The 144,179-nt window shown below is 46.2% G+C and overlaps 2 protein-coding genes across 4 annotated transcripts; both read right to left on the bottom strand.

Moving 5' to 3' along the window:
* Positions 1-26,617: 26,617 nt before the first annotated feature.
* Positions 26,618-134,775, bottom strand: WDR76 (WD repeat domain 76). Of its 3 annotated transcripts, none has more exons than XM_077263173.1 (15): positions 134,602-134,775; positions 129,044-129,330; positions 127,835-128,095; positions 123,790-124,119; positions 123,474-123,563; positions 101,264-101,313; positions 81,432-81,540; positions 46,596-46,700; positions 46,462-46,502; positions 45,034-45,187; positions 42,419-42,562; positions 41,726-41,940; positions 37,266-37,418; positions 29,867-29,917; positions 26,618-28,045 (listed from the first exon to the last, which is right to left on the bottom strand). In XM_077263173.1, the coding sequence occupies exons 2-15, from the start codon at positions 129,257-129,259 to the stop codon at positions 27,799-27,801; spliced, it is 2,166 nt and encodes a 721-aa protein (XP_077119288.1). In that variant the 5' UTR covers positions 129,260-129,330; positions 134,602-134,775; the 3' UTR covers positions 26,618-27,798. The 3 variants fall into 3 exon arrangements, with proteins under 3 accessions (XP_077119288.1, XP_077119289.1, XP_077119291.1); XM_077263174.1 differs by having other exon boundaries at positions 134,509-134,724; XM_077263176.1 differs by lacking the exons at positions 127,835-128,095; positions 129,044-129,330 and having other exon boundaries at positions 134,602-134,723.
* On the bottom strand, positions 84,958-86,650 carry LOC143773390 (uncharacterized). Its single transcript, XM_077260852.1, has 2 exons — positions 86,387-86,650; positions 84,958-86,307 (listed from the first exon to the last, which is right to left on the bottom strand). The coding sequence occupies exons 1-2, from the start codon at positions 86,552-86,554 to the stop codon at positions 84,958-84,960; spliced, it is 1,518 nt and encodes a 505-aa protein (XP_077116967.1). The 5' UTR covers positions 86,555-86,650.
* Positions 134,776-144,179: the final 9,404 nt, after the last annotated feature.

Below are 144,179 nucleotides of genomic sequence, written 5' to 3'. Positions count from 1 at the left end.
CATTTAGGTGGTAAAAATACACATTTTCATTTCTGTCATGCCACTTTGCATTAATTCCTGAAAAGCACCTGAAGGGTTAATAAACTACCTGACAGCAGTTTTCAATATGTCAGGGGGCGCTGTTTTTAAAATGGTATAACTTTGGGGGGTTTGCCAATATATAGGACCCCTAAAGTCACTTCAAACATGGATAGGTCCCTAAAAAAAATATACTTTGTAAATTTCATTGAAAAAATGAAAAATTACTGCTGCATTATTAAACCTCCTAAAATGCAAACAAAATAAAATAACATTTTACAAATGGTGCTGATGTAAAGCAGACATGAGGGAAATGTTATTTATCAATGTTTTGCTGTGCTATGACTATCTGGATTAAAGGGATAATCATTCAAAGTTTGAAAATTGCTAATTTTTAAAAATTTTTCTCAAATTTCTGATATTTTTTATAAATAAACACAAAACATATCCACCTAAATTTACAATTATCATAAAGTATAATGTGTCACGAAAAAACAATCTCAAAATCACTGGGATTTGTTGAAGCATTCCAGAGTTATTACCACATAAAGTGACACTGGTCAGATTTCAAAAATTTGGCTCCGTCACTAAGGGGTTTAAATAATAGATCGGGCGATTCTGAACGCGGTGATACCAAATATGTGTATATTTGATTTTTTAATTTTATTTTGATTGGGGTGAAAGGGGGTGATTTAAACTTTTGTATTTTTTTTTCATATTTTTTAAAACATTGTTTTGTTTTTTTTTACTTTTGCCATGCTTCAATAGCCTCTATGGGAGGCTAGAATCTGGCACAACTTTATCGACCCTGCTACATAGGAGTGAAGCATAGATCGCTCCTATGTAGCTGAATTGCTGCATTGCTATGAGCGCCGACCACAGGGTGGCGTTCACAACAATCCGACATCAACAACCATAGAGGTCTCAAGGAGACCTCTGGTTGTCATGCCGACGCATCGCTGACCCCCGATCATGTGACAGGGGTCAGCGATGCGCGCATTTCCGGCCCGATGGGTGGAAGCGCTAGTTAAATGCCGCTGTCAGCATTTGACAGCCGCATCTAACTAGTTAATAGATGCGGGTGGATCGCAATTCCACTTGTGTCTATTGCGGACACATATCATCTGTTCAAAACAGCTGACATGTCCCGGCATTGATGCGGGCTCACTGCCGGAGCCAACATCAAAGCGGGGGTTCTGACCTCGGACGTACTATCCCGTCCGAGGTCAGAAAGGGGTTAAATGGCGTAACAAGAAAAAAATTAAAGCCGCCAGAATTATGTTTTTTTTTTGCTCACCACTACATTGCAATAAAATGCAGTAATGGGCAATCAAAATATTTTATCTACACTAAAATGATATCAATAAAAACATCTGCTCGGCATGCAAAAAATAAGCCCCAGATCACAAAAAATGGGAGATGCTACATGTCTAGACATGTTTGGTGTCTGTGAACTTGTAATGATCTAAAGAATCATAATGGCAGGTCAGATTTAGCATTTCGTGAACGAGGCTAACCCCCCCCCCCCCCCCAAAAAAAAAAAGAAAAGAAAAAAAAAAGTAATTTTTGTGTACTCACCGTAAAATCTTTTTCTCCGAGCCACTCATTGGGGGACACAGAACCATGGGTGTTATGCTGCTGTCACTAGGAGGCTGACACTAAGCTGAGACAAAAAAAGCTAGCTCCTCCCCTGTAGTATACACCCTCATGCTAGCTTCCAGAGGCCCAGTTCAGTGTAAAATCAGTAGATTATTAACAAGATATAACATAATATTAGAGTACAACATGACAGAGTAAGCAAAGAGCCAAAAAGAAACCAAGCCATAAGGCTAACAGGGTGGGAGCTGTGTCCCCCAAGGAGTGGCTCGGAGAAAAGGATTTTACGGTGAGTACACAAAAATCCCTATTTCTCCTTTGCCACATTGGGGGACACAGAACCATGGGACGTCCTAAAGCAGTCCCTGGGTGGGGAACAATATAACTCAATAACTCCGTGTACCAACTGACTATAAATGCACAACAGCCGCTTGCAGAACACGTCTGCCAAGGGCCGCATCCGCAGAAGATTGGGTGTGGACATTGTAGTGCTTCGTGAAGGTATGCAGGCTGGACCATGTTGCGGCCTTGTAAACCTCTGCCGACGCCTGGTGCCGACTGGTCCAGGTAAGACCCACCGACCGAGTTGAGTAAGCCCTAATCCCCGCCAGGATAGGTCTGCCCCTGACCCGATAAGATTCTTGAATAGCTGATCGGATCCATCTGGCTATCGTGGCTTTAGAAGCGGCTAAACCCTTTCTGTGACCCTCTGGGAGCACAAAGAGGGAGTCTGACTTGCGGAAGGGGGCAGTCCAAGAAACGTACCTCCTGACGGCCCGTACCACGTTCAAGGTGTGAAGGGCTTTTTCAACCCTATGTCTTGGCTGTGGGCAAAAGGAGGGAAGAAAGATATCTTCATTAAGGTGGAAGAATGAAACCACCTTAGGAAGAAAAGATGGAGATGGACGTAGGACTACTTTATCTTGGTGGAAGGAAAGGAAAGGCGCCCGGCAAGAAAGGGCGGCCAACTCTGAGACTCTCCTGATAGAGGTTACTGCCACGAGGAAGGCGACCTTCCAGGAGAGGACAATCAGCGAGACATCCTGCAGAGGTTCAAAAGGGGACTCCTGAAGAACACTCAGAACCAAATTGAGATCCCAAGTCTCTAACGGCATTCTATAGGGGGGTACCATGTGAGAGACCCACTGAACGAAAGTCCTGACCTGCAGTTAGCAGCAATCCTACGTTGGAACAACACGGATAATGCAGAAATCTGACCCTTGAGAGAAATGAGCGCCAGACCGGAATCCAAGCCGGACTGGAGAAATTCCGTAATGGAATAGAAAAGGCGAGAGGAGGACGTTCACGGAGCCTGCACCATGAGAAGAAGGCTTTCCAGGTGCGATGATAAATGCGAGTGGAAGACGTCTTGCGAGAGCTAATCATGGTGGCAATGACTGGCTGGGAGAAACCAGCTTGAGTTAGGATCCAGGTTTCAACAGCCACGCCGTTAAACATAGGGCACCTGAGTTCTGGTGGTAGATCGGCCCTTGGTGAAGCAGATCTGGGCGAACTGGTAGCCGCCAAGGAACGTCGGATACGAGTTGAACGAGCTCTGCATACCACGCGTGACGTGGCCAATCCGGGGCGACTAGTATCAAAGGAACCCCCTCTATCTTGATTTTCCTGATTACCTGCGGTAGTAAAGGAAGCGGAGGAAACACGTACGGGAGATGAAACTGATGCCATGGGAATATCAGTGCGTCTACCCCAATGGCTTGAGGATCCCGAGAACGCGCTATGAAGTTAGGAACCTTTGCGTTCAGTGTGGACGCCATCAGATCCACGTCCGGAGTCGCCGAGCGAAGACAAATCTGCTGGAACACCTCCGGATGGAGTTCCCACTCCCCCGAGGCGAGACCCTGATGGCTGAGAAAGTCCGCCGCCCAGTTCTCGACGCCTGGAATGTGCACTGCAGAAATGGTGGAGCGGTTGGGCTCGGCCCAGTGGAGAATGTGAGAGACTTCCCGCATCACCGCCCTGCTGCGGGTACCCCCCTAATGGTTTATGTACGCCACAGCTGTGACGCTGTCTGATTGCATTCGAATTGGGTGACCCGCAAGGAGGAAGTGGAAATGTCTCAGGGCAAATCTGATCGCTTGAATCTCCAAGATGTTTATCGGAAATCTCGACTCTCGAATCGTCCAACGTCCCTGGGCAGTGTGGTGGCGAAATACCGCTCCCCAACCGAGGAGACTGGCGTCGGTAGTTACCATCAACCAGTGAATAGGGAGAAAAGACCTTTCCTGGCTGAGAGATGACTCCAAAGTCCACCATTTAAGCGCTTGCCTGATCCGCGGGGGCAGAGGACATGGCTGATCGAGGGATAAGGGACTCCTGTCCCAACTGTCCAGTAGAGCCTGTTGTAAGGGACGGGGATGCAGTTAGTTGGGCGAAGGGAACCGCTTCCATTGCGGCCACAATTTTCCCCAGGATCCTCATGGCAAAACGAATGGAATGAGGAAAGGTACGACAAAGCATCCGGGTTCCCTGCTGAAGTGCTTGGGCCTTGGACCGAGGAAGCAGAACCAGCCCCTTGCACGTGTCCAGGATCATGCCTAGGAAGGAGATTCGTTGGTCTGGAACGGGGGAGGACTTGTCCAAGTTGATCAGCCAGCCCAGGCGTGAAAGGGTATCCAAGGTAATGCGGACACTTGCTTCACAGGCGTGATAGACGACCTCCTGATCAAAGGTCCGTCCTAAGTATGGCAATACGACCACTCCTCGGGAGTGAAGAATGGCTATGACCTTTGTGAATACTCTGGCCGCGGTGGCACGGATGAAGGGTAAGGCTGTTAATTGAAAATGGTCCTCTTGGATGGCAAAACGCAGGAACCTTTGATGTGGCAAGAAGACTGGGATATGGAGATAAGCATCTTTGATGTCTATTGATGCTAAAAATTCTCTCTCCATTGAGGAGATGACTGACCGGAGGGATTCCATCCTGAAATGCCAGACTTTTACATATTTGTTTAGGGGCTTTAGATCCAAAATAGGGCGCACCGTCCCATCCATTTTTGGAACGACAAAGAGGTTTGAGTAAAAACCTCTGAACTTCTCGTGTTCTGGAACCAGAACAATGACCCCGTTTTGGAGGAGAGATTCGATGACGCGGTGAAGCGCGCGAGACTGAGCTCCTGAACTTGGACAACGAGAGGGAAAAAACCGAGCTGCAGGGGAGGCGATGAATTCTATTTTGTAACCGGAAGACATCAGGTCTCTCACCCATTCGTCGTGAATGACGGAAAGCCAGACATGTTGAAAGAGAAGCAGGCATCTGCCTACTTTGGTGGTGTCGACCAGAAGACTCCCCGAGTCATTGTGAGGGAAATCTGGAGGGCCTGGATCCCCTAGTTCTGGGTTGCCTAGGCTTACCTCGCCAGGACTGATTTGGCCTGTATGAGGGCCGAGAGTCTCTGTCTGTACGTGGAGAACGTTCTGATCTGGACGAGGCTGTGGAGGACCAGAAAGGGCCGAAAGCGAAAATGTTGCTGACGATGAAAACAGTTTTAGGCCTGTGCTGTGGGAGGAATTTGCTTTTCCCTCCTGTAGCATCGGAAATAAGCTGGTCTTTTTCTCCAAACAGACGTCCGCTCTGAAAAGGCAGAGAAATCAGAGACTTTTTAGAAGATGAATCCACGCGTCACTCTCTAAGCCATAGTGCTCTTCTAATGGTGACGGCGTTTGAGGCAGCAATTGCCGCACAGTCTGCTGCGTCTAAAGACGCGTACATCACATAGTCTCTAGCCATAGCGATTTGTTTCGGCGAGATCCGCTGCCTCAGACGTAAGAGCCTGGTCTTGAATGGATTTTGCAAGGGCATCTGCCCAGAAAACCATTGCTTTTGCGACCCATGCCGCAGCGAAGGAAGGGAATAGCGAGGAACCTGAGGCCTCACACACTGAGCGAGCCATGGAATCTATTTGGCGTTCTGTGGGATTTTTAATTGAAGCACTATCAGGTACAGACAAAAGCGTTTTGGTAGCCAAACGTGATACCGGAGGATCTACTAGTGGAGGTGCCGTCGAATCTTTGAAAAGATCTGTGGAAAAGGGATACTTCGTTCCCAGGGTCTTTTTACCCGTAAAGCACTTATCCGGTCGCTCCCTGTGTTGCCTGACTATCTCCAAAAAGTCCGGATGAGAGGCGAACACCCTATGGGATCGCTTGGTTCTTGTAAAAGAAACCGCATGATCCGGAGCAGAATTAGGGTCATCATCAATCTTTAGCGCATGATTGACAGCTTCAATGAGGGAAGCCACAGTCGCTTGAAACTCCGGAGAATCCGGGTCCAAGGACACCTCAGACTCATACGAGTCATGATCGCTGAGAACCCCTGGAGAGGGAGAGCGAGAAGTGGAGCTACCAGAGGCTGAATGGCGTGGTGAATGCTCAGGAGAGGTAGTGCGGATCCGTTTTTTGGATGTCCGTACCTCCTTCAGGTGAGAACGGCCCCTGCTGGCCGTTGATTCCCCTGTATTGGAGGGGTCTCAACCCAGGTAGATGAGTGCCCCGCTCCCCGGAGGGGTCATGGAGGGATTCAATCGCTTTGGCCAGCGAAGCCATGGATTGCGACAGTGACGCGGCCCACTAAGGGGGGCTAGATACACTGGGGTCGGTAGCGGCGGAGGGCTCCTGGGCACATTGGGCATCACAGGCTGGGCAGAGAGGAGAGCTTTGTGGCCGAGGGAGAGGAGCCTGGCAGGTGGTACACGCAGTGAAAAAGGTAGGTATGTACCTTTTATTCTTTTTAGCCTTTGACTGCAACATGATGAACCACAAAATAAGTGAAAAACACTGCTAATGGAAGCAATGTGGGGTAAAGCTGCAGGGAAGCACCTAGTGCTGTCTCCTTACCCAGGTCCTGTGTCCCGCGATCTGAAGGTGATGGCGCTGAGTAAACCGGCATTCAGGGCGACACGTGCAGAGGGCGACAGAGCAGCTTGCAATGGGAAAAAGATGGTTGCTGAGAGGTAGTCTCGCAAGGAGCGAGAAGCGCCAGGAATGGGGGCGGAGCCGCCGGAAGATGCAAGCGGTGGGCAGAGCTTACTGGGATGCGGCCTACACAATGCCGAAGCCGGGGACTAAATTTATGGCTTCGGCCGGCGCACACCCGCGGACCGTCGGGAAATGTGCCGCGGAGCTCTGTGGGGACCCTGCCGCTATGGAGCCCTCGTATGCCGCTGAAAAAATGACCCCTCCCGGTGCACTTACCCCGATATGAGGGGGATGGTTCAGCAGGTCAGAGCTGTGCCCGGGGTAGTTAGAATGGTGCAGGGGTTGGGGAGGCTCCATCCACCATCCCCTGAAAGAGGAGCGGAGAGGAACCATCTGCCTCCTTCCATCATCAGCTTTACAGTGGTGATGCAGTGGGGGCTGCACGGATGCCACAATGGAAAGTGCCTCTGAACAGCCGAGGGTAAAACCTGGTGGGCAGGGCAAAATGTCCGGCAATATGGCCTGGCTGCAGAAGAGGATACTGGAGGTACCACTCCAGTGCTCATCTGATAGAGAGGGGGGGGGGGGAGATCGGTGCCCTTGAAGGGGCCCGTCGCCCCTAGAATCAGCTCAGGCAGTGGCATCCCACGTCGCAGGAAAGGATACGGAGAGGTAATACTCCCGTCCTCGCCTGTTGTTGGTTCGGGGAGATCGGAGCCTTGAAAGGTTCCGTCGTCCCTTCGATCCAAAAGGGATAAATAGTAGAAAATCTGAAAAGTTCTGGTCTGAATAGCAGACCCAGTGTGCCTCCTACGGACACTAAGCTTGAACTGGGTCTGTGGAAGCCAGCATGAGGGTGTATACTGCAGGGGAGGAGCTAACTTTTTTTTCTCTCAACTTGGTGTCAGCCTCCTAGTGACAGCAGCATAACACCCATGGTTCTGTGTCCCCCAATGTGGCGAAGGAGAAAAACAAACAGTGGAATTGCACTTTTTTTTGCAATTTTACCATACTTGGAATTTTTTTTCCAGTTTTCCACTGCACAATATGTTAAAACCAATGGTATTAGGCTGCTTTCACACTAGCGTCAGTACGGGGCCGTCGCGCTGCGTCGGCCCGACGCATACTGTGCAAAAAATGCCCGACGTGGGCAGCGGAAGCAGTCTTACGACGGTCTCGATGCACAAAAAAAGTTACATGTAAGTTTTTTTGTGGTGGTGGTGCGCCAAAACACGGCGCAACCGTCGCACAACGGTTGCGACGTGTGGCACTGCGTCGCTAATAAAAGTCTATGGAGAAAAACGCATCCTGTTGGCAACTTTGCAGTATGCGTTTTTTATCCATAACGACGCATTGCGACGTGCAGTGCACGACGCTAGTGTGAAAGTAGCCTTATTCAAAAATACAACTTGTCCTGCCAGAAACAAGCCCTCACATGGCTATATTGACAGAATAAAAAATTTATGGCTGGGGAGCAAAATAGGGATCTTTGTGTACTCACCGTAAAATCCTTTTCTCCGAGCCATTCATTGGGGGACACAGACCGTGGGTGTATGCTGCCGCCACTAGGAGGCTGACACTAAGTGATACAAAAAAAGTTAGCTCCTCCCCTGCTGTATACACCCTTCTGCTGGCTCTCAGCTAACCAGTTCAGTGCAAAAGCAGTAGGAGATCAATAACATATGAAAGTATAGTATGTCAAATTATATATGAGAGTGGAGTATATCAAAATATATAAGAGTATAGCATGTCAATTATAAAACAAGCACAAGCTAATAAAAAGGGTGGGAGCTGTGTCCCCCAATGAATGGCTCGGAGAAAAGGATTTTACGGTGAGTACACAAAAATCCCTATTTCTCCTCCGCCTCATTGGCGGACACAGACCGTGGGACGTCCCAAAGCAGTCCCTGGGTTGGTACAACATCAAATCAGGCCCTGTGTAACCACTACTTACAAGTGCGCTACCACAGCCTGCAGAGTCCGCCTGCCCAGACTCACATCTGTGGAAGTCTGGGAATTATAGTGCTTTAAGGATGCATGCAGACTGGCTGAACCCGCAAAGCAGACAGATGTACTTTGCTGACGTCTGGTGTGTAGAACCCAAGAAAACTCGATTGATTGAGTGGAGGGAAATAGCCGGATTACTTACGGTAATGCTCTTTTAATGAGTCCATGACAGCACCCACTGGAGAGAGATAGGGATCCGCCCCAAGGAACAGGAAACCTACAGAGACATAAAAGGGGGCGGTCCCCCTCTCCTCCTCAGTTTAATTTCAGAGTACCCGGAGGACCGCCAGTGTTAGTCAATCATCACAATGTATCATCAGAATATAAACTTCATAGAAGTAATTACATTGGCTTTTATTAGGGAGGGATGTGACTGGGTGCTGTCATGGACTCATTAAAAGAGCATTACCGTAAGTAATCCGGCTATTTACCCTTCGCCATGACAGCACCCACTGGAGAGATTTCCAGAGACCAACACCTAGGGGGGGACCACCGTGCTGAGGATAGTCCTGCCAAAGTGTAGGTCAGAGTCGGAAGACAGGTCGAGCCTGTAGTGATTATAGAAAGTGGAAGGAGCCAACCAAGTTGCAGCCTTACATATATCTTCGATTGGCACGTTCCCTTTTTCGGCCCAGGAAGAAGCCATGGCTCTGGTGGAGTGTGCTTTGATGCCCTCCGGAGGTTCTTCATTTTTCATGGAATAGGCCAACCGGATAGCGTCTCTTATCCACCTGGATAATGTTGCTCTTGTGACTCCATATCCTTTCTTTTTGCCCTGGAAGGATATGAACAGAGCCCTACTCTGCCTCCAACTACTAGTTTTCTCAATATATTGCAAAACTACTCTCCTGACGTCTAGAGTATGGAATTTTTGTTCTTCAGGAGTAGAGGGGTCTTTAAAGAAAGTAGGAAGATGTATCTCCTGTGACCTGTGGAACTTCCCTGCTACCTTAGGAAGGTATAGGGGGTCCGGTTTTAAGATTAGTCTGTCATGAAATGTGAGAAGGTAAGGTTGATCTATCGACAAGGCCTGAATGTCGCTGACTCTTCTAGCCGATGTTAAGGCTACTAAGAAGGCTGTTTTTAACGACAAGTGTTTTAAAGATGCTGTGTCTATAGGCTCAAACGGAGATTCTGTTAGAGAGTCTAAGACTAGGTTTAGATCCCACGGAGCTATTCTAGGTATGTGGATAGGAGTAACTCGTTCACAGGCCGTGATGAAGCGGGATACCCATTTATTACCAGCAATATTATGGCCATAGAGGGCACCCAGAGCGGACACCTGGACCTTTAGTGTGTTAACTGACAGACCTAACTCTTTCCCTTTCTGCAGAAATTCTAGTACAGATTTTATTGGGACTTCAGAGGGGTTTGAACTAGTATGGAACTGAAGAAACTTCTTCCATACTTTGGTGTAAATTTTTGTTGTAGATGGTTTCCTGCTAAGCAGGAGTGTATCAATTAGGCCCTTTGAAAACCCCCTGGAATTTAATATCTGCCTTTCAAATTCCAGGCCGTCAGGTGGAGGCTGTCCACCTGAGGGTGGAAGAAAGGTCCCTGGGAGAGAAGGTTTGGGATTGAGGGAAGGACCCAAGGATCCGTCACCGACATCGACCGCAGGCACGAGAACCATGGTCTCTTGGGCCAGAATGGCGCTATTAGTATTATCCTGGCCTGCTCTTCCCTGATTTTCCGTATTACTTGTGGAAGCAGAATTATCGGAGGGAAAGCATACGCCAGCTTGAATTGCCATGGTGTTTGAAGAGCATCTAGAATGTCCGGGTGATCTGCACGGGACCGAGATGCGAATTTGTGGACTTGTTTGTTTTGTTTTGTAGCGAACAGGTCTATTTGGGGTTGCCCCATAACAATGTTATCTTGTGGAAAATGTAAGGATTGAGACACCATTCTCCTTGATGAAGAGTGTGTCGACTTAGGAAGTCCGCTTGTTGATTGTCCTCTCCTTTGATGTGGACTGCCGAGAGGGACAACAGATGCTTTTCGGCCAGGATTAAGGTACTGTTTGCGGAAGACATTAGAGCGTCTGATCTTGTGCCGCCTTGTTTGTTTAAATACGCCACTGTCGTAGTGTTGTCTGAACAGATTCGGACGTGGCTTCCTCGTAGCTGTGGGAGAAATTGACGCAGTGCATAGTTTACCGCATTTAATTCTTTTAGGTTTGATGAATATAAATCTTCATTCTTATCCCAGGTTCCCTGGCAGAATCTATCTCCCATGTGTGCGCCCCACCCGTGGGGACTAGCGTCCGTAGTTATCGTGTGGGATGGTGATATTACCCAAGGGACACCCCCCGCTAGGTTGTCTTTATTTAGCCACCATTCTAAGGAGGATAAGACTTTCTCGGATAAAGTTATTTTCGATTCAAGGTGCCCCAGAAATTTTCTCTGTTCCCGAAGTATCTGATGTTGTAATGTTCGGGTATGAAGTTGTGCCCACTGAACGGCTGGAGTACAGGAGGAGAGGGATCCTAGCAAGGACATTCCTGCTCTCAGGGACATTTGAGGTTTGTGAATGGCCGCCTCAACTTTACCCTCTATAAGAGATATTTTTTCTTGGGGAAGTAGACATTTTTGCTTTATGGAATCTAGACTAAATCCCAAAAATGTCTGAAGGGAAAGTGGGGTGAGTCTGGATTTTTTATAGTTGACGATCCAGCCCAGGCTTTCTAAGGACGAGACAGTGTCAGCTAATCGTTCCGCACACTGAAGGGATGAATTTCCTACAACTAAAAAATCATCTAAGTAGGGAATGATTAATGTGTCTCTCTGGCGAAGGTAGGCCATTACTTCTAACATTACCTTCGTGAAGATCCTGGGTGCCGTGGAGAGACCGAAGGGCATGGCTGTATACTGGAAATGATGAATCTCCCCCTCAAGAGTTACTGCCACTCTTAAGTATTTTTGATACCTACTATGGATAGGGAGATGGTAGTAGGCATCTTTTAAATCAATGCCGCCCATTCTACAATTTGGAAAAAGGAGCTTAATGGCCGATCTAATAGACTCCATTTTAAACGTATAATTTTTAATAAACGTATTGAGTTTTTTAAGATTTATAATTGTTCGAAATGAACCATCGGGTTTAGGGATTAAAAATAACGGAGAGTAGAACCCTTTACCCTCTTGTCCCTTTGGCACCCTAACTAAAACATTTTTAACTATAAGACTTCTAATTTCTAGCTCAAGGGCCTTCTGTTGCACTGGTGAGGAAAGGGCTGTTAAAATAAAGGAATCATGGGGAATTTGGAGGAATTCTATTTTCATTCCTTCCTTAATAATATTTAGCACCCAAGAACTTGACGTGATTTTTCGCCATTGGGGAAAGAAAAATTTTAACCTGCCCCCTACTGGGGTGTCTGGTGTTTCAGAATTTGTTGTCTCTACGGAAGGGGGGGCCTTTGAACATAGTGCCACCCTGTTTTCCCTCTCTTGTGGCCCATCGTGACGATCTTTCATTTTGTGTTCTTTTCCCGAACGGCCTCTTCCTAAAGGTCTTCCTATAGAAAGGAATTGAGGGGTCAGGGAAGGCTTTTTTCCTCTCTTTTGCTTTTTTGAGGATCTCGTCTAATGCTTTCCCAAACAAAAACTCACCCTCACACGGAATAGCGCAGATCTTAGCCTTTGACTGCGTATCCCCCTTCCAGCTCTTCATCCATAACGCACGTCTGGCATTATTAATTAGACCGGCTGACCTTGCTGCAAGGCGAAGAGAGTCAGCTGAAGCATCGGCCATGAATGCTGCTGCACCTCTACATGAATGCTGCTGCACCTCTAATTAGTGGTATCGCATCCCGCAATTTTTGTCTGGAGACCCCCTGTTCGATTTGTTGATCCAGCTGATCAATCCACACAAGCATGGATCTAGCTGTGCACGTGCTGGCAATTGATGGCTTAAATATGCCCGTGGAAGCCTCCCATGATAGTTTCAGTGACGATTCTGCCTTCCGATCTAGAGGATCAGAAAGTAGGCCCGCATCCTCGACTGGTAGGGCTGACTGTTTTGAGGTGGAGGCGACTGCAGCGTCCACCTTAGGGATTTTAGTCCATGAAATTAACTCCTCATCATTAAAGGGGTACTTCCTTTTGGAGGCTGACGGGAGAAAACCTCTCTGGTCCTGTTTCTCCCACTCCCTCTTTATCAGAGCCTTAACCGCCGGAATTACTGGGAATGCTCTTCTCTTCCTCTCCGCCAACCCTGCAAACATGATGTCTTGTGCAGTTTGGTCGTCTTTTGTATCCTCACAACCTATAGTATTCCTGATGGACTTTACTAGGTTGTCCACCCCATCAAGAGGAAAACAAGCTCGACCCTCAATGTCGGAATGTGTTGAGGAAGAGGATGACGCCTGCGAGGAGTCTGAGTGGATAACGCCTTCCTCCTCGGACTCAGAGCTGGATATAGCCTTTTCTTTCCCGGATTTTTTAGGGGGGGTACTGGCTTGTGAGATGGCCTGTAACTCCTCTCTAATTATGGCCCGTATATCTGTGACCGACATAGATGGATTCTGCATTGTTTCCGCCATACACTGATTGCAGAGTTTTTTGGGGTGGGAATCTGGGAGAGGCTCGTCACATAACGCACATTGCTTGTGCTTAGATTTCTGTCTCTTTTTGGCCTGGGAGAAGAAGACATTTGTGGAAAAGGGTGTCAGCTTTATAGGCAGAGGGGAAATCACACTCACCCAGTGAAGCTGTACGGTACCGAAATAGGAGGCTGCGACTTTCTGGATCTTGAATCCTTGGTCTCACTCCTGTGGCTGGCATCTGAGGACCTTCTGCTGGCTGGCTCACCTGCTGGGTCCACAGTCTTGCCTGGGGACGACATGTTGCATCGCCTGTGCGTTTGCAACTTCCCCCTTTTTATAGGCCAAGATCCGGTCTCAATCAAATTTTTTTTTTTCTTCTTCTTCCCCACAGCGGTGTACTGCGCATGCGCGAAACCGCGCTTTCCCTCACCGCTGTGTGGGTGACCCGGAAGTGCTCACCGGCCCCGGGGCAGTATGGGGATGTTTTCCCCACCACCACGCACGCGCGGCCGCCATCTTTGTCCGGCCTGCGCTATGGAGCGGTGTGCCGGCTGCCGCTGCAGCTGTGCCTCAGAACTCGGACCTCATACCTGGCGGTCCGCGTTTGGAGCTCCTTTTAGGGCCGCACATCTGCCGCAATGCCTGTGGAATCGAGCAGCCTCCCGGACCATGCGTTCCATATGCCGGCCAGACGAGGGGGGAGCCGTCTAGCGGAATCTCCCCCGACGCTGCTTCTGGACTGCATCCCCTGCCGTTCTCGCGGACACCGCACAGGCGGATGCGTGTAGCCCAGGTATGCCTGTAGTTCGAAGAATCCAGAGATCCTGTCCCCTGGGAACAGGAAACCTAAACTGAGGAGGAGAGGGGGACCGCCTCCTTTTATGTCTCTGTAGGTTTCCTGTTCCTTGGGGCGGATCCCTATCTCTCTCCAGTGGGTGCTGTCATGGCGAAGGGTAAAATATAGGCTGACGTCTAACACGGAAGAATTTCTGGATGCGGAAAGAATCCACCAAGCTAACATGGCTGAAGACACCGCTAAGCCCTTCCTGAAACAAAAAACCATCAGGAAGCCCAAATGAGGTGTCCATCCTCTCGAAGGACGCCGTCCTTGACACGTACCTACTCAGGACACTCACATTGTCCAGGGAATAGGGTACCCATTCCATTTTGTGTACTGGAGCCGAAAGAGGAGAGGGAAGAACGATGCCCTCGTAACAGGGGAAGTACAATACCACCTTGGTAACAAGGGATGGGAAAGGCCGAGGACAACCTTGCCTTGATGGTAATAAGGAAAAAAGGTTTGAAGGACCAGAGTGGCCAGCTTCGAATGCTCATCTGAATTGACTAGGACAACGCGAATGTCCCAGGATCACTGGGGTCTTCCTGCTTCCTAAAGACCCTCAGAACCAGTGGAAGAGACGCGATGGAGTATACACTGCGATGGCTTTTGGATGCCGAGGCCGAACCATGAACTAGAGTAGATTGGCATTCAGGCTGGACGCCATTCGATCTACATCTGGAGTGCTCCAGTGAAGGTAGATATGTTGGAAGACTTCCGGATGAAAACTCCCACTCACTTGAGACCCTAGCGGCTAAGGAAAAAACTGTTGCTCAGAGTTGTACTCCTGGGATGAGTACTGCCGATCACCGAATGATAGATCTCGGCCCATCAGAGAGTGTGAGGTACGTAGGTCAAGATGCCTGACCGTGGGTACCTACTAGACGATAGACGTATAGGACAGCCGTGATAATATCCAACTGAATTTGGATGGGGAGACCTGCCAGAGGGCATTGGTCCTGCTGTAGGAGCAGAGGTACCGTTGGGATCCGCAGAAAAAAACCGGTCGGGAGACTGGATTCCCGAGATAACCAGAGGCCTTGAGCAGTGTGGTGATGCTCCGTAGTCACTAGCAACCATTGAACCGGGAGAAAGGATCTCCCCCGGATGAGAAAGGTGCTCAGAGATCACTCTCTGGAAACTTGTTTGACCTGTAGGAAAAAAACAAGCGGAGCGAAGGGAAATGCTTCCATTGCCATTATTCTACACAAGGATACTCATAGCCAATCGGATGGAATGAGGGCAGGTACGGACCGGGGCTGAAAATTCAGCCCTGTTTTGAGAACCCGCTACTTTTAATGACATAGCAGAAGAGATAGCCCAAGACCAGACAGGCCTTTCTGGCATTTGCCAGAACTGCCGGATGGCCATTCCGGCCCGGAATGAGTGACCAAGTGCGAGGGCTCCCTGTTGAAGGACCACGGCCTTGTTTCAAGGAAGGATTCCAACCATCTGGAGGTGTCCAGGATTATTCTTAAAAAGGATATCTGCTGGGCTGGAAATGAGGAAGACCTGTCTAAGTCTATCCGCCAGCCCAGGAGAGGAAGGGTATCGTAAGGTATATACAGACGGGCTCAGCGTAATCCTGGGAGGGCGGCTGGAAGTCGACCAGACAGGAGAGGACGGCCACGCCCCCTTAGTGCCAGAGGGATATGACCACCGTCATGATAATGGCGAACACTCTGGGAGCGTTAGCAAAGCCGAAGGGCAAGGTCGTGACTTGTGAAGGTAAGCATCCCGAAAGTCGATGGATGCCAGAAAAACCCTCCACCTTTCCCCATTGAAGTGATGGCCAAGTGGAGGAACTCCATCCAACGGAGGAGGACGTCTTTGAAGCTTGTTAGAGGTTAGAGTTCCAGGATCGGTCTTACTTTTCGGTTCTCTTTTTGGAACCAAGATCCCTTAGATCTAGACTGTCCTGGACAACGCTTCCACTGTTGGTTGGATCTATAGGACATCAGCGATCCTTTGTTCCTACGTGGGGAACACCTCAACTACTCCCGAATAAGCGACCACTCTGTAAGGGAGTGAAATCAGAGGGGATTTTTTTTTTTTTTTAAATTTGAATGCAGAGTATGTTTCCGTTCTCTGATCCGTAAAGCCCTTCTGAATGGAATGGCATGCGCTGTGCAGACAGCGCCGCGCAACTAGCTGCATTCCAAGAGGCGTGCACCACAAAGCCTCCCGCTCAAGAGATTTGATTGCCAGTTGCACTGTCTCCAGAAGGAGAGATAATAGATCTGAAAATAAACAAATATATACCAACACCGGAACCATCAGTAACGAAAAACTACGTAGACCAAACACCCAGTGGTGAGGTGTATAGCATATTTACATAGGACATTCGTATGTGTTGCGGACACCACTTCAATTGTTTTTTTCTGTTATTGTGAATCAAAAAAGCTAAGGTTTCCGGCCAGTAGACCATTGGTCTGGTAACCTATGCGGGCTAAGGAAGGGTAAAGCGCTGAACTCGATGCCGCAAGATGGAACGAGTCATTGTCTGACAGTCCATGGTATTTTCTTTTTTTAAAAGATGATCCATCGGGCAGGGATACTGATAGGTGCCAGGCAGCCGAGTGCGCGGTTGCATCCGCCAGGTGAGGAAAAAAAAAACATCTCTTGAGTTGCTGCCGTCATTGAACGTGCAAAGATAAAAGGATGAACTTTCAATCAACCATCCTCTTAACAGGGAGGAGGAGAGGAATCGTCCACCTCCTCGCATCATCCGTTACATAGAGGCGATGCAGAGGGGAACTGCTCGGACGTCAAAAGGAAGGCATCTGTACATCTACGGAGATCAAGTCCCATGGAGGGCCGGGATGACATCAGGCCCGGCTGTAGCAGAGTATAAATGGAGGTGACACTCCATGTGCTCATTTGATGATGGTGTGAGATCGGTGTCCTTTGAAGGACCGTCGCCCAGAGTACACATGGAGGCGACACTCCATGTGCTCTTTTGATAATGGTGTGAGGGGATAGGTGTCCTCTGAAGGACCCGCCGCCCAAAGTATACGTGGAAGCGACACTGCATGTGCCCATTTGGTGGTGTGAGGAGATCGGTGTCCCTTGAAGGACCAGTCGTCCAGAGTATACGTGGAGGGGACACTCCATGTGCTCATTGATGATGGTGTGAGGAGATCGGTGTCCTTCGAAGGACCCGTCGCCCAGAGAATACAAGGAGACACTCCATGTGCTCATTTGATGCTGGTGTGGGGAGATCGGTGTCCTTTGAAGGACCCGTCGCCCAGAGTATACGTGGAGGGGACACTCCATGTGCTCATTTGATGCTGGTGTGAGGAGATCGGTGACCTTTGAAGGACCCGTCGCCCTTAAAAAGGCAGTTATACCAGGCATGGCATCTGGTGTCGCTTGAAGAGGCGTCTGTTTCTAGAGCAAGTCCATTTGCGATTGTTCATAGAGTTTTACCACTGCGCTACCATGGTGCTCGCCAGTGAATCGCTTATCCGGATGCTCGCTGTGCAGGAAAATTGCAAATGCACTACTAAGGGCTTGTTCACACTTTGCTTTTTTTGCTGCGGATTTTTCACCTGCGGATTTGGAAAAACCGCAGTGCAAAACCGCTGCGGTTTTTCACTGCGGATTTTCCTGCGGTTTCTACTGCGGATTCCTCTGCGTTTTTTCAACAGCACTTTCCTATTGGTGCATGTTGAAAACCGCAGCGGAATCCGCAGAAAGAAGTGACATGCTCCTTTTTTTCCGCAGCAATTCCGCGCGTTTTTTTCCGGGATTTTCCGCAATGTGGGTACAGCGGTTTTTGTTTTCCATAGGGTAACATTGTACTGTATGGGAAACCCTGCATGGAAAACTGCTGCGGATGCGCAGCGTCAAAAATGCTGCGGATCCGCAGCAAAAACCGCAAAGTGTGAACATAGCCTAAGGGTTTCCGTTTTGAGGGACCCTGTGTGTCCTTGCCAATTTACAGAGATTGGTTGATGGCCTAACTAGGTGAATCGGTCTTGTTCTGAGGCTGTGGCGAATCCAGATCCGAGGCAACGTCTCTACATATGCGGAGTCTTGTTCCGTTTCTAGAATACGTGTGGCCCCTGCTAGTCTAAGGATCCCATGTAGGGGGAGATCCATATATATATTGGCCTTGCGAGCACTTCAAAACAGAGGGTTCAATCTCGTGCTCAGAGAAGCCATGGATTTCGCCAGTGGCGAAGCCCCTTTAAGGGAAACTAGGTTCTCTGGGAAGAGCTGCGATCGGCGGCGGAGGACTCCTGAGCTCATTTGAACTAGGTACTCTGGGAAAAAAAGTGACTGGCTTAGGCTGGTCATGAGTGTAAGACCAGTGAATGCTGGTCATGTGCCCTTTTAAAACTAGGGAACCTTTAAGACCAGGGAATGCTGGTCATGTGTCTTTAAAGGCCAGGGAATGCTGGACAAGTACCTATAAGCCCAGTGACTACTGGACATGTGCCTTTAAGACCAGGGAATGCGGTCATGTACCTTTAAGACTAGAGAGCTGGTCCCTTTTATGCTACCAGGGTGCGTGCAGGGAGGGGTGCGGGGGGAGGGATTATCTCCTTACCCGGATCCTGAGTCCCCCATCAGCAATGGAATAGCGCTGTCTTCAGCGCTGAATACCGCTGGTGCGATGCAGCAGCCGCTTCCGGGTATTTACAGCTCGTGTCCGGAAACGGCAGGAGGAAGAAGATGGCCGCCGAGAATAGCAGAGCTCTCGTCTTGAATGAGAAGCGCCTGAATAGGGGGCGGAGCCGCTGGAATGATGCGAGCAGTGGGCGGGGCTTCCCGGGATGCGGCCTACACAAGGCCGTAGCCGGGGACTAAATTTATGGCTTCGGCCGGCGCGCACCTGCAGACTGTCGGGAAATGTGCCGCGGAGCTCTCCTATGACCGCCGAAAAAACGACCCCTCACGGTGCACTTACCCCAATATGAAGGGGATGGCAGATGCTGCAGGTCAGAGCTGTGCCCAGGGTAGGACGGTGCAGGGTTGGGGAGCCTCCATCCCCGTAAAAGGAGGGTGGAGAGGAACCATCCGCCTCCTTCCATCATCCGCTTTTTCAGTGGTGATGCAGTGGGGGCTGCTCGGACGCCACGCTGGAGAGTGCCTCTGAACAGCCGAGGGTAAAACCTGGTGGGCAGAGCAGATGTCCGGCAATAGGCCTGGCTCAAGAAGAGGATACTGGAGGTGACACTCCAGTGCTCGTCTGATAAGGGAGGGGGGAGATCAGTGCCCTTGAAGGGGCCCGTCGCCCCTAAAATCAGCTCAGGCAGTGGCTTCCCACGTCACAGGAGAGGATACGGAGAGGTAAAACTCCTGTGCTCGCCTGTTGTTGGTTCGGGGAGATCGGAGCCGTGAAAGGTTTCGTCGCCCCATTCGTCTAGATAAAAGGGTTAAATCGTAGAAAATCCAAAAAGTTCTGGTCTGAATAGCAGACCTGTCCGTGTGCCTCCTACGGACACTAAGCAAGAACTGGTTAGCTGAGAGCCAGCAGGAGGGTGTATACTGCAGGGGAGGAGCTAACTTTTTTTGTATCACTTAGTGTCAGCAGCATTTTACCCACGGTCTGTGTCCCCCAGAGAGGCGGAGAAAAAACAAATTCAAAAACTGAAATACCTCTGGTCATTAAAGGGAACCTGTCACTCCCAAAATCGAAGGTGAGCTAAGCCCACCAGCATCAGGGGCTTAGCTACAGCATTCTGTAATGCTGTAGATAAGCCCCCGATGTAACTTGAAAGATGAGAAAAAGAAGTTAGATTATACTCACCCAGGGGCAGTCCCGGTCCAATGGGCGTCGCGGTCCGGGGCCTCCCATCTTCTTACGATGATGTCCTCTTCTTGTATTCACGCTGCGGCTCCAGCGCAGGCATACTTTGTCTGCCCTGTTAAGGGCAGAGCAAAGTACTGCAGTGCGCAGGCACCGGGAAAGGTCAGAGGCCCGGTGCCTGCGCACTGTAGTACTTTGTTCTGCCCTCAACAGGGCAGACAAAGTAGGCCTGCGCCGGAGCGTGAAGACAAGAAGAGGACGTCATCGTAAGAAGATGGGAGGCCCCGGACCACGACACCCATCGGACCGGACCGCAGCGGGACCCCCCCTGGGTGAGTATAAGCTAGCCTCTTGTTCTTATCTTTCAGGGTACATCGGGGGGGGGGGCTTATCTACAGCATTACAGAATGCTGTAGATAAGCCCCTGATGCCGGTGGGCTTAGCTCACCTTCGATTTTGGGGATGACAGGTTCCCATTGAGGTGTTAAGCCCATGCTGATTACATACCGTAACTGTCTTGATTATGTTTTGGTAAACAGCTAAAATGCCAGAACTTGTGTCACTATGTAAATATGTCTGGACCCAACTGTATAATCATACATTACCTGGCAATTCAGGATCTGCTCAGAGCTTGCTGTACTAATTTGTATTCTGGGTCATCTTCTTAACGAGCACTGCACAGTATTGCTATGCTGGAAAAACAATCTCTTTCAAAACACAGCATGTCGGAGTGCATGTATTTAAGTTGTTAATTTTTGAAGAAAAAAAGATAGGTGATACAATTAAAGGGCCAGAATAAGAAGTCAATATGAAAAAAAAAAAAATAGAAAGGTATAATTTGAAGTCATAATGTGCATGCATGTATTCTGCTTATCCATAAATTTTATCAAAAAAGAAAAAAAATGCACAAAAAACAGCAAAAATATGCATTAAAAATCTCTGCTCCAATAATTTCCAAGTACAAATTCATCAATACTTTCATAATTGGTAACTTGTCATTCAAGCGAATTACCATAAATGTTATCTGTATCCCAGGAAACAATTTTTTCTTTAAGCAGACGTGCCTCCAATCCTCTTCAGATTCCAAAACGCACCGCGTAATTGTACTTGGAAATTATCAAAGTAAACATTTTAATGGATATTTTTGTGCATTTTTTATTAAATAAGTCGCCATCAAAAGATCAGCAAGGAAGAGATCGTCCAGCAATGATCGGTAATAAATTTTTATTGCAATATATTAAAAGCAGAGAAATGCAGGCAATCCTGCATAATAACCTACACGTTTCAGCATGATGGCTTATTCATGGTACCATGAGGCATCACGCCGAAACATATGGGTTATACTTAAAGGGGTTGTCCAGTTCTTTCAATTAACCCCCCAATGTATCCCCCCGGGGCCCCCGATTAATTGTGTAATTACCTTGCGTTGCCGTTTTCGCCTGTGAGCGGCGCTATTCCGGCGGCTGAGTCCGGGTCACGTGACCCCCAGGCTGCAGCTGCCGCTTATTTCCGCCGACGTCACGTCAATTTCCAGACTCTGGAAATTGACGTGACGTCAGCAGCAGGCGTGAGCCAGCCTCACAGCCAGCAGTCAGTCATCAAGAGTGACTGGGCTGTGGGCGTGGCTGCCTGCGGGGCTGTGCTGGGGGCGGGGCTAGGCAGGGAATCCACGATGTGATGTGCGGGGCTCTGCGTGCCAGTATGTGCGGGCAGCGCAGGCCAGCACATGCAGGCACGCAGAGCCACGGCCCGCACATACCGGCGCCGCCCGCATATGCCGGCATGCAGAGCCCCGGCCCGCACGTACCGGCGCCGCCCGCACATACCGGGGCTCTGCATGCCAGCGCCGGTATGTGCTGGGGTCTGCTGCAGGGGTGGTCTTTGGGGTGTGTGCGCGTGTATGTGTGTCTCTGTGCAGGCATCATCCGATGGGAGTACAAGTCCCATCGGGCTGTACCTGCTACAGTGACAGTGAGTGACACATTAGCCAATGATGGGACAGTAGTAGTCCCATCATCCGGCTAATGTGTTGAATGTAAAAAACCCCCACATATACAGTACATACACACATACAGAACATGCGCCATGCGACGACATGCAGCATGCGACGACATGCAGCATGCGACGACATGGAGCATGCGACGACATGCAGCAAGAGACATGTGATGACATGCAGCATGCGACAACATGCGCCATGCGACGCCATGCGACAACATGCAGCAAGCGACAGCATGTGCCATGTGACGACATGCAGCATGCGACGACATGCAGCATGCGACGACATGCAGCAAGCGACGACATGCAGCAAGCGATGGCATGTGCCATGCGACGACATGCACCATGCGACGACATGCAGCATTCGACAACATGCGCCATGCGACGACATGCAGCATGCGACGTCATGCAACGACATGCGCCATCATGCAGCATATGATGGCATGCAACGACATGCAGCATGCGACGACATGCAGCATGCGACGACATGCAGCATGCGACGACATGCAGCATGCGACGACATGCAGCATGCGACGACATGCGCCATGCAGCATGCGACGACATGCGCCATCATGCAGCAAGCGATGGCATGTGCCATGTTACGACATGCAGCATGCGACGACATGCGCCATGCGGCAACATGCGCCATGCGACGGCATGCAGCAAGCGACGGCATGTGCCATGCGACGACATGCAACATGTGATGACATGCGACGACATGCAGCATGCAACAACATGCAGCATGCGCCATGCGACGACATGCGCCGACATGCAGCAAGCGACGACATGCGCCATTCGACGACATGCAGCATGTGATGACATGCGACGACAGGCAGCATGCAACAACATGCGCCAACATGCGATGACATGCAGCATGCGATGTCATGCAGCATGCGACGACATGCGTCATCATGTAGCATGTGATGACATGCAACGACATGCGGCATGCGACGACATGCATGTGATGCCATGCGCCATCATGCGGCATGCAGCATGCGACGACATGCGCCATCATGCGATGACATGCAGCATGCGACGACATGCAGCATGCGACAACATACAGCATGTGACAAAATGCGCCATGCGACGACATGCAGCATGCCACATACAGTACATACATACAACATACATACAGTACATATAACAGAGTACATACTCACCATCATTTGTCACTTTGATCCCCGAAGCCAGTGTCATCTGTAAAAAATATTAAAATAATAAACAAACAATATACTCCCTGATCCACAGAAATCCAATTAAAACGAGTGTCCCACACGATCTCCCGTGGAGAGCAGGAGCATCAGCTGATGCAACAACTCTCCAGGGGCTCCAGGAACACAATGAGGGGAGGAAGGTATCCTTCCACAATGTATAGTCCCAATGTATAGAAAATAGTCCCTAGTCTCACTTTATGGCATTGCTGTGTGAGGAAGTTCCCACGCAGCTTTTTGCCATAAAGTGAGACCAGTGAACTATAGTAACCTCAGTGATGCACTGCAGGAGCCATTGTCTCCTGTCAGTGTGTCACTGAGGGTCCTATAGAGCAGTGACATCACCCGATGTCACTGATCTATAAGGGAGATCGTCGTGGGACACTCGTTATTAATTGGAATACGGCGGACAGGTAGTATACGGTTTATTATTTTACGTTTTTTACAGGCGCTGAAGTATGGTGAAATGAAGAATATTAAAATACTTTTTCCTAATGTGTTCGTGTTTTATTAACCCTTTATTAGTATTGGATTAATAACGGATAGGCGTCTTCTTGACGCCTCTCCGTTATTAACCCGGCTTAATGTCACCTTACAATAGCAAGGTGACATTAACCCCTTATTAGCCCATATCCCACCGCTACACGGGAGTGGGAAGAGAGGGGCTAAGTGCCGGAATTGGCGCATCTTACAGATGCGCCATTTTTGGGGCGGCTGCGGACTGGTATTTGCAGCCGGGGGGTGGGGGGGACCAATATCCATGGCCCCTCTCTAGGCTATGAATATCAGCCCGCAGCTGTCTGCGTAGCCTTTCTGGCTATAAAATATAGGGGGACCCCCACATCATTTTTTTTGGGGGGGTCTCCCTATTTTAATAGCTAGGAAAGGCTACGCAGACAGCTGCGGGCTGATATTCATAGCAGGCTACAAATATTGGCCCCCGGCCGTCGGCTTTCCCCCTCTGGCGCAGAAAATTGCGCGGGAGCCCATGCCGGTTTTTTCCGTTTTTTTATTAGGCTTAATAAAGCCTTAGGCTGCTTTCACACTAGCATCGGTAAGGGGCCGTCGCGCTGCATCACTAATAAAAGTCTATGGAGAAAAAACGCATCCTGCAGACAACTTTGCAGGACGCGTTTTTTCTCCACAACGACGCATTGCGACGTGCAGTGCACGGCACTAGTGTGAAAGAGGCCTTAGAAACATCGGCCTTTCTATTATATATCTATGGATATATCTATCCATAGATACATTTATAGATACATAGATGTTTCTATCCATATATTTGGCTGCTTTCACACATCAGGTTTTTGCTGTGAGGCACAATCCAGCGAGTTTTGAAAAAAACGGATCCATTTTTTTCCGCCGGATCCGTTTTTTTCTCATAGAGTTGTATTAGCGCCGGATTGCGCACGTTTCATCCGTTTTTTACCGGATCCGTCAAAAAAGCTGTTTCCGCCGGATGGAAAACATATACAGAGGAACGTTTTTTCTGTCCGGCGAAAAAACGCACAGCGATGGATCCGGCAAAAAAACGTATGAAACTGAGCTGTGAAATGATGAATCCGGCCTTGGAATCAGTTTTTTCATGCATGTTTCCATTCAAATCATGCACATTTTCCATTTATTTACTTATTTCCAAAAACGGCATTAAAACCGCGCATAAACCGCACCAAAAAAGCATCAAAACTGCACCAAAAACTGCATCAAAACCTGGTGCAGTTTTGGTGCAGTTTGCAGTTTTGGTGCGGTTTTGATGCAGTTTTTGGTGCGGTTTTGATGCAGTTCTTGGTGCGGTTTTGATGCAGTTTTTGCGCAGTTTTGATGCGGTTTTTGCGCAGTTTTGATGCGGTTTTTGGTGCAGTGTTGATGTAATTATGGTGCGCTTTTGATGCGTTTTTTTCAGTTTTGATGCGTTTTTTATGCAGTTTTTCGCACGGTTTTGATGCATTTTTTAAATCGATTTTGTTGCGGTTTTTAGGCGTTTTGGTGCGTTTTTGAAAGGTAAATAAAGATGTATTATTGAACAAAAAAAAAAATTTGTGATGTCATTATTGTCCAACCTCCTCTTTTACATTTGTCCAACCCACACTCCATTAAACACACAGATAGACAGATAGATGAAATGGATAGACAGATCTACATATAGATGAAATGGATAGACAGATCTACATATAGATAGATCTATAGATGCATACATCTATCTATTCATATATCTATCTGTAGATGTGTCTGGATAGATATATCTCTTGATAGATGTATGGATAGTGTAGGGTGTGTGTCCACTGTCCGGATTACATCCGAATGAGCTGCAGATGGGACTACAAGTACGCAGCATCCAATCGGATGATGCCTGCACACACACCCCAAAAGACCCCCGCACACATCCGAACAGCCCACAGACCCCGCACACACCTGAACAGTCCCGCACAGCGCCGCACACATCCGAACAGCCCACAGACCCCGCCCGCCCACACATAGACGCACACCGTCACTGCCCACACACTTCCCTCCTCCCGAGCTGCAGCGTTTCTCGGACCCACATCTGCAGCAAAACTGCAGATCTTTTTTACATCTGCGGTTTTGCTGCGGATGTGCCCAAGTCAATGAAAGTCTAAAGGTGCAGAAACGCTGCAGTTCCGCACAAAAGAAGTGACATGCTGCGAGAAAAAAAAGCTGCATTTCGGTGCGGCTTTTTCCGCAGCATGTGCACAACAAGTCTGCGGCTCCCATAGACTTACATTGGTTGTGCACTACACTGCGGATTTGATGCAATTCAGTGCGGCAAAAAACGCTGCGGATCTGCAATCATATCCACAACGTGTGCACGTGGCCTTAGCATTTAGTGAACCTAGCCAAAAAGCCAAGCAAAAAACAAGTGTGGGATTGCACTTTTTTTGCCATTTCATTGCACTTTGAATTTTTTTCACATTTTCTGTTACACGACATGGTAAAACCAATGATGTCGTTCAAAAGTAGAACTTGTCCCGCAAAAGATATGCCCTCACATGGCCACATTGACGGAAAAATTATGGCTCAGGATAGAAGGGGAGCGATAAACGAAAACAAAAAAGCTCCAGGGGTGAAGGGGTTTAGAAACATGGATAGGGACATATCTATAGAAATAGACAGATATATCTGTATGTATCCCCTATCTATCTATCTGTGTGTAATGGATTGTGGGTTGAACAAATGTAAAAGAGGAGGTTGGACAGAAATGACATCACAAATCTTTTTGAGGATAGGGGGGAAAGGAGGGAGGGGTTGGGGTGTGTTTTCAGTGGGTGTGGTAAGTTCGGGCTTAGAGGACAGTGCAATGCATCATAGAACTTGTAGTATTAGAGCACAATAACTCAGAAGAAAGGAAGTTGTCGATTAACCCCATGAGAGCTGAATCCAGCACTAAAGATGTGCTGCTACAGCATGATAAAAGGTAATATAGCTAAAATAAACACAGTAGATGTTTTCAGTGGCACATAATATCAGGATTTATGGGAGAAAAAAAAAAAAGGTTATAGTAGTGGACAACTTCTTTAACTATCATCGCTGGAGGATCTCTTCCTTGTGTTCGGTTGATCAGCCCTGACCGTGGCGTCTCCGCGCGATGTCTCCCAGCCACAGTCGTGAACATTGCTATGATGAGGCAACTCATTCCCGGTTTGGCCATCAAAAGATGGGTGGAATATGTAAAAAGAACTTAATGCAAGTTGTCATAAGGATTCACAGTTTTAATACACAAAACAAATTACATTTACCATGGAATAAAACAGATAAAAGAATGACAAATAATTTAACCTCTTGCCTCCATGGCTATTTTCTTTCTTTGTGCTTTTGCTTTTCCCTCCCCTTGTTCCAAGAGTCATAACTTATTTGTCTATCGACATAGCTGAATAAGGGCTTGTATTTAACCGGATGAGTAGCACTCTTGAATAAAACTATATCTTACCCATTTAAAACAATTTTAGGATCTAATGTAATGTGGTGGGAGAAAAAATTTATTTGTTTAGACTGCCTCTTATTGTGTCTTTTTTTAAAGTGTTGCCGAGGCCAACCAACCGCCCCCCCCCCCCGCAATTATGGTGCTCTTATAAGATTTACTGATCCGGTTAATTCATTTTATATTTTTATAGATTGTCGACTTTTTACGAAAGTAACAATACCACATGTGAATTCTTTTTACATTTCTTAATTTTAAATGAGAGTAAAGAGGGGTGATTTTAACTATTATATTTTTTACTTCAGATTTTTTAAAACTTTCTTTCTATTGTATCGTTAGCTCTCTTATGGGACTGGAACCTGCAACTGTCTGATCCCGTGTGTTTTATATTATTGTGTTTAATGCCAAAATAATGCTGTATAGTTACAAAAACGACATATGGTGCACTAGTAGTACGTCATAGGTCGGTAAGGGGTTAAAAGTAGTGATGAGTGAGTGTGCTCGGATAAAGTGTTATTAGAGCATACTCGATAGTTAATAGTGTGTCTTCCGCGTGTTTGAATACTATGTTCAACAGCAGCAACACATGCAGCCATGGCGACTCGAACAGATTATTTGAGCATGTCGATTATTAGCACACAAGCACGCTTGCTCATCACTACTTAGAAGGAATGTTCACCTTTGACTTTAGAATTTATTTTATTGCTGCACCACATAAAATCAAACAGCGCTGTGTAAACAGTTTTGATCTAGACCAAGCCATACAAAGAGTGATCCTCTTACTTTCTTCTGTCCCCTCCTCCGTAAACTGGCTGAAAGTTAGTCTAGCCTTCACAACAATAAACAAAGTGCAAAAACGTAATACAACACCTCTGTCCTTATTTTAATAGGTTACCTTTAGTCCCCAATAAAGTTACTCAAAAAATGTGCTTTCTTTACTGGCATCCGGTTTGTGTTTCATTTTTTCTCCCACACACATACTTGTCCAACCCCTGTCCCTGCAACCATCAGGTCTCTAGTGGGATGGAAGGCACAAGCTGTAGGCCGAGACGAAAGATGAGTACAGGAAAATGTGTGTAAAAGTTGTCCTGTCACGTGAAAAATATTTATTTTACGACTGATGTTGATGCCGTGTCCAAAGCAGTTTTCTTGTTTCGGGTCCCAGGCAGCAGAAAAGCGTATATTTGAAGCAACGGCCTTAAATCTGAGAAAGAGAAGTGTACATCAGGTCAGGTAACCTCCCAATTCTTAACTTTTTAATATTTGAGACAAGGAAGCAAAGAATCTATTATTATCCAACTATAATTAATGACACCAGTGGTGGCGTGGCCTGCAGGCGGCATTGCATGGACACAGAGAGCGCCACAACAAACTCAGTTTACTATCTATAATCCTGGTGTAATTGGGCTGTAACTGCACCCAAGGGTCCCTTTTGCCATAGAGAGTCTTATGAGCGAAACGATGAACAGGAAACAACAATCCATGGCAAAGCTGAGAATTTGCACAGTCTACCTCTTGTTGTTTTGAGACCCTGGAGCCATTTTGTAAGGCAGACGAGAGAGCGAAGGAAGCCAGAGTGGGGGAGAGACAACTGGAGGAACCCAAACTCATATTATAGCTCAAATACTATCAGCTATTCAAGCCTCCACGTTCTCGCTTACCGGCAAGATAGATAAGGTGAAAATAGATGATGGTTTGTGAAGGCCAGATCTACAAAATCTCCGGGAGTGGGCAAAGGAGTCAATTCAGGATATACACAGGGGAAGACACCTCTGCTCTGGTGACAGGTGAGCTATCAATTCTGGAAAAAGCTTTCTAATATGTGGACCCATAGAGTGGAGGACTTGGAAAATCGCATCTACCCCAATAACTTGCAGATCCTGAGATTCTCAGAACGCGCTGAGGGAAAAGATCTCTGTAAATTCAAGGAAAACTGGATTAAATCCACATTCCTAGATGCTAATCTGTCCACAGCATTTGCCATAGAATGGGCACACCAGGTTCTAGCCCACCTTGATCTGCCAGGAGCTCCCCAGACCTCTACTAGCACGCTTGTTGAGCAGTATAGACAGACGCTATATTCTAGGGGCCACACATCGTAAGGGCCCGATCACATACAACAATTAGTTCACTGCGATTTTCCCGGATTTTTCTGCGGCGCTATAGAAGACAAGTGCCACATTTATAAATGTAAAAAAAAAATGTTTGAAAGAGCTACAAATCCCTTACTCTATGGCTTTAGAAGTGCGATTACAGGTGATACATGAAGAAACTACATTATTTTTCTCATCCCCATCAGAAGCAGACAAGTGATTTAACTTGATTAAATGTCCAAGATGCCGTTAACACCTCGGAGCAGGATTGTTATCAAGTTCCTTCAATGGTTCCTATACCCATGCTGCATAGGAGAAGATTGTAGAGCAATTATTACTGCGCTATTGCATTTCTTCACCTTATATCTTGACTCTCCTTTCTCCCCCCATTTTTCCAAGGTAAAATCAAAGATGCTATTCAAAACTAAAACTTGTCCACAAAAAACAAGACCTCAAGAAGTCGACTGAAAAACAAAAGTAAAAAATGACAGCGCTTACAAAAAAGGAAAAATATGAAAGCTCAAATACAAAGATTAAAGTCACTTGGATCCTTACACTCGCCCATTTTTCCTGTCAACGAAAATGTACTATTTGTGCCCAATACATCCCACCCTTTTACATGTGATTCTCTTCACCTCTCAGTACGTTATTTGTAATAATGGACAATCAGCAGGTTAGGAAGGAGTAGAGGAAAGATGGGAAGGTATAACTGCAAAGCTGTCCACTTTTTCATTTCACACGCTCAAAAGCATTACAATGAAAAAAAAAAAATTTACCGGTAGTTTTCTTTTTTTTTTTTTTTTTACAGCCCTAATCCAAGGTCCAAAGTTGAAGCACTTTCTGCCCTCTTTAAAACACTCTTGCATATTAGTAGCCCCAAAATTCCGATGGCATCCAACAATCTTTGCGCATAATAAGGACTCATACATTACCCAATGGACTTGACAGGATAGGTGTTCTCCATGTCTTTAAGTCTAAAAATCCTAAAAGACACAATAAAAATCAAATTTTTGCATCGAAATTCATTATTACAATGAAGTACATTAAAGGGGTTGTCCACTACTGAACAACTCTTTCTCGCATACTAAAGTGCCACATACAAATTAAAAACCAAACATCCTCACCACCCATTGAAACAATGATGGCGCTGTGTCTCAAAAAGTTAGATGCCATTATGTTATGTAAGCGCTGCAGCTGATCAGTGGCAGATGATGGATTGCAGCCTTCGGAGTTTCATTAAATTAAAGTGTTAAGGCTGCAGCTGATTAGAGGGTGCTGATTATCTCCCAGCAGTCAGGTGGTATTGTTACATAAGCGCTGCAGCTGATCAGCAGCTACTGATCGGCTGCAGCCTTAACACTTCCGTCTAATGAAACTGAAGGCTGCAACCCATAGTCTGCCACTGATCATCTGCAGCGCTCATGTGACAATGCCACCTGACCGCTCTGATATAAAGCACGGACGATACCACTGGACCTGTGTAGATCCAGGCTGTGTTTTGTGTGTACGTGTTTGCTTTTTTGTCTGTGGCACTTAGTATTTAGGGTGTTGTCCGGTAGTGGACCACTATTGTTGGAAAAAAGCAACGTTAAGTGGAAATGCATGAAAAATGCACAGAGAGAAGACGTGACACAAACAAGAAAAAGAGGACTATGGTCAGAATCTGTCCACTAGAAAACTAATAGTCGTATACTCCAGAAATCTGGCCTTTTGTGCAAGAGTGGCAAGGAAAAAGCCATTTTTTAAAGCAAATCATTAGAAGTCCAGCTTGCAAAAAGCCATGTGGAAGAAGGTGGTCTGGTCAGAGGAGACTAATGTAGTGTTTTCCATTTAGCCCAAAAATTGTATGTGTGGCGGAAAACTAACATTGCACATAATCCTGAAAACCCCATCCCCACTGTCAAACATGGTGGTAGCATCATGCTGTGGGGATGTTTTTCTTTAGCAGGGACAGGGAGGTTGGTCATAGTTGATGGAGCTACATACATGGCAATTCTAGAGGAAATCCTGTTAAAGGCTGCAAAAGACTGGAGACTGGGGCGTCGATTCACCTTACAGCTGGACAATCCTAAACATAATGCCAGAGCTACAAAAGAATAGTTTAGATCAGACCTGGGTAAAGTGTGGCTCACAGGCTACTTCTGGCCCTCCGCCTGTTTCAGTCTAGACAGACAAAGCGCTGAAAACAGCGCCCAAAGGCTGCACACAAAGCGATCTGCTGCCCACATCCTAATATCACCACTATCTGCACCCACAGGATGCAGATAGCTGTGAATACATTAGTGGGGGTTGGAGCTGCAGGCTCCTGCTTTCACCAGTCAGTGTGCGACTGATACAGTGGATGCAATGACGTCACTATATCTTTTCTGCTGTGCAGAAAGTCAGTGCACCGGAGGCTGGAGCAGTGCGACCATGAGCAAGGTATGTGTTTGTTATCACTTTTTGTGCATCTGGTAAAATATATAAGTCACCCACAGGCTCTAATACGATTGGGAAATCGAAATATCCTGAGAAACTCAGGGCTGTTCAAACTTTTTATTCTGAAGCCTCACCAGATGGGCCAAAATAAAACTCTGGCGTAGATTCGCACGACAACCACCCTAAACATACTGCCAGAGCTACAATGGAAAGGTTTAGAGCAAAGCATATTCATGGGAAAGCCATTGAGAATCTGAGGCAAAACTTGAAAATTTCTGTTCATAGACTCACTGAGCGAGAGCTACTTTGTAGAGAAGTATGGGGAAAAAAATTCAGTCTAGATGTGAAAAGCTAGTAGAGACATACCTTAAAAGGCTTGCAGTAATTGCAGAGAAAGATGGTCCCACAAAGTATCAGACTACCGGAGGCTGAACACAAATGCATGTGACAAATTTCAGATTTGTATTTTTAAAATATTTAGAAAACCATGCATCATTTCCTTTATATTTCACAAATACTTGCTACTTTGTGTTGGTATATAACATAAAATCCACACAGAAAATTTTAGTATTTTAATTCTTTCCTTTCCTTTTTCAAATAGCCACGCTTTTTTATTTTACACAGACATATTAGATCTGGCTGTTTGCAGGACGAGTTCATTTTACCATACAAAAAGAAAATGGCAAAAAATTTGCAAGTGCAGTGAAATATAAGCATAATACAATTTTACAGTGTAAATTGTGCATTGAAAATGCCCTGACAACATCAAGTCAGTACAATTTCGAGGATACCACATGAAAAACAACACCCCACCCCCTGCAATTCTGCAGTTTAAATTTTGGTCCTTTTTACAGCGTTCAATCGGGTTTGCTAATTTTATACATTAGACTTTTATGCGCTAGCAGGGGACAATGGTGAGAGTTCTATTCAACTGTTAATAGAGAAGGCGGCGGTCCATCTTAGTATCCAGCTGCCGCCAGCACTGTAAATACATTTTTTTTTTAAATGACGTGGGGCTCCCCTGTATTTCTGATAACCAGCCAGGTAAAACTGACAGCTGTGGGCTGCAATCCTCAGCTATCAGCTTTGCAAGTCTGATTATAAACAATAGGGGTCCCCACGCCGCGACAGAAGCAAGGAAGAGGACATCATCGCATGAAGATGGGAGGCGCCGGATCCAGACTGCACCAGACCGCCAATGGGTGAGCAAAATCTAACTTCTTTTTCTCATCTTTCAGGTTACATCGGGGGCTTATCTACAGCATTATAGAATGCTGTCAATAAAGCCCCTAATGGCGGTGACAGCAGCTTATATGCGAAAAATGAGGTGACAGATTCCCTTTAATTATTTAAATAATAAAAAAAATGTTGTGAGGCCCGCCATTTTTGAGAACCAATCAAGCTAAAGTAGACAGCTGGGGGTGGTATTCTAAGGCTGGTAAGGGGCCATGGATATTGACCCCCATCCTAAAAATAGCAGCCCGCAGCCGCCCAGAAATGGCGCATCTATTAGATGCGCCAATTTTGGTGCTTTGCCCGACTGTTTCCACTTGCCCTGTGGCAGTGGCAAGTGGGGTTCATATCTGTGGGGTTGATGTCACCTTTATATTGTCTGGTGACATGAAGCCCACTGGTTAGTAGGAATGAAGAGGTGTCTATAAGACACCTATCCATTACTAATCCGATAGTTATATTGTAAATAAACACACAGTCAGAATAAAGTCCTTTATTTGAAATTTAAAAAAAAAAAAAACACTTAATTTTTTATTTAAAAACAGACAGTTATACTCACCTAAAGCCCATTCAACTGAAGTCCTCATCTCCTGTAATATAACAGAAATAAAAAAGAACCATAGCCCTCATCTGTCTGTCATTCTGTCCCACATCGTAATCCATGTCTAGGATAAACAGTTTTCCACCTGGACGGTGCCAAGATTCGATTGTCCTGGCTGAAAACCACTGGGGAACGAGCTGCTGCAAGCGCAGCATCAGTGACTAGCGGCGACATCAAGGTTACTCACTGAGCTTGAACTGAGGTAAACTCGCTGTCTTTTTCTCACAGTGCTGAGATCACCGCAGTTCAGGGGTCCAGCTGTGAACGCAGCCTCAGTGACCCACGGTGGATTGATTATTGCATGAGATTGAACGACAAACAGGTGAGGGATATATTTGATTTATTACAGGAGACGAGGACTTCAATGGAATGGTCCTCAGCTGAGTATAACTTATTTTTAAATGAAAAAGGAAAAGTGTGTTTTGCTTTTATTTCAAATAAAGGACTCAGGAAAAAATAAGCATGAAAAGCACTTGAGTGGATAAAGAACCTGATCTCCAATCCAACCTGAACCAGGTGAGGGAACTGGGCGGATAGCAGGCAACTCTGGATGCAAAATAAAAGTTACGCCCTAGCCACAATTAAAGCCAGGGTCTCGATTAATTAGGCTTCCAGTGAGGAAGTCATTGGTGGTGACTGGAAGGCTCCACCCTTAATTAAGTGAATGAGGAGGGGACTAGACAGACAACGGGGACCGCACAAAAACATCGTTTTCTACCTAGTGTCAGGGTGTATACCTACTGTTTTGTGTTTCCCAGTGCTAATAACGAGAAAGATCAATCATTTTGTGATGACACATTCCCTTTACATTTTGGGTCAAGTCTGGTGCTAATGTTCACATAAGAAGACACATTTATTAAAACTGATGCAAAGGAGAAAGAAGAGTGCCATTATTTCCCATGGCAACCGATCAGATAAGTTCTCTCAATTTCATAAACCTAAGCATGCTGAAATCTGCTTGGTTGTAATAGACGTCTGCTCCAATTTTCTTTTGTACCAGTTATTTTTTGGGATCAGTTATTTTACGACTTGGGAAAACAGACGTGTATGAAACGCAACACTTATAATCATGTACATGGGAAGTCTGACTTTTGGTCTATTTTCTATTGAAGTCTGATTGTTCTCAATGCCAGGTTTTTAAAGAGGTTGTCCACTTCATTCTATAAGGCCACCACTGATTTAAGCCATGCAAAGAAGTATATTTGTAAATATCTGTTGTTGCCATCTGCGCCTGTGGCAGCGCTATTGTTGACCACTCAATCAGCATCACGTGACCCCGGCTGTGGCTGCAGCTGATGTCACGTTGAGTACCATGATGCCTTGCATTACCTGGGCGTGACCCTGTTGCACACCCCCTCTTGATTGACTGGGCTGTGGGCGGAGTTTCACCGCTCGTCACAACCCAGTATCCAGTGCGTGTTTTCCCTCTCTCTCCTGCCTTCATTAGCCACAAGCATGCACAGGATACTGGGCCGTGACGTGCGGTGAAACTCCGCCCACAGCCCAATCAATCAGGTGGGGTGCTCACGACTGGGTCATGTCCAGATGATGCAAGGCATTCTGGTACTTGACGTTACATCAGCGCAAGTCAGAGGTGGCTGCACTCGGGGGTCACATGATGCCAAGTGAGCGGTCAGCAATAGCGCCGCTCACAGGCACAGATGGCAACAAGAGGTATTTACAAAAATACTTCTTTACAAGGTTTAAATCGGTGGTGGCATTATAGAATGTGGTGCACAACCTCTTTAAAGAAGCACTCCTCCTAATATCAAATATTTTAGGCACTTACTGTATTACAGTTATATGATATGGCACTGTGTACTCACAAATTATCATTTTGCCCACCTACCAAATGAATTCTTCTTTTTTCCATTAAGTCCATGACATCACATGATTAAAGACGAAACTAGGAGCAAAAAGTGCAAATAGGGTCTTCGAGTAAAAAGAAATACAGTAATAAAAAGGTTATGCTAGCCTGATGAGGTTGTGAATACACAACCATGTAAAAGCAGAGGCAGCCAGCTGCTGCAGATCAACGGGTCTTCTGACTAGTAAAGCAGGAAAAAGAGGCAATAGTTAAATCCAGATCGTGGGAGAATAGTGCTTGATCAGTGTGGACAAAATCCACAACCTTGTCCCATTTTCCTGTGATTAAAAACAGACTAGGTAAATCCTTCTAAGTTCTATATAGAAACAGTATCTTTTCCTTGCATGAGTCATCATTAGAACTACAATTGTACAACACTGCAAAATCCCTGCAGCCCAGCTCCACCTCCCGACCCAGCTGCTTCGTTCCTTACTCCTCCTGCAAGGGACTTTGCTGTGAGTACAATTGTAGTTCTAATGATGACTCATGCATGGAAAATAGATTTCTACATAGAGAATAGAAGGATTCAGCTAATATGTTGTCACGATATGGTATGAAATATCATAAGTTTAGTTCTCTTGCTAGCATGCTGTGGGCTAAGCCCCCTCCTTGGAGTGATTCAGCAACAGCTCGTGGCTGCAAATTCCTGACTTTCCTTCTCAGAGAGTGTGGGGGTTTTATGAGAGCCAAGGTATTTACGACCGGCATTTCCTGCCGTGTAAGCTCTTGTCCAGCTATAACTGTACTAGAAACTTCTAGAATCATGAAAGTCCTTTGTTCTGTTTTTGTAAGATATTAGGCAAACGATTTAAAATACGAACACAAAAAATATATCGTCATAATCACACTCGGAGGATCTACGCATCACTCTAAACACGGGCGTCTAATTCCATCTGGTGAAGAAGTAGGGATTGCTCTGTAAATAATAGGACATATTTGATCTCCCTAGAATGCTAGCGATAATACGAGATGAATGCTGGGTGTGGTATGATTATTACATGCTCTGTAGCGAAGTTACGGGCATCAGATATATTTAATGCACACAGTCAGATGGAAAAGGTAGGAGGGTCTGGGATAGCCAGCCCTTTTTGGTGATGTCACCAAGCTAAGCTATAACTGTTTTGGCCAGACCCCAGGAGTGAGTCTGTCTGCTGGAGCCCATGTGAGCCTGATCTGAGGAGCTGTACCTCATGCATTGGGATTTTTGGGAGCTCCGCCCACCAGCATGGTGTTTGCCTGAACTGATATGAACTAAGACCATGTGAGTTATCTTTTCTTCTTTAATCCTCTTTATGTTATAATTACCTTGTACATATTTGCAATTGTCTCATTTGTAACATCTTTATAAAATATTTTTGATAAAGCACTGCCTAATTTTTACGGGGTATAATATTACCACCAGTTCATTCTCCATGCTCTAAAAACGTACCCTAAGTCTTCTGGAGGGAATTTACGCTACTGTTTTGGGTTAGCTTCGGACCCGTTTGATGGGAGCTGGTGGCAGCGATAGTGTGCAGACTTTTGGGTGTTTCAGCGACTGCGGCTTGATAATTATTGTTCCTGCCTGAGCGGGAGAAGTTCCTCGCGTCGCTGCAGCGGGCCCAATAGCCAGTACATAGCAGGCAGCCTTTCTGGCGACTAATTACTCTAGGTGCAGTACCTAATCTGACCTGACAGAAAGGGGGGCGCCAGAGAGCTGCAAGTGTTAAGTGGAACTGTAAGCAGGATATACACAAATCCCTGCAGTTCATGGTATATTGAAGAGCAGTGGGATACCTAAAATAAGTCCCTGCTGTAAACTAAGAGGTCCATAGCCTTGTGTGTATTTTTTCATCACATTGTGGCAGTGGAGGGATAACCAAGATAAGCCCCTCTGCACATGTGATAGCCGTCTGTTGGTCTAAAGTCACCCCAATCCGTGACCTAATGGTGGCAGTGGTCAGGAATCCCTGTGGATTTCGTGACAAACTGCTGGCCGCGGCTAAGGGATCGTGACATATGTATTTAATCATGTGATGTCATAGACCTAATGGAAAAGAGAAGAATTAACTGGGAAGAAAGGCAAAAATGAGCAATTGTAAGTACACAGTGCTGTATAATATGATGACTGCAAAATATTAAGAAGCTAAAAACTATGATGGGAAGAGGAGGAGTGCTTCTTTAAGGAATCACCAATTATGAAAGTGTGTTCAGGATTTCATACCCTCCTTACCGTATGACTTGTTCCGTATCATAGGTAATAACATGATTGCCTGTGCTTGGAGAGAAGGAAGCACTATAGACATCTTTTGTGTGCCCAAATAAGCGCATCACTGGCTGGGTGCTGCTGGCACTGAGCTTCCGCACATCATAGATAAGGGCACTTCTGTAAGAAATTCATATATAAAAAAAAATATAAAAATCTAAACCCAGGTAGCAGAGTACTCAGGAAACTGACAAACATTATGGACTCATTAAAGGGAACCTGTCAGCAGGATTGTGCACAGTAATCTACAGTGTCAGGTCAGCGCCATTATACTGAATACAATGATACCTTGGGTGATGAAATCCATTTTGTAGTGATTATATAATTTTTTTTTCAGTTTTGTGTTAATGAGATTCTCATGCCCTAAGGCGGGGTCGGTGTATGTGGCGCTCTGATTAGATATTCATAATGCGGACTGCTGACATATCACTGATCCCTCACTGACCGGCCCCCTAGTTTCATAATGAATGTATGTACAATGTGGAAGAAAATAAAAAGCTTCTTCAGGCAGGTGCCAGCCGTGACTCCTGTGATGCAGCGTTATCGCATGTGTACTTTGCACTAGCAGCTATCGGCGATCTCCGAGAGCCGCTACTGCGCAGGCGTGGGCAGCGCCATCTTGGAGGAGGACATTTTTTTTTCTTCTTCGAAGCACCACATACATGAACCCTGCCTTAGGGCACGAGCATATCATTAAATCAAAAATTAAAAAGATTAAAGAACCACAAGACGGATTTCATCACCCAGATATCATTGTAATCAGTATAACGGCGCCGACCTGACACTGTCTGTAGGTTACTGAGCACAATCCTGCTGACAGGTTCACTTTACACAAACTATAGAAAGAGAATATCAAATGTTATTCTTTTACCTTTTGTAACACAAGCTTGGCTAAAACTAAGTGTACGAAGCTGTGGGCACAGATGACGAGGCCCCTCGCCAGCCCCTGTATGAAGCAGCAACAGTGGCGGAACTCAAGGCATGTCAATCAATCCTGCAGAGCTCCAAAAACTCCATTCAGGGGACTCAAATGTCATTTTAAGGAGGTCTGATATTTTAGGTTTGGTGCTGGGTCATTCTTTTTTCCAGTAGAAACAAGAAGCAAAATGGGCTGTGGATTTCCTTTTGTGAAGCAATTGTAATAACCAAAATAAAGGTAATAGTCAGGAAAGATTCTCAATTGACACAATAGGAGGAGAGATTTTTGGCACAATTTGCAACCCAAATCTGACAAGTGGGCGCGACTTTGTTTAAAAGGGTCTGGTTTACAGAAAATGAGAGTGGGCTAATATGCAGCACTGTGCCAAAATAGTGGTGCACACCTAGGCAAGACAGTCTAAAAACACAGCAGATTTATCAAGCAACATTAGCCACGGAGACAAATCTGGCACATTTACGTAACAATTAGACTGTATTGATAATTGTGTCCCACTTTCTTCTTTAACCAGGCTGCATACTAACATTACATACCTTACATGTCTCTATTTTCATTGTTGACTACACAAGGATGAAGCAGTGAATAATGTATGGTTGAATACAGAAAACTCATTTAGGGTACGTTCACACAGGACTTTTTTGCTGCTTTTTTTTGCTGCTTTTTTTTATGCTAATTTTCAGCTGCTTTTTACAGTACCAGTAAAGCCTATGAGATTTCAGAAATCTCATGCACACACGTTGGTTTTTTGTTTGATCAGTTTTTTCTGCTTTGCTGCTTTTTTTGGACATAGGGCATGTCACTTCTTTCAGCGTTTTTGCAGCGTTTTTGCAGCGTTTTTTCACCCATTGACTTGAATGGGTGATGAAAAAAACGCTGCAAAAACGCTGAAAAAACGCATGTAGCATTATTTGCTGCTTTTTTTGTGCAGAAAATCATGGCCAGCAGGAAGGGATCTCACAGCCAAGAGCTTAGGGGTGTGGTTAGTGAGGTGTGAAGAGCCATTGTGAGCCATTGTGAGGTGTGAAGAGCCATTGTGAGGTGTCCTGATTGTGATCTATTGTGAGGGAGTTCCTGGTAGTGAGGTGTGAAGAGCCATTGTGAGCCATTGTCAGGTGTGAAGAGCCATTGTGAGGTGTCCTGATTGTGATCTATTGTGAGGGAGTTCCTGGTAGTGAGGTGTGAAGAGCCATTGTGAGCCATTGTGAGGTGTGAAGAGCCATTGTGAGGTGTCCTGATTGTGATCTATTGTGAGGGAGTTCCTGGTAGTAAGGTGTAAAGAGCCATTATGAGGTGTCCTAGCAGCTGAAAATTGGCATAAAAAAAAGCAGCAAAAATCTGCAGCAAAAATCTGCAGCAAAAAAGTCCTGTGTGAACATACCCAAAAAACGCACCAAAAACGCACCAAAAAAACGCACCTAAATTAGCATAAAAAAAAGCAGCAAAAAAAAGCAGCAAAAAAGTCCTGTGTGAACGTACCCTTAGGCTGAATGTACATAATAATAATCTTTATTTTTATATAGCGCTAACATATTCCGCAGCGCTTTACAGGTTGCACACATTATCATCGCTGTCCCCGATGGGGCTCACAATCTCAATTCCCCATCAGTATGTCTTTGGGTTTTTTTGTGGGGCAAGTTGAACTTTTAAAAGACATCCACACTTTTTTTTTTTTAAATTTTGAAAAAAATTATATTTTTTGGCTTGTGTCACCATATTCCAAGACCTTTGTGTGAGCTTATTTTTTCTGACGTGTATGAGTGGAAGGGAGAGTCAGTTCGCCATTCAAAGTCTCGTCTCTGAAGTAAGATCCACGCACGGAGACCAGAAGTCACTTTTACAATATAAGTCTATGGAGCAATGCTCTGCCTACAGCTGTTAACCTGTTAAATCCCGCTATCAATCTGACGGTGGCATTTAACAGGCGCCGGCAGGGAGAACACGTCACGACAGTCGGGGGTCTGCTGAATACCCACATGCCTGTCATTACAATCCTCCTATGAAAGCCAGCGCTTAACTGGCGTTCATAAGAGATCGAGATTTTAGCAATACCTAGCAGTAGAGCACAAACAATCGGATGGTCGCAGCTTCAAGAGCCCCAAAGAGAATATTGAATACAGTAAAAAAAAATAAATAAATAAAATTAAAAAAAATAATAATAATAAAAAATATATATATATATATATATATATATATATATATATATATATATATATATATATATATATATAAAAAATATGTTTTTGTTTTTTTAAAATATGAAAACCTCCCCCCAACAAAACCAGCCCTTTTTTGCCCCATACAAAAAAAACCCAAACATTTGGTATCGCTTTGTCTGATGTATCAAAATGTATTAATCCGATCGGTAACAGCGTAACGAGAAAAACAATTGAAATGCCAGAAATAGCTTGACCGCCGCAACGTTGCAGTAAAAGACAATAAGATGCGATCAAAACATCATATCTACCCCAAAATAGTATCATTACAAATGTTTTCTCAGTGCACAAAAAAATAAGCCCTCGCAAAGCACTTTATCCCAAAAAATGAAAACGTTACAGGCCTTGGAAAAAGACGACTAGATTTTTTTTTTTTTTTTAAAGAATTTCCAATTTTTTTCACCACTTAAATAAAGAAAAAATAAATGCATGTTTGCATATTCATACTAACCTGGAAAATCATTGGCAGGTCACATTTACCATAAAGTGAACATGGTAAATAAAAAAAATTCTCAAAATGAGTGTGAAAATGCACTTTTTTTTGCACTTTTAACACACTTGCATTTTTTTCCCCTGCTTTCCAGTACAACACATGATGAAATGAATGGTGTCATTCAAAAATACAACTTTTCCCGTAAAAAAACAAGCCATCACACGGCTATATTGATGGACAAATTAAAAAAGTTATGGTTCTTGGAAAAAGGGGAGGAAAAATAAAAACCAGAAATGCCCATGGAGTGAAGGTGTTAACACAACTACACTACACACATATATAGAAAGGTTTAGAGATAAGGGGTTTAGTTGGGACTTTAAAGTGCTGTTCTCAAGTTTGATGTTATCACTTAACCAAAGGATAGGGGATAATGTTCTGATCACTGGGGATCTGACCATTGTGGCCCTCATCAACCTCAAGAACTGAGGCTCTGAAGAGCCCTGGCTGAATGGAGCAGTGGTGGATTATGCGCACTGCCTCTCCATTCATTCCAATAGGAATGCTGATGATCAGACAAGCACTGTGCTCAGCAATCTCCAGCCCTCCCATTAAGCATGAAGTGGTAGTGTGCATGATCGACCTTCACTCCATTCAAAGCCCTAGTACTTGAGATTGGTGGAGGCCACAGCGATCGGACTCCCAGAGATTGGAAAGTTGTACCCTATCCCGCAGATAGTCAACTTTTAAACTTGAGAACACCTCTTTTACATACAAAATAGCCCAAATACCTGAATTATCTACCAAAGATTATGAGTAAAAAGAAATCACAATGAGACAAGCTTACCCATCTCCTGCAACCAGACAGAAATCTCTTGCGAGAGGGTGCACATTAACAGTGCGGACGTAGTCCAAGTGCAGAAAACCACGAACATCGTGTGTATTTGGTGGAGTCCTGCAGTCCACCACTGATAGTTTTGAATCAAAGTGACTAACTATGAGGACAGAACCGTCCGCCGATAGGAAGTCAAACGAGGAAAGCCTTTCTTCCCCACGATAAATCTATATTGGAACATAAAACAAGTACGTTAAGCAGTATGGACATGAGGACATTCACCTCTGGTGAGAAGATGGACCTTCACTACTACACTTTATTCTGCTGTTTTTTAGACATCTTTGATAACACTGTTTAATGGGAAGTTCTGGGTCTGCATGTGCAGTCTTGAAAGGCAGCATAAAGCGAGGAAGAACAGACAGACAACAATCTACTTTTAGCGAATGCGGAATTAACCCTTTACGAGCATCTCACAGACCGGTATTAATGGTTTGTTGCGTCAGTTGGATCTTGGTATCATGAGCCAAAAATGATCAGACTGATCGGTAGATGTGCAAGGCTTGTAAGACTAGGATCTAAGAGGTAAGGTTTCTCCTTGTGGAGAGTGACAAGCCAGTCCTGAGAAATTGCTGTGTGGATTCAAAGTGGTTTTCTTTGCCCTGCTTTCACTTATGGTATTTTATGTATATGAGTGAGCGAACTCACCTCATCAAAAACAGAGCGGGATACGTCTCCGCAGCGTATTGTCCCTTCCCGACCGGCCGACAGCAGGCGCTCAGCATTTGATGGTGAGAAAGCAATAGAACAGACTCTGGAATGGAGTGGAAATTGATATATGCCACCAGATTGCTGTTTCCATATATGAAAAAAAACAAACCATGAGGCAATATAAGGAGAGGGAGAGCATTGAAATATTCATTATATGCACACATATGGAATTCATTATATACATACATATGGATTGCAGGGCACTATGCATGTAAAAAGCCATGCTGTGGGACAAGCCACATGACAACTAGAGCACGGCTAGATCACATTACCTGCTGGGTACTACATGCAATATGTCATTACTTATATACAATGCAGGTAAGGGTCAAATTCGAGCTATATGAACTCCTGTGCATGCAGAGACTTTGAGGGTCTTCGCAAAATAGCAAAGACACATCCGATTATGAATGGATTGTCTATGGTTGAGTGAAACAAAAAATTAATTGGGCAGCACTAGGATAAGAAACTTTTTTTTCCCCTCACGTACGAGAAAAACTGATCACACTGATTAAACTGATAAAATTCTGACCAAAATCACTGATGAAACTGTCAGCTTTGCATGTATGTGAACAAAAAAAATGGACGTCTGAATGAGGCCTTAGAAAGACAAAACATCGCTTTTACTTTTACTATAGGGGTTATCGGATCGAAATCGATAAGTCTGCAGTCACTATGTAACTGCAGACTTATGAATTTCCCCAGTGCACGCACTGTGCGCAGCGAGGATTCGCAGATTTCAGGGCCGGGACCCGAGGGTATGTATAGGTTATAGATACTCTTGGCCAGAGCCCGTCCAGTGGGCGCAGCCTCGCTCCATACACTTGTTTGGGGGGGGGGGGGAGATTCATGAGTCTGCAGTCACACAAAAAGACTACAAACTTATTGATTTCAACCGGACAACCCCTTGAAATATTCAGGTCTATTACGCCTTTTGGACTGACTGATAGCTCAGCAGTTGTTCAATAATGAAATCACTTCTTGTTGGAAAAGAATGGACATTCGTACATTTTCTGAAGTGATAGAGAAGCTTTATCTCCATAATTCATTACAATTAGAATAAAAAATGGGACTACTGGAACTCCATTTCCTAGACTCTGATATATCAACATTATATCTACCTAATTACTGTAATTATATCATCAGACCAGGATATATTCTTTCCTATTCTTCTATTCTCTCTTTAGGGTATGTGCACACGTCCGGATTTCTTGCAGAAATTTCCTGAAGAAAACCGGAAATTTTCTGCAAGAAATCCGCATTTTTTTTTTCGTTTTTTATGGCGTTTTTTTTAGCATTCTGCAAGCGTAATTAGCTTGCAGAATGCTAAGTTTTCCAAGCGATCTGTAGCATCGCTTGGAAAACTGACTGACAGGTTGGTCACACTTGTCAAACACAGCGTTTGACAAGTGTGACCAACTTTTTACTATAGATGCTGCTTTTGCAGCATCTATAGTAAAAGATAGAATGTTTAAAAATAATAAAAAAAATGCTTATACTCACCCGCAGACAGCTGATCTCCTCACCGGCGTCCGTTCCGTATAGATGGTGTGTGCGCGCAGGACCCTCCATGACGTCGCGGTCACATGACTGGTCTCGACCAATCACAGGACAGTGACGTCATCGGCAGGTCCTTCACCGCACACCAGCTACAGGAACCGAAGCGACAGCATGCACCCGAGAGGCGGGAAGACATCGAGGGTGAGTATAGGACTATTTTTTATTTTAATTCTTATTTTTTGACCAATTATATGGTGCCCAGTGCGTGGAGGAGAGTCTCCTCTCCTCCACCCTGGGTACCAACCGCACATAATCTGCTTACTTCCCGCATGGTGGGCACAGCCCCGTGCGGGAAGTAAGCAGATCAATGGACTCCTAGGTGTGCGGAATCCCCTGCAATTCCGCATTTTAATGAACATGTTGCTTTTTTTTCCGCGAGGCTACATTTGCACAAAAAATGCGGAATACACTGAAAATAATGGGAGGCATATGTTAGCGTTTTTTTCGCGTTTTTATCACGTTTTTATAGCGAAAAAACGCGAAAAAAACGCAAAAAATACTGAACGTGTGCACATGGCCTAACTCTTCCCCATCCTTCTCTTTTGTACTTTTTATCTCAAAGTTAAAACATTTAATCTCATTATTTAAAACAGGATATGCATGCTCTAAATGCAATTGAATAAGGCTTGGCTTATATGCAATGATTGTTCGAGTTCTCTAACTTTATTCCTTGTATTTCCCACATAATTTATACCTTTCCTTCCCCTTTTATTTTATTGTATTTCCTCACTTCTACCCCTAAAAATTTATTTCAATAAACATATTTGAAAACAATAAAATCAATCAAAAACACGTTGTCTAATTATTGTGCACACAGTATATATACCGTACGTCCTAGCTGAAAAATGTAGTAAGATTAAGATTATAGAGATTTTAAATAAAAAATGGGAAAATTCTTAACAAAAAAAAAAAATAGATATTGCTTGGTACGCCATTTTCCGAATGGTTACTATATTCTCACACACAGAAAACAATATAATGCGACTGATATATACCATATCCCACAAGCCAATGACACCTTGGATGTCTCCGCCTGCCACAAGTGTACATGTATTTGATGGATGAAGTGCTAAACAGAAAACATAGCCGGGGAAAACTCGAGCGATAGTCTGCTTCTCCGTCGTCAGTGACTTCAAGTCGTTTACGTAGCTGAAACAAAAGTTAGGAGACATAAAATTCCTCCAAGCTGAAGTACAGGACTAATTAATAACCAGGACCATTTAGAAGCAGTTATTGCTACACAAGGAGGTCACACCAGACACCGTGTGCAAAGTTCATATACTTTTACCACTCCAACACGATATTGGATTATTTTCCTTGTTTACATTTTTTTTTTTAATTACAAAGTCTAATATTTTTTGACTCAGTTACTTGAGTTGATTTTCTTTATTTTTAAAGGGAACCTGTCACCACGTTTTTGGAAGATGGGATAAAAATAGCGTTAAATAGGGGCAGAGGTGGGCGTTACATTAGTGTGTGTGTTATGCGTTTATTACCCACCTAAGTTGCAGAAATAACTTTGCAAAGTCTCCGTTTTCGCCTGTCAATCAGGCTGGTCAGGTCGCATGGGCGTTGTCTTCCCCCAGATTTGGCGTAGTTTTCCGTTGGTGGCGTAGTGGTGTGCGCATGCCCAAAGTCCGGAATCCTCTTCCAGGGGATTTAAAATAGCGCGGTGTTCGTTATTGCATTGGTGATCGGTGGGCGCGGCCATCTTCCTTTGGCCGCGCGTGCGCAGAAGCGGCGCTCTGCTGGCCGCGGCTTCAGGAAAATGGCCGCCGCGATATCCATCTGCGCACGCGCGGCATCCCGCGGCCATTTTCCTGAAGCCGCGGCCAGCAGAGCGCCGCTTCTGCGCACGCGCGGCCAAAGGAAGATGGCCGCGCCCACCGATCACCAATGCAATAACGAACACCGCGCTATTTTAAATCCCCTGGAAGAGGATTCCGGACTTTGGGCATGCGCACACCACTACGCCACCAACGGAAAACTACGCCAAATCTGGGTGAAGACACCACGCCCATGTGACCTGACCAGCCTGATTGACAGGCGAAAACGGAGACTTTGCAAAGTTATTTCGGCAACTTAGGTGGGTAATAAACGCATAACACACACACTAATGTAATGCCCACCTCTGCCCCTATTTAACGCTATTTTTATCCCATCTTCCAAAAACGTGGTGACAGGTTCCCTTTAAGACTTTTGTGAATGTCTTACGCAGTTTTAGGTCATATTTAAGCTGAAATATGAAAAACTAAAAAGGTTCACAAACTTTCAAGCATCACTATATGGGGCTTGTTAGAGAATGCTGGCTGGCGTAGACAGTCACTGGAGAACCAATGCACACTTTCCTCTGCACTAAAAAGATCATTGATTCAGCGAGACATCGAAGAATTACATGCATTATGTAAACTATTTGCTCCTACCTTGACAAGTTTCTGCATTCATAACTTGAGGGTTTGACAAACTGAATGAAGGAGGAGCGAAGAAAGGAATCCAGTTACATTTGTGATATGTACTTAAGATGTGCGAGATAAGGATAATTATATATTCTACATACCGCACCCTTGCTAATGGATTTCCACGTATCCTGGAAGGTGATCCAAGCGCCATGATCCACATCGGTTTTCATAAACATGTTGACTGAACTGGGGGGAATGCTGAACTACAGAAAACCATTAATCAAATTATCCAGATACTACTGCTGTCAGCTTGGGTTGTAACTTTAACCTATTTCTACACATCTGGATATTTTGGTGGCAATTTGTGATTTAATTGACGCATTAATCAAATTAAAGGTTTTCTCCAAAAGATGTGGTAACATAAAATCCTTTTAATTAAACCTTCTTCGTAATATTTAGCAACAAGGTATGCTATATATACTGCACCCAGTCAGGATTTTAAAGATGGGCAACTGCCACGAAGAAGTGTGCAACCATCATAGGATTCAGAGGACACGCAGTAGAATGGGCTGAGTGAAGAGATTCTGCGAGACAGACGTACTACTTGCACTGCACTGAAACGGTCAGGATGTCCATAATCAGTCAGCTAAACAAAGGTGTTCATCTTCTCCTTGAGTCCGGCTAAGTGTCAGGTTGACTGAACAGAGGAATGAGAGTTCATGATGCCCGACAGGACAACGCTCTGACCTGATGTTCTTCAAGCAGTCCGTCCGACTTCGTGTCCTCGGAAATCTAGGACAGGCTGCACACTTGATTTTTGGCAATTGCCATATTTGAAATCCTGACAGTCAGAAGATAAAGCATACCTTTTTGCTATGTGAAGGCATTTAAACATGTATATTTTATAACCATTATTGAAGAACTCCTTTATAATGTTTTGCACGATTATCAGGATGTGGATGCAAAAGGGAAAAGGTGTTAAAGCCCTTGGAGTTTAAGTCATTTTTACTCCACAGTCCACGATCCATTAACATTTGTCACTATATTCTGAGATCCACTATTTCTTCCTGTTGAGAAAGCCGTGTGAGAACATGTTTTTCTGTGGTGCCAGATGAAAGTTTTACTGTAAACAGTTTGGGGTACATATGACTTTTCGATCACATTGTATTCCATTTTCTTTCGGTGGGAAAGTAACGATTCCAGCAATTCTTAGCAAATGTATATATATATATATTTTTTTTTAGTTTCATGACTTTCACTTTTCCATATAATTACATCATCTTTTAATAGTTCCTAACATACAGCAGTATCAAATATGTGCATCGTTTTATGTATTCAATTCCAAAAAGTTGGAAAAAGGAGAGATTAAAATACTTTTTTTTACCGGGTACAATGCACCAAAATAACAGGAGTACTATGATGAATGGCCTTGGAAGACTTCATTAAGGCTCGCTCTGTAATGAAAAACCATCTCCAGCCAGCGATCACACCTGGGCCCGGACTATACACTCCATCTTGAAATCAATCTCTTAAAGGGTCTTCGTCAGCACAGAATAAGTACTCAAACCAAGCACAGGGGCTCGGTGTATCACAGCATGGCCAAAGCTGAAATGCACCTTCACACCCGCTTGTTTTCCCACTACCTCCATTCTCCCCTCTTCTTTGATTGACATCCCTGGCTGTGTGTGTTTGTACATACACTATCAGGGTAAAAAAAAAAAAAAAAAAAAAAGGTTAAACTAAAATATCCTGTGAAACATTTAGGAATTGCAACCATTTTTATACAAATCCTCCTCATTTCAAGTTCTCAAAAGTAACTGGACAAATTAACTTTAAATCAGATTTTTATTTAATTTTTTTTTCAGTTTAGAAACAGCACAAAACAAGAGCATACCCTCACAAATCCCCAATCCCTCCCACCCCTACAAAGTACAGAAAGATATAAAGTGCAAAAAGAACAGTAAAATCACAGTTCGGTGAACAAAATGATGGATTATTTGGTTAATAGTATTCAGCCTGTCACAAAGTATAACGAGTTTTAACCAATTAGTGATGAGCGAGTGTACTTATTGCTCGGGTTGTCTCTAAGTATTTGTAAGCGCTCGGAAAATTAGTTTTTGTCCAGACAGCTGCATGATTTACATCTGTTACCAGCTTGAATACATGTGGGGATTCCCTAGCAACCAGGCAACCCCCACACATGTACTCAGGCTGGCTAGCAGCCGTAAATCATGCAGCTGCGTCAACAAAAACAAAATCTCTGAGCACTTACAAATACTCATAGACCACCCGAGCAACGAGTATATTCGCGCATCACTATTGCCGATATAATATGAAGGATATTGTCATTACATACTGTATGTGACCACAAGGATTCTTATATTCCAGAATTCAGGAGTTTAAAATAGACCCTGGAGGTATCTTTGCAGATCCCGCAATGCCAAACTGGATCAGTCAAACCAAGAGGTACAAAGTTTTTCAAACTTTGTAACTTTTTTCCAAATTCAAAGGCCAGTTAATCTTCTTTATGAATTTTGGGTTGTGGGGGAGTCTGTTGATTTATCCCATTATTGAGCTAATAATTTCCTAGTCATATAGAACATTTGAGATACAGCAGTTTCACCATATTCATCAGTAGCCAAGTCTTCAATGTACCCCAATATGTATACAAATGGTGGGTTAGTCTATTTCTACTAAGTAAGATGTATGTATAATGTCTATAGGTAAGGTGATTTTGTATTCTCTAGGGCCTTTCCAGGATATCAATAAGACAACCTCACTGGTTTTCGCTATTTTGGACTTAGTCAATTGCATTTTTCATCCATAAATTTCTTCTCTTTTGTCCACTGTTAGCACACATAGGGGTTGTTTTGCTATATACAGTTATTGACATAGTTCAATTGCACCATTATATGTGGGGATTTGTGGACAGCCATTATTATGAGTGAAGGGCCTCTGTGCGCCACAGATTAGAGGGTAATTGAAGGGTTAAACCTGAACGATATTGAGCACTGATGAGCTCCAGGTTGGAGCGCATATAGTACAGACGGGAAGCAGTTGCTTGTGCGCTCCAAGGTAAGATGCACATGACGGTGCATGACCTGATATGACCGCGCCTCCGATCTCACCTACCTACCAGAGTAATGTGACGCAGCCACATTGCGCTGATGCGTTCCAAGGAGGGAGATTTTAGCACAGATTGGGGCGCACAGGCAGTAACATCACACGCCTAATGTGCACTCCTGGTTTAGCATCGGCAAACATTCATCTAGGACTTGGCAAAGGTGATATGACAAGTTTGAACAACTGTCCACTCTTTAGGAGGTAAGATAGTAATAATTTAATTTCTATAGCGCAAACATATTCCACAGCATTTTACACTTTAGAGGGGACTTGTACAGACAATAAAAGACATTACAGAACAACAATAAACACATAGATCAACAGATACCAGGAGGAATGAGGGCCCTGCTCGCAAGCTTACAATCTATGAAGAAATAGGGGAGACACAAAAGGTGGATGGTAACAATTGCTTTCATTGTTTGGAACAGCCATAGTGTAAGAAATCGGGTGTTCATGTAATGCTACCTGATCTGTTTATTAGCCTAAGTATGTACCAGTACAGACACAGAGCTATTAAATGCATAAAGCGTATGAGAACATGATACGAGAAACCTGATTTTGAACGGTCAACACAGGGATAGCTAGATTGTGTTGAGGTGGTAGGCCAGTCTGAAGAAATACGTTTTTAGGGCACACTTAAAACTGTGGATATTTGAGATCAATCGAATTAATCTGGGTAGTACATCCCCAAAAATTGGGGCAGCACGTGAAAAGTCTTCGAAACGGGAGTGGGAGGTTCTGATTATTGAGGATGTTAACCTCAGGTCATTAGCAGAACGAAGGGCACGGGTAGGTTGGTAGACTGAGACGAGGTAGTAGATGTAGGGTGGTGCTGAGCCATGGAGTGCTTTGTGGGTGAGGGTAATAAGTTTATACTGAATTCTGGAGTGGATGGGTAAACATTATAATGACTGGCATAAGGTAGAGGCATCAGTGCAACGGTTGGTGAGGAATATGATCCAAGCTGCAGAATTCAAGAAAGATTGGAAAGGGGAGAGCTTGGTAAGAGGGAGACCAATTAGTAGAGCCTTACAATAGTTCAGACAAGGATGAATAAGAGAAACAGTAAAAGTTTTTGCAGAGTCAAAAGAAAGAAAAGGTCAACTTCTAGAAATGTTTTTGAGGTGCAGATAAGAACGAGCCAGTGATAAGAGCGAGGAAGATGACGTTTGCACCTTAATTATTATCCCTGTGGGCGAAGACACACCTATTGGTATTTAAGGAATAATAGTTACTATGGTCTCATTTGGAGGACATCACTCTAGATCAGGGGTGGGGAACCTCAGGTCCCAGGGTCATTTATGGCCCTTGATGACCTTTTAGCAGGCCCCCGAGCAGATTCTTAGGGACCACATTCTTGGGCAGGGAGGTGAATTTTGATTATAACCAGCTCATTAATTCCTTCTTCCTCTGTTAACACACATATGCAGTGTTGACTACTGAACACTGAAGGGCAAGCAATGAAAGATTACGTCCTGAAACCAGTGCCAGAGTCAGGATGCACTTTGTTGGCAGAGTTTGTACGGCCCCCAAAGGATGGTATAAATATCCAAATGGCCCTTAGCAGAAAACAAAATTCCCTACCCCTGCTCTAGATGGTTATACTGAGCAGCCTGTGTCATGGCATGGGTTCAATTACCCTACAGACTTTGAGTCTAATAGCAGTTCCCAGAGGAAATAGACAGGTCCAAAAGTGATACAGAGTCAGCTGTTGACTGCCCTTGTAAGGGCGGGAGTCTTTGGGGACGTAGAGCTTTTTAGGCGACAGTACTTAGGGTCATCTTTTTTTATTCTCCCTACATAATGATGACATCCCTAGCTAACCCTCCTGTCTTGACACCAACCATAGAGGTAAGATAGCTCCACTTTCATCTTTCACCACTGTGTTTTTGAAGAGTTGGGAACATTTATATTTATTAATAAACATTGCTGCTTCATTTTATAGAGCACCACTGTGATTTAATTGTATGGGAACATCGTTTAATTAGTCAGTTTATGAACAAGTCTCATAGGGGTTACGACTGATCATTCAAAACTTACCGTATATACTCGAGTATAAGCTGACCCGAGTATAAGCCAACCCGAGTATAAGCAATTTTGCCACAAAAAAACTGGGAAAACTTATTGACTCGAGTATAAGCCTAGGGTGGGAAATGCAGCAGCTACTAGTAAGTTTCAAAAATAAAAATAGATACCAATAAAAGTAAAATTGATTGAGACATCAGTAGGTTAAGTGTTTTTGAATATCCATATTGAATTATAATGCTCCGTGCAGTTCATGATGGGCCCCATAAGATGCTCCATATTAAAATATGCCCCATATAAAGCAGCACAAAGGTTAATGGTGGCCCCTTAAGATGCTCTATAGAATATTATGCTACATATAATGCTGCACAATGGTTGATGGCCCCATAAGATGCTCCATAGATTATGCCCCATATAATGATGCACAAAGGTTGATGGCCCCATAAGATGCTCCATAGATTATGCCGCATATGCTGTTGCGATGAAGAAAAAAAAAAAAAAAAAAAAAAGACATACTCACTTCTCGTCTTTCAGGCCCTGGCACTTGCGATATTCACCTGTCCCCGTTCCACCGCCGAGCGCCGCTCCGTCTTCCGGCTCTCTGACTGTTCAGGCAGAGGGCGGCGCGCACACTAACTACGTTATCGCACCCTCTGACCTGAACAGTCACAGCCAGAGGACGCGGAAGACGGAGCCTGGTGGTGGAACGGGTACAGGTGAATATTGCAATGCTCACCCTCTCACCCTTCCCCATTATACTCACCCTCTCGGCACGGTCCCTGCTTCTGTCGACCCGGGCCAGCAGCTTGTTCTGGCGTTCAGCGGTCACTGGTACCGCTCATTAAAGTAATGAATATGCGGCTCCACCCCATGGGAGTGGAGTCGCATCCATTATTCATTACTGAACACAGGAAGAGCTGCAGGCGCAGGAGAAGCAGGGACATGCAGAGGCGCGCCGGGAGGAGGTGAGTATGATTTGACAGCTGCCGCTCCCCCCTCCCCCACCGACCCCCTGGGACAATGACTCGAGTATAACCCGAGAGGGGGGAGGGGGGGCACTTTCAGCCTAAAAAAATGGGCTGAAAATCTCGGCTTATACTCGAGTATATACAGTATATCCAACCACTGGAGGTCTTTTTGTGACCTTAGTTTTAATTATATGAGAACATCTGTTGTTTGTTTTTGAACACATTTTATAGGGATAGTGAATGTAATTAAGTATTTGTGCACAACCAATATTGGCCTATTTAACCCTATGTTCAATTCGGTTTCCTGAAATTGTGGTTTAATTCCAATTGTGGATTATATATTTCCTGAGGTCTGATACTCAGGATTTTGTACTTAGGATAGATACACTGGTTCACCCATAATTGGAATCAACACGTCACAATTCTTTTGAGAATGTCAATAGGACTGTTTTTATGTCTACTTATTGATATTAGCAAACTTGTTAGGACTACTTTATTGTCCAACATTTTATAACAATCTAGGATAGGGCTTATCATAACGTAAAACACATACCAGCCAAGGTCTATCTTACTATGATGACCTTTTTTTTTTTTTTTTTTATTATTGATTGGTTTCAATTTTAGATGTATCTAATAAATTATTTTTTAATGCAATTCTCACATATTTGGAGGGAAAAAGTAACTACCATAAATAAAATGTTCATTTTTAGCACTTTGTAGAGAATCTCTTGCAGGCAATGACTGGCTGAAGTCTGGAAACCATGGACATCACCAAACGCTGGGTTTCCTCCTTTATGATGCTTTTTCAGGCCTTCACTGTGGCTGACTTCAGTTGTTGCTTGTTTGTGGCTCTTTCTGCCTTAAGCTTCGTCTTAAACGTTTGTGCACCTTTGGCATGGAATAAAAAGGTTTTCACGTTTTTTGCCATGTTTGCAGTGTGACTTTTTCTCCTATACAATATTATTAATTTGCCAGTGGATTTGGAGGACTGTACCCACTTTCTTGTTCTATATGATACACACACTGCACATGCTGCACATCTTGTATCTTCACAGCATAGACAAGTGCCTTCAGATGACCCCAAAGCATCTGAAACAACGGATACTGAAAGCCAGTGTTAGCAACACCGCAGAAGAAATGCTATCAGTGTGTCAAGAGTGGGAGAAGAGGGTTGCATTGACAATCCAACACAATGGGCAGCACTTTGAATACATTTTATAAGTGGTCAAACTTGTATATAACTCATGAAAGAATAAAGTTACGTTAAAACCAAGCACACCATTGTTTTTCTTGCAAAATTCTCAATAAGTTTGATGTGTCACATGTCCCTCTTCCAATTGAAAAAAAAATGGAAGGTTGGATCCAAAATGACCGCCAAGGTCACCCACCCATCTTGAAAAGTTTCCCCCTCCTATATACTAATGTGTCACAAACAGGAAGTTGATATCACCAACCATTCCCATTTTATTTAGGTGTATCCATATAAATGGCCCACCCAGTCTACATAGATAGTTACTGTGTGTTGGAAAACAACACAAGATAAATGCAATAAAAATTAATCAAAAAACGCCTTATGCACCTTAAAATGGTATCAATAAAAACATCAGTTTGCCACATTAAAACAAGTCCTCACACAGCTCAAAATCGACAAAGAAAAAGTTAGAGGTCTCAGAAACATTGATTTTTTTTTACCACCCACAAAAAAACAAAACCTATGCAACTTTGGTATTGTAATGTGAAAAATGAGCAATAGTAAGAGCACAGTGATAATATAATGATAACTTCTATATATTAAGAGGATAAAAACTTTGATGGGAGGAGGAGTGCTTCGTTAAATGGATACCCTACGCTGGCATCCATCACTCACAGATTAACAATGATTTTAAAATAAATCAAACATTTTTCATAGTTTTAGGGCGACGTATCAATTAAATGGATAGAATGAAAGCCATACACAATGGATGTCACTTTTTATGCCTCTGCTTAATAAAGAAGTCACCCACCGGCTCTAATGATGTCTGGGTAACCAAAATATCCTGAGAAACTCAGAAAGCAACCAGGGCTTCTCTTACTTTTCCTTCTGGGGCCTCACCAAATGTCAAAATGTTGCCTAGACCTCAAAAAGACGACAAACCTCACCATTAGTGGAGTAGGTCCATGACAAAATGAAAAATACTACTTAATTTAGATTTTATTTATTTCTGGGGATCTCAATAACATTAAAATATGTATGAATAATCGTTAGTAAATTATTTTGCTAAACACAAAATTGCAGCAGCCATAAAAAAGGACTGTGACGCTTAAATAGACTTCTGTAAATTTCACCTAATCAGTTGCAGCTTGCCAACAAGCGGGAGCCGCACTGGTGAGGCCAGCCTCAAAATCTGAGAAGCACTGCAGAGGCATTAATCACCAATGGGTTCCTAATAAAGCATATAGTGCCCTGAAAAAGTATTTATACTCCGAGAATTTTTACACGTTTTCAAGTGACACTCACAGTCTTCCATGTAATTTATGTGATATTCCAAGACACAGTAGCAAGTATTTGTGAAGTGGAAAGGAAATAATACCGTATGTGTTTCTAAATATTTAATAAATATAAATCTGAAAATTGTGATGTGCATTTGTTATCAGCCCCCCACCTCTTGTCAATACTTTGTAGGATCATCATTCGAGGCAAATACAGTCAATCTTTAGTTAGTAGCATGTCTCTTCCAGCTTTTCAAATATATATATATATATATATATATATATATATATATATATATATATATATATATATATATATATATATATATATATATATATATATATATATAGACTTGAGACTGGAGAGCAGGTTCACCTTCCAGAGGAGAATGACCCTAAACATAGTGCCAGAGCTAGAATGGAATGGTTTAGATAAAAGCAGAGTTGTGTGTGTGAATGGTCTAGTGTCACGCTGTGACTGTACGTGATTAGGAAAAGGGGCCCTGAACCATCTCGGACCCCAACTATCCCTGCTCTAAAAGGTACCTCTAAGGCTATGTGCACACGTTGCGGATTTCGATGTGGATCCGCAGCGTTTTTGGAAGGGCAATATTGCATCAAATCCGCAAGTGTAGTGCACTACCAATGTTATTCTAAATGAAGAATTGCTTTGCACTTGCTGCAGAAAAATCCATGCAGATTTGCAGCAGGTTTTTTTCCGCAGCATGTCAATTCTTTTTGCAGCTCTGCAGTGTTTCCGCACCCATTGACTTCCATTGAGTCAGACACATCCGCAGCAAAACCGCAGGTGTAAAAAAGATCTGCGGATGTGGGTGCGAGAAACGCTGCAGATCGGGAGGAGGGAAGTGTGTGGGTGGAGACTATGTGTGTGTCTGTGTGCAGGGATCTGCGTGTATGTGTGGGTCTGTGTGTGTCAGCAGCCATTGTCTGATGGGACTACTGCTCCCATCTGGCTATGAATGCTCACAGTGACAGCTAGCCGATGATGGAAAAGTAGTCCCATCAGACAATGCATGTGTTCAGTGATATAAAAAAAACAAAAAAAACATAGAACATACAGGACATACATTACAGACAGTACATACAACATATAACATATAACATACTCACCGATCACCTAGTCCCCAAAGCCCCCGATCACCAGTAATAAAAACAAGATAATAAACCAACCTATACTTACCTTTCAGCAATAGTCCAGTTAATAACGAGTGTCCAACAACGATCTCCCGTGTAGAACAGTGACATTGGGCCATGTCAGTGGTCTGCAGGGCCTCTGCGATGAACTGACAGGCGGAGGTAATCCTCCGTGATGTATCCCTCTGCCGCTGCCGGGAGGGAGGTCACCCGAGTTCATTCTCACTGGCAGCGCTGTGTGAGAAAATTCCCATGCAGCCTTGCCGTAAAGCGAGCCTGAACTCAGGTAACCTCTTCAGTGATGCACTGCAGGAGCCATTATCTCCTGTCAGTGCATCGTGGGAGGCCCTGTAGAGCAGTGACATCACCTGATGTCACTGTTCTATAGGGGAGATCGTCGTGGGACACTCATTAATTGGACTGCGTCGGAACAGGGAGTACTGTTGGTTTATTTATTTATTTATTTTTTTAGTTTTTGCAGGTGATCGATGGCTTTGGGGAATTAGGCGTGGTTGTAAGTATAGTGAAATTAAGAATATTAAAATACTTTTTTTTCTGACTGTCTTTATTTAACTCTTTTACTACCATAGGATTAGTAATGGATAGGTGTCTTATTGACGCCTCTCCATTACTAACCGGGCTTAATATCACCTTACAATCAAAGGTGACATAGACCCCTTATTACCCCATATGCCACCACTACAGGGCAGTGGAAAGAGAGAGGCTAAGTGCCGGAATTGGTGCCATTTCTGGGGCGGCTGGAGCTGGTATTTGTATATCCATGGCCTGGGTATTAACCCTTTCCCAGGCTACAACCCCCCCTCCCGTTGCTGGCTTTCCCTCTCTGGCGCAGAAAATTGCGTGGGAGCCCAAGGCAATTTTTTCTCTTTTTTTTTTTCTTTAAATTAAAGATATTGAGTGCAGATTTTGCATGTATGTCTTTAACTATTTGTGTACCATTTTACTAGGTTCATTACTAAACATTGACCTTGGTATTAACTACCTATTATCTATCTATTATCTATCTGTCTATGTAAACATTCTTCAATGGAGTATTTAACCCCTTCATGACCCAGCCTATTTTGACCTTAATGACCTTGCCGCTTTTTGCAATTCTGCCCAGTGTCCCTTTATGAGGTAATAACTCAGGAACGCTTCAACGGATCCTAGCGGTTCTGAGGTTGTTTTTTCGTAACATATTGGGCTTCATGTTATTGGTATATTTAGGTTGAGAATTTTTGCGTCTGTTTGTGAAAAAAATGGAAATTTGGCTAAAATTTTGAAAATTTCGCAATTTTCAAATTTTGAATTTTTATTCTGTTAAACAAGAGAGTTATGTGACACAAAATAGTTAATAAATAACATTACCCACATGTCTACTTTACATAAGCACAATTTTGGAAACAAAATTTTTTTTTGCTAGGAAGTTATAAAGGGGTCATTCCACATCAAGTGGACCAGTTTTAAAAATCATCCCCACTCGACCTTCTCCGATTTTGCTGAAAATTTATAAGGATGTACATGTATGTTTGAAAAGAGGTTCTGTAAATTTTTAGGGCCAGATCTCAAATACATTGGGCACTGTTGACCTTTCACTGGAGGTTCCACCAAGCCTCCGGCTTCAGCTAAGAGGATTTTGCAAACTTTGGCACATAGCCATTAGAGTTCTATACTGGCTATGATGCTGAAATTTGGCATACTAGCTCAACTTTTGCTGCTGAACACGATAAAATTATTATCGGCTATGACAAAACAATATTTCGGCCGCAATTTTGTGTCAAAGTAGCTTGAAAAACGCGTCACAAAATTTATGCCAAACTTTGCCCATATATAACTCAAGACCAAAAACCAATAGTAACTGGTGCTTTGCCCTGTACACCAAACATCTACATGACTTTGCATTGCTGCAATATCACGGTCAAAGCATATGTATTTGTGGAAATATTCACACCCACATATGATGAAAAACTTAAAAAAAAACAAATTTTACCTATTTTTAGGTCAAATTTCTCAAAAAGGGTACCCCTAAAATATATTAATTCTGATATCATTAGAAAGAGCACATTTTTCTCTACAAGGATCATTGGTTTTTTTTTGGAGTCTCTCCGCTTAAGAAATAAAAAATGCCACTGAACATGGTGTTATTTATTAATACGCAATGAATGGTAACTGCACTATTCAAACCCTTGCGTTGGTCCATGGTGGTTTTACCACAACCAATTCCCTAAGAATTGGTATTATAATCCTATTAAGAATTGTAATAACGCTGTCTTTCGAGAATTGGCAGCCCCATCGCCTAGGAGCCATGGCCGATAGCCGTGCAAGGCGAGCCTCAGGCGGTCTCTTTATCGCAGGTTCCGAAGCCTGAGGGTGGGTGTCTTTGCCTAGGATCCCAAGCCATAATGTTCAGTCTAAGTGGTCTGGAATTGTTGCTGAATTTGCAACATAATCGGTTCAGAGAAGGTGTATTGTCGGCCCATTGCTGTTGCAGCTGGTGCTGGAATTATTGCAATGATTGACTGCTCGGGAATCCAGCATGTATCATTTCTCACAGGCCAGTGAAAGAAGCTAGCTGGTCCATGAGGATGCATAAAATTTATTAATGCATCATGCTCGTCGACTGAAATTTCAGAAATATTTCCAATCCACTAGTTCCTATTGTAAATGCAGGCAATGTATTGCCCTGGCTGGAGGTTTGCAATTGGCACAAAAGGCATTTCTGATCTGACAGATCTATCTACATGGGCAATGAAAGATGATGGGTCATTTGACACCCTTGAAATGCGAATCTTTTGGTCATCAATTGGCACAAACTGGTGATTTTCTCTTGTTCCAGCAATTGTATGTCCATCTTTGAACCTTTCCTCTTGAACTACCCGTATTTCATCAATTTTTTCTTTTGGAACAAAAAACTTGATTCCATGCAGTTGCTCGTTGCAAAAGTTGAATAAATCCTCCGGGGTCAGTATTTGGTTTTCAGTTGGGCGTTGAAGACTGGCACGAGCTGCCAACCTCTTTGCTGTCCCTCCAATCCCATCACAGGGCGACTTTCCATGACTGGTACCAAAAAAATTCCATTCAGCGCTGATATTGAAATCAGCATTGTGGTGGCACAAGTTGAGAAAAATTTTGAAATTTTTGTACTGGGCTGCAGATCCATCGCTGAAGTAGTGGATATGACGAATCCCATAGATGAGAGTCTTGAGATACTCCACAATTACTGTCAAGAAAGTGTGGACTGCAACTGTGTCATGTGGTGAGCAATCACTGATTATGCACAAGCTGATGTTCTGCTCAGCTTCACCATTTAACTCCTTGAAGTAAATTACAAATGGGTGTACTGTAGCTTGACTATTTTCCCAGTGGAAACATTGAATGACATCTTGAACAATAAATGAGTAATTTTCAGCAAAGTCCATAAGGATCACAAGCTCTCCAGGTCTCAGATTTTCGTTCAACGATTTCAGATAGAAACTTTGATGCTTGGCGATGTAGTGATGGCTACAAAGTTTAGAAACTTTCAAAACCAATTATTCAATGAAATCTTCTATAGTCAGTTGTTTGGTATCAAGCGTGTCTCGATCAGTGCGAATCCATTGTTTGAACTCAATAATATCTTCAGGGTCACTGTTGACAGACACATTGACTAGAAATTCTTTTAAAACTTCAAGACCCGGGCATTTATCACAACGGCCAAGCATACAGTCCTTGGAGTCAATTCCACAGACCATTTTGCATATGAGCTCTTTGTAGTCATCATTGATTGGGCATGCTGCAAGCATTAGTTTGACATTTTGGTGAATGGTACACACACAAACGGAATGTGTTCCAGCAGTTCCATCGGTTACGCACCACTTTGGCCGAAGCTCACAAAACTTGGAAAATCCAATTTCAGGGCCATTCCGATCCCGATAGGCAACAAACATTTTCCTCATATTGCTCAGTAATAGTCACTTTTGCATCTGCTTTTTTCCCCCTGCTATTCGCACTGATAGTCTTTTTTACCAGGGCACATTCGACTGAATTCATCATCCTCAAAAAATGCCTGCACCTTTTTCTTCACTTCCTCAGAAAGTTTCTTGCCACACTTGATTCTAGGTAAGGATAAGATCCCATGTTCACTTTTAAGCTTTCGAGCTTGTTTGACCATTCGTTCAGAGACACCGAAAGTCGTCTGATATAGCCTTAGCGACTATTAGTCGCTATTATTAAAAGCGACTATTACTGAGCAATATGAGGGAAATGTTTGTTGCCTATCGGGATCGGAATGGCCCTGAAATTGGATTTTCCAAGTTTTGTGAGCTTCGGCCAAAGTGGTGCGTAACCGTTGGATCTGCTGGAAAACATTCTGTTTGTGTGTGTGTACCATTCACCAAAATGTCAAACTAATGCTTGCAGCATGCCCAATCAATGATGACTACAAAGAGCTCATATGCAAAATGGTCTGTGGAATTGAATCCAAGGACTGTATGCTTGGCCGTTGTGATAAATGCCCGGGTCCTGAAGTTTTAAAAGAATTTCTAGTCAATGTGTCTGTCAACAGTGACCCTGAAGATATTATTGAGTTGAAACAATGGATTCGCACTGATCGAGACACGCTTTCATACCAAACAACTGACTATAGAAGATTTCATTGAAGAATTGGTTTTGAAAATTTCTAAACTTTGTAGCCATCACTACATCGCCAAGCATCAAAGTTGCTATCTGAAATCGTTGAAGGAAAATCTGAGACCTGGAGAGCTTGTGATCCTTATGGACTTTGCTGAAAATTACTCATTTATTGTTCAAGATGTCATGCAAGGTTTCCACTGGGAAAATAGTCAAGCTACAGTACACCCATTTGTAATTTACTTCAAGGAGTTAAATGGTGAAGCTGAGCAGAACATCAGCTTGTGCATAATCAGTGATTGCTCACAACATGACAGTTGCAGTCCACACTTTATTAACAGTAATTGTGGAGTATCTCAAGACTCTCATCTATGGGATTCGTCATATCCACTACTTCAGCGATGGATCTGCAGCCCAGTACAAATATTTCAAAATTTTTCTCAACTTGTGCCACCACAATGCTGATTTCAATATCAGCGCTGAATGGAATTTTTTTTGGTACCAGTCATGGAAAGTCGCCCTGTGGTGGGATTGGAGGGACAGCAAAGAGGTTGGCAGCTCGTGCCAGTCTTCAACGCCCAACTAAAAACCAAATACTGACCCCGGTGGATTTATTCAACTTTTGCAACGAGCAACTGCATGGAATCAAGTTTTTTTTTTTTGTTCCAAAATAAAAAATTGACGAAATACGGGTAGTTCAAGAGGAAAGGTTCAAAGATGGACATACAATTGCTGGAACAAGAGAAAATCACCAGTTTGTGCCAATTGATGACCAAAAGATTCGCATTTCAAGGGTGTCAAATGACCCATCATCTTTCATTGCCCATGTAGATAGATCTGTCAGATCAGAAATGCCTTTTGTGCCAATTGCAAACCTCCAGCCAGGGCAATACATTGCCTGCATTTACAATAGGAACTGGTGGATTAGAAATATTTCTGAAATTTCAGTCGACGAGCATGATGCATTAATAAATTTTATGCATCCTCATGGACCAGCTAGCTTCTTTCACTGGCCTGTGAGAAATGATACATGCTGGATTCCAGAGCAGTCAATCATTGCAATAATTCCAGCACCAGCTGCAACAGCAATGGGCCGACAATACACCTTCTCTGAACCGATTATGTTGCAAATTCAGCAACAATTCCAGACCACTTAGACTAAACATTATGGCTTGGGAACCAACAAAAGATACCCAATATTAGGCTCGGGATCCTAGGCAAAGACACCCACCCTCAGGCTTCGAAACCTGCGATAGAGACCGCCCGAAGCTCGCCTTGCACGGCTATCGGCCATGGCTCCTAGGCGATGGGGCTGCCAATTCTCGAAAGACAGCATTATTGCAATTCTTAGTAGGATTATAATACTAATTCTTAGGGAATTGGTTGTGGTATAACCACCATGGACCAACGCAAGGGTTTGAATAGTGCAGTTACCATTCATTGCGTATTAATAAATAACACCATGTTCAGTGGCATTTTTCATTTCTTAAACGGAGAGACTCCAAAAAACAAACCAATGATCCTTGTAGAGAAAAATGTGCTCTTTCTAATGATATCAGAATTAATATATTTTAGGGGTACCCTTTTTGAGAAATTTGACCTAAAAATAGGTAAATACTCAAGCTACTTACCAGGTAGCGGTGTTTTCCCAGGAGTCCATGACAGCACTAACGAGAGAGGGGATCCGCCCTTCAGGGACAGGAAACCTACAGAGATAAAAGGGCGGCACCTCTCTCCCGCATCAGTTGGATTACAGAGCATGAGAGGACCTCCATTGATTAGTAACACATAAATATCTTAACACATTTCACCTTGTGACTAAAATTTGTAGAAAATTAACCTACATGAGAATATACTTATCGTGATGAAACCCATACCAGTAGAAAGGGAGGGAATATAGGAGTGCTGTCATGGACTCCTGAAAAACACCGCTACCTGGTAAGTAGCTTGAGTATTTATTCAGTCGTCATGACAGCACTAACGAGAGAATTACAGAGAAAAGAGTATTAGGGTGGGATTACTGCTTCCAGCACCCTTCTACCAAATGTGAGATCGTTGGAGCTACCAAGATCTAATCTATAATGATTCAAGAAAGTAGACGGAGATGACCATGTGGCCGCCTTACATATGTCCTCAATTGACACCTCCGATCTCTCTGCCCAGGAAGATGCCATGGCACGAGTGGAATGAGCCTTTACGCCTTCCGGGACTTCTAGGCCACCTGCTGAATAAGCCAGAGAAATTGCCTCCCTAATCCATCTACTTAAGGTGTTTTTGGATACTCTAAACCCTTTCTTGACTCCCTGATAGGATATAAACAGGGAATTATCTTTTTTCCAGGGATCTGTTAAAGGGAACCTGTCACCTGAATTTGGCGGGACCAGTTTTGGGTCATATGGGCGGGGTTTTCGGGTGTTTGATTCACCCTTTCCTTACCCGCTGGCTGCATGCTGGCCGCAATATTGGATTGAAGTTCATTCTCTGTCCTCCGGAGTACACGCCAGCGCAAGGCAATATTGCCTTGTTCAGGCGTGTACTCCGGAGGGCAGAGAATGAACTTCAATCCAATATTGCGGCCAGCATGCAGCCAGCGGGTAAGGAAAGGGTGAATCAAACACCCGAAAACCCCGCCCATATGACCCAAAACTGGTCCAGCCAAATTCAGGTGACAGGTTCCCTTTAAAGAAATATATTTAAGAAGGCATCTTTTGACATCTAATGTATGGAGTTTGCGTTCCTTTGGGTTTTTAGGATTAGGACAAAAGGTGGGGAGATTTATCTCCTGGAGTCTGTGGAACTTAGAGGCTACTTTTGGGAGATAGAGGGGATCAGTTCTTAATACTACTCTATCTTCTCTAATCTGCATATATGGAGTCAGTCTAGAGAGGGCCTGTAAATCACTAAAGGTACCGTCACACTAAACGATATCGCTAGCGATCCGTGACGTTGCAGCGTCCTCGCTAGCGATATCGTTTAGTTTGACACGCAGCAGCGATCAGGATCCTGCTGTGATGTCGCTGGTCGCTGAATAAAGTCCAGAACTTTAATTTGGTCGTCCGATCGCCGTGTATCGTTGTGTTTGACACCAAAAGCAACGATACCAGCGATGTTTTACACTGGTAACCAGGGTAAACATCGGGTTACTAAGCGCAGGGCCGCGCTTAGTAACCCGATGTTTACCCTAGTTACCAGCGTAAAAGTAAAAAAAACAAACAGTACATACTCACCTGCGCGTCTCCCAGCGTCTGCTTCCTGCTCTGACTGAGATCCGGCCCTAAAGTGAAAGTGAAAGCACAGCGGTGACGTCACCGCTGTGCTGTTAGGGCCGGAGCTCAGTCAGTGTCAGGAAGCAGACGCTGGGAGACGCGCAGGTGAGTATGTACTGTTTTTTTTTTTACTTTTACGCTGGTAACCAGGGTAAACATCGGGTTACTAAGCGCGGCCCTGCGCTTAGCAACCCGATGTTTACCCTGGTTACCCGGGGACCTCGGCATCGTTGGTCGCTGGAGAGCGGTCTGTGTGACAGCTCTCCAGCGATCAAACAGCGACGCTGCAGCGATCGGCATCGTTGTCGCTATCGCTGCAGCGTCGCTTAATGTGACGGTACCTTAACTCTCCTAGCCGACGTAAGAGCAATCAAAAGAGCTGTTTTTAAGGACAGGATCTTTATAGATGCAGATTCTAAAGGTTCAAAGGGGGGTTCCGTTAACGCTGAGAGGACTAAGTTTAAGTCCCACGGGGCTAGTCTTTTCTTAACGATGGGTCTTGATCTAGCGGCCGCTTTAATAAAACGAGCAATCCAATAATTTTTAGCTAACCCGCAATTATACAGCGCCCCTAAGGCTGAAACCTGGACTCTAAGGGTGCTTGTAGCTAGCCCCATCTCGAGACCTTTCTGCAGGAACTCCAAGATCTTTGGAATATTAGCTTTCTGACTGATAACCGATCCTGAGACCGAAAGGAATTTTCTCCAGATTCTTACATAAATATTTGTTGTGGAATTTTTTCTGCTTTTTAATAGGGTATTAATAAGACCCTCTGAAAAACCCTTTTTTCTTAGTAATGACCCTTCAAATCCCACGCCGTCAGATGTAAACTGGCCACTCGTGGATGGAAGACCGGACCCTGTGAGAGGAGGTCTGGGAGTTCTGGGAGAATCCACGGTTGAGAAATGGACATTTTCCTCAGCCAAGGAAACCACGGCCTCTTGGGCCAGAACGGCGCTATCAAAATTACATGAGCTTTGTCCTCCCGAATCTTCCTGAGGACTATCGGGATCAAGTTCAACGGGGGAAAGGCGTAGGCTATTTCGAAGTGCCAAGGAATCAGGAGAGCATCCACCGCCACCGGATTGTCTCTGGGGTTTAGGGAACAAAATCGACGACATTTTTTGTTTTCTTTGTTGGCGAAGAGGTCTATCTGTGGGTACCCCCAACGATGGGTGATCTGATCGAAGATGACCTGATTGAGCACCCAATCTCCTTGCCCGAGCTTTCTGCGACTTAGAAAGTCGGCTACAACGTTGTGTTTCCCTTTTATGTGCAGTGATGTGAGTGACCGTAGATGATTCTCGGCTATCTGTAAGATACGACCCGATACCTCCATTAAGGACCTGGATCGGGTTCCCCCTTGGTGGTTAATGTAAGCTACCGTTACCTGATTGTCTGAGAATAGTCTGACGTGATGGTCCTGTAAGGATATAAGGAAATGTCTCAGAGCTCGTTCTACGGCTAACAACTCTTTGAGGTTAGATGACAAGTTCTGTTCGGAGGGTGACCAAACCCCCTGGACCCACATCTCGCCCATATGCGCCCCCCATCCCGTGGGACTAGCATCTGTGGTTAATACTCGCGATATTTGGTTTATCCAGGGAACCCCCTTACGCAGGTTTGGAGCGTGTAACCACCAACGTAAGGACTGAATAGTGGAATCCGACAAGGAAAGAAAACTATCCAAGTGACCCTCTAACAGACGAGTGTTGTACAGAACCTCCCACTGTAGGACCCTGGTGTGGTACTGGGCCCAACGTACTGCCGGGATACACGACGTGAGTGAGCCTAACAGTGACATTGCTCCCCTCAATGTTATTACCGGATTAGCAATCACTCTAAGAATCTGTCGTTGGATTTTTTCCAACTTAACGTCCGGTAGACGGCATTCTTGTAACCTCGAGTCCAATATGAGACCCAGGAATTCTTGAACCTCTAGAGGCTGCAACCGCGATTTTTTAAAATTGATTATCCACCCCAACCTTTGCAAGGCTGCAATTACTTTGTGTAGTTGGGACGTGCAGTGTGATTCAGAGTTTCCTATTATTAATAGGTCATCGAGATATGGAACTATGAGAATATCCTGCTCATGGAGATGCGCCATAACCTCCACCATTATTTTAGTGAACACCCGAGGGGCCACCGCGACACCAAAGGGGAGTGCCTTGTATTGGAAGTGTCTTATCGTTTCCCCTAAGAGGACTGCAACTCTTAAATAACACTGGTGGTCTACGTGTATGGGGACGTGATAATATGCGTCTTTCAGATCTAAGACGACCATAAAACACCCGCCAAACAATAACTTTATTGCAGACTTGACCGACTCCATTTTAAATGACGGGATCCACAAAAACCTATTTAGGCCCTTAAGGTTTATAATTGTGCGAAAGGTATTATCTGTCTTCTTAATCAAGAAGAGGGGGGAATAGAATCCTTTACCCCTTTGTACTTCAGGAACCTCCACCAAAACGCCTTTCTGTTGGAGTTCCTGGACCTCAGTCTCCAATGCCAGCTGTTCTGTGGAGGAAGAACGCATTGGTGTTACTAGAAACCTGTCGTCCGGAGTGAATTGAAAGTCAAACTTTAGTCCAGACTCAACAATGTTCAGGACCCACGGGCTATTGGAAATAATACGCCATGCCGGATAGAAGGCTAGAAGCCTGCCTCCTACCCGGTCCGCCAGTCATTGTGGCTTCCTGTTGTCTCTAAAGGAATTAAACATGTAGCCTCTACCTTTCTTTTTATTGGCGTCATATCTGGATCTTTCTCTATTTGGTCTTGTTCGATCAAACCACCTCCTATTAGTGTCTCTTCTGTAAGTGGGCCTACCCAGGTAGGGAAAACGCTTCTTACTGTCTCCCGCTTTTTCTAATAATTCGTCCAGGACCGGACCGAATAAGTGCTCTCCCACGCACGGAATGTTGCATAATTTGGATCTGGCCTGCATGTCTCCTTGCCAACATTTCAGCCAGATTGCTCTACGGGCTGAATTAGAGAGTGCGGCCGACCTAGCCGCCAATTTAACTGAGTCCGCTGAAGCATCAGCAAGGTAAGCCGCAGCCCCCTGAATCATAGAGAGGGAGGATAATATTTCATCTCTCGGGGTTTTGTCCTTCAGCTGACCCTCCAGGCTATCCAACCACACCATCATAGAGCGTGCCGTGCAGGTGGCAGCAATTGATGGTCTGAGAGCCCCTGCTGAAGTTTCCCAGGCTCCCTTGAGAAACACATCTGCTCTCCTGTCCAGTGGGTCCTTTAAAGTCCCCAGATCCTCAAACGGTAGAGAGGATTTTTTAGAAGCCTTGGCTACAGCAGCATCAAGCTTCGGGGCTTTATCCCACGTGGCCGATGCAGACTCCTCGAACGGATACTTCCGTTTAAAGGATGGAGGAAGAGAACCTTTCCTTTCCGTTTTTTTCCATTCTCTGGAAATTAGGGCGCTAACTTTCTCCACCACCGGAAAGCAACGGCGGGATTTACGGTCCAGACCTCTGAACATGACATCCTGCATGGATTTCTCTGGCGGCGTCTGCTCAATTCCAATTGTATTATTTACCGCTTTAACGAGGCGGTCTATGCGGTCAAAAGAAAAACAAGAATGTTCGTATTCAGAGCCCGAGGAGGATACTGATGAGGGAGAGGCTTCCGACTTCAGATCTCCTAAGTCACTCTCGTGTGAACTTGGGGATCCAGGGTCTATTATTTTAGACCCCCTATTATGAGATTGAGATCTTGTAGAGCTTCTAATCTCTTGTCTAACAATCTGTCTTAGACTAGAAGCGAAATCTGGTGTCTCTTCCGCTATTAGACGCTGGATACACGGACCACATAGTCTTTTAACGTATTCGTCAGGGAGAGGAATACCACATTCTGCACATTCCTTGTGCTTGGATTTAGAGGACCGCTTTTTTCCCTGATGTAAAAAAAGGGAATAAGGAGGGACACCAATCACTAAGTGAACTTTCACGATGATCACTTACCCCTACAGTGTCCAAGTGGTACCGAAGATTGCGGGGGGACCCTCTCCACCGAAGCAATATCCATCCGGCTTGAGGACTTTCCGGCTTTAGCAGATTGATCAGCTCTACCTCCAGGACGACTACTGCCACTAGAACGTCGCTGGGTGTTTGCTGCATGGGGCTTCTCCAGGGGTTGACACTGCTGCTCAGAAGGCAACTGCTCCTGCTCCTGAGACTCCATTGTAACAATGGATATGAAGCATGAGGCAGCCATCATTGAATCCTTAAGTAGCCGGCCCCCTAAAGGTACCTCCCCCTGATGGGGGACAGCAGGCCAATCCTGGTGAACTGCCTGGTACAAGCCGGCGTGTGGGAGGCCCCTCCCTTTCCCAAGACCCCCGCCAATGGTACTCACGACATCCGTCCGGAAGTACCGCCGCAAGTTGCAACCGAAAACATCCCCACGCCGACTATTCAGGGAAGATCGCCGGGCGCCGCCATGTTTTCCCTCAGTGAAACGCACTGCGCATGCGCCGGGCGTCATTGCCTCTTGCCGAACTAAGCACCGCCCCCCTATGCGCGTCACCTCCGGTGTGACGCTTCCGGGACGCTGAGCGCAGCGCTCGTGCTGCTTAGGACGCCGGTGCAGAGGGGAAGCTCCAGCCCCAGCGCCGGCAGCCAGGGAACCGCCGCTGCGATGTGCACTACCAGCGGAAAAATGTGCCCGTGCCCCTTAGTACGCCGTTGCAGAGGGGACGCTCCAGCGCACAGTGCCGGCCGCAAAGGTACCGCCGCTGCGATATGTGCCACCAGCCGGGAATACTAGATACATCCTTAGATTCGGAGGGCCTCCCACACAATACTCACCCGCACCTGGCGATGGGACACCACTCGAGACAGCACTCCCCCTGAAGGCTGCTCCTGCCGTGCTGTTGCCTACCCCCACAGCCCTCTGTGGTGCGGCACTTCCAGCGTCGCGATCAACACCGGGGAAAGGGCCATCCCGCCTCCAGGATCGGTGAGTCGGACCTGGGTCTCAATTTCTTCGCCTTTCTTCAAAAGGCCTCTGCAGGGTCCCCTGTCAGGGACAGGAAACCAACTGATGCGGGAGAGAGGTGCCGCCCTTTTATCTCTGTAGGTTTCTTGTCCCTGAAGGGCGGATCCCCTCTCTCGTTAGTGCTGTCATGACGACTGAATAAAATTTGTTTTTTTTAAGTTTTTCATCATATGTGGGTGTGAATATTTCCACAAATACATGCGCTTTGACCGTGATATTGCAGCAATGCAAAGTCATGTAGATGTTTGGTGTACAGGGCAAAGCACCAGTTACTATTGGTTTTTAGTCTTGAGTTATATATGGGCAAAGTTTGGCATAAATTTTATGTGACGCGTATTTCAAGCTACTTTGACACAAAATTGCGGCCGAAATATTGTTTTGTCATAGCCGGTAATAATTTTATCGTGTTCAGCAGCAAAAGTTGAGCTAGTATGCCAAATTTCAGCATCATAGCCAGTATAGAACTCTAATGTCTATGTGCCAAAGTTTGCAAAATCCTCTTAGCTGAAGCCGCAGGCTTGGTGGAACCTCCAGTGAAAGGTCAACAGTGCCCAATGTATTTGAGATCTGGCCCTAAAAATTTACAGAACCTCTTTTCAAACATACGTGTACATCCTTATAAATTTTCAGCAAAATCGGAGACGGTCGAGTGGGGACCACTGGTCCACTTGACATGGAATGACCCAAAGGTTAAAATTTGACCAGCAATTTCTCATTTTTACAATGAAATTTACAAAACCATTTTTTTTTAGGGACCACCTCACATTTGAAGTGAGTTTGAGGGGTCTATATGGCTGAAAATAACCAAAAATGACACCATTCTAAAAACTGCACCCCTCAAGGTGCTCAAAACCACATTCAAGAAGCTTATTAACCCTTCAGGTGCTTCACAGCAGCAGAAGCAACATGGAAGGAAAAAATGAACATTTAACTTTTTAGTCACAAAAATGCAACAATTTTTTTTTCCCAAGGGTAAAAAGAGAAACTGGACCCCAAAAGTTACTGTACAATTTGTCCTGAGTACACCGATACCTCATATGTGATAACAAACCACGGTTTGTGCACACGCCAAGGCTCGGAAGGGAAGGAGCGCCATTTGACTTTTGAATGAAAAATTAGCTCCAATCGTTCGCGGACACCATGTCGCGTTTGGAGAGCCCCTGTGTGCCTAAACATTGGAGCTCCCCAACCTGTGACCCCATTTAGGAAACTAGACCCCCCCTAAGGAACTTATCTAGATGCATAGTGAGCACTTTGAACTCCCAGGTGCTTCACAAATTGATCCGTAAAAATGAAAAACTACTTTTTTTTTTTTTCACAAAATTTTTTTAGCCTCATTTCCACATGGGCAACAGGATAAAATGGATCCTAAAATGTATTGGGCAATTTCTCCTGAGTACACTGATACCTCACATGTGGGGGTAAACCACTGTTTGGGCACACGGCGGGGCTCGGAATGGAAGGAGCGCCATTTGACTTTTTGAATGATAAATTAGCTCCAATCATTAGCGGACACCATGTCGCGTTTGGAGAACCCCTGTGTGCCTAAACATTGGAGCTCCCCCACATGTGACCCCATTTTGAAAATTAGACCTCCCATGGAACTAATCTAGATGTGCGGTGACCACTTTAAACCCCCAAGTGCTTCACAGAAGTTTATAACGCAGAGCTGTGAAAATAAAAAATCATTTTTCTTTCCTGATGTTTTAGCAAGCAATTTTTTATTTTCACAAGGGTAACAGGAGAAATTGGACCCCAAAAGTTGTTGCCCAGTTTGTCCTGAGTACACTGATACCCCATATGTGGGGGTAAACCACTATTTGGGCACACGTCGGGGCTCGGAAGGGAAGTAGTGACTTTTGAAATGCAGACTTTGATGGAATGGTCTGCGGGCGTCATGTTGCATTTGCAGAGCCCCTGATGTGCCTAAACAGTAGAAACCCCCCACAAGTGACCCCATTTTGGAACCTAGACCCCCCAAGGAACTTATCTAGATGTGTGGTGAGAACTTTGAACCCCCAAGTGCTTCACAGACGTTTATAATGCAGAGCCGTGAATATAAAAAATAATTTTTCATTCCTCAAAAATTATGTTTTAGCAAGCAATTTTTTATTTTCGCAAGGTTAACAGGAGAAATTGGACCCCAATAATTGTTGCCCAGTTTATCCCGAGTATGCTGGTACCCCATATGTGGGGGTAAACCACTGTTTAGGCGCACGTCGGAGATCGGAAGGGAGGTAGCACCATTTGACTTTAACGCAAGATTGGCTGGAATCAATGGTGGCGCCATGTTGCGTTTGGAGACCCCTGATGTGCCTAAACAGTGGAAACCCCTCAATTCTAACTCCAAATCTAACCCCAACACACCCCTAACCCTGACCACAAGCCTAATCTTAACCCGATTTCCAACCCTAGCCCTAATTCCAACCCTAACTCTAATTCCAACCGTAACCCTAAGGCTATGTGCCCACGTTGCGGATTCGTGTGAGATTTTTCCGCTCCATTTTTGAATAATCTGCAGGTAAAAGGCACTGCGTTTTACCTGCGGATTTCCAGTGTTTTTTGTGCGGATTTCACATGCGGATTCCTATTGAAGAACAGGTGTAAAACGCTGCGGAATCCGCACAAAGAATTGACATGCTGCGGAAAATACAACACAGCGTCTCCGTGCGGTATTTTCCGCACCATGGGCACAGCGGATTTGGTTGTTCATAGGTTTACGTGGTACTGTAAACCTGATGGAAAACTGCTACGAATCCGCAGCGGCCAATCCGCTGCGGATCCGCAGCCAAATCCGCACCGTGTGCACATAGCCTAATTCTAACCCTAACCCTAGCCCTAACCCTAAAACCCTAACCCTAGTGAAGAAAAAAAAAAATTTCTTTATTTTATTATTGTCCCTACCTATGGGGGTGATAAAGGGGGGGGGGGGGGGTCATTTACTATTTTTTTGATCACTGTGATAGGTTTTAATCACAGTGATCAAAGTGTACCTGGAACGAATCTGCCGGCCGGCAGATTCGACGGGCGCACTGCACATGCGCCCGCCATTTTGGAAGATGGCGGCACCCATGGAGAAGAAGGACCGACACCGGGAGGCTCGGTAAGTATGAGGGGGTGGGATCGGAGCACGGGGGTGGATCGGAGCACGGGGGGTGGATCGGAGCACGGGGGGTGGATCGGAGCACGGGGGGTTGGATCGGAGCACGGGGGGTTGGATCGGAGCACGGGGGGTTGGATCGGAGCACGGGGGGTTGGATCGGAGCACGGGGGGTTGGATCGGAGCACGGGGGTAGCGGACAGGAGGATGGGGGAGCGGACAGGAGGACAGAGGGGAGTACGAGACAGAACGAGGACCGGGGAGGAGATCGGTGGCGGGGGGCACATCAGGGTTTCCAGCCATGGCCGATGATATTGCAGCATCGACCATGGCTGGACTGTAATATTTCACCACTTTTCATAGGTGAAATATTACGAATTGCTCTGATTGGCTGTTGAAAGTGAAACAGCCAATCAGAGCGATTGTAGCCACGGGGGGTGAAGCCACCCCCCCTGGGCTGAAGTACCACTCCCCCTGTCCCTGTAGGTCGGGTGAAATTGGAGTTAACCCTTTCACCCGACCTGCAGGGACGCGATCATTCTGTGACACAGCATATGCGTCACAGGTCGGATTGGCACCGACTTTCATGACGCATACGCTGTGTCACAGGTCGGGAAGGGGTTAAAATAAGAGGATGGACAAAAATAACATCAATTTTTTTTGTTAAATAATAGATCTTTATGTAGGTTACAAAAACGCATCAAAACCCGCATGAAAAAAAATGCATGAAAATCCGCACAAAAAAGGAGTTTTTTGTGTATTCACCGTAAAATCTCTTTCTCTTAGTCTCTAATTGGGGGACACAGGACCATGGGTGTTATGCTGCTGTCCACTAGGAGGCGACACTATGTATAATCTGAAAAAGATTAACCGTGGCTTCTCCTCTGCAGTATTCACCCCTGGATGGCGTCAGCCTTCTCCAGTTTTGTGCAAAAGCAGTAGGAGGAATGTAACATGAATAACATAACCATGCCTATAAGAAGGCAACTATGTACGAGCTCAAGAAAAACAATAGGAGAACTCAACAGTAACAATGGCCCGGGAAGGGCAACAGGGTGGGAGCTGTGTCCCCCAATTAGAGGCTAAGAGAAAGATTTTACGGTGAGTACACAAAAATCTCCTTTACTCTGTTCGCCTCATTGGGGGACACAGGACCATGGGACGTCCTCAAGCAGTCCCTGGGTGGGAAGGAATGGAAGAATATTGTGCAGACAGGCCCCTATGCTTGGGGCACCGCCGCCTGCAGAACACATCTAGCCAGGCTCACATCCGCTGAGGACTGGGTATGAATCCTGTAGTGTTTAGTAAAGGTGTGCAGGCTAGTCCAAGTGGCCGCCTTCACACTTCTTGTGCCGAAGCCTGGTGCCGAATAGCCCAGGAGGCCCCTACCGCCTGTGTAGTGTGTGCCATAATACCGGCTGGAAGAGAAGAATTCTTAAGGCGGTAGGCCTCTTGTATGGTGGATGTGATCTACCTGGCAAGGGTAGCTTTGGAAGCTGGCAGACCCTTGCGGCCGCCTTCCGGAAGAAGGAAAAGAGAATCAGACCTCCAGAAGGACGCAGTCCGAGACACATATATACGCAATGCCCTGACAAGGTCAAGCATATGCAGAGCCTTCTCCACTCTATGAACCGGGACCGGACAAAGGGAAGGCAGAGAAATTTCCTCATTGAGATGGAAATTGGACACAAACTTCGGAAGGAAGGATGGGACCGTACGGAGAACTACCTTGTCCTGGTGAAAAGTCAGGAAGGGCCTTCTGCAGGAGAGTGCTGTCAGTTCAGACATCCTGCATAACGAGGAGATTGCCACCAGGAAAACCACCTTCTGGGATAGAAGGCGGAGCGGGACCTCCTTAAGGGGTTCGAAGGGTGGTTCCTGCAATTCTGTCAGGACCAGGTTGAGGTCCCACGTTTCTAGTGGTCGTCTGTAGGGGAGGACCAATCTGGAAACCCCCTGAAGGAATGTCCTTACTTGCGGCTTGGTAGCAATGCGCCTTTGAAAGAGCACAGAGGCCTGAAACCTGGCTCTTAAGCGAGCCCAGGGACAGCCTGGCCTCCAGACCCGATTGGAGAAAACCAAGTAGTTTGGGAATAAGGGAATGGGGTCTGGCCACGAGATTTGCACCAGGTAAAGAAAGCTTTCCAGGTACGGTAATAGATCTTGGCAGAAGCTGGCTTCCGTGCCCCGATCATGGTCCCAATAACGTCCGGCGAGAGCCCTGGGTGGGTTAGAACCCAGGTTTCAAGGGCCACGCCATCAAATTGAGGGCCCCTGAGTTCTGGTGGTAGAATGGGTCTTGTGATAGAAGATCCCGGCGGTCGGGGAGGCACCAGGGGGCGTCTGCTGTAAGTTGTAGGATGTTGATGGGCATGGTCGCTTCCACTGGGGACCACGTGCCCTGTGGTGTAGGTGTGTGAAGGTGAAAATATATTTTCTTATATACCTTTTTGTACTGCTATACACTCATACTGTGAAACAATAAGTTTTTCCTATGCTTGCAGATATAACTGTATTTAAAATGGCTGCCAGTATTCACCTTTATCTTTGTCATGTATGTAATACTAAAACTTGTTTTTTGGTGTATTTGTGTGTATTAGGAAATTCTGCACTAGGATAACTAATGATGAAACCAAAAGCGTTGCCACCCCTGCTCTTCTCTACACCGATTTTACAAAGTTACCTGATGAAGATGTTGAAGCCAAGCGTATGGCTATCTTCAAAGGATCCCCACTACTGTTAATAATTGTTATTCGTAAATTCTAGTATACAGGGGGGACGGGTGCGCCGCAACAGCTATGGCTGGTAACATGGCACCAGTCATGTGAAGACCAGTATCCCTCGAGCTTATAGCTTGGGATAGTACCTCTGATGCTGGACATTAATTAACAAAATTTATCTAGGGGGGAATGTGAAGGAAGAAATTAAGAAAGATTCTCCATTTTGTGCTTTTCGACTCCATTTTGTTGTTTTGATATAAATTTTGTTAGTAGGCTAAAATTTACAGCTGTTATGAGACCTTGATGAGACCTTGATTGTTGCAATCTAAACAGAATATGAGACTGAGAGTGTATTGTTCTATGAAGCTTTGACGCACAGATTGTTCATGCATTCTTATAGGCTAAGAACCGTGAGCGTGTTCTTGTGCTGATTGGTTGAAGTATGATTTCTATGACTATGAAAACTCATACTCATTAAACGGGGGCCAGAGATCTGCTCGATCCCCCATACAGAGACACACGTCTCCGTCTGGTCATTTTCAGTTGCCGGCAACACCTTATATATTAATTTGGAAATCACTGGGTTAACCGTGAAGGATCACTTTAAATCCTCCCTCAACAGGTGCACCGCACCCCAACCGGTCAGGCTCGCATCGGTGGTCAGAACCTTCCATTGACCTGCGAGAAAGGATTTCCCCTTTGCTAGCGAAGTTGGCTTGAGCCACTATTGCAGGGACCTCCTGGTTGACGTTAGCTGGAACTCCCTGTCGAGAGAAAAGGGATTCCTGTCCCAGGACTTGAGAATGGCTAGTTGGAGAGGTCTGAGGTGAAACTGGGCCAATGGGACCGCTTCTATTGCTGCCCCCATCCTGCCGAGGACTCATGGCAAACCGGAGAGATCGAGGGGGTTTGTGGAGGAGGGTGTGAACTCCTAGGCGGAGAGCCAGTGCCTTGTCCTTGGGAAGGAGCACTAGACCCTTGGAGGTATTGAATAGCATTCCCAGGAATGTCAGAGACTGACTCAGGATTGGTGATGACTTTGGTAGGTTGACTAACCAGCCCATGCGACTCAGTGTCAGTTGTGATTGAGACGCTGAACTCGCACTCCTTGAAGGTTGGAGCCTTGATGAGTAGATCATCCAAGTATGGAACGACCACTATGCCTCTGGAGTGCAGGACGTCCATGGTGGCTGCCATGACTTTGGTAAACACTCTGGGAGCCGTGGCGAGTCCGAACGGGAGAGCCACGAACTGGTAGTGGTCCTGGTCGATTACGAACCTGAGAAATCTCTGATGGGCAGGAGCAATCGGTATATGCAGGTATGCGTCTTGTATGTCTATAGAGGCAAGATATTCTCCCTTCTTCATGGACGCAATGATGGACCGGAGGAACTCCTTGCGGAAGTGACGGACCCGTACATATTTGTTGAGTTGTTTTAGGTCCAGTATGGGCCGTACGCTGCCTCCTACCTTGGGGACTACGAATAGATTGGAGTAGAACCCTTGGAAGCACTCGGCCGTGGGGACCGGTACCATGACTCCTGCTTGAAAAAGCGATGAGACCGCTTGTTGAAAGGCATGAGCCTTGGCTGGTGGTTTTGGGGGAACAGAGAGGAAGAATCGGTCCGGTGGGTTGGAGGTGAACTCTATCTTGTATCCGGAAGACACTAGTTCCCTGACCCACCTGTCTTCTGTAATAGGCAGCCAGACTTGATGAAAGAGCAAAAGTCGGCCGCCTACGGGTGTGGTGTCTTCCGGAGTCCGTTAGTCATGATGAGGATAAAGTCTGAGATTTTCCTTCTCTGGGCTTAGACTGGCCTGCTTTTGTCTGCCAGGTCCTGTCCGACCTTTGCGTCGATCGTGAGTTGTCCCTGTGTGGGGAACGGTTACGATTTTGTGCTGGACGCGATACGGACCAGCCCGAGGAGTTCCGGAAGGATCGAAATCGAGTTTGGTTACGCTTCTTTTAAGTGCATTTAGGTTTCAGTTGTGGAAGAGAGGTACTCTTACCCCCGGTGGCGTTGGATATCATCGTGTCCAACTGTTCACAGAAAAGTAGCCCACTGAGGTAGGGGAGGTGCGTGAGGGACTTCTTTGAGGCTGCGTCTGCTTTCCATTCCCGCAGCCAGAGGATACGCCGAATTGTGATGGCGTTTGATGCTATCTCCGCTACGCCCCTTGCTGAATCCAGAGCTGCATGAAGCATGTAATCTGCTACAACTGCTATTTGAACCGCTTGGTCTGACAGCTCAGGAGCGGATGCTTGGAGGCCAGCTTGTAAATTTTTGGCCCAGGCGAAAAAACCTGAACGTGTGCACATACCCTTAAGGATCGCCTTAAACTCTGGGTGGTTAGAGAAAACCTTAGGCGGCTTCAGAGGTCCTTCAAAGGAAATCTTGTGTTCTGGGGCCTCTGGTGGCGGATCAGAAATGTCCAGCACCCGATGAATGTTAGAGATTATGTCCTCAACTAGCGCTGTATTGCTAGGGGGATTGGGATCAGGGACCCCTCCGTTTCCCTGTCTGAGTCACAGATGCCTTCCGAATCGTGTGTGTCACTGAGGCGTCCACTGCTGGGTGAGCTGGGGAGGAGGCCTTCTCTGGTCGGGGATTGCGGAGATCTGGATTGTCTGCCCCTGGAAGGAGACGGTCTAGATCAGAGGTGTCAAACTGCATTCCTCGAGGGCCGCCAACAGGTCATGTTTTCAGGATTTCCTTGTATTGCACAGGTGATAATTTAATCACCTGCACAGAATGATTCCAGCACCTTGTGGAACGCTAAGGAAATCCTGAAAACATGACCTGTTGGCGGCCCTCGAGGAATGCAGTTTGACACCTCTGGTCTAGATGACCTGGAACTACGGTGTCTTTCTCTAGAAGGGGAAGACCGTGTGCTATGGGATGACATAGATGGATTTGACCTATGGGTCCGCTTGCGTCCTGACCTAGACGTGGATGTGCCAGGGTCGTGCTGTTCCTGAGTCAAGCTCTCCATTTGCTGGGTAACGGTCATAGCCGAGGCATGACTCTGCAGAGCCTGAAGCAATGTGGAGGTAAGGTTATCTATAGACTGCGTCAGATTGCGACATCTGAGTGACCCATTCCGGCGTGGCATTAGACACCGAAGCATTGGCAGGGGCTTCTTGGGGCTCTGACACAATAGTCTGGATGCAGTCCTGGCAGTGCGGGTACGTGCTTCCACTGCGGAGAGCGGTCCTGCAGGCTGTGCAGAACGCATAATAGCAGTCCAGCCTGGTTCTCTTGGACCTTGAGCCCGGCATAGTGCACAGAGTGCAGAAGGGCTGGCTATGCAGAGGACCCTTCAGGGGTAGCTATGCAGAGGAACCTATAGGGGAGCCTTATAGGGAATATGGATTCACAGTAGAGTAAAAAAATCCAGCTGTGATCTTACCCCACCAGTTTGCCCCTAGGTCCAGCGCCGAAGATCCACAGTCCTGTGCCCCCAGGAGACTGGCTGGCCTGGTCCGGCTGACTGGGAGATGCAGGGTTAATCTGCAGCAGAAATGGCCACCGAGAAGAAGAGGAAGGGGGAGAAAGAGGGCGGAGAGCTGAAAAAGGCGTCAGAGCTGTGTAAAAACGCGCCCAGCTCTGCCGCCCAGAGGAGGCGGCGGCTTCAGCTAGGTCGAAGCCGGGGCCTAAATTAGATGCCTGATGCCCAGAAAGGCTCCAGGCCGGCGCTAAAGTCCGGGAGGGGGTCGGATCTTAAGCGGACCCCCCTGGATTTAACGGCAGGATAGCGGTGGGGCTATAAGAGGAAGTGGGGGCCCGGTGAGGGGTCCCCCTGAGGCAGTATAGAGCTGGTGCTGCCGCAGAGACAGGGGCGCAGGGAGCCCTGTGTCTCTATTGTGCCATGCCTGCACGCACTCCCCCCCGGCCCCGACAGGAGCCCACAGCTGGGCTGGGGTCCTTGGATGCAGGCACAGTGTGCTGGCCCATTGCTGGGAGCTGCAGAGTGCTGCCAGTACAGGCCCTACCTGAGGCGTCTCAACCTAATGCCCCCAAAGGGGGATTAGGGAGGGTGCTGCTGTAACCTTCAGGGGGCTTTATCCCCGCCTCGACCCAGAAACCAAAAGGAATTGGGGAAGAAGGGGGGGGGGGGTCTCGACTTTGAACCAGCACCCGAGGGACTGGGGAAGGAGCGACATGGGGAAATAGCCATCTCAACTTCAACCGGGCACCCCATAAAAAGGGGTCCGAGGAAGGAGCCATGCCGGGAGTCTCACAGGAGACCCACTTTTCTTCATCTGTAATCCATCGGAAAAAAACGGAGTAGAAAAAAATTTGGGGTGCTTCCTATGCGACACTAAGCAAAAACTGGAGAAGGCCGACGCCGTCCAGGGGTGAATACTGCAGAGGAGGAGCCACGGTTAATCTTTTTCAGATTATGCATAGTGTCGCCTCCTAGTGGACAGCAGCATAACACCCGTGGTCCTGTGTCCCCCAATGAGGCGACAGAGTAATACATAAAAGCATCAGAAAATGTGCTGATTTTTACCTGCGTTTTCCGCCAAGAGATGCAGATTCTGTGCAGAAAATTCTGCAGACAAATCTGCAACATGTGCACATATCCTAAAGGTGAGGAGGTTTGGGCCACCAGCCTTTCTGTTCTCCTGTTATTCCCTAAGCTGTCCCCTCCTCTGAGAGATCTACGACAGAAATGCTAGTGTATCAACATGTAAAACAGACAGGAATAACAGAAAGCAACAAACATACAAAACACTCACCAAAAAGAGAGGTACAGTACATAGGGAAGGATAGGAACGTACCAACCAAATGGGAATAGGATAATAAGGAAAGCAAACACCCAGAAAGAGCACCAACAGTCTCCAGTAGCAACAACAAACTTCAATTCAGCACTTCGTCTCCCAGGAGCTAGGAAGCAAAGCTTTCACTGGCAAGGAAGAGACGGTCTGACCAGATTTTATGGGGGGAGGAAAGGACCAGGTCAGGCACAGCTGTGAGATGGAGATGCAAGGAACCACCTCTTCAGCACCAAAGGAAAAGTAAGCCATTTAATATGAAACACAAACTAAATGAAAGAGCTGTGATTCACAATAAATAGTGATCTTCTAACCCCAGATCTCCCAGGAGGATGTGACCACCTTGTGACACCAAGTCACAGTCCAGACCTAAATCCCATTGACAATCTGTGATAACACTTGAAAATTGCTGTTCACAGACGCCTCCATAAAATCTCACTGAGCTAGATGTGCAAAGCTGGGAGAGATATACCCCAAAGGACTTGCAGCAGTAATTGCAGCAAAATGTGGTCCTACAAAGTATTGACTCTGGTCACATTTCAGATTTATATTTTTAAAATATTGAGAAAACCATGTATCAATTCCTTTACACTTTACAAATGCTTGCTACTTTGTTATCATATCACATAAAATCTCAATAATACACTTAAATGTGTGTGTGTGTGTGTGTGTGTGTGTGTGTGTGTGTGTGTGTGTGTGTGTGTGTGTGTAAGGCTACTTTCACACTAGCGTTAACTGCAAACCGTCTCAAAACGTCTTTTTTCAGAAAAAACGCATCCTGCAAAAGTGTTTGCAGGATGCGTTTTTCCCCATAGACTTGTATTGGCGACGTATTGCGACGGATTGGCATACGTCGTACGACGGATGCGTCGAAATTTGACGACACGTCGTCGGCAAAAAACGTTGATTGTAACGTTTTTTGTCTCCGCCTAAAAAACGTGTCGCTACGCATCCTGCGGCATGTGTCGTTGGCTACAATGGAAGCCTATGAGCGACGGATGCGTCGGGACACGTCGTACGACGCAATGCAGCGCTGCAATACGTTTTTTACACTGAGCATGCTCAGAAGCTGGATTTTGTTGCCAATTAGCCAGACATCCCCAAATCTATATAAACCTGCCCTGGGCTATGATATCCTATCTTATCATATCCTATCCTATCCTATCCTATCACTATGATATCCAGGCGATTCGTCTCAAATATTACGTCATACCAAACTCGCAATCCTCCCAAGAACACCTTCCATCGCTGCCACAAAACTAAAACCCACAAAGATGGGCTGTAAAAACAGTAACTATATAGTTTTCCATATTTTCCAGTAGACAATCAAATTTGGGAGCCTCCCATTTTAAAAACGGATCCGTCGTAAAAACGGATGCAACGGATGGTAAAAACGGATGCAACGTATGCAACGCATCCAGTATTTCGACGGAAACGTTTAGCGGATTTGCGACGGATCCGTCAAAATGCTGTATGCGTTGCACACGTTTTTCACTTTTTTGACGCATCCGTTTTTTTGGCAAAAAAGACGTTTTGAGACGGTTTGCAGTTAACGCTAGTGTGAAAGTAGCCTAACATGAAAAAAAAAAAATGTGGAAACGTTTATGAAGTATGAATACCATTTCAAGGCACTGTATATGTTTTGTACTGCACTTCAGGAGGTACAGTCGTACAGTCCACCGAGCTATTCAATTCTCCATTTGGTAAAAAAAACCCTATGGTAAAGCTTATTGTAAATGCTACAGATAGGCCTTTACTTACCTTCTCCTGGATTGTAGGTCGCCTCTTTTCATCTACCATTTGTAATGACGGTGCTATTCTTTGTAGCCTATTGGACCGGCGCATAACAGTATCAATTTGTGGCTTCTCTCTTGCAAAAAAACAAAAACAAAAAACACTTGAAATATTTATAAATTATCAGATAAGTGGTCACATACTTCAGACAACCAAGAAATATCTAATTTTACTAGGTAGCACAAACCAAGCAGTTCCCTAGGCCCATGAAACTGATGTCTAGATAAGTACAAACACGTGCAGAACAGCGCTTTTTTCCGCATGGTCAATTACCACATGGAAAAGCCTTGTATATTTTTGCCATGGTTTTGTGATGGGTTCCTAAGGCCCGTGGCATTTATACGTAAAACGACCCATTTTAGACATACAAACAGTTTAGTCAAAAAAAGCATCTCAATACCGTGGAAATTTGTAGTGTAAATTATTTTTGTTTTCTATGCATGGTAACTGGCCATGCAACAATGTACTGGAGTCATTTAGTACATGCGCAGGTATCCCAACAAGGCAGGAGTCAGCTGCTTTCTACTAACGTTATTCTTTAAAGTGAACCTGTCAGCAGGATTGTGCACAGTAACCTACAGACAGTGTCAGGTCGGCGCCGTTATACTGATTACAATGATACCTTGGTTGATGAAATCTGTCTTGTGGTTGTTGTTCAAAGTTTATTTGCAGTTTTCAGTTAATGAGATTCTCGTGCTGCTCGGCGGCCTGTGGGGGTCTTCCTGTGGTGCTCTGATTACATATTCATCTGTATGGCTTATGACAGGTCACCGATCCCTCAGTACCCCCATTTTACAAAATGTATATCTTATTGTTTTGGAAAAAAAAAACAATCATGCAGACAATGGCAGCGGTGCCTGTGCTGTAGCAAGATCGAATCTATAACATCCTTTAATGCATTTTATTTGGTGATATAAATTTGTTGAGAAAAAACTAAATAAATTCCCAATCAAAATGGCTCCTACCGCACCTATGTAGTAGCATAATTTGGAACGCGATAGATGCTACTGCGCAGGCGCCACTGCCAGTGCCATATTGCTAGAGGAAAAAAAATTTGTCTCCACAAAGATGGTGCTAGCCATGCCTACGCAGTAGCATCTCGGTGGAGTCTTTTTTTCTTCCACTAGGAAAATGGCACCGGTGGTGGCCTGTCAGAAACCAAACTGATGAATACTTAATCGGAGCACCACATAAAGCCCCCTTCCCCCACGGGCCTCCCCGGAGCATGAGAATATCATTAATTTCAAAATTGAAAATAAAGATTAAACAACAACCACAAGACAGATTTCATCAACCAAGGTATCATTGTAATAATTTGCTCTCCTAATGTTTTTAATTAGTGCACCTGTGTTCTGCATGCCGTTTGGATATAACTTCTGAGATATGGGACTGCATTCATACCATGATTAAGACCTGAATGGTCGAAACGCGTTGGTAGGACCATCAGGGATCCCATATCTATCATGTGCCAAGATAATCACTAGGTGTTAAGCATGTTCTAAATAAAATTGGGATTTTATTCTATTAAGTTACACGCTGGAGATCACTCTCATCTTTTTGCCATGGACAACGCCTCTGATCAGCCTGGCTCCTTGCGTGGATGAACTTTGGATTTCTGCGGAGACTGGCGAGATAACTTTTTTCTCAAATTTTTCCCTTATCCTCAACATACGTTAATTTGTGATCTTGTCGTGCTCCCTACTCTTTGAAACGTTCTTACGATTGTATTACCTTCTTATTCATAACAGACATGGGGCTCTTATAATGCAGGAAATTTGGACATTGATAGAAACCGTCTAAATAAATTCGCTTCCATCTTCAACTAAACTGGTGAAAAGATAATACTGGAAGCGGAGGGGCTTCCCTGGTTGGGTCTTCAGACAACCTGTTTAGAAATATCGGATTACGTACCGGTAATGCTCTTTTATAGAGCCCACGACAGCACCCACTGAGAGAGGGGATCCGCCCCTGGGAACAGGAAACCTACAGAGAGATAAAAGGGGCGGCCCCCCCTCGCTCCTCAGTTGTTTTACAGAGAATAAGGAGGAACCGCCGCCAGGCTTATTAGTTCAACAGGTTCAGTTATATATACATATTTACAACTTCATAGCCTCTTACTCTATTATATACATCTCCCTACAAGACACCACGTGCAACTAAATAAAGAAAAGGGAGGGAATCGAATGGGTGCTGTCGTGGGCTCTATAAAAGAGCATTACCGGTACGTAATCCGATATTTTCTATTCGCCACGACAGCACCCACTGAGAGATTTACAGAGATTATAGATTGGGTGGGTTAACTGAGTCAAGAACCGAAACCCCAAAGGTTAGATCAGAAGCAGCAGATAGGTCTAGTCTATAGTGCTTATAGAAGGTATTAGGCGAAGACCAAGTTGCAGCCTTACATATAAGGTGTATTGGCACGTTCGCTCTTTCTGCCCAGGAAGTCGACACGGCCCTAGTGGAGTGTGCTCCGATATGCAGAGGAGGATCTCTTCCCTTAGATCTGTACGCCAAGATTATAGCATCCCGGATCCAGCGCGACAGTGTGCACTTTGTGACTCTGGATCCTTTGTTTTTCCCCTGGAAAGACACAAAGAGAGACCTACTCTCCCTCCAGTCCCTAGTTCTTTCTATATAGGTTAGAATAGCTCTTTTAACGTCTAGGGTATGAAGCCTAGCTTCTTCTGGAGTCGAGTGGTTCTCATAAAAGGTAGGTAACAAGATCTCCTGAGACCTATGAAAACTAGTGGCTACCTTAGGGAGATAACATGGATCTGTTTTTAAAACTATTCTGTCAGAAGTCACTGATAGGAATGGAGGATCTACTGATAAGGCATGGAGATCACTCACCCTTCTGGCAGATACTAATGCCACTAGTAATATCGTTTTTAATGAGATATGCTTCAGAGAGGCTGTCTGAAGAGGCTCAAAAGGGCTTTGTGTCAATGCATCCAGGACTAACGTCAGATCCCACTGAGGAATCTGTGGCACTCTAATAGGTTTTGATCTCTCGCAAGCAGAAATAAACCTAGATATCCATCTATTGCCTGCAATATCAGAGTTAAATAGAGCTCCTAGAGCCGAAATTTGGACCTTTAATGTGCTAACCGAGAGTCCCAAGTCCAGACCCTTCTGTAGAAATTCTAATATTGAGAATATAGGAACTTCCGAAGAGAGTTGTGCAGTATGGAATTCAAGAAATTTCTTCCAAATCCTAACATAAATTCTGGTAGTGGAAGGCTTTCTACTCCTCATGAGGGTATTTATTAGCCCCCTAGAGAACCCTCTAAGCTCTAGTAATTGCCTCTCAAATTCCAGACAGTCAAGTTCATTCCTTTCACTTGAGGATGTAGGAACGGCCCCTGAGATAGAAGGTCTTTGGTCTGAGGCAGAATCCAGGGGTCTGAAATTGACATCGCTCTGAGCCACGAAAACCATGGCCTCTTGGGCCAGAATGGGGCTATCAGAAGGACTCTTGCTCCTTCTTCCCTTATCTTTCTTGTTTGGATATGAGGGATTTAATTTCCGTTTCAAGGGCCTCCTGCTGAGGCCTAGATTTTAAGGATGTAAGAAGGAAGGAATCCGGAGGTGTTTGGATGAAATCTAAAGCGAGGCCTGAAGAAACTAAATTGATGGCCCACGGATTGACCGTTATTTCCTTCCATTGCTCTGCAAAGTGTAGAAGTCTAGCTCCCACTGGCAGAACCGGGTCAACGGAATTTATCCGCTGGCTTAAAGGGACGTTTATTGAATAGATTTCCTTTTTGTTTGAATTCTTTATTATTATTCCATCGGTCTTTAAAGCCTCCCTTCTTGCCGAATGGTGGCTTCCTGAACGCCCTTCCTGACAGGGTATGGCACACAATTTAGACCTGGACTGGGCATCTCCTTTCCAGTTTTTTAGCCATAAGGCTCTACGAGCCGTGTTAGTAAGACTGGCCGTTCTGGCCGCTAGACGGAGTGAGTCAATAGAGGCATCAGAAATAAATGCCGCAGCCCCCTTAATTAAAGGAATAGCGGAGCGCAATTTTTCCCTGGATACTCCGGTTTTAATGTTTTGGTCCAGCTGGTCAAGCCAAACTAGCATAGACCTGCTAGTAGAAGTGGCTGCAATTGCAGGTTTAAAGGCCGTTACACAGGCTTCCCATGACTTTTTAAGTATTGTGTCAGATTTCCTGTCCATAGGATCTGATAAGGAACCTGCATCTTCAACTGGCAGGGAAGAACGGCGGGAGGTGGATGCCACCGCCGCATCCACTTTAGGTACTTTGGACCAAGTGGTCAAGTCCTCATCATCAAAGGGGTACCGCCTTTTACACGAGACTGGCACAAACCCCTTTTGTCCTTTACTCCATTCCCGTTTAACCAGGTCCTTGATGGCCTGATTCACTGGAAACACATGGCCTTTTTTCTGTGAAAGACCAGCAAACATAGCGTCCTGAGGTGTCTGAGGTTCCTTAGACTCTGCTACCCCCATAGTACCTCTCACTGACTTAATCAGATTATTTACACTGTCTGTGGGGAAACAGACGTAATCCTCCTCATCCGAGGAGCCTGATTTCTGAGAAACGTCTGAGCTGACCTCCCCACTTTCTGCTGACGTGTCTGCTGCAGGTGAAGGCGCCTTCCTGGTTCTTTTCTCAACATTCACCGCCGGACTACCTCCCAAGGACTGAAGCTCTTCCCTGATCATGAGACGAATCTCCTTCATCCTGACCGAACTCTCCTGCTGCAAGGTGTAATCTATGCAACTCTGACATAATTTTTTAATATAGGAGTCCGGCAGGGGCTCAATACACATCGCACACTGCTTGTGCCTAGATTTCTCCGTCCGCTTACCCTATAAGATAGAAGTAGGAGAACTACCATTAGCCCCCATAAAGCCAGGTACACATTTACCCAGGAGTAAGGTTAAATACCGTCTGCCGGGTTGTACGATCAGCTTTCGGTGCAGAGCGGCCTGACTTTTTCACAGATTTCTCAGTGGAGTCACTCCTCTTTGAGTGTCCACTGCCTTTCTCTTTGGCATCACCACTAGGCAGGATTAAATCCTCCAGTGGGCGCTCGATATCCTCCTGGGACGACATGTTGCGCAACCAGGAGAGCTCTAAACTGCCTTATATAGCACCGCCTGTGCTTCACAGCTGAGAAAGCACTCCCCCCCTTTTTTTTTTTTTTTTTTGTACCTGACCATAGAGGAGATTAGCGATTAGTCCAGGTGTGTGGCCCGCAGTCTCCTTCTCCAGCCGCAGATGCTTGTAGTAATTACCGGCAACCGCAATGGCGCCTATAGCCGAGCCCAGGCTGACCTCGTGACCTCGGAAGTTCCACTAAGCATTTCCGGGACGCCGATGCTACTGCGCATGCGCCGGCGTCCCTGCTACATGCTGGAAGACGCCGCACCTGCAGCCATGTCAGACATTCAGTATCTCCGCTCCGGAGCACCAGGAGGGGAACCAACCACCGGGGAGACGCCAGCACCACCGCAGCTCCATATTTCTTAGGAGTATATCCTCTTACCTGCCCAGGACCCCGGGCCGGACGAGGTAGGTGCCGCTCCGCATCATTGGTGGCCCATACAACAGTGTCCCAGCAGGGAGACTGTTGACAGCATCAGCAGACGAGGGGTCCACAGGATCATCCCCCGTCTCTGTTCTACCCGCTCTGGAGCCCCTGCCGCTCAGCAGAGTCGTACAGGCGGCAGTCCAGGCGGGTTTTTCCTCTTCATACTCCATAGAGTCTTCTCTGTGGGTTCCCGTCTAGGAACAGGAAACCAACTGAGGAGCGAGGGGGGGCCGCCCCTTTTATCTCTCTGTAGGTTTCCTGTTCCCAGGGGCGGATCCCCTCTCTCAGTGGGTGCTGTCGTGGCGAATAGAAAAACTGGAGAACCGTAAAAGTAAAGTACCGTATATACTCGAGTATAAGCCGACCCCCCTAATTTTGCCACAAACTTAATGACTCGAGTATAAGCCTAGGGTGGAAAATGCAGCAGCTACCGGTAAATTTCAAAAGTAAAAATAGATACCAATAAAAGTAAAATTAATTGAGACATCAGTAGATTAAGTGTTTTTGAATCCATATTGAATCAGGAGCCCCATATAATGCTCCATAAAGTTTGGTGGGCCCCATTAGATGCTCCATATTAAAATATGCCCCATATAATCCTGCATAAAGGGTAATAATGGCCCCATAAAATGCTCCATAGAGATATTTGCCCCATATAGTGCTGCACAAACGTTATGGCCCCATAAGATGCTCCATACAGACACTTGCCCCATATAATGCTGCACAAACGTTATGGCCCCATAAGATCATCCATACAGTCACTTGCCCCATATAGTGCTGCACAATCGTTATGGCCCCATAAGATGCTCCGTACAGTCACTGCCCCTTATAGTGCTGCACAATCGTTATGGCCCCATACAGATGATCCGTACAGTCACTGCCCCATATGCTTTTGCTGCGATAAAAAAAAAAATCATCACATACTCACCTCTCTTCGCTCAGGACCCCCGGCACTTTCAATATTTACCTGCTCCTCGTGCGGCTCAGTCTTCAGCACTGACGTTCAGCAGAGGGCGCGCACTGACTACGTCACCGCGCCCTCTGACCTGAGCGTCACAGCCAGAGGATGCTGATGACGGAGCCGCACTGGAACGAGGAGCAGTAAATATCGCGCAGCGCTGTATACTCACCTACTGCTGGCGCTGTGCAGACCCTGCTTCTTCCAGCGCTGCATCTTCTTCCTGTATTGAGCGGTCACAGTTACCGCTCATTACCAAAATGAATATGCGGCTCCACCTCTATGGGAGGTGGAGCCGCATATTCATTACTGTAATGAGAGGGACCATGTGACCGCTCAGTACAGGAAGAATATGAAGCGCTGGAAGAAGCAGGGACCGCGCCAGCAGTAGGTGAGTATAATTAGAGAGCCCCCCCCCCCCCTCCCCTGTCGACCCCCGGGTATGACTCGAGTATAAGCCGAGAGGGGGACTTTCAGCCCCCAAAAATGGGCTGAAAATCTCGGCTTATACTCGAGTATATACGGTAATTAGACTTTGGTGGGATATGACTTCCCTTCAATCTTATTTGTCCAAGAATCTTATACCCAGGGGTTTAAGGATTAATAAAAAAAAAATGTAATTACTCGGACAAATTTGCACAAGAATGGGAACGGATATTGTAGATTGTGAGCCTTCGCGGGCAGGGTCCTCTCTCCTCCTGTACCAGTCGTGACCTGTATTGTTTTACATTATTGTACTTGTTTTTTTTATGTATACCCCTCCTCACATGTAAAGCGCCATGGAATGTCGCTATAACAACAAATAATAATAATATCACAATGCTCCTTGAAGCTGATGAAGCTTATTACTAAATATATGAGGAACTGGAAATTAATCAAGTCAAAGAAGATATCACTAAAATCCAAACTTGCATGAATAAATATAATAGTTTGGAGGACATCAATATACTCAATCAGAAAATGGAAAATAACTTATACAAATTAGAGAATGTTGTGGACATCAAACGTGTCAAATTTGAGACAGACAAGCATGATTATGAACTTTCCTGAAAAGGTGGTAAAAGACGCACCCAGCATGGTTATTCCAGCTTTCATCAAAGAGGTCATACGGAAAGCTTCAGCATGTCTCATGAGTCCACAGGCTCCTCTAACTAAAATATCAACACTACTGAAGACTTTTCTGATTCCTCTTTTGGCTCCAATAGGCACAGCGGCTCACATAAGACAGATCCGTGTCTCAGGCTGGTTTCACATTTGAGTTGGACAGAGCTGCGGAGGGCAGCGTAGTTCCTCAGTTAAGCCTCACCCACTGCCGCACCTCTTAGGCTGGTTTCACATTTGCATTGAGCAGAGCTGCGGAGGGCTGCGTTGTTCCTCAGTTAAGCCTCGCCCACTGCCGCACCTCTTCCATTCAGCTCCGCCTACGTCGGCATGCATCCTGCATACTTATCTATAATATTGATGACGCTGTGCCAACCGCAGCATGTTGTGCTCGACGCATCGCCAAAACGACGCATGCGGAGGCATCCGCATATATTCACATGGCTTGAGTACCCAATGTTAAACCTTTCAAGCTATCTGAAGATCAACTGACATTATTGTGAAAAGGACTAGGATTTTGTCCGGTCAAAAAAACAGGATTTTTGGTTGCTTACCGTAAAATCTGTTTCTCGGAGCCTTCATTGGGGGACACAGGAACCATGGTGTATGCTGCTGCCACTAGAAGGCTGACGCTATGCACAAAAAAAGTTAGCTCCTCCTCTGCGGTGTACACCCCACCGACTGGCATTATGAACTTCAGTTAGTGAGAAAGCAGTAGGAGAAAACAATAAGATTGAAATAACATAATAACAAACATGAGAACTGTAAACATGAGAACAGTCATAGAACACCGAACAACAGAAACTGAATAATATGGGAGGGTGCTGTGTCACCCAATGAAGGCTCCGAGAAACAGATTTTACCGTAAGCAACCAAAAATCCTGTTTTCTCTATCGCCTCTTATTGGGGGACACAGTAACCATGGGACGCCCAAAAGCAGTCCCTGAGGTGGGAAAAACAGACTTCCATCATGTCAGAGGACTCACCACTGCTGCCTGCAAGATCCTTCTGCCTAGGCTGGCATCCGCCGAAGCGTAGGTATGGACCTTGTAAAATTTGGCAAATGTGTGGATGGAAGACCAGGTTGCCGCTTTGCAAAGCTGTAGGGCGGAGGCCCTGTGGTGTACCGCCCAGGAAGCGCCGACTGCCCGGGTAGAGTGAGCCCTTATTCCAGGAGGGGGCACGCTGTTCTTGACCTGGTAAGCCTCCAAAATTGCCGTTCTGATCCAGAGAACAATAGTGGCCTTGGAAGCCGGCAGGCCTCTATGCGTGCCATCAGGAAAGACGAAAAGAGAATCTGTCTTCCGGAAAGCGGCCGTTCTAGCCAGGTAGATCCTCACTGCTCTGACGAGGTCCAGCTTGTTCAATGATCGCTCCAGAGGATGAGTCGGAGCTGGGCAAAAGGAAGATAGAGCAATGTCCTCGTTGAGGTGGAAGGTGGAAACCACCTTAGGAAGGAAGGAAGGCGGAGGGAGGCCTAAGGACCACCTTGTACTGGTGGATAACCAAGAAAGGAGGTCGGCAAAAAAGGGCCGCCAACTTGGAAACGCGGCGGATAGAAGTGAAGGCCACCTTCCAAGATAGAACAGACAGGGAAACCTCCCCAAGAGGCTCAAAGAGGGAACCCCTCAGAACGTCCAGCACAAGATTTAAATCCCATGAATCCACAGGGGCCCTGTACGGAGAGACAGCATGGGCTACTCCTTGAAGGAAGGTATTAACATGTGGCCGAGAAGATAACGTCTTCTGAAAAAGGATGGAGAGCGCAGAAACCTGGCCCTTTAGGGAACTAAGAGCAAGGCCCGAGTCCAGTCCTGCCCGAAGGAAAGCCAAAATGGAAGGCAGGGAAAAAGGACATAGGTGAAACGTGGTTGGACTCACACTAACGGAAGTAAGCTTTCCAGGTACGATAGTGGATCCTGAAAGATGAAGGCTTCCTAGCCTGGATCATAGTGTGAATCACCCGACCCGAAAGGCCGGACGCTCTTAGAACTGCGGTCTCAACAGCCACGCCGTTAAACTGAGTGACTGAGAAGTCGGGTGGCAGATCGGACCCTGAGACAGCAGATCGGGTCTGTCTGGAAGGCGCTAGGGGGCGTCCGCGAGAAGATTGACGACTTCAGCAAACCAAGATCTCCGGGGCGATCAGAATGACCGGCACCCCTACCGCCTTGATCTTTTTCAACAGCTTGGGAAGCAAGGGAAGGGGTGGAAACAGATAGGGGAGCACGGACTGCGACCAAGGAATGGCCAGAGCATCGAGGCCCACTGCTGGAGGGTCGTGAGACATGGAGATGAATCGAGGGACCTTTCTGTTAATTCGGGACGCCATGAGGTCCACGTCCAGAGTCCCACATCGAAGACAAATCTGATGGATGACCTCCTGATGCAAGGACCATTCCCCTGCCGTGAGGCTCTCGCGGCTGAGGAAGTCAGCGGCTCAATTGTCCACGCCGGGGATATGCACCGCGGATATCACCGGAACCGTTGCCTCTGCTCAGAGGAGGATCTTGGATACCTCGGCCAAGGAGCTCCGAGTCCCCCCTGATGGTTGACATATGCCACAGGCGTGGCATTGTCCGTCTGGATTCGGATTGGTAGACCCCTGAGAATCCTTTCCCAGTGACGAAGGAACAGAAAGATGGCCCGAATCTCGAGGACGTTGATCAGCAGAGAAGACTCCTACACCGACCAACGACCCTGAACGGTCAGGTGACGAAACACCGCACCCCAGCCGAGAAGGCTGGTGTCCATCGTCACCACCTGCCAGTGAACTGGAACGCAGGACCTGCCCTGGGAGATGAGAGGTGACATCAGCCACCAGTTGAGTGACCGCTTGACCCAGGGAGAGAGTCGAACCGGACGATCCAGGGAGAATACAGACCTGTCCCACTGTGATAGGATGGACTGCTGAAGAGGTCGCGAGTGAAATTGGGCGAAGGGAATTGCTTCTAAGGTTGCAACCATCCTTCCCAGAACCTTCATGGCCGATTGGAAGGAGGGAAGCCGAGGACCCTGGAGCAAGCGAACTTCCCGACGAAGGATGGATCTCTTGTCTTCGGTAAGGAAGACTTTGACTTTGGTCTGACGAGTGTCTAAGAACATGCCCAGAAAAACGAGGTGCTGAGAAGGGACAAGACAGGATTTCTTCCTGCTGACTAGCCACCCGAAACGGGCTAGAGTGTCGAGGACGATGGACAGGCTTTCGTGAGCCTGAGAAAAAGAAGGAGCCTTGATGAAGATGTCGTCGAGGTACGGAAAAAGTACCAGGCCCCTGACCCTCAAGATGGCTATCAGGGCTGCCATGATCTTCGTGAAAACCCTGGGAGCGGTTGCAAGATTGAATGGCCGGGCGACAAACTGGAAATGTTCCTGAAGTACTGCAAAACGCAGGAATCGGTGATGTCCCGGGAATATCGGGACATGGAGGTAGGCGTCCTGGATGTCTATGGAGCACAGAAATTCCTGAGCCTCCATGGAAGCAATTACTGAACGAAGGGATTCCATCCTGAAGTGTCTCAGACGAACCCTCTTGTTCAGCAATTTGAGATCCAGAATGGGACGAACCTGGACGTCTTTTTTTGGTACCACAAAGATTTGAATAGAAACCCGTGAACCGTTCTTGTTCTGGGACGGGAACGATTACCCCGGATTTGAAAAGTGAAGCGATGGCTGCGAAAAAAACGGGAACTAGAGAATGGTCCCTTGGAGGTCGGGATTCGAAGAAACAATCCCGGTGTTGTGAAACGAACTCTATCTTGTATCCCGAGGATACAACTTCCCTGACCCATGCGTCCTCTACTGTGGAGATCCAGACGTCTCTGAAAAGGAGGAGACGGCCGCCCAGCCTGGGAAGAGGGCTGGGATCTTGTGGCGAGTCATGCCGAGGTGGATCTTCCAGTCCTAGACCTGGAGGATCTACCTTGGGAGTAGTGAGAACGCCAGGAAGGAGTAGGTCTAAAGGATACCCTCTTCTCTTGACGTGCCTGTGGCCTCTGCTGTTGGGAAAAGGAATCTGACGACGCGAAACGACGAAAGAGCCGAAAGGACAGAAATTGCCGCCTAGGAGGAGGGCGGCTAGGTTTAGGCTGGGGAAGTAGGGAACTTGTGCCCCCGGTGGCGTCCTTAATGATTTGGTCCAGCTTAGAACCAAAGAGACATGAACCCTGAAAAGGCAGGCTGGTAAGGGACTTTTTAGAAGACAAATCCAGCCAGGCCTTGAGCCAAACGGTCCGACGGGTGGCAACAGCATTGCTGGACACCTGAGCCGCAAAATACACGGCATCTAGGGAAGCGGAGACCAAGTATTCACCCCGCATGAGAAATCTGGTTGGCAAGCTCCGCCAGCTGTCCAGGTGGAGCCCCACCCAGGATACCCCGATGGAGTTGTTTGACCTATTTGGATATGGATTTTGAAACCCAAGTGGAAGCAAAGGCCGGGCAAAAGTAGACGCAGCTGTTTCGAAGGCTGACTTTGCAAAGGATTCTACGACTATCGTTAGAATCTTTCAGAGATGCTCCGCCAGATAGCGGAAGGACCGTGTTGGTGGACAGCCTGGAAACTGGAGGATTCACTGAGGGAGAAGCAGTCCAATTAGCAGTGAGCTCCAGAGAAAAAGGCTTTCCACTCTGAAAGCGTCTGGTCGGATTCTCTTTTTCTCTGGTCAGCATCTCCTCGAATTCAGGGTGAGGAGCGAAGACCTTGGAAGGTGGCTTCGACCGTCTAAACGAAACCGCCTGATCCGTGGGTTCCATAGAGGAATCTTTGATACCACAGGTCTGGTTGATTGCTCCAATGAGGCTCTGAACCATATCCCTCATGTTAGCGATTTGGTCAGAATGCAGATCCAAAACATCCCTCTGAAGGTGCGTCCGAGAACGCCTCACCTGACTCAGTGGAGATGACAAGATGCAACGGGAAGAGGAGTCGGACCGGCGATCCTGTCTTGACCCTTTACGGCCTATCTTGGCAGGCTCGGACAGGGCTTCCTGTGACCCGCTGGCTACCGCGGAGGTCTGTAAGGGCAACTTATCAAGAACGGACACCGGGGTCTGGGATACCCTGGTGAGATCTGCCATAGATTGACACAGAGAGGTAGCCCACTCTGGGATAGGGGCCTCACTCACTCGGGGCAGAGGGGGGCTCCTGAGCGTTGGGATCGCTGCAGTCCTGACAGGTGGGAGAGGACTGACCTGAGGGGAACCTGCCCTTACAAGGAGAGCACAAAAAGTGTCTAATTTTAAAGCAGAGGAAGAGTATCCGTCCGCAGTGCAGAGCTACTCACGGCAGATGTCCTGTGGATAGCTTCCGCAGTAGAGGCTGGAGGAGGTCGTCAGGGAAAGTAGGTCCTGTAGGAGGAATCACCGCTGGGTCCACACGCCGAGATTGGTGAATGTAGATGAAGCAGTGAAAAAAAACCACACGCTGCTGAAAAGGAGGGAGCGAAGGTGCAAAGACCCGCTCTCTGAAGTCCGCAGCACGAGCCAAGAGGGGAAAAATATGACGCCGAAAGCAGCCGGCGCTGAAGCTGCACGAATGAAGGTACAAAGATGGAGCCGGCCGCAGTCTGTGCTGAGGTTGGGAGGAGTGGGCGTGGCTAAGCGCCGGATAGAAGAGGGGAAGACGGGCGGGAGAGAAGCCTGCCGGAAAGAGAGGACGGGGGGTGCAGAGCCATAACACCGCACTAGGCCCCGACAGAAGCCGGGGCCTAAAGTAGCCCCGGTGGCCGGCGGGAAGGGGAGCCATGGCGTGGAGGCCCTGCAAGACTAGCCCACCCAAAAGGAGAGGGCGGGGGGCAGAGGCACAGCGCCGGACTAGGCGCTGACAGAAGCCAGGGCCTGGATTAGAGCCCGGAGACCGCCGTGGCGGGAGAGACGGCAAGGAGACCTTACAAGGCCTCGGCGCTACCGCCGCAATGAACCCCCTCCATGGTGGACCCATCCTGACAAAGGGGAACTATCCGCACAAGGGAAGCTGAAGAGAGATCCAGGGTGAGGTAAGAGCCCTGGAACCGCAAACTGTGAGACACAGTGCCTTCTCCATACAAAACCACCGAGTCCCACTCTTAGAAGGATTTAGGCTACTAGCTGACGGGAGAAAATACTCACCTTTCTTCATCTGTATGCTTACCTCCTCATCCAGAATATAAGAGACGTCCTAAAGAAAAAACCTGTTAAAGGACACCCTCGTCTCCTCAAACCGACAGGCTCTGGTGGGCGAGTGGGTGGGAAACGGAGGCAGGACCGGGTCCGAATCACCTGAAAACGCTTCTGTGTTAGGGGTCTTGGTCCTTCTGACCAGACATATGAGGATATGGAGTGGCAGTACACGCCGTACTCAGTCTGTTTGTGGGAATACAGGAGTGACCATTCACCCTGTATCCCTCCGAGGTACCTGAAAATGAACGACACACACGGAGGTAGATATGGGTCTAATGAAAGACCCGTGTCCACCTCCTACTGACACTAAGCTAAACTGAAGTTCATAATGCCAGTCGGTGGGGTGTACACTGCAGAGGAGGAGCTAACTTTTTGTGCATAGTGTCAGCCTCCTAGTGGCAGCAGCATACACCCCATGGTTCCTGTAACCCCCAATGAGAGGCGATAGAGAAAAACGTAGTTACTTAATGTTAATGGAATTTTTCGGAACCCATGACAGCACCATGAAAGAGGGGAACTCTAGCAAAAGAATTGCTCACCCACATGACGGGAGGGAATATAAAAGGTGCAGTCATGGGTTCCGAAAAATCCCATTATCGGTAAGTAACTACATCTTTTTTGATCACCCATGACAGCACCACGAGAAAATTACAGAGAATAAAAATTCAGGGTGGGACCGCAGCCTGCAGAACCCTTATCCCAAGGGTGGGGTAAGAAGAAGAAACCATATCCAGTCTATAATGCTTATAAAAACACGAACACCATGATATTGCCACGTCCGAACTCTTTGTCCAGGAGGTTGCCACAGCCTTTGTGGAGTAAGTCTGTAACCCTTCTGGTACCGCTTTGCCACTAGCTGAATAAGCTAAAGTAATGGCCTTCCTTAATCCTACTAGCTGTAGTGCACTTTGAAGCCTAAAGCCCTTTCCCGTGTCGCTGAAAGGACAAAAACAAATAACTATCCCCCTCCTTCAGGCTTAAGTAACCAACAGGAATCTAACCAGACATTTCTTAACATCTAGAGTATGAAGGTTTTTTGTTTACGTTTTTTTGGGATACAGCAAAAAGGAAGGAAGGACTACCACCTGCGTTCCATGGAACCGGGAAGCTACTTTAGGCAGAATCAAGTTTCAAAATGATTCTGTCTTCTAGGATTTGTGTGAATGGTGGACCTACAGATAGGGCCTGAATGTCACTGACCCTATGAGCAGATGTTAAAGCTAATAGGAGGGCCGTTTTAAGTGAGAGAAATTTTAAATTACACTGATTCTATAGGGTCAAATGGTGCATCTGTCATGGCTGTTAGTACCAGATTGAAATCCCATGGCGCTAAAATTTTTCCTCAAAATGGGTCTAGACCTTGAGAATGCTCTAATAAATCAGGAAATCCAATGATTTTCTGCCAAGTCACAATTATATAGAGCTTTACGGGTGCTAGTGGACAGAATATCTCGACTTCAGCAAAGCATTTGATAAAGTGTCTCATACTATCCTTGTTGAAAAAATTACCATGTATGGGATTAACAAGGCTACGGTTAGGTGCATTCATAACTAGCTCAGTGATGGTACTCAAATAGTGGTAATAGATGGGTGCACATCCATTTGGAAAAGTGTTTCAAGTTGGGTACCACAAGGCTCTGTCTTGGCCCCAGTGTTGTTCAACATTTTAATAAATGAGCTAGATGACATAACAAAGTAAATTAACCAAATTTGCAGACGATGCAAAGCTGGGAGGGATAGCTAATAGAATGGTATTTAACAGGGAGAAATGCAGATTCTACACCTGGGCAAGAAAAATGAAAATTACATCTATTGAATTGAAGGAATAGAACTAAACAACAGCATGTGTGAAAAAGACTTGGGTATACTAATAGATCACAGACTGCACATGAGTCAATAGTGTGATGCAGCAGCAAAAAAGGCAAACAGTTCTAGGATGTATTAAGAGAAGCATAGTCTAGATCACGTGAAGCAATTATCACCCTCTACTGCTCCTTGGTCAGTCCTCATCTGGAATACTGTGTCCAGTTCTGGGAACCACATTTTAAAAAAAGACATTGAAAAACTGGAGCAAGTTCAGAGAAGAGCGGACTGCAAAGTATGTCCTACGAGGAACAGTTAAAGGATCTGGCAATGTTTAGCTTGCAAAAAAGAAGGGTAAGAGGAGACTTAATAGCAGTCTACAAATAACTGAAGGGTTGTCACAGTGTAGAGGGATCATCCTTATATGCATATGGAAACACGAGAAGCAATGGGATGAAACTGAAAGGGAGAAGGTACAGATTAGATATTAGAAAATACTTTTTGACAGTGAGAGTGATCAATGAATGGAACAGGCTGCCACGAGAGGTGCTGAGTTCTCCTTCAATGGAAGTCTTCAAAAGAAGCCTGGACAAACATCTGTTTGAGATGGTTTTTTGAATTCCTGCATTGAGCAGTGGGTTGGACACAATGAGGTCCCTTCCAACTCCAACATTCTATTCCATCTTGAATGATTGAATCTTCAGTGATCTGTTTAAGCCTTCAAATTGACTAGAATATACCCCCTCCCCCTTCTCTGACATAGGGACTTCCAAGAGGACAGCCTTCTGAACCAGATTCAGGACTACGGATTCCAGGGACAGTTTCTCTCTCATTGAGGTCCAAGCAGGAGTCAAAATACATTTTCTCTGTGGAATTGATTGGAACTCTAGCATTAGGCCTGTACTTATGAGGCCGAATATCCAGTTGCATCTGGATATTTTTTCCCAGGACGGGAAAAAGGGGAAGACCCCTTTCTGGCAACAGGAGTCACTGGGCCGATGTTTTAAGATCCTGGGAGGAGGTTCCAAACAAATCCTCCGCTTTTTTTCTTATGATCATCCCATCTGTCCTGCTCTCTTGGGGGTTTCCTTTGGTTAAACCTACTCCTCCGAAAGAACTTCTTGTAGGCTAGAATTGCCCAAATAGGGTTTCATATCTTGAAGTCCCCAGCCTTCTCCAGAATCCCATGCAAGGCTGGGCCCAAGGAGATATTCTCCCTCACATGGAATGGAGCAGAATTTTGATCTGGCCTGAATATCTCGCAGCCAGCACTTCAAAGAGCCCTACAGTCAGCATTTGAAAGTAAAGTACTGCTGAGCTGGCCGCTAGTTGCACAGAGTCAACCAAAGCATCCAATACAAAATAATGCTGCCCCCGCATGAGTGGAATTGTGGCTAAAACATTGTACCTAGCTACCTTGTCCTTCAACCGGTCTTCTAGGCGATCTAACCAGATCAAAGCTCTTGCAGTACACGTTGCTGCGACTGCTGGTTTCAAGGCTCCGGCTGAAGGTTCCCCAAGTACCTTAGCGAAAAGTGCCTGCCTGTTTAGGGGATCCCTTAGCATACCCATATCTTCAAAGTCAAGAGATTTTTTAGATGCTTTTGTTATGGCCACATCCAGTTTAGGACCCTTATCCCAGATGGAAGCTTCATCAAAAGAATATTTCCTTTTAAACAATGGGGGAAGGGAGCTTCTCTTTTCAGGTCTCTTCCACTCCTGCTGAACTAGTGGAGGAATCCTTTCATTCATAGGAAATGGTCTACGTTTCCTCCGATATCCTACACAGACTTTTCAGGCTTTGAATCAACTATCCCCTTCGTGGCTCTGACCGCTTTTACTAGTTTATCGGTACCCTCTATCGGGAAACAGTAAGGCCCGCTTGTATTACTGTCTGATGAAGAAACTGAAGTAGAGGAATCTGAGGCACCATCATCATTATCCGCTCTACTGGCAATGTCTGACTCAGGGGATAAGTGCCTAGCCCTTCTACTTTTCTTTTCCTTCTGATCCTCTCTCTGGGTCAGGGATCTAAGGAAATCATTAACTTCTGCCATAATGATGGACCTTAGCTCAGTGCTGAAATTTGGGGTCTCTTCTGCTAGTGCTTCCTCTATACAAGACTGGCAAAGTCTTTTCAGGTAGGAATCTGGCAACACTACTTTATACAGCGCACACTCCTTGTGCTTAGATTTTGACACAGATCTTTCACTGACAAATGACAAGAAAGCAAAAACCTCATTACAAAGTGAACTCTCGTGAAGATCACTTACCACTCTGATGCAATCAAAGGTCCCAGATTAAGAGAAGGAAACATATCAGCCAATATATCTTCTATGAGGCAGAGGAATCATCCATTTTACTGGAGCTCCACTGACTAGACTTGCTACTCCTTGCAGTGTCACGTCTTTCACCAGAGTGGCCCCCGCCGCCATTCAACCTGCTCTCGAGACTTCCCACGTTATTGCTGCGGCACCTGCTGCCGCTCGGTGCCTGGATCCATCTCTTTGGAAGGACTGCCAAAGCACAAAGAGTACTCACCACGTGGTTTTTTTGGCAACTGAATGAGGGATGCCTGTCTGCTACAGCCTGCCCCTCCAGGTCACAAGGCTCTTGCATGCGCATCATCTATGCACACCTCCCGGCGCATGTGTGAGCGCACAGTTCAAGCTGCGCAACAGCCGGCAACTGCTTGTGCCTGCACACTGGTGAGAGTTCCCCTGTACCCACAGTGGCGCTTCCAAGGACCCTGCACTAGCTGAGGCAGGGAAAAGATCGTTGCCTGAGCCAATTGGCCATGCCTGGGAACAAGTCTAAGAACTGATTCTTCAATCTTCAGGTACGCTGATCCTGCTAACAGGTTTTGCAGTCAAGGACAGGAAACCAACTGATCATGTAGGTTTCCAGTCCTTGAAGGGCAGATCCCCTCTCTCATGGTGCAGTCATGGGTGACCTAAAAAACCCTGTGTTGAACTTGCCTGCTGTAAGCCTCACCTGGAATGCAGACAGGAGCCGACAGCCCGAATAGTAGTCTGCAGAAACAGATGCGTAATCCTGCTGTCAAGGGTAGAGGGGCAGAAAGTGTGACTTATTCCTGCATCTCCCCCAATTCTGCTTACTGGCAAAGAGAGGGAAAACAACAAATTTAAATAACTGCAAGAAGAGAAAAAAACAGAAATCTGGCTTGTCCAAACCTGTGTCTGCCTCATACAGACAGGAAGCTTAATTGGTGTTAGGATGGTGACAGTAAGTACGGTAGGTGTAGACTGCAGGGGAGGAATCAACTATTTTTTGTCTTGTATCAGTGTAAAGGTACCTTCACATTAAGCGACGCTGCAGCGATAGCGACAACGATGCCGATCGCTGCAGCGTCGCTGTTTGGTCGCTGGAGAGCTGTCAAACAGACCGCTCTCCAGCGACCAACGATGCCGAGGTCCCCGGGTAACCAGGGTAAACATCGGGTTGCTAAGCGCAGGGCCGCGCTTAGTAACCCGATGTTTACCCTGGTTACCAGCGTAAAATGTAAAAAAAACAAACAGTACATGCTCACCTTCACGTCCCCCGGCGTCCGCTTCCTGCACTGTGTGAGCGCCGGCCCTAACAGCAGAGCGGTGACGTCACCGCTGTGCTGTATTTTCACTTTACGGCGCTCAGTCAGTGTGGGAAGCGGACGCCGAGGGATGCGAAGGTGAGTATGTAGTGTTTGTTTTTTTTACATTTTACACTGGTAACCAGGGTAAACATCGGGTTACTAAGCGCGGCCCTGCGCTTAGTAACCCGATGTTTACCCTGGTTACCAGTGTAAAACATCGCTGGTATCGTTGCTTTTGGTGTCAAACACGACGATACACGCCGGTCTGACGACCAAATAAAGTTCTGAACTTTGTGCAACGACCAGAGATATCACAGCAGGATCCTGATCGCTGCTGCGTGTCAAACTAAACGATATCGCTATCCAGGACGCTGCAACGTCACGGATCGCTAGCGATATCGTTTAGTGTGAAGGTACCTTAAGCCTCCTGTGGACAAAAGTCAACACCCATAGTCTCCTGTGTACCTCATTGAAACAACATAAATCCCACTTATGATAACATTGCAAAGGAGAGCACTAAAGCCTTCGGTCTTGAAGAGTTGTGAGGACACAGATAGCACTGCCCCACCTCAGTGTGCAAAATTCACAGTTCAACATAGACTCAATGTTAAACTTTACCTTTTGACATTTGTTCTAGTTTTCTTCAGGTGACAAAGAGCTGATGAAATCTGTAAAACAGTATGAAAAACAATTCATAAATTTGCAGACCAACAATTACCGAAGAATATGAGAAAACGCATTTCAGCAAACTTAAGTAAATTATGGATACATTTCACATCTTCTACTCTCCATGCACTGCCAACAAGGAAGCGGTCCTCAGCAAAATGGTTATATTCTCTCTTTCAGTGCTTGATGGTGGTTTTAGGAACAGTACCTGTAAGTAAGGCTACATTCCCATTTGGTGAGTTTTTGATGTTGCAAATGTTCTGCAGCATCTCTGCACCACATAGCGGTAAGTAAATTAATTAAAGGGAACCTGTCAGCAGGATTGTGCTGAGTAACCTACGGACGGTGTCAGATTGGTGCTGTTATACTGGTTAAAAAGATGACAGAACGAAGCGATTCCATCCGGAACCATCGCACCCTGACAAATTTGTTTAGCAGTTTTAGGTCCAGTATGTGCCGTACTGTACCGTCCTTCTTTGGAACAATGAACAGGTTTGAATAAAAACCTTGAAACCTTTCGCTTTGAGGAACCGGGATAATAACCCCGTCTTTTAGAGAGCTTATGGCCTGGAAGAACTCTGATGCCTTTGCCCTGGGAGGAGAAGACGGGAAAAAGCGATTTGGTGGAAGAGAGAAGAATTCTATCTTGTATCCAGAGGACACTAGGTCGCGGACACATTCGTTGTGAACGACCGAGAGCCACGCGCCGCTGAAGGAAAGCAGGGGGCCACCAACTTTGACGGTGTCCTCCGGATACCGCAGAGTCGTCGTGTTGGAGACCTGCCCGGTCTGGACCCCCTGGACCCCGACTGCCTAGGCCTGCCTCTCCAAGAGGGGGAAGGTTTGTAAGAGGTTTGAGGACCTCTATTCCCTACGTTGTGCCCGTCCAGGTCCGGAGGATGTGGAAGTAGAGGACCAATTTGAGTCGAAGCAAAAAAAAAACAGCTGTTGCTGGTTCCGAAAGGGCCTCTGTTGTGGAAGAAAAAAGATGGGAAGAGTGCGGCTGCTGAGGCTTCAAAGGCTGAACGCGCCATATTGTCGATCTGACGATCAGTTGGATTTTTAATAGAGGCGCCCTCCGAAGAGGATAAAATAGATTTAGTAGCCAGGCGTGATACAGGAGGATCTACCGGGGGAGATTGAGACCAATCTTTACTTAGATCCTAGGCAAAGGGATATTTTGATTCCATGGGCTTCTGCCCTGTGAATCGTTTATCGGGACGGATCCTGTGAGATTCAACAATTTCCTTAAATTCAGGATGAGTAGCGAATACCTTGTGAGCTCGTTTGGTCCTCTTAAAGGACACTGCATGATTAGTTTTAGATCAGGGTTCCTCCTCGAGTTTCAAAGCCTTACTCACTGACTCAGAGAATCGAGAGTCTCCTGATCGTGATGAAATTCCTGATCTAGGGACGTGTCAGAATTGTCCTCTGAAACAGGTGCTCTGCTAGCCCCAATGAAAGGGGAGCGAGAAATGGAGCTCTCAGAACCCGAATCCCAGTGATGGTCTGGGGATATGGCACGAGTCCTTTTTCTGGAAGGGCGAGAGCCCCTTGGCAAGGTACGACCCCTAGAGTACGAGGGGTTTTGAGGATCAGAAGCGTCGTCCGTAAGAGTGCCCTGGTTAGAGGAGGGGTCTCGGAACGATTCTAACGCTTTTGCCAGGGATGCCATAGACCGGGTAAGGGAGGTAAGCCCACTCGGGGACCAGGCTCACTAGGTTCGGTATCTGTAACAGGTGGTTCCTGAACAGTCGCTGGTTCACAAGCTGTGCACAATGCAGTATTGTGACCCCGGGGTAATGAGACCTTACAAGAGGTACATGCAGCAAGTACATGAATACAGTGTGGGTTTTCCCAGACTTTTTGTGAGGCCTTGATTGAGACATATTAACCTTGAGGAGAGCGCTTACTAGCAGGGGAAGGGTTAATCTATGTATCTGCAGCTTACCCAGGTCCTGTGTCTTGAGTCCCCAGGGGAGGTCCGCAATGTATGGTCCTGAAGGCTGTATATCTGTTGTGACCCCGGATCCAGAGATTAGGAGGGCTGGAGCAGCGCTGCAGGATCAGCGCTGGGTGTACCAAGATGGCCGCCAAGATCTGTGAGCGCTTCTCATGGAAAGAGAAGCGCTGGAAAATATGGGCGGCGGTAATTGCCGGTGGGCGTGGCCAAGGACTCCAGCCTGTAGGAGGAGAAAAGCCGGGGACTAAATTTGAAAAGCTTGCGGCTGCGGCGTCGTGACCGCTATTAGTGCCATCCTGAGGAGCGCTCCTTCATCAAAAATGCGCGCTGCGGACCACCCACGAACCCGGGCTTTCTGTTAGAGGTGCGGACCTTGCATACCCGGGGACCAGGACCCCCCCAGCGCCTCGGCCCCCGCAGTGTACTCACGGTAGATGCGGTGGGCTGATGCTCAATCCAACGTCGCCATAGTCAGGGAGGGGGTCGAGAGCTTCTGCCGCCTTGCGTCATCCGCTACTCAGCGGTGATGCAGAGGGGGGCTGCACGGACGCCATACACATTTATGTCCGGCTATGCATGTGGTCGCCTGCTATGGAGGGGGGAGATCGGAACACGAAGGAACCGTCGCCCGTAAGGTGAGCTCAGGGATGGCATCCAACGTTGCAGGAAAGGATACGGGAGGAACGCTCCACGTACTTGCCTGTTGATGGTTCGGGGGAGATTGGAACCTAGAAAAGGGACCGTTGCCTCCATTCGCTCCGTTAAGGAAAAAAATAGAATAAAAAATAAAAATAAAAACGGTGGGGTCTGAAAGAGGCCCAAGTGCCTCCTACAGTACAGACACTAAGCAAGAACTGGTTCACTCAGAGCCAGCAGGAGGGTGTATACTGCAGGAGAGTTGTTATTCTTTATGTGTTAACTTCGTGTCCTCCTAGTGGCAGTAGCATAACACCCATGGTCCTGTGTCCCCCAATGAGTCGTAGGAGAAAACACATTTGCCAGGCAGGCGCTAGCACTGTAGCATGATACAGTGGATAATATGAATGTTTTAATTATATTTAGACAGTTTTTTTTGGGGAAAAAAATGATGTCTAAATAAAATGCTAGCAGAGAGTGCGTGTGGTCACATGGTTACTAGACATGCTTGGCCTGCTCAATTACTTTATAGTGAGCGAGACCGCACACATCTAGTCATAACGTGGCGGGAAGTATGCAAGTCACCTACTTGCACTTACGTGACTGACCGCTCTTATCACCAGCGCTGGAGAATCCTGACAGCCAGCAGAGAGTGACTGCAAAACTTTCATCCCAAAACTGAACACAACTTCCAGAAGCCGCTTGTTTTTGCCCTTCCTGTTATTTGGTGTTGACTAGGGTTGAGCGACTTTCATTTTTTTAAGATCGAGTCAGGTTTTGCGAAACCCGACTTTGTCCAAAGTCGAGTCGAGTGCAGTCGGCCGATTATCGCTAAAAGTCGGGGATCGACCGAAATACGAAACCCAATGCAAGTCAATGGGGAAGCATAGTCGGCAGTGAGTGGAGGCCAGGAAAACACCTACAGTGCCCATTTTAATGCCAAAAACATCCATTCTTGTTTCTGAAGCTTGTCAATCTTAATTAACTTTATAATAATAGTTGGGCATTGGAAATTGGGGGTCATTTGGCAAAAGTTGTGGGGGGTAGGGCTGGTTCAAGGTTTTAATGGGCCCAGGAAACGTGGACTACGTCACGGCGGTGGAGCAGTGAGAGGTAAGTATGTCAAGTTTGCAAGTGCTGTGATCCTAAACAAGCAGGGGGGGCCCACTCATTGGCACTGGCACAGGGCCCCTCAAAGTACAGCGGTGTGTTTGCACGGCGGGGGCGCCTCCCACCAGCAGCGACACTTTTGCGTACTCTGAGGGGCCCTGTGCCAGTGACGTCGCCAACGAGTATGCCCCCCCACCTGATGAAGGAACCTGCACTTTCATCTGCACCTTCCTCTTTGTCCCTGTGTAAGGTGGTATAACATGCGGGAAGGGGAACCTTACTTTCAGCAGGGTCAGATTCTGGCTGTGTAGAGTGCAAGGGGAATGTAGTGGTCTAGGTCAATGTACCAGCAGACTCATCTAGCAGTGGCTGGGCAATGGGCAGGATGAGGAGGAAACAGATATAGGGCCAAAGAATAAAGTAGGCTAAATGCAGTTCAAAATTGGTAACAGGACTAGACAGGCGGCATTGCTTTGTTCAGTGGAGTAGCAAACCCAGGAGCAGCAGACACTGTTTTAAGGGCCCAACCACACTAATAGGCCAAATGCAGTTTAATATCTGCTACTATAGGCCAAAAGCCTAAAGACTGAAGCTCAGCTTTATACAGTGGAGGACAAAACCAGGGAGCGGCAGACACCGTTAGTAGGCCGTAACCACCAATTTTTGGTTAAAAAAGCACTTAATGAGAGCCAGAAGGTTGAAGCTCAGACAAGGCAACCTGGAGGAGAACACTAAGGAGGAGGAGAACACTCAGGAGGAGGACAACACCAGGGAGCGGCAGACACCGTTAGTAGGCCGTAACCACCAATTTTTTGTTAAAAAAGCACTTAATGACAGCCAGAAGGTTGAAGCTCAGCTTTATACAGTTGAGGACAACACCAGGGAGCGGCAGACACCGTTAGTAGGCCGTAACCAAAGTTGAAAGCCGAATGCAGTTTAATATCTGATACTATAGGCCGAAAGCCTAAAGACTGAAGCTCAGCTTTATACAGTTGAAGACAACACCAGGGAGCGGCAGACACCGTTAGTAGGCCGTAACCACCAATTTTTTGTTAAAAAAGCACTTAATGAGAGCCAGAAGGTTGAAGCTCAGATTTAGACAGTGGAGGACAATTTGAATTAGGGACTGCAGACAGACTTAGTAGGCTGTCCCCTGTGGACCATGCATCCACCACATTAACCCATTGCGCAGTAATGGACACGTAACCTTCCGTGGCCATGCCTACAGGTCCATGCGTCTGTTGTCAGGTGCACCTTTGTACTCACAGATTGCCAGAGTGCATGGACAATGGAGGTGGTGCTGGTGGAGGGCTGGGATGGCTTTTCTTGCAAAAGAAGTGTCAACTGGGTAGCTCGTAGCGTGGGACAGCGTAGTCCATCATGGCTTTTTTAATATTACATAAAATAAAGAAATAGGCTCTATGCACTTTAAAATAGGTTCCAGGGGTACACGGGCAGCATTGGTGTGGTCAGCGGAGGAGGTGGATTGCAAGTAGGGACCGCAGACAGGCTTACTAGGCCTAAAATACCTAAAAATAGGCTCTATGCACTTTAAAATAGGTTCCAGGGGTACACAGGCAGCATTGGTGTGGTCAGCGGAGGACGATTGCAAGGAGTGTCTGACACAGTTAGTACTCACAAAAAATAAATAGATGTTAATGTCTCGCAAAACAACAAAAAAAAAAGTGTGGCATACTTAGGTACAGGGGTGGGCTCATCTGCTGAGTTTCTGACAAAGTAATTTGGCAGTAAGTTTTTACTGGTGTCAATATAGGACACTGACCAAGACTACTTTAAGTAGCATCATAGATGTCAACAAAATTGGTATTGTCAGTGCCAGGCATTGAATGATGTCAGCGCATAGACTAAACATTGGTGGAGCTGTGCGAGATAATTCTGCACGTGGTAGAGCACAGTTTGAGCTGGGGGGGTGAGCTCTCTTGTGGCCGGCAGTACCGTCCCAGGGCCCCTCATGTTACAACGGTGTGTCTGACGTTGGGTGCGCGCCACCACCGCCAGAGACACTTTATTGTACTATGAGGGACCCAGTGGCAGTGCCGTCGACCAAAAGCGGGCACACCCACCTCTTCAGACAAACGGCACTCTAACGGGTGCTTGCGCCAAGTGGCGAGACCACGGCCCCGTGGGGGGAGTTTTCCCATTGAGGGAGGTGTAAACATGTCGTATGCTGGACAAACAGCTGCTGCAAATTAAGAGATTGGAACACTCAGTAAGACCAGTCCACAAGCAAGACCTTTTTATAGTTAAGCTAGGTGTCAGCCGGGAAAGGTGGGGCAAAATAATTTGAAATCCAGGAGTGGTTCATTTTAATGAAGGTGAGATCATCCACATTTTGGGTAGCCAGACGAGTCCTTTTTTCGGTTAATATTGAACCAGGAGCACTGAATACTCTTTCTGATAGCACACTAGCTGCTGGGCAAGCAAGCTCCTGCAATGCATATTCAGCCAATTCAGGCCAGGTGTCTAATTTGGATGCCCAGTAATCAAATGGGAATGACGGTTGAGGGAGAACATCGATAAGGGATGAAAAATAGTTAGTAACCATACTGGACAAATGTTGTCTCCTGTCACTTTGAATAGATGCTGCAGTACCTGTCCTGTCTGCGGTCATTGCGAAATCACTCCACAACCTGGTCAGAAAACCCCGCTGTCCAACGCCACTTCTGATTTGTGCACCTCTAACACCTCTGCCCTGTAGCCCCCTGCAGCTCGTGTGAGAACTATCACCGGCGCTGTGTGCTGGGAATGCCTGAATCAAACGGTCTACAAGAGTAGCTTGTTTGGTTGCTAATATTTGTTCGAGGTTCTCATGTGGCATAATATTTTGCAATTTGCCTTTATAGCGAGGGTCAAGGATGCAGGCCAACCAGTAATCGTCATCGCTCATCATTTTAATAATGCGTGGGTCCCTTTTGTGGATACGTAAGGCATAATCCGCCATGTGGGCCAAAGTTCCAGTTAGCAAATCTGCGGTTGTGCTGGTTTGAGGGGCAGTTACAGGCAAATCTACGTCACTTGTCTCCCTTAAAAAAACAGAACCCGGCCTTGCAACGCTACTACTTTCTGTTGGCCCAGGAGAAGCTTCCTCATTAAAAAAAAAGTACTCATCCCCATCATCCTCCTCGTCCTCCTCCTCCTCTTCGCCCGCTAACGCGTCCTCTACACAGCCCTGACCAGACAATGGCTGACTGTCATCAAGGCTTTCCTCTTCCTCGGCTGCAGACGCCTGCTCCTTTATGTGCGTCAAACTTTGTATCAGCAGACGCATTAGGGGGATGCTCATGCTTATTATGGCGTTGTCTGCACTAACCAGCCGTGTGCATTCCTCAAAACACTGAAGGACTTGACACAGGTCTTGTAACTTCGACCACGGCACACCTGACAACTCCATGTCTGTCATCCAACTGCCTGCCCGTGTATGTGTATCCTCCCACAAAAACATAACAGCCCGCCTCTGTTCGCACAGTCTCTGAAGCATGTGCAGTGTGGAGTTCCACCTTGTTGCAACGTCGATGATTAGGCGATGCTGAGGAAGGTTCAAAGACCGCTGATAGTTCTGCATACGGCTGGAGTGTACGGGCGAACGGCGGATATGCGAGCAAAGTCTGCGCACTTTGAGGAGCAGGTCGGGTAACCCCGGATAACTTTTCAGGATGCACTGCACCACCAGGTTTAAGGTGTGAGCCAGGCAAGGAATGTGTTTCAGTTGGGAAAGGGCTATGGCAGCCATGAAATTCCTTCCGTTATCACTCACTACCTTGCCTGCCTCAAGATGTACAGTGCCCAGCCATGACTGAGTTTCTTTCTGCAAGAACTCGGACAGAACTTCCGCGGTGTGTCTGTTGTCGCCCAAACACTTCATTGCCAATACAGCCTGCTGACGCTTGCCACTAGCTGTCCCCTAATGGCACACCTGGTGTGCAACAGTGGCAGCTGCGGATGGAGTGGATCTGCGACTGCGGTCTGTGGACGAGCTCTCGCTTCTGCAGGAGGACGAGGAAGAGGAGGAGGGGGGGCGAACGCCTACAGCCAACTCTTTCCTTGACCGTGGGCTAGGCAGAACTGTCCCAATATTGCTGTCCCCTGTGGACCCTGCATCCACCACATTCACCCAGTGTGCCGTGATGGACACGTAACGTCCCTGGCCATGCCTACTGGTCCATGCATCTGTTGTCAGGTGCACCTTTGTAGTCAGAGACTGCCTGAGTGCATGGACGATGCGGTCTTTAACATGCTGTTGGAGGGCTGGGATGGCTTTTCTAGAAAAGAAGTGTCGACTGGGTAGCTCGTAGCGTGGTACAGCGTAGTCCATCAGCGCTTTGAAAGCTTCGCTTTCAACTAACCGGTAGGGCATCATCTCTAATGAGATTAGTCTAGCAATGTGGGCGTTCAAACCCTGTGTACGCGGATGCGAGGAGGAGTACTTCCTTTTCCTAACAAGAGTCTCATGTAGGGTGAGCTGGACTGGAGAGCTGGAGATCGTGGAACTAGCGGTGGTGCCGGTGGACATGGGTGAGTGAGAGAGGGTTGGAGATGGTATTCTTGCCGGTGCCCTACATGCAGTGTTTCCTACTGCAAACCTGGTGATTCCCTGACTGCTTTGGCCTGGCGACGAAAGCTGCACAGATACTGCAGGTGGTGCGGGAAATGGTGGGTTTATAGTGAGGGAAGGGATGTAGCGTTGCTGACTAGCTTCATTGGCCGAGGGTGCTGCAACCTTTAGGGACGTTTGGTAGTTAGTCCAGGCTTGCAAATGCATGGTGGATAAATGTCTATGCATGCAACTTGTATTTAGACTTTTAAGATTCTGACCTCTGCTTAAGGTAGTTGAACATTTTTGACAGATGACTTTGCGCTGATCATTTGGATGTTGTTTAAAAAAATGCCAGACTGCACTCTTTCTACTATCGGATACCTTTTCAGGCATTGCAGACTGAGCTTCTTTAACCGGATGGCCACGCTGTCCTCCAACTGGTTTTGGTTTTGCCACGCGTTTTTGGCCAGATACGGGCCCGGCAGATGGAACCTGTTGTGATGTTGATGCCTGCTGTGGCTCCTCCTCCTCCGCTTCAGAACTACTGCCGCCTGCACCCTGTTCCCCCAATGGCTGCCAATCGGGGTCAACAACTGGGTCATCTATGACCTCCTCTTCTATGTCGTGTGCAACTTCGTCTGTGTCACCGTGTAAGCCGGTGGTATAGCGTTCGTGACGGGGCACCATAGTCTCCGCTGGGTTTGATTCTGCCTCAGTACACTGCGAGGGCAATGTTCTGGTCTGAGTCAAAGGACCAGCATAGTAATCTGGCTGTGGATCTCTGCACTCCATGTCCGATTCAACTTCTAATGGGCATGGCCTGTTAACTGTTTCACTGTCTAACCCAGGAACGGTATGTGTAAAGAGCTCCATGGAGTAACCTGTTGTGTCGACTGACGCATCCTTCACTGTTGTTCTGGGTGAGGGCACAAGGAAGCGACTTGTTCCTGACCGGGAGCATCCACTGACGATGCACTGCTCTGACATTTGGCACTTTCCGAGGAGGAGGCGAAAGAGCTAGAGGCAGAGTCAGCAATGAAAGCCAATACTTGTTCCTCCTGCTCCGGCTTCAAAAGTGGTTTTCCTACTCCCAGAAAAGAGAGCGTTCGAGGCCTTGTGTAGCCAGACAACGAACCTGGCTCAACAACTCGAGACTTAGGTGCTGTACTGCTTTTACCACGACCACCTGATGCTCCACCACCACTACCATCATTACCAGCTGACAATGACCGCCCACGGCCACGACCTCTTCCACTAGACTTCCTCATTGTTTGCAAAACGTAACCAAAGTAACGGTATTTGTTACTGTAAAACAACTTATAAGGTGAACTCAAACTTATGTAGGATTTATATATATACCTTAATAGGTGCCTGACACTGAAAGGAAAATCAGGCCCAATGTTACACACTAGGTTTTCTGTGCCCCAATAATTTGAGACAGATGGCACACACAGGACCGGCACTCAAGCAGAAATGCCAATCTTAATCTCCCACTATTTTTTTTTTTTTTCAGGGAGAATTAAAAAAAAAAAAAAAAAAAAAAAAAGGCCCAGTATTACACACTGGTTTTCGGTGGCACACAATGAGAGAGATGCCACACACAGCAATGGCACGGAGGCAGACTTGCCAATATTTATCTCCCAGACTCCCACTATTATTTTTTTTTTTTTTTTACAGGGAGAATTTACCCCCTCCCCCAAAAAATGGCCCAATATTACACACTGGTTTTGGGTGGCACACAATGAGAGACAGATGCCCCACACAGGACTGGCACAGAGGCAGACTTGCCAATCTTTATCTCCCTGCAGTAATCTCAGAAAAGTATGGCAGGCAGCTATAAAGAGGACTGCTGCACACAAAAGTGTGGACAAACACACAAGATAGCTGTGCAGAAAGGAAGAAAACAGGATTTGTGCTTTGAAAAAAGCAGTTGGTTTGCACAGCGTCGTACACACACAGCAACGCAGCTATCAGGGTCAGGGAGCCTTCTAGGGCAGCCCAATGAGCTACAGCGCTGAGGAAAAAAAAAAATGTAGCTTCCACTGTCCCTGCAAACAAAAGGTGGTGTTGGACAGTGGAAATCGCTACAGCACAAGCGGTTTGTGGCTTTATGTACCCTGCCTATCACTATCCCTGCTTCTGAAGAAGCGGCAGCAACCTCTCCCTACGCTCAGATCAGCAGCAGTAAGATGGCGGTCGGCGGGAACGCCCCTTTATAGCCCCTGTGATGCCGCAGAAAGCAAGCCAATCACTGCAATGCCCTTCTCTAAGATGGTGGGGACTGAGATCTATGTCATCACGCTGCCCACACTCTGCGTCCACCTTCATTGGCTGAGAAATGGCGCTTTTAGCTTCATTGAAACGCGACTTTGGCGCGAAAGACGCGTACCGCATGGCCGACCCCACACAGGGATCGGGTCGGTTTCATGAGACGCCGACTTTGCCAAAAGTCGGCGACTTATGAAAATGAACGATCCGTTTCGCTCAACCCTAGTGTTGACAAAACGATTGATACAATCATGTATGGACTACATGTGTTTTTAAAGGGTTTCCACAGTGGCAACTCACAAAAATGGATTTATGTTCCGCAGCTAATGATCCAGGGGGAAACAGACACCAAAAATTCACCATACTCGCAAGAGAAACCGACATGTGGTGGATTTTAAACACACACCATAAAGCAGGTTATGATGGCCATGGGCATGACATTTCTATCAATTTCATCAGCTTTAAATGACGAAATGTAACCTTACAGTCACAACTTCTAACCACAAAAAAAATAAAAATCAAAGTGCACAGAAGACAAGCCGTTTTATATACCTAGACAGTGCAATATTTCACCCAATAACCAGTTTGACCTTTCTGGGGGCGTTTTAACAATTTTATTTCTATAGCGCCAACATATTCTGCAACATTTTACAATTAAGCACAGAAATGTACAGTGGGGGAAAAGCATTAAGCTACTTACGGGTAGCGGCATTTTTCGGAGGCCCATGACAGCACCACGAGAGAGGGGATCCGCCCCCTTTAGGAACAGGAAACCCACAGATACAAAAGGGCGGCACCTCTCCCACACATCAGTTGGATTACAGAGCCTGAGAGGACTACCGCAGTTAATGACAAGCAAACACAATATTGCAAACAATTAAATACAAATGACTTTAATAAAGTAACAAATGAGATAACACAGGATAAACCCCGGATGTGCAACCCCCATGTGAAAAAAGGGAGGGAACTAAGGGTGCTGTCATGGGCCTCCGAAAAATGCCGCTACCCGTAAGTAGCTTAATGCTTTATTCGGACTCCCATGACAGCACCACGAGAGATTTACAGAGATGTAAGCCATTTTTTAGGGAGGGACCACAGCCTGCAGCACCCTTAACCTGAAGGTGAGATCTGAGGAGAACCCCAAGTCCAATCTATAGTGTTTGAAAAAGGTGGAAGGGGATGACCATGTGGCCGCCTTACATATCTGGTCGACCGACACTCCAGACCTCTCTGCCCAGGATGACGCCATGGCTCGGGTGGAATGTGCCCTCAGATTCTGCGGAGCTGGACCCCCACCTGTCGTGTAAGCAAGAGAGATAGCCTCCCTAATCCATTTAGCTAGTATGTATTTAGATGCTCTAGCCCCTTTCCTTAGACCTTGGAAGGACAGGAATAGTGCATTATCCTTCTTCCAATCATTAGTGACCGAGATATATTGAAGAAGGCATCTCCTGACATCTAAAGGTACCGTCACACTAAACGATATCGCTAGCGATCCGTGACGTTGCAGCGTCCTCGCTAGCGATTTCGTTTAGTTTGACACGCAGCAGCGATCAGGATCCTGCTGTGATGTCGCTGGTCGCTGAATAAAGTCCAGAACTTTATTTGGTCGTCCGATCGCTGTGTATCGTTGTGTTTGACACCAAAAGCAACGATACCAGCGATATTTTACACTGGTAACCAGGGTAAACATCGGGTTACTAAGCGCAGGGCCGCGCTTAGTAACCCGATGTTTACCCTGGTTACCAGCGTAAAAGTAAAAAAAACAAACAGTACATGCTCACCTGCGCGTCCCCCAGCGTCTGCTTCCTGCTCTGACTGATCGCCGGCCCTAAAGTGAAAGTGAAAGCAGAGCGGTGACGTCACCGCTCTGCTGTTAGGGCCGGAGCTCAGTCAGTGTCAGGAAGCAGACGCCGGGGGACGCATGTAAGTATGTACTGTTTGTTTTTTTTACTTTTACGCTGGTAACCAGGGTAAACATCGGGTTACTAAGCGCGGCCCTGCGCTTAGCAACCCGATGTTTACCCTGGTTACCCGGGGGCCTCGGCATCGTTGGTCGCTGGAGAGCGGTCTGTGTGACAGCTCTCCAGCGACCAAACAGCGACGCTGCAGCGATCGGCATCGTTGTCGCTATCGCTGCAGCGTCGCTTAATGTGACGGTACCTTAAGGTATGGAGCTTCCTTTCTTTAGGGTTAGAAGGATTAGGGATAAACGAAGGTAAAACTATCTCCTGCGATCTGTGAAACTGGGATACTACTTTTGGTAAGTAGGCTGGGTCCGGTCTAAGGATAACTCTATCCTGGAGAAATTCTATATACGGGGGAAGTCTAGAGAGTGCCTGGATGTCTCCTATCCTGCAAGCTGATGTTATAGCTACTAGGAAAGCTGTTTTGAGAGACAACATCCTGACTGAGGCTTCATTCAACGGCTCAAAAGGGGGCTTTGTCAAAGAAGAAAGGACAAGATTTAAATCCCATGGTACCATTTTGTTTCTATAAAGTGGTCTAATTCTACCGACCGCCTTAATGAATCTCGACACCCAGTAGTTTCCCGCAATATTACATGAGAACAGGGCCCCAAGTGCAGAAACTTGTACTTTTAATGTGCTTGTGGAGAGTTTTAACTCTAACCCTCTTTGCAAAAATTCCAATATTTGACGTATTGGTACACCATCATTAATATTAAATTCTGAGGAAGTTAAGAACTTTCTCCAGGTTCTGGAGTAGATTCTTGTTGTTATTGGCTTTCTACTTCTTAAAAGGGTATCGACTAATTTAGGAGAGAAGCCTTTATTTTCTAACAATGACTGCTCAAACTCCAAGCCGTCAAATGAAGTCCCTTCACTTGTGGATGGAGTATCGGCCCCTGGGAGAGTAAATTTGGGATGTCTGGAAGTACCCAGGGATCGCCCACTGACATCGTCCTGAGCCATGAAAACCAAGTTCTCCTGGGCCAAAAGGGAGCAATCAGAATGAGTCTCGCACGATCTTCTCTGACCTTCCTCACCACTAGAGGTAGTAGGTTCAGTGGCGGGAAGGCGTAGGCCAGAGAAAAATCCCATTTTATGAGGAATGCGTCCACTGCCAGTGGATTTTCCCTGGGATTTAGGGAACAAAAGTTTTTTACTTTTTTGTTTTCTCTTGTGGCAAATAGGTCCACTACCGGTTGACCCCACAAGCGTACAATCTGTTTGAAGATGTCTCCGTTTAGAGACCATTCTCCTTGCTTTAGAACATTGCGGCTGAGAAAGTCCGCTTTTATGTTGTCTTTTCCTGTGATGTGCAAAGCAGTCAAGGATTGTAAATTCTCTTCTGCCATCCGGAGGAGACGATCTGTGATCTGCATCAGAGCCTCGGAGTGTGTCCCTCCTTGATGATTTATATAGGAGACTGCCACCCGGTTGTCTGAGAGGATCCTGACGTGGTGGCCCTGCAGATACATGAGGAGGTTTTTAACTGACAATTCGATTGCTAATAATTCTCTCTGATTGGAAGGAGGATGTTGAGTATGGTTCCCATTGGCCTTGCACTACAATGTCATTCATGTGAGCCCCCCAACCTGAGGAGCTGGCATCCGTAGTCACAACCCGGGACACGTCTATCATCCAGGGAACACCTGCTGACAAATTATCCCTATCCAGCCACCAACTTAGGGATTTGAGAGTCGCTGGTTCTAGCGTTATTTTTTCCTCTAATACACCCCTCAAGATCCTATCCTTAACCAAAATCTCTTTCTGGAGGGATCTAGTGTGAAAGTGTGCCCACCTTACCGCTGGAATGCACGATGTGAGGGACCCCAACAGGGACATAGCTTGCCGCAGGGTCATAGAGGGTGTATTTACTGCTTTTAGTACCTGATGCTGAATCTGAGATAGTTTATTTTCCGGAAGATAACACTGTTGTGTAGTTGAATCTAGTAATAAGCCCAGAAACTTCTGAATTTTTTGAGGCTGTAATCGAGATTTTTCAAAATTAATTATCCAGCCCAGGCGTTCCAACTTAATCCTAGTTAGTTCTAGTTGGGACAAACAGTGTTCTACCGAGTTACCTATTATGAGGAAATCGTCAAGGTATGGGACAATAAGGACATTAGATTCTCGCAAGTGAGCCATCACCTCCGCCACTATTTTTGTGAATACTCTAGGGGCTGATGTTATACCGAAAGGAAGAGCTCTGTACTGAAAATGATAAACAACTCCTCCCATTAATACTGCTACCCTCAAGAACTGCTGGAAATCCACATGAATAGGTACGTGGTAATAGGCATCCTTTAAGTCGACTACCACCATAAAGCAGTTTTTGAACAGTATCTTTATTGTTGAGCTGATGGACTCCATCTTAAAGGTATGCTTAACCAAAAAACTATTAAGATGTCTGAGATTTATAATGGTTCTATACGAGTTATCAGGTTTCTGAATAAGAAACAAGGGAGAATAGAATCCTTTCCCTCTATCAGCCTCTGGAACCTGTATAAGAACATTTTTAGAACAGAGAGACCAAACCTCTTCTTCTAGAGCAGATTGTTCTAGGGGATTAGAACGTAAGGGCGTTAACATAAATTTATCCCGTGGGGTATGGCAAAACTCAAGAGTAAGACCTCGAGAAATAGTATCTTGCACCCAGACACTATTCGTGATCTCTGACCATTCTGAACCAAAAAGTAAAAGTCTGCCCCCCACCGGGGCTCCTAGTCATTTGTCCTCCTTCTTCCTTTCTTTTGAGGAACGACGGAACATATATCCCGTACCTCGTCTACGTCTGTCGTCCCACCTAGACCGATCCCTTGAAGGTGAAAAGGTACGCTTCCCTCCACGACCGAACCTTCTTTTATTAAAGGGACGACGGTAGGACCCCAGCAGGTTGGGGAACTTCTTTTTGTCATCTCCCGCTTTCTCTAGGAGTTCATCTAAGGTGGGCCCGAATAGATACTCCCCTTTACATGGAATGATGCAGAGTTTTGATTTTGATTGTATATCGCCTGGCCAACATTTCAGCCAAAGAGCCCTTCTGGCCGCATTCGAGAGACCTGCTGCCCTAGCAGCCATTTTGACAGAGTCAATAGATGCATCTGATAAGAAAGCAGCTGCTTCTTGGATCAGTGGTAAGGCAGTCAAAATAGAATCCCTTGATGCACCTTCTTTTAACTGAGTCTCTAATTGTTCCAACCAGACCATCATTGATCTGGCTGTACAGGTTGAAGCCACCGCAGGCCTTAAAGAACCGGCCGCCATCTCCCAGGTACTTTTTAGAAAGGTGTCCGCTTTTCTATCAAGGGGGTCCTTAAGGGTCCCCATGTCCTCAAAAGGGAGAGAGGCCCGTTTTGCCACCTTGGCTATTGCCGCATCCAACTTAGGGGCTTTTTCCCAGTTGGTGACTGCAGGATCATCAAACGGATATCTGCGCTTCTGCGCTGGAGGTAAAGAACCCTTTCTCAGGTTTTTTCCACTCTTTATTGATAAGACCCTGGATTTTTTCATTGAGCGGGAAGACTCTACGTTTTTTCTGCTCCAACCCACTGAACATAATTTCCTCCTTGGAAAGTTGGGGTCTCGGTTCCGTTATGCCCATCGTTCCTCTGACCGCCTTGACCAGCTTATCCACTCGTTCGAGGGGTAGACAGAAGCGGGCGGTGTCCTCATCCGAGGAAGAGGACGACGCAGCCGAACCGGAGAAAACTTCCTCCTTATCCTCTTCTACTGAAGAATCGGAGAGTAACGGAGCTTTGGATTTAGAGCTTCCTCCTTGGGAAAGACCCTTTAAGGATTGTCTGACCTCCATTCTGATCATCTCCTTTAAGCTGGTGGTCATAGTAAGGGATTCCTCCGCCACCTGAGGGGGGTAAGTAAAGCAATCTAATCCCTGTAGATATAATGCTCTCCCCCTCTCCCCTTTCCTGAGACCTCACCGTCTGCTGGATACAGGGGCCACATAACTTTTTAGGGCACGAATCAGGTAGGGGAACCCCGCAGATTCCACATTCCCTGTGTTTCACCTTCCCGGCACATTTCTTCCCCTATAATGGAACATATGAGGGGAATCGTGTCACTGAGTGAACTTTCACGAAGATCACTTACCAGCGCTGCCCAAAGAAAAAGTACCGGAATACGAGGGGGATTTCTACTGGCTGATGCTCCAGACCCCTGTCTGGAGGTGCTTTTGTGGCCAGATTCACTACTCCTTCTGTCGCGATCCTTCCCTTTAGGTTTCTGGGATACCTCTTCCAGAAGCTGCACGTGCTCGTCCTCCATCTTCACCAGATATGAGGCCAGAAGCAAGGGATCACGATCCGGAGTTCTTTTTATAACCCCTCCTCCGGTCAGCAGCTGTGCCTAGCGCTCCCCTGATTACTTCTTCCGGCCTCCCCCTGGTGCAGGTGGTAAACCCCCGGGGCTCAGAACGCCGGCGACGCTATACCGGTGGGCGCCGCCATCTTGGTATACACTGCGCATGCGCAGGACCCCGGAAACCCGGAAGTGACTGCCGACTCCTCCCCCGGCGTCACCCGGCCTCCCAGCGCTTCACCATCAGCGCACAGAGCGGCGAGGACGCCGGACAGAGCCGCAGCACACCCGGATGGCGCCAAGCATCGCCGCATACCTGAGACCCCAGCCACCCCAGAAGGAGGGGACCCAGGGGACATACTCACGCGGCACTGGTCTAGAGACAGGACACCACCGGTGACCGCTCCCTGCTGGAATGTCGCCGATATGCAGCCCTGCCAGGACCATTGCGACATCTACCAGGGACTCCGCACCGGCCGAGGTAGGAGACCCCCTCGCTACCTGAGTCGGCCGGCCGGCCTGGGATCCTTTTGTAAAATCTGTAGGATCCCGTCCCGTTAGGAACAGGAAACCAACTGATGTGTGGGAGAGGTGCCGCCCTTTTGTATTTGTGGGTTTCCTGTTCCTAAAGGGGGCGGATCCCCTCTCTCGTGGTGCTGTCATGGGAGTCCGAATAAAATGTATTTGATCCCTTGCTGATTTTTGTACGTTTACCCTCTGACAAAAACATGAACAGTCTATAATTTTAAACACTGATAGAATATAAAAAATAAAATCCAGAAAATCACATTGTGTCAATGGTACAGTGTTAGCCAACGTGGTGTACATGATACAATGTACGAGGTGCCCTGGAAGTATCTATATTGGGGAAACTATGCAAAAACTACAAACTAGGATGAATCTACACAGACACACAATCAGGAATGAAATGGACACACCGGTGGGAAAACATTTCTCTGGACCTGGACACAGTATGACAGATTTAAAAGTCTTAATGCTAAAAGGTCATTTTAAGGATGACAGGGAAAGAAAAATTTGGCAATTCAAACTGATGAAGATGTTCAATTCTTTAAAGGTACCGTTACACTAAACGACTTACCAACGATCACGACCAGCGATACGACCTGGCCGTGATCGTTGGTAAGTCATTGTGTGGTCGCTGGGGAGCGGTCACACAGACCGCTCTCTCCAGCGACCAACGATCAGGGGAACGACTTCGGCATCGTTGAAACTGTCTTCAACGATGCCGAAGTCCCCCTGCAGCACCCGGGTAACCAGGGTAAACATCGGGTTACTAAGCGCAGGGCCGCGCTTAGTAACCCGATATTTACCCTGGTCACCATTGTAAAAGTAAAAAAAAAAAAAAAAAAAACACTACATACTCACATTCCGATGTCTGTCATGTTCCCCGCCGTCAGCTTCCCGCACTGACTGTGTCAGCGTCGGCCGTAAAGCAGAGCGCAGCGGTGACGTCACTGCTGTGCTGTGCTCTCACTGTACGGAGGCACTCAGTCAGAGCAGGAAGCCGACGGCAAGGGACCTGACGGACATCAGATGGTGAGTATGTAGTGTTTTTTTTTTTTTTTACATTTACGCTGGTAACCAGGGTAAACATCGGGTTACTAAGCGCGGCCCTGTGCTTAGTAACCCGATGTTTACCCTGGTTACCAGTGAAGACATCGCTGGATCGGAGTCACACACACCGATTCAGCGATGTCAGCGGGACCTCAACGACCAAAAAAAGGTCCAGGCCATTCCGACACGACCAGCGATCTCGCAGCAGGGGCCTGATCGCTGGTACGTGTCACACATAGCGAGATCGCTACTGAGGTCGCTGTTGCGTCACAAAACTTGTGACTCAGCAGCGATCTCGCTATGTGTGACGGGGCTTTTACTCCATATTCTCCATTTGTAAGAGAATGCCTAATTTGATTTCCTTGGCTTATCACACCTCCCACCCCCCTGAACAAATGTCCTACTGTAGCATCATTTAAATGTTGTGCTCTTTTCTTATTAATCTATTTGTAATATTTCCTGAAGAATGAGCCTTTGTGCTCTGAAAGCTTGCAAACATATTTTCTGGTTAGCCAATAAAGGTATCACTCCTAGAATACTTTTGTCATCATTTGGCAGAAAAGTATTCACATTCATTTTGCAGTGAGAAATAAGTATTCGATCCCCTACCAACCATTTAGGGTACGTGCACACGTAGTTGGAATCTCTGCAGATTTTTCCGTACCTGTTTTGAGAAATCCACAGGTAAAAAGCACTGCGTTTTACCGCGGATTTTATGCGGTTTTTGTGCGGATTCCACTTGCGGTTTTACACCTGCGGACTCCTATTATGGAGCAGGTGTAAACCGCTGCGGAATCCGCACAAAGAATGAACATGCTGCGGAATAAACAAAGCAGTGTTTCCGTGCGTTTTTTTTCCACAGCATGTGCACTGCGGATTTTGTTTTCCATAGGTTTACATGGTACTGTAGCTCATGGAAAACAAATGCGAAGCCGCAGCGTCAAAACCGCTGCGGATCCTCAGTAAAATCCACAACGTGTGCACATAGCCTAAGAGTTCTGGCTCCTACAGACCAGTTAGACGCTCCTAAATCAACTTGTTACCTGCATTAAAGACAGCTGTCTTACATACTCACCTTTATAAAAGACTCCTGTCCACAGACTAAATTAATCAGTCAGACTAACCTCTACAACATGGGCAAGACGAAAGAGCTTTCTAAGGCTACTTTCACACATCAGGTTTTCGCCGTCAGGCTCAATCCGGCTAATTTTCGAAAAAACAGATCCCGCGAATGTTGCCACCGGATCCGTTTTTTTTCTCTATAGACTTGTATTAGTGCCGGATTGCGCCGGATGACCTTGCATTTCGTCCAGTTTTCGCCGGATCCGGCAAATCTGCCGTTTCCGGTTTTTGGAAAAAATGTCCATAGCAACGTTTTTTGTCTCCGGCGAAAAAGCTAAGATACAAAAAGATAAGAAACAAACAGTGTGCAAAGTTTGAGGGTTTAACAGTGCACCAAGCTTAGCCACACCAAAAGGAGGCCCCACGCACCCTCATTTGCATATCACAGAGGTTTCAAAGTAATCAGAACAAAGAAATATATACTACTAACATGAGTTTGATATGGGCAAAGTCCCCTATATAATAGTAATTCACATAAATTTGCATTTTGGGGGTGATAGACTCCCTTTAATCAACAATAGGTCATCAAAATTAAAAAGATGGGCGGGTGTCCGATACCTGGCACCCCCACTGATTAGCCGTTATCAGTTCTGGCCATTGACAAACACTGCGTGGAGCCAGAGTGTAAAAGCTCCATACACTGTGCAGTGGCCATTCTCTTGTACTGCAGCACAACTTATCCACTTAAGGCTTCTTTTATACTTGCCTTGATTTTGCGGGCCCAAACGTGCCGCAATAATTCCACGGTGCACCGTATTTACGGCTGTGAAAAAAAGATCAAGCTTGCTCAATCTTTTTCACGGCTTACGGACACGGTCCCCATTGTAAATCAATGGGGCAGCAAAAACAACGGAAGGTTGTTTTTGCGGTGCGCCGTCACTTCCGGTTTTACGGAACGCCGTTTTTTTTTTCCACAATACTTTTTATTGGGAACCTGGAAAATGTCGATTCGCAAGTTTGTTGCAGTCTGTTATTGCAACAGACATTGAAAATTGTGGCAATACGGCCCGCAAAAAAGATCCGTCCGCAATAACGAGCCACAAAAAACACAGTATGTGTAAAACCAGCCTAAGCATGAGATTGGCCACTATAACCGTGTACGGAGCAGTTACATTCTGGCCCTGTACACTGTTTATATCTGCTGTCAGAGATGATCAGTGGAGGTCCTGGGACTCAGAACCACAACAATCTGATATTGATGACCAAATCTAAGGAGGTGAGGTTTTCAATGTAATAATCTTTTAAAACCCCCTTAAAGGGAACCTGTCACCACGTTTTTGGAAGATGGGATAAAAATAGCGTTAAATAGGGGCAGAGGTGGGCGTTACATTAGTGTGTGTGTTATGCGTTTATTACCCACCTAAGTTGCCGAAATAACTTTGCAAAGTCTCCGTTTTCGCCTGTCAATCAGGCTGGTCAGGTCGCATGGGCGTTGTCTTCCCCCAGATTTGGCGTAGTTTTCCGTTGGTGGCGTAGTGGTGTGCGCATGCCCAAAGTCCGGAATCCTCTTCCAGGGGATTTAAAATAGCGCGGTGTTCGTTATTGCATTGGTGATCGGTGGGCGCGGCCATCTTCCTTTGGCCGCGCGTGCGCAGAAGCGGCGCTCTGCTGGCCGCGGCTTCAGGAAAATGGCCGCCGCGATATCCATCTGCGCACGCGCGGCATCCCGCGGCCATTTTCCTGAAGCCGCGGCCAGCAGAGCGCCGCTTCTGCGCACGCGCGGCCAAAGGAAGATGGCCGCGCCCACCGATCACCAATGCAATAACGAACACCGCGCTATTTTAAATCCCCTGGAAGAGGATTCCGGACTTTGGGCATGCGCACACCACTACGCCACCAACGGAAAACTACGCCAAATCTGGGTGAAGACACCACGCCCATGTGACCTGACCAGCCTGATTGACAGGCGAAAACGGAGACTTTGCAAAGTTATTTCGGCAACTTAGGTGGGTAATAAACGCATAACACACACACTAATGTAACGCCCACCTCTGCCCCTATTTAACGCTATTTTTATCCCATCTTCCAAAAACGTGGTGACAGGTTCCCTTTAACAAGGTTTCATGAACTGGTGCCCATAGATTACCAAAACAAAGCATCTGCACTATGAAGTAATTTCAGCAATGTCCAGACTGACCACAGGTCCTGACTAGTGAAGAGCGAGTATACTCGTTACTCGGGTTTTCCCAAGCATGCTCAGGTGATCTCCGAGTATTTTTTAGTGCTTGGAGATTTAGTTTTCCTTTCTGCAGCTGAATGATTTGCGACTGTTAGCCAGCTTGATAACATGTGGGGATTCCCTAGCAACCAGGCAACCCCACATGTACTCAGCCTGGCTAGCAGCCGTAAATCATGCAGCTGTGTCAACAAAAACAATCTCCGAGCAGTCACAAATACTCGGAGGTCACCCGAGCAACGAGTATACTCGCTCATCACTAGTCCTGACCCAAACTTAGAGCCTTATAGACACGTGAGGCTGTAAGTTCAGGACAGGAGACCCGCGATCAGTCCAGGCATTTCGGTTCGCATACGGACCACAAAATACATCCCTATGAACCTGGCTTCACTCTGTCTCAGAACAATTACAATCTTCATCAGTGATGCTTCATTGAATCAATGTCTTCCAAGTGTCACATTGTCGAAGTGTCTTACCTCAAGCAATTTGACGGCCTTAAGAAATTTTGCATTTTGTTTAATATTTTTCAGCCTTTGACGCTCATATAGAGACAACTTTTCAAGATCCTGAAATGACAAGATACATCTAAGTTCTACGTGTTCCAATTCACTTTTTTACCTTAAAGGAGTCATTCAGCACTGTTGACTTACACATTGGAAGAGAATGGTGCCAATGACATTACAACACCATACATCTAGCGAGACGCATGCATGATCACCAGGCAATTGTACCACGAACGGACACTTGCTATAAATTTCCGTGGTTAGTACGTTACTTAATAAGAGACTGTACCTGCTCATTAAATTGGTCACTGTCGGAGTCATCTGTTGACAGCTCTTGTTGATTTTCATGTTGCACATTTAGCAGAGAACAATCTGTAGGCTGGACATCTTCATGGTCACTGTCACTTTCATTGGTAGCCTGGTTTTCTAGTTGATTTTTGGTTTCTATATTCATTCGAACAAGCTGAACTCTAAGTTGCTTCCTACAGACTGTTTTTTGGTCACAATCTTGCAGATCATTATTCCTTGCAAAATCTGTGCTAGGAGGTAGAAGTGCATTCTGTTCAACAGGAGATGGAACCATTTTGTCATGACCTTTACTGTTACCTAGCGCAGATACCTATCAGTGCAAAAAAAAAAAAAAAGTTTAATATTTAGGTTAAAAAAAAAAAAAAAATCCAAATGCGACACAGCAATAATGAAGATTATTATTTGGCAGTTAATATTAAAGCGATATTTCAGGTATAATGTTATGTCACTGGGAAGTCATATTAAAGTTGTATATAAAGCTCTGTATGTTATGTCTACGACAAGCTTATTCCCATTGCTATCCTCCCGATGTACTTGGTGACGCTGTAAACCACATAATGTGCGTACATGTCTGTTCATGGCCAGTGTATTCTCTGATACCTTGGAAATAGAAATGACAAGTGTTTAGGTGTTCGATATGCAAAGATAGAGAATAGATAGAAATATGTCAGTGAGATAAATATAATCAGTGCTTTACATGTCTAGTTTTGTACTAGTATTTAACCAATAAATTAAAAAAATGAAAGGACTTGGGGCCCCCTTATTTTTACCAACCAGCTGAGGGAAAGCAGACAGGGGGGCTGGTGTTATTACTCTAAGAAGGGGCCAATATCCCTAAAGGTTTCCTAACTATTTATAACAGCTCATAGCTGTCTGCTTAGCCTTTACTAGTTATTAAGAAGTGGGACCGCCCCCCTTTGTTCAATAAACAGCCAAGGCTAAATAGACAGCTGAGGGCTGAAATTAATAGGCTGGGAAGGGATCATTGATATTGGCCCCATCCCAGACAAATACCACCAGCCCTCAGCTGCCACAGAAATGGCGCAATTCTGGCGCTCAGCCTCAGGTCTTTCCGCTTGCTCTGGTGTGTTGGCAAGTGGGGTAATGGTTTTAGGATTGATTGTAATGTTTGCTGACATCAAGCCCAGGGGTTAGTAAAGAATAAGCATCTGTCAGACATCCCCATTTCTAACCCCATAGTTAAAAGTAATAAACACACACAGAGAAAAGTCCTTTAAAGGGAACCTGTCACCACGTTTTTGGAAGATGGGATAAAAATAGCGTTAAATAGGGGCAGAGGTGGGTGTTACATTAGTGTGTTTGTTATGCGTTTATTACCCACCTAAGTTGCCGAAATACCTTTGCAAAGTCTCCGTTTTCGCCTGTCAATCAGGCTGGTCTGGTCAAAAGGGCGTGTTGTCTTCCAACAGATTTTGCGTAGTTTTCTGTTGGTGGCGTAGTGGTGTGCGCATGCCCAAGGTCCCGAATCCTCTGCCAGGGGATTTAAAAGAGCGCGCTGTTCGTTATTTCATTGGTGATCGGTGGGCGCGGCCATCTTCCTTTGGCCGCGCGTGCGCAGATGGAGCGCTCTGCTGGCCGCGGCTTCAGGAAAATGGCCGCGGGATGCCGCGCGTGCGCAGATGGAGATCGCGGCGGCCATTTTCCTGAAGCCGCGGCCAGCAGAGCGCCGCTTCTGCGCACGCGCGGCCAAAGGAAGATGGCCGCGCCCACCGATCACCAATGAAATAACGAACAGCGCGCTCTTTTAAATCCCCTGGCAGAGGATTCGGGACCTTGGGCATGCGCACACCACTACGCCACCAACGGAAAACTACGCAAAATCTGGGGGAAGACAAGACGCCCTTTTGACCAGACCAGCCTGATTGACAGGCGAAAACGGAGACTTTGCAAAGGTATTTCGGCAACTTAGGTGGGTAATAAACGCATAACAAACACACTAATGTAACGCCCACCTCTGCCCCTATTTAATGCTATTTTTATTCCCATCTTCCAAAAACGTGGTGACAGGTTCCCTTTAATTGGAAAAAAGCACTCCCCGACCCACTTTTACCCTTTTATTGCCATATAAAAAAAATACAAAGTGGTCAGCCATAACTCCATCCCATGACGATCCTTGACTCTGCTACATACGGATGCTGTGCTGTCTGGTGACATCAGTAATGTGGCTGCGCATTCGCAGGAACATGAGAGTAGCATGAGAACATGGCTGCAGTGACCTATTTAAAATTACAGCAGGTCATCTTACTACGGTAATCTTAATTACATCACTTAACTGTGGTAATCTTACTGAAATGGACATTTCTATACGTGTTTTGCACACGGACAACCGGTCCATGTGAACACACTGACATGTGCACAGACCCATAGACTTCAATGGGCCTAAGTGTGTAAGTGTCTCCACTACATGTGAAAGCTGTCACCACACATACTGGAGACACTGCCATATGAAGTGGGCCTAATACAGCTTTCAGATAGGCCCATTTAATCTTAATATAGCCGTTATTACACTGTCCAGAATTATTAGGCAATTTGTATTTTTGATGATTCATTTTATTATTAAGCAGTTACAGTACTGTCAAGAAAACCAAAAGTGAGGTTTTGTCTTTCATAGAGTATCTGCGTGTGCAAAATAATGAAAAAAGTGTGAATTTTCCTGTTAAAGTGAGAATAACAACCAAACAACGCAAAATGTACAAAGAGACAAGAAAAAAAAAAAAGCATCAATGACCACCAGCATAGCGGCACTTCTTTTCACTAAAGGCCCCGTCTCACATAGCGAGATCGCTAGCGAGATCGCTGCTGAGTCACAAGTTTTGACCTCAGTAGCGATCTCGCTATGTGTGACACGTACCAGCGACCAGGCCCCTGCTATGAGATCGTTGGTCGTGTCGGAATGGCCTGGACCTTTTTTTGGTCGTTGAGGTCCCGCTGAATCGGTGTGTGTGACACCGATCCAGCGATGTCTTCACTGGTAACCAGGGTAAACATCGGGTTACTAAGCGCAGGGCCGCGCTTAGTAACCCGATGTTTACCCTGGTTACCAGCGTAAATGTAAAAAAAAACAAACAGTACATACTCACCATCTGATGTCCGTCAGGTCCCCCGGCGTCTGCTTCCCACACTGACTGAGCGCCGCAAAGTGAAAGTGAAAGTACAGCACAGCGGTGACGTCACTGCTGCGCTCTGCTCTCACTGTACGGCGGCTCAGTCAGAGGAGGAAGCAGACGGCAAGGGACCTGACGGACATCAGATGGTGAGTATGTACTGTTTGTTTTTTTTGGTAACCAGGGTAAACATCGGGTTACTAAGCGCGGCCCTGCGCTTAGTAACCCGATGTTTACCCTGGTTACCCGGGTGCTGCAGGGGGACTTCGGCATCGTTGAAGACAGTTTCAACGATGCCGAAGTCGTTCCCCTGATCGTTGGTCGCTGGAGAGAGCTGTCTGTGTGACAGCTCCCCAGCGACCACACAGCGACTTACCAACGATCACGGTCAGGTCGTATCGCTGGTCGTGATCGTTGGTAAATCGCTATGTGTGATGGGGCCTTAACAGTCAAACTTCATCTGTGGAGTCAGTTTCTTACTATCAATTTTGAGCAGCGCCGAAGTTGTTGGAGCACCACTGGTCACCATGTAAGCTGCAGAACTTCAAATCATTTACATAAATCTGCAAGTCTGATAATGTGGGTTTTTTTCATTACTTTAATTATTTTTGTGTACATTTTTTATTTTATTTTGCAAGGAATCTTTATGATTACATGTGCAATTCTGCCTTGTATCTTCTGCAACAAAGTTAGTGAAAATTGTCCAGGTAAGCTGCATTTTACTCTTTGGATTGCATAGGGTGGAGTATGTACTGACATCCACAGCATAAAATGACATGCAGAGCACCATTGGAAAACATGCTGGAATTTAGTCCTGTGGGAACATATCCTCAAAGTTTTAAGAGAGTCAATGAGATGGGACATTTAGGAACATTTTCTAGAACACATCAGCAGCAGTACCTGGTCCTGCTGCTCCTCACTGTCAGATTCATTTGTGCATGCTTCCTCTTGAGCTTCAGTCTGTATATTCAAGCGAAAAACTCGAACTACAGGAATCTTTGCACGTTCTTTCATGGGTGATGTGCAACCTCTGATCTCTAAGGTGCCTTTCTGCAGCCGTTGATTGCATGAATTACTGATATTAGAGCCCAGGAGTTCATTAAAGGCAAGAGGAGATGGAGACAATTTGCTTTGGACCGGGCCATCATCTAGACTATGATCCTATTAAGAAAGCACAAGCAATCTGAATAAAAATGTTGGGAAATAATTTTTTTTTTTTTATATTTTCTGCTAGACAAACATAAAGCGATACTCATGAACAAGCAACGACAGTTGCAAGCCATGTCAGGGATGGAAACTATATCACGGCAGAGGTGACGTAACCAGACTGTCCTTGTTCGATGCTTAGCCCAAGATTCAGCAAGAAAAATAACTCTAGAATTCTGTTGTAAAAACTGCTTGAAATATCGCAAAAAATGTTTGTGCAACTTGAAATTGTGCAAAGATTTTGTGACTGTCCTCGCCAAGTCTACCCAACAAATCATTAAAGTTTACAGTACAAAAGGGCTGAAAATTATGCCAGAAATGTATGCTAGCCGCATAGGCTCCAGAAGAGTTGAACTGTCGATCCTGCTTAATATTTTGGAAACTACATTTCCCAGTGCTCAGTGAGTATCTCAGCACCTAGACTAAGGCCACATTCACACGTTCAGTATTTACATCGGTTATCATGTATGACATAATTCCATATTATAAAACAGACAACAACAAAAAAAAAAATCACGACTTCAATTCCCTAGCCCCCCCCTTCCTTATTCCAACATTCCACAGAGAACCATTTTCATTTTTACAGCAATTCTAGAATAAAGGAGTCTAAAATGTATTGAGGGAGAAGAGGGATAACAATTAGGGAATAACATTGTATACCGTGTATTTTTCTCTAAGGCCACGTTCACACGTTCAGTATTTGGTCAGTATTTGACATCAGTATTTGTAGCCAAAACCAGGAGTGGGTGATAAATACAGAAGTGGTGACGTGTTTCTATTATACTTTTCCTCTGATTGTTCCTCTCCTGGTTTTGGCTTACAAATACTGAACATGTGAACGTGGCTTAAAGCTGATCTTAGTATTACTTCAAATATTTTAAGAAAGAGAAGTCATCGTCACACCTCCTGTCTGTCCTGCTCAGAGCGAGCTCTATGGTCAGGCTCCTTTATGTTCCGTTTCCTGTTTTGTTGGTCAAGTTCTAAATTCAATTTATAGAGAACAACTACAGGAACTTTCATAGCACAGTCCGACAATATTGGGGTGCATGCTTTCTTCACAGTGGAGGAGCTTCCATGCTTGGGATCCAGGTCCACGCGTCGTTTCTTATGAGGAGCCATCTTATGAGTAGGGGTACAGAATATTATCCAAGATGAGGAGGTTTGGTTAACTTGTCACCAGCAATGAGATCCTGTAAAATCAGAAAACATAATTTTTAAGCGGATTCTAAGTAAACCATCCTAAAGCATCGTTTCTTAGTATTCTGTAGAGCAAAAATTCCTCTTTAATTACTCCTGGAAATGAATGAAGAAACTGACAACTTTGTTTACCACCTCCCATATCAATGGGGTGTGTCTTTGCACTTTCTGTATCAATTAGTGTCAGACTTTGTAAAGACAAGCGGACATGCTCTACAATTTGTTATTTCATTGGACTGCAATAATTTACTGTATTGTTCTCAGAAGTGTTTGAATTATAAAAGACATTAGATAATAATTCTATGTTAACATGTTACTCTACCCAAAAATAAATAATAAAATCAATATACTGTATATTACATAAGAAAAAAGGTGGCACTCACCGCTCCTTTTAAAATCCAACTTTATCATTCGAGACACCGCATTTTAAAACTGGTAACAGGGGAGAGACATAGGATGGAAGACGGACAATTCGCAGCTGCCTGCGATTCAACGGGTCTTGAATAATAAAGTTGGATTTTAGAAGTGCCACCTTTTTTTAATTTAGATGGACTTGGCTTGGTGAGCACCTGATAAGTGTTGTCATGTGTGCTCTGTCAATTTTATAGTAATATATGGAAATGTAAACATATAACCCAGACCCATAACCTCAAACTTGGGATGGGTAACACTCTGCTAAATCTATAAACATACTGACCAACTATGCAGTTATTAAACTGCGGGCTGAATCAAGAAGTGTTATTGCTTTTTTTGTATAAAAAGTTATAACTTTATTAATACACACATTACACATATAATTTAAAACAATGCCTCTGAACCACACAAAAATATCTCAATAATGGCAGGTAAGCGTAAAAAGGTCACAATACTAGCAGGTCAACACTAATTACCATTAACAAAGTTGCAGAACATTTTAGTTAATAAAGCATACAAACATGTTTCAATTCTTGTACTTATATACTCTATGTATCACAGATATGTGAAATATTGGCTAAATGCAAAATGCATCACAGATACATAGACTAGTGCAATAATATATGAGACAGATGTATTGAAATTATATTGCCCAAAAATGCCCCCTTGTTCTAAGTGTTAAACGGAAAATATATAGATTATTTTATATTTTTTTAGCCAGTGTGTCAACACCATGACACTGCGCGGGCTGTGCCCTGCACTGCGCGGGCTGTGCCCTGCACTGCGCGGGCTGTGCACTGCACTGCGCGGGCTGTGCACTGCACTGCGCGGGCTGTGCACTGCACTGCGCGGGCTGTGCACTGCACTGCGCGGGCTGTGCACTGCACTGCGCGGGCTGTGCACTGCACTGTGCGGGCTGTGCACTGCGTGGGCTGTGCTATACACTACGTAGCCTGTGGGGTACGTGGCCTGTGTTATAACGCTACGTGGCCTGTGTTATAACGCTACGTGGCCTGTGTTATAACGCTACGTGGCCTGTGTTATAACGCTACGTGGCCTGTGTTATAACGCTACATGGCCTGTGCTATAACACTCCGTGGCCTGTGCTATAACACTCCGTGGCCTGTGCTATATACTCCGTGGCCTGTGCTATATACTCCGTGGCCTGTGCTATATACTCCGTGGCCTGTGCTATATACTCCGTGGCCTGTGCTATATACTCCGTGGCCTGTGCTATATACTCCGTGGCCTGTGCTATATACTCCGTGGCCGGCCGCGAACAATCAGCGACAGGCGCAGTCCGGCCGCGAATTGGCACGGGATTTGAACCACGCTTCGCTAATTGGTCGTGGCCGGCCGAATCCTGTGTATTCAATGTATTATTCTAAAATCTTCATAAATAAACTACATACATATTCTAGAATACCCAATGCGTTAAAATCGGGCTACCATCTAGTAGCTCTATAAAAATTATATATAATTAGCAACCCAAGCAATATATATTTATCCTTAGTCATGTGGCAAGGCTCGTTAAAGCGTCGATATTGACTTAGCATTGCTTGTGTTGATAATTTCCAAGACCAGTAACTTATTTGTCTGCCAATGGGGAGGTGTGAAGGCCCCTTACTTGCATGTCGAGCTGCCGTTTTCCTGGATACTAGTTTGGTAGACATATTGATCACATTTTATCGCATTTATTTTTTGGGAGGTTATGGTGGGCAGGTGCTATTTTAGCAGACAAGTCATAAACTTTACGCATTTTTTTCTTTTTTTGGCTTTCAAAGTATGTTTTAAATAAAGTTATATTTTGATAAAAAGGACTTTTATGGAGAAAATTCAGATTTTTTTTATTTATTTCAAAACTCGAAAAAAAGGGGGCGATTACACACCGTATTGTAAAACATTTATTCCTCTTGTGAACCTGCAATAGTTTGATTGCGCATACTATAGACCCCAGTATTGCATGTAAGTCACAGTCTCCTTTGAAGCTCAGCCTGTGGGACAGAGGAGCACCCAGACAGCTACGTAAATGGCAGAGGGGCACCCAGAGGCTACGTCAATGGCAGAGGAGCACCCAGAGGCTACGTCAATGGCAGAGGAGCACCAAGACAGCTACGTAAATGGCAGAGGAGCACCAAGACAGCTACGTAAATGGCAGAGGAGCACCAAGACAGCTACGTAAATGGCAGAGGAGCAGCAAAACAGCTACGTAAATGGCAGAGGAGCACCAAGACAGCTACGTAAATGGCAGAGGGGCACCCAGAGGCTACGTAAATGGCAGAGGAGCACCAAGACAGCTACGTAAATGGCAGAGGAGCACCAAGACAGCTACGTAAATGGCAGAGGAGCACCAAAACAGCTACGTAAATGGCAGAGGAGCACCAAAACAGCTACGTAAATGGCAGAGGAGCACCAAGACGGCTACGTAAATGGCAGAGGAGCACCAAGACAGCTACGTAAATGGCAGAGGAGCACCAAGACGGCTACGTAAATGGCAGAGGAGCACCAAGACAGCTACGTAAATGGCAGAGGAGCACCAAGACGGCTACGTAAATGGCAGAGGAGCACCAAGACAGCTACGTAAATGGCAGAGGAGCACCAAAACAGCTACGTAAATGGCAGAGGAGCACCAAGACGGCTACGTAAATGGCAGAGGAGCACCAAGACAGCTACGTAAATGGCAGAGGAGCACCAAGACGGCTACGTAAATGGCAGAGGAGCACCAAGACAGCTACGTAAATGGCAGAGGAGCACCAAGACGGCTACGTAAATGGCAGAGGAGCACCAAGACGGCTACGTAAATGGCAGAGGAGCACCAAGACAGCTACGTAAATGGCAGAGGAGCACCAAGACAGCTACGTAAATGGCAGAGGAGCACCAAGACGGCTACGTAAATGGCAGAGGAGCACCAAGACAGCTACGTAAATGGCAGAGGAGCACCAAGACAGCTACGTAAATGGCAGAGGAGCACCAAGACGGCTACGTAAATGGCAGAGGAGCACCAAGACAGCTACGTAAATGGCAGAGGAGCACCAAGACGGCTACGTAAATGGCAGAGGAGCACCAAGACAGCTACGTAAATGGCAGAGGAGCACCAAGACAGCTACGTAAATGGCAGAGGAGCACCAAGACGGCTACGTAAATGGCAGAGGAGCACCAAGACAGCTACGTAAATGGCAGAGGAGCACCAAGACGGCTACGTAAATGGCAGAGGAGCACCAAGACAGCTACGTAAATGGCAGAGGAGCACCAAGACGGCTACGTAAATGGCAGAGGAGCACCAAGACGGCTACGTAAATGGCAGAGGAGCACCAAGACAGCTACGTAAATGGCAGAGGAGCACCAAGACAGCTACGTAAATGGCAGAGGAGCACCAAGACAGCTACGTAAATGGCAGAGGAGCACCAAGACAGCTACGTAAATGGCAGAGGAGCACCAAGACAGCTACGTAAATGGCAGAGGAGCACCAAGACGGCTACGTAAATGGCAGAGGAGCACCAAGACAGCTACGTAAATGGCAGAGGAGCACCAAGACAGCTACGTAAATGGCAGAGGAGCACCAAGACGGCTACGTAAATGGCAGAGGAGCACCAAGACAGCTACGTAAATGGCTGAGGAGCACCAAGACGGCTACGTAAATGGCTAAGGAGCACCAAGACGGCTACGTAAATGGCAGAGGAGCACCAAGACGGCTACGTAAATGTCACTGTCAGAGGACCAGTGGAGATGGAGGCTCTGGGCCCTTCTGTTACAGGCAGATGCCGGCTGTGTAGCTCAGCGCTTGCCCCAAATTGTGCGCACCGAGGTACAGTTGTGTCAGCGTTCATTAAAGGGTTAAACTTGTAAACTTAAAGGGAACCTATCACCCCGTTTTTTTCGGTATGAGATAAAAATACTGTTAAATATGGCCTGAGCTGTGCATTACAATAGTGTAGTTTGTGGACCCCGATTCCCCACCTATGCTGCCGAAATACGTTACCAAAGTAGTCATTTTCGCCTGTCAATCAGGCTGGTCAGGTCGGATGGGCGTGGCTTCTTCCCCCAGATATTGCGTAGTTTTCCGTTGGTGGCGTAGTGGTGTGCGCATGTCCAACGTCCCCAATCCTGCACGGGGGGGTGAAAACAGCAGCGATGTCCGTTATTCCATTGGTGGTCGGTGGGCGCGGCCATCTTCCTTTGGCCGCGCGTGCGCAGAAGCGGCGCTCTGCTGGCCGCGGCTTCAGGAAAATGGCCGCGGGATGCCGCGCGTGCGCAGATGGAGATTGCGGCGGCCATTTTCCTGAAGCCGCGGCCAGCAGAGCGCCGCTTCTGCGCACGCGCGGCCAAAGGAAGATGGCCGCGCCCACCGACCACCAATGGAATAACGGACATCGCTGCTGTTTTCACCCCCCCGTGCAGGATTGGGGACGTTGGACATGCGCACACCACTACGCCACCAACGGAAAACTACGCAATATCTGGGGGAAGAAGCCACGCCCATCCGACCTGACCAGCCTGATTGACAGGCGAAAATGACTGCTTTGGTAACGTATTTCGGCAGCATAGGTGGGGAATCGGGGTCCACAAACTACACTATTGTAATGCACAGCTCAGGCCATATTTAACAGTATTTTTATCTCATACCGAAAAAAACGGGGTGATAGGTTCCCTTTAACAAAAAAATGTTGCAAATATGAAAATGCTGAAAAACAACTTGAACCTCTCCAGGTTTATTTCAGTGATATTGGTGCAGGTACATGGGAAGCTGCCGGCGTTACCTGTCACTGCCCATGTAATGCAGGAGGGGGACCCAGCACCGGTAATGGCGAGCACTACAGGCAGGGGCTACTGACCGTATACCGGCCTCTCACCTGAGCTCCAGCCGGCACACATCACAACCGCTCTTGGCTCCAGCTGTCCGCAACGGCGCAAACTACCTACTCCCGCGCAACAACTTGCATAACGCAGCACTGGGACAGCGGATGTGACGTCATACCAGTAAGAAGCCTGCGCGCGATCTTCCAATACAAGGGCGGAGCTTAACCACGCCGGAAGTAGCTCTCTTCAACTATATGGAACTAAGTAGAGTGGACCTGTTACTAAGACAACCACGAATTTTTCAGTCCCCCCTTCTTTTCTTCACCCAAGAGGTCTCGCGGTCATCCTGTGGGTGCATTGTGGCATTAACCCCTTAGTGACGGAGCCAATTTGCAGCTTAGGCTACTTTCACATTAGCGTCGTGCACTGCACGTCGCAATGCAAAGTTGCGGCGCACCGACGCATACTGTGGAAGCGCCGCACAACGGGGGCAGCGGATGCTGTTTTTCAACGCATCCGCTGCCCCATTGTGAGGTGCGGGGGGGCGGAGTTCCGGCCGCGCATGCGTGGTCGGAAAAGACGGGAACGACGCACCAAAAAACGTTACATGCAACGTTTTTTGGTGGCGACGGTCCAACGCAACAGTCGCACGACGGTTGCGACGTGTGGCAATACGTCGCTAATGCAAGTCAATGGAGAAAAAACGCATCCTGCAAGCACTTTTGCATGATGCGTTTTTTCTACAAAACAACGCATAGCGACGTGCAGTACACGACGCTAGTGTGAAAGAGGCCTTAGTGACCAGGCCAATTTTTACAATTCTGACCACTGTCACTTTATGAGGTTATAACTCTGGAACATATTAATGGAAGATGTTGTGCAATGTGTCCTGAGTACGCTGATACCCCATATGTGGTGGTAAACCACCGTTTGGGCGCATGACAGAGCTCAGAAGGGAGGAAGCACCATTTGACGCTTTGAACGCAAAATTGGCTGGAATCAATGGTGGAGCTATGTCGCATTTGGAGACCCCCTTATGTACCTAAACAGTGGAAACCCCCAATTCTAACTCCAACACACCCCTAACCATATCCCTAATCACAACCATAACCCTAATCACAACCCTAACTCCAACACACCCCAAATCCCAATCCTAACCATAACCCTAACCACAAACCTAACCCTAATCTCGACCCTAACCTTAAGGCTGCAGTCACACTAGCTCATACCTCCCAACCGTCCCGATTTCAGCGGGACAGTCCCGCTTTGGCACCGGGGTCCCGCTGTCCCGCTTCGGGCATTTAAAATCCCGATTTTGCGGCCGCCGGTGAAGCCCCGCCCACTTCCGGGACGTAGAGAGAGCCCGTGGCTGTTTTTTTGTTTTTTTTTTATAAAAGCTGCCTCCTGACCGCCCGCGAGCCCCCCCCGCCCCCGCCCCCTGTGCGGCGCTGCCACGCTGAAGGAGAGAGCCTGCAGCAATCAAGAAGAAAGGTCAGCGATTCACTACCTCTGGCTGTGTGTGCACGGAGCTCCGGCTTCTGCTCTTAGCTGCTATCCCGGCAGAGAAGGAGAGACGGGGGAGGTGCCGGGATAGTGCAGAGCTGTGAGCAGGAGACTGAAGACTTCAGCAGAGAGCTGCACATGGACATCAGCCGCCCCTGCATCACAGAGGAGATTGTGTGTGTGTGATGTGTGTGATGGCTGCGTGTGTGTGTGTGTGTGATGGCTGGGTGTGTGTGTGTGATGGCTGTGTGTGTGTGATGGCTGTGTGTGTGTGATGGCTGTGTGTGTGTGTGTGTGATGGCTGCGTGTGTGTGTGTGATGGCTGCGTGTGTGTGTGTGTGATGGCTGCGTGTGTGTGGGTGTGATGGCTGCGTGTGTGGGTGTGATGGCTGCGTGTGTGGGTGTGATGGCTGCGTGTGTGGGTGTGATGGCTGCGTGTGTGGGTGTGATGGCTGCGTGTGTGTGTGATGGCTGCGTGTGTGTGTGTGTGTGATGGCTGCGTGTGTGTGTGTGATGGCTGCGTGTGTGTGTGATGTCTGCGTGTGTGTGTGTGATGTCTGCATGTGTGTGTGTGATGTCTGCGTGTGTGTGTGATGTCTGCATGTGTGTGTGTGATGTCTGCATGTGTGTGTGTGATGGCTGCGTGTGTGTGATGGCTGCGTGTGTGTGATGGCTGCGTGTGTGTGTGTGTGATGGCTGCGTGTGTGATGGCTGCGTGTGTGATGGCTGCGTGTGTGTGTGATGGCTGCGTGTGTGTGTGTGATGGCTGCGTGTGTGTGTGTGTGATGGCTGCGTGTGTGTGGGTGTGATGGCTGCGTGTGTGGGTGTGATGGCTGCGTGTGTGGGTGTGATGGCTGCGTGTGTGTGTGATGGATGCGTGTGTGTGTGTGTGATGGCTGCGTGTGTGTGTGTGATGGCTGCGTGTGTGTGATGGCTGTGTGTGTGTGTGTGTGATGTCTGCGTGTGTGTGTGTGATGACTGCGTGTGTGTGTGTGATGTCTGCATGTGTGTGTGTGATGGCTGCGTGTGTGTGATGGCTGCGTGTGTGTGTGTCATGGCTGCGTGTGTGTGTGATGGCTGCGTGTGTGTGTGATGGCTGCGTGTGTGTGATGGCTGCGTGTGTGTGTGATGGCTGCGTGTGTGTGTGTGTGATGGCTGCGTGTGTGTGTGTGTGATGGCTGCGTGTGTGTGTGTGATGGCTGCGTGTGTGTGTGATGGCTGCGTGTGTGTGTGATGGCTGCGTGTGTGATGCATTTGTGTCAAAGCTGCATGTGTTTGTGAGCTGCGTGCGTGTGTGAGCTGCGTGCGTGTGAGCTGCGTGCCTGTATGTCATTATACAGTATGGAGCATTATGTCCGGTCATTATACAGTATGGAGAATCATGTGCGGTCATTAGACAGTATGGAGCATTATGTGCAGTCATTAGACAGTATGGAGCATCATGTGTGGCCATTATACAGTATGGAGCATCATGTGTGGCCATTATACAGTATGGAGCATCATGTGCGGTCATTATACAGTATGGAGCATCATGTGCGGCCATTATACAGTATGGAGCATCATGTGCGGCCATTATACAGTATGGAGCATCATGTGCGGTCATTATACAGTATGGAGCATCATGTGCGGTCATTATACAGTATGGAGCATCATGTGCGGTCATTATACAGTATGGAGCATCATGTGCGGTCATTATACAGTATGGAGCATCATGTGCGGCCATTATACAGTATGGAGCATCATGTGCGGCCATTATACAGTATGGAGCATCATGTGCGGCCATTATACAGTATGGAGCATCATGTGCGGACATTAGACAGTATGGAGCATCATGTGCGGACATTAGACAGTATGGAGCATCATGTGCGGTCATTATACAGTATGGAGCGTCATGTGTGTTCATTATACAGTATGGAACATCATGTGCGGTCATTATACAGTATGGAGCATCATGTGCGGTCATTATACAGTATGGAGCATCATGTGCGGCCATTATACAGTATGGAGCATCATGTGCGGCCATTATACAGTATGGAGCATCATGTGCGGTCATTATACAGTATGGAGCATCATGTGCGGTCATTAGACAGTATGGAGCATCATGTGCGGCCATTATACAGTATGGAGCATCATGTGCGGTCATTATACAGTCTGGAGCATCATGTGCGGTCATTATACAGTCTGGAGCATCATGTGCGGTCATTATACAGTCTGGAGCATCATGTGCGGTCATTATACAGTCTGGAGCATCATGTGCGGTCATTATACAGTATGGAGCATCATTTGCGGTCATACAGTATGGAGCATCATGTGCGGTCATTATACAGTATGGAGCATCATGTGCGGCCATTATACAGTATGGAGCATCATGTGCGGTCATTATACAGTCTGGAGCATCATGTGCGGTCATACAGTATGGAGCATCATTTGCGGTCATACAGTATGGAGCATCATGTGCGGTCATTATACAGTATGGAGCATCATGTGCGGTCATTATACAGTATGGAGCATCATTTGCGGTCATACAGTATGGAGCATCATTTGCGGTCATACAGTATGGAGCATCATGTGCGGTCATTATACAGTATGGAGCATCATGTGCGGTCATTATACAGTATGGAGCATCATGTGCGGTCATTATACAGTATGGAGCATCATGTGTGTTCATTATACATTATGGAGCGTCATGTGTGTTCATTATATATTATGGAGCGTCATGTGTGGTCATTATATATTATGGAGCGTCATGTGTGGTCATCGTACAGTATGGAGCATCATGTGCGGTCATTATACAGTATGGAGAACTGTGTGTGGCCATTATACAGTATGGAGCATCATGTGTGGCCATTATACAGTATGGGGCATCATGTGTGGTCATTATACAGTATGGAGCATCATGTGTGGCCATTATACAGTATGGAGCGTCATGTGTGACCATTATACAGTATGGGGCATCATGTGTGGTCATTATACAGTATGGAGCACTGTGTGGCCATATTTTTTTGTCTATAATTATTGTATATGAAACAGTGTGATCAGCAGTGCTAAATGGGTGTGGTTGGGATGTGGATATGGGTGTGACTAATTATGAATGGGTGTGGTCAGAGGCGTGGCCTAAAATTTGCCGCGGCGCGCAAAGCGCGCCGCAAACTTTGTCCCTCTTTCCCATCTTCAAAAGTTGGGAGGTATGCACTAGCTGTATTTGGTCAGTATTTCCCATCAGTATTTGTAAGCCAAAACCAGGAGTGGAACAATTAGAGGAAAAGTATAATAGAAACATATGCACCACTTCTGTATTTATCACCCACTCCTGGTTTTGGCTACAAATACTGAGGTAAAAAACTGACAGTGTGACGGCAGCCTAATCCAAACCCTATTCTAACCCCTTCACACCGCAGCCCTTTTTCGTTTTTCTGTTTTCATTTTTAGCTCCCCTTCTTCCCAGAGCCATAACTTTTTTATTTTTCCGTCAATATGGCCATGTGAGGGCTTGGTTTTTGCGGGACGAGTTGTACTTTTGAAAGACACCATTGGTTTTACCATGTCGTGTACTAGAAAATGGGAAAAAAATTCCAAGTACGGTGAAATTGCAAAAAAAGTGCAATCCCACACTTGTTTTTTGTTTGGCTTTTTTGCTAGGTTTATTAAATACTAAAACTAACCTGCCATTATGATTCTCCAGGTCAGTACGAGTTCATAGACACCTAACATGACTAGGTTATTTTTTATCTAAGTGGTGAAAAAAAATCCAATCTTTGCTTAAAAAAAAAAAAAAAATGCACAATTTTCCGAGACCTGTAGCATCTCCACTTTTCGGGATCTCGGGTTGGGTGAGGGCTAATTTTTTGCGTGCCGAGCTGACGTTTTTAATGATACCATTTCGGTGCAGAAACGTTCTTTTGATCCACCGTTATTGCATTTTAATGCAATGTCATGGCGACCCCAAAAAAAAATTCTGGAGTTTTGAATTTTTTTTTCTAGCTATGCCGTTTTGCGATCAGGTTACTTCTTTTTTTTTATTGATAGATCAGGCGATTATGAACGCGGCGATACCAAATATGTGTAGGTTTGATTTTTTAATTGTTTTATTTTGAATGGGGCGAAAGGGGGGTGATTTAAACTTTAATTTTTTTCATATTTTTTAAAAACTTTTTTCTTTTTTTTTTTTTTTACTTTTGCCATGCTTCAATAGCCTTCATGGGAAGCTAGAAGCTGCCACAAGTTGATCGGCTCTGCTACATAGGAGTGATGCTCAGATCGCTCCTATGTAGAATTGCTGCATTGCTATGAGCGCCGACCACAGGGTGGCACTCACAGCAATCTGGCATCAACAACTATAGAGGTCTTCAGGAGACCTCTGGTTGTTATGCCAAGGCACAGATGATTCACGATCACGTGACGGGGCCTGATGGCCAGAAGCGCTTGTTAAATGCCGCTGTCAGAGTTTGACAGCGGCATTTAACTAGTTAATAGCGGCAGCTGAATCGCGATTCCACCCGCCACTATTGCGGACACATGTCAGCTGTTCAAAACAGCTGACATGTCCCAGCTTTGATGTGGGCTCAGCGCCGGAGCCCACATCAAAGGAGAGACACGATATGCGCCGTACTAGTACGGCACATGTCGTGAAGGGGCTAATCCCAGCCCTAACTCTAGCCCAACTCACTTTAGCCTAACTGTAACCCTAATTGGAAAATGGAAATATACATTTTTTTTATATTATTTTTCCCTAAAGGGGTGATAAAGGGGGGGTTTATTTGCTATTTTTTTATTTTGATCACTGTGATACAGTTTATCACAGTGACCAAAATGAACCAATAGGAAAAATCTTCCTATTGTTGCTGGGTGCCGGCAGATGCCGGCAGGCGCCTGCGCAGTGCGCCCGCCGGGATCTGCCGGCCGGGACCCAGCAACAATAGGAAGATTTTTTTTCTTCATTTTCTTCCCGGATAAAGATAGCGGCGCCCATGTGGGGGAAAGCATGAGGGCGGAAGAGCACGGGGAGGAAATCGGAGACTCTATTTCTTTCTCCTCTGATGTGCAATCACATCAGAGAGAGAAATTAAATGGCACATCGGACTTTTTTTTTGCGATCGCCGCTATACTGTTAATAGCGGCGATCGCAAAACCGGGGTCTGTAATAACCTAACCGAATCATGTTCTCTGGGGTCTCGGCTACCCTGGCAGCCGAGACCGCAGAGAAAATCTGACTCTGGGGGGCGCTATACACTTTTTAATTAACAGCGCTGTGGTTTAAGTACCCTTAATTGCCGCCATGAAAAGGCGTATCGGCGGTCATTAAGGGGTTAATGTTACAGCCAAAGACCCAGCACAAGTCTACATATAAAAACAGGCAAGGCAGATGCTAAAATGGACACCAGTTATGGCTGCCTGAGGCCTAGTTCTCAACTAATCTGTTTTTTTTTTTACCCTCCCCCCAGATATTTTTATTGGAGTAAGTTCACACTTCCGTGTTCCATTTTTAACCCCTTTCTGTCATTGGACGTACTATTCCGTCCATGTGGGGTGGGCCCTAATTCCCAAGGACGGAATAGTACGTCCAGCGCGATCAGCCGCGCTCACGGGGGAAGCGCGGCCGAGTGTCAGCTGACTATCGCAGCTGACATCCGGCACTATGTGCCAGGAGCGGTCACGGACCGCCCCCAGCACATGAACCCCCCGGCACACTGCGATCAAACATGATGAAGCATCGCGCAGGGAGGGTGCTTCCTGCGTGCCTCCCTGAGACGATTGGTACAAGGCGATGTGCTCACCTTGTACCGAGCGTCTCCTCCCTGCAAGCCCCAGATCCAAAATGGCCGCGGGGCTGCATCCGGGTCCTGCAGGGAGATGGATTCACAGCAACTGCTCAGAGCAGGCGCCGGGAAGCCTGGAGCTGCGCACTTCAGATCGCCGATCTGACACAGTGCACAGCAAAGTGTTAGATCGTCGATCTGTCACTTTACTGTGATGCCCCCCTCTGGGGCAAAGTAAAAATGTAAAAAAAAAAAATTTACATGTGTAAAAAAAAACAAAAAAACCCCCCCCCTAAATAAATAATAAAAAAAAAATATTGTTCCAATAAATACATTCCTTTAGCTAAATAAAAAAAAAAACCCAATAAAAGTACACATATTTAGTATCGCCGCGTCCGTAACGACACGACCTATAAAACTGTCCCACTAGTTAACCCCTTCAATGAACACCGTAAAAAAAACAACAAAAAAACAGGCAAAAAACAACGCTTTATTATCATACTGCCGAACAAAAAGTGGAATAACATGCGATCAAAAAGACGGAAATAAGTAACCATGGTACCGCTGAAAACGTCATCGTGTCCCGCAAAAAACGAGCCGCCATACAGCATCATCTAGCGAAAAAATAAAAAAGTTATAGTCCTCAGACTAAAGCGATGCAAAAATAATTATTTTTTCTATAAAATAGTTTTTATCGTATAAAAGCGCCAAAACATAAAAAAATGATATAAATGAGGTATCGCTGTAATTGTACTGACCCGAAGAATAAAACTGCTTTATCCATTTTACCAAACGCGGAACGGTATAAATGTTCCCCCCAAAAGAAATTCACGAATAGCTGGTTTTTGGTCATCCTGCCTCACAAAAATCAGAATAAAAAGCGATCAAAAAATGTCACGTGCAGGAAAATGTTACCAATAAACACGTCAACTCGTCCCGCAAAAAACAAGACCTCACATAACTCTGTGGACCAAAATATGGAAAAATTATAGCACTCAAAATGTGGTAACGCAAAAAACATTTTTTGCAATAAAAAGCGTCTTTTAGTGTGTGACGGCTGCCAATCAAAAATCCGCTAGAAAACAATAGAAATAGTAAATCAAACCCCACTTCATCACCCCCTTAGTTACGAAAAATTAAAAAAATGTATTTATTTCCATTTTCCCATTAGGGTTAGGGTTGGGGCTAGGGTTAGGGTTTGGATTACATATACGGTTGGGAATAGGGTTGGGATTAGGGTTAGGGGTGTATCAGGGTTAGGGGTGTGGTTAGGGTTACAGTTGAGATTAGGGTTAGGGGTGTGTTTGGATTAGGGTTTCAGTTATAATTGGGTGGTTTCCACTGTTTAGGCACATCAGGGGCTCTCCAAATGCGACATTGCGTCCGATATCAATTCCAGCCAATTCTGCGTTGAAAAAGTAAAACAGTGCTCCCTCCCTTCCGAGCTCTCCCGTGCACACAAACAGGGGTTTACCCCAACATATGGGGTATCAGCGTACTCAGGACACATTGGACAACAACTCTTAGGGTCCAATTTCTCCTGTTACCCTTGGGAAAATACAAAACTGGGGGCTAAAAAATAATTTTTGTGGAATTTTTTATTTTTATTTTCATGGCTCTGAGTTATAAACTGTAGTGAAACACTTGGGGGTTCAAAGCTCTCACAACACATCTAGATGAGTTCCTTAGGGGGTCTACTTTCCAAAATGGTGTCACTTGTGGGGGGTTTCAATGTTTAGGCACATCAGTGGCTCTCCAAACGCAACATGGCGTCCCATCTCAATTCCAGTCAATTTTGCATTGAAAAGTCAAATGGCGCTCCTTCCCTTCCGAGCTCTGCGGTGCGCCCAAACAGTGGTTTACCCCCACATATGAGGTATCAGTGTACTCAGCACAAATTGGACAACAACTTTTGTGGTCCAATTTCTTCTCTTACCCTTGGGAAAATAAAAAATTGGGGGCGAAAAAATGATTTTTGTGAAAAAATGATTTTTTATTTTTACGGCTCTGCATTATAAACTTCTGTGAAGCACTTTGTGGGTCAAAGTGCTCACCACACATCTAGATAAGTTCCTTAGGGGGTCTTCTTTCCATAATGGTGTCACTTGTGGGGGGGTTTCAATGTTTAGGCACATCAGGGGCTCTCCAAACACAACATGGCGTCCCATCTCAATTCCAGTCAATTTTGCATTGAAAAGTCAAATTGTACATCAACTTTTAGGGACCATTTTCTCCTGTTACCCTTGGTAAAATAAAACAAATTGGAGCTGAAGTAAATTTTTTGTGTAAAAAGTTAAATGTTCATTTTTATTTAAACATTCCAAAAATTCCTGTGAAACACCTGAAGGGTTAATAAACTTCTTGAATGTGGT

Source organism: Ranitomeya variabilis, chromosome 5 (assembly GCF_051348905.1).
Source record: "Ranitomeya variabilis isolate aRanVar5 chromosome 5, aRanVar5.hap1, whole genome shotgun sequence".
Lineage (NCBI taxonomy): Eukaryota > Metazoa > Chordata > Amphibia > Anura > Dendrobatidae > Ranitomeya > Ranitomeya variabilis.
The sequence above is the reverse complement of the archived record's forward strand: the minus strand, read 5'-3'. Positions and strand labels throughout refer to the sequence as shown.

Coding starts and splice junctions, on each gene's coding strand:
- LOC143773390 (XM_077260852.1), bottom strand. CDS start 86,554: ATGTCGTCCCAGGAGGATATCGAGCGCCCACTGGAGGATTTAATCCTG. Junction 86,308..86,386: donor ATCGTACAACCCGGCAGACG/GTATTTAACCTT, acceptor TCTATCTTATAG/GGTAAGCGGACGGAGAAATC.
- WDR76 (XM_077263173.1), bottom strand. CDS start 129,259: ATGGCTCCTCATAAGAAACGACGCGTGGACCTGGATCCCAAGCATGGA. Junction 128,096..129,043: donor CTGAGCAGGACAGACAGGAG/GTGTGACGATGA, acceptor CTTTCTTAATAG/GATCATAGTCTAGATGATGG. Junction 123,564..123,789: donor GTGACCAATTTAATGAGCAG/GTACAGTCTCTT, acceptor TTGTCATTTCAG/GATCTTGAAAAGTTGTCTCT.